Here is a 116,312-nt window from a genome sequence, read left to right on the forward strand (position 1 = left end):
AATGCAACTTTAAGAAACCCCTCTGCCTTGTCAGCACCAGAGGTTTGCTCAATTTCTCCCCCAAGATCCAAGTAATCCATGTAGCTGCCAGAATACAAATTCTCACTGAACTTAAGTAAAGCTGTTTGCCCGAGTTTGCAAGGGATGATTTACCTTGATGCTGTTGGCCCTGGCTTCACTGAGGAGAAAACATCGTCCCTGAAGAGGCAGCTTTGAGGGAGCTCAGGTGTAGGAGCCCTACAAGAGCCTGTGCTGCTGCAGCTGCTCTGTGTAGGCAGCTTCAGGGATAAAAAGAAGCTCTAGATGAATCTGTCCCTAAAGGCAGCCAAGGTCTTACTCCACCAGCTCAGCACATGAACATGTACCAGTGAAGTGGCCCCAGTGGGTTGTGGCCTCCAGGCGAGTTGTGTGCATCAGCAGAGCCATTGTGGCAGCTCACACGAGCGTGCCCGTGTGAGGGGCTGTGACCCAGCTTCACCCTGGCTGAGCAGGGCACACTGGACAGGCCAGTGCTTCATCCTGCAGTCCGGGTGCCCAGAGACAGCCCAGGCTGTGAACACAACTCCAGCAACAGGCAGGGTTTTTCCATGCTGTGCTATTGCCTGGATCTTCTGGCCAGGAAAAGAAAATGCAGTATGGAAGACAGAGTTTGTCTAATGCTCTTCTTCTCCCCATTTCCCTGTCTACTCTGAAGCAAAATTACTGCAGAAGAATCCTCCTCCAGTGTTTCTTTAATTACTGATGTTGTTGTTTGTATTGTGATAGCCTCCATGGGTCCTGGCCACATGGGTCTTATGCCAGCACAGACACACCACAAAGGCTTCAGAAACCATCAAGCACTCACAGCAGAAACAAGAAACCTCAGTCAGCAACTAGGGCCCTGTCTTGTAGGCACTACCCACACACATTGGCCAGGAATAATGCAGCTCACATGGCTTTATTAAAATGTGCTGGAAAGCAGCTGCCTTTGGAAAAAAGCAGAAGACAGAGTAGTTCTCTCCTCAAAGCAAAAGAGCTGCCTGTAATGAAGGCCAAGTAAGACCCACAGGCAGCATTCCTCAAAGGATGGGGTGGCTCCTGAATTAAGTGGGTTCTTCCAGGCGTTGTGAAATATTCATACCTTGAGGGAAGACTAGTTTTCTTGCTAGATAGTCATAACATATGCTTTTCCCTAAACACACTCATGAAAGGAGAAGAGCAGCTCTTTATTTGCTGACATTGTCTCACTGTGTCCTTGTCTCTTACCTTTTATTTAGATTAAAAGGTCTTTACAGCAGAAACCATCTTTCATCTTCTTTGCATATTGTCACACATAAGGGGATATTGTCCATGACTACTGGGAGGCTACTACAAATAGAATTTCTGGTTTGGGGCAACAGAGGTTATCACTACTGTGAACTGCAAACAAAAAAAGCTCTGGTGAGCTCAGATGAACTCTAGCATAACTTCCAATGATGACAGTAAGTTCTAGTTCTAGTTTGACACAACAAAAATTGAGTGGGGAGGTGAGGGATGCATTGTGGAAATCAAAGAGAGTGAACTGTTCATTGTTAATAGAAGTCAAAAGCTTCTTAGGAGTTCTTAGGACAGACAGGAGAAGATGCATCCCCCAAAAGAGGGTTAATTTGCCTGCTCTACCTTAAGACAGTGCAACCTTTCAAGCCCCTGGCAAGACATATTAACATGGCCATAATCCATCCCCCTCAGGCCTCACAAAACCCAATAAAGTTGTTATTGCCAAAAGGGTGCACTGCACACAGATGTGTTCAGCTATTAATGGTTTTTGCAATTATTTTCTGTCTAGTAGGATAAATGATGAGCAGAATGAGTACGCCCTTGGGTTTGTCCAGAAAGCTGCTGAAAAGAAAAGAACAAAAAAGCTTTCTGGAAAGATGGAAGGAAGAAAGTGATCAAGGGCTAGAAAGAATCCTAAAGCAGTGACCTTCCCAGGCAAGCTGACACATTTCCAGTAGTGATGTGATGATGTGTCTGAACTGCTTCACTCAGCCATGTAGCACAAGCACTGAGGTTGGGCCTTGCTGGTCTGTGAGTACAAAAGCCATGGCAAAGGGTGGTATCACCAGTCTACTGCTCTAACTGGAGAAACAGCCAGCAGGGTCCCAGGCTGGGCATGGTGAGGTGCCTATGCCTCCTTCTACACCCTTTTTTTAGTTTTATCAGTTTTTCTGAGGACTCATTAACTTGCCCTGGCCACTGTTATGCTTGTTGCTTAATTGCTACTTATGATGAAACCAGGCCACAGAGACCACAGTGGATTTGTTACTTCTCTAGGTTAAAACTTTCCTACTGCAGTTTTCAGGACTGGGCAGGACCAAGCAACACTGGTGGCAACTCCTCTAGGACACCATTTAAGACCTTTTTGCTAACAACACTGAATAAACTGAGCTTACTACAATATTGCTGTCTAGCAAGAACAAAGAGAAACAAATCAAAAGAATTAAAAAAATAAAAAAGCTATACTGAAGAAATAGACCCAGGGCTTCAGGCCTGCCCTTCAGTGACCCTCACAACTCACAGGTTTTTTCTGGCCTTGCTCTATTTTTCCATATGGACGCTGCTCCACATGAGAAACAACCAAACTGTTGGTCCTGCAGTGCCTCATTTCCCATCCAGCTGTTGCACTGCTGGAGAGGACTAGTGGAAATTGCTATTAAGTTTAGCTTCTGTGTCTTCTTATTGCCTTAGACAAATAGCAGTGCCTGCAGAAAGTGAGTCACAGCAGAGGGAAAGCACTGCTCAATGAACACATGCAAACAAAATGCAGAAATCCAGGATGGACTTTGCCCACAATTGCTCCCCTCCCCCAGTAATTGCACATGAAATGCATTTAGAGCAAATAAAACTGTAAAACATGCATCAATGATGCAGTTTTTAACACTGTGGTATCTTCAGGAAAAATGACGAACCCCTTCCCTAACAGGGGATCTGTGGGGCTCCAGTTCTGCAAATTGTGGGTGCCCAGAAATTGCACAGAAATTCTTGCAGCTGGACTTCACCTGGAAGCTCTGGCCAGCTGCTGGAAACTCCAGAACTGAGAGCAGTTACAATTGCAAGGCTGTTTGTACCATCTCTGGTTCAGAACACATCATTATTACAGGCTGTTCTGTGGGCTCTCTTCCTTGTCAGTCCCTTAGGACAGGCTTTGCTGAAGTTACGGCTTTTTGGCTCTCATTTAGGAAAACTGAAGATCACTAAGAGCAGAATTACTGCCAACACTGACCTTTATTTTCACCCAAAGACACAAATCAACTAGGTGTGACACACACTTTCATTCCCTTTTTCCATATTTTCTTTCTTCTACCAAATATTTTAAGGTAATGAAGATCAGCTCAGCACTGAGCCTGTAAAGAAACACACAGGGGGGAGAAATTAGTCACAATGCTAGTAGGTCCAATAATAGCAGTAGAAACATATATTCAGATATTTCATTTTAGAGTATTTGAAGTGCAACAAGTCATTTAACCACCAAAAATGTTAGAAACCACCATCTATCTGATACTAGGGACCTCCATCAGCAGTATTTCAAAGTAACACCAAGCCCACCGGGAACAATTTAGACAGGGGACTTTCTGGCATACAAAGGAAAAAAGGCAGTACCCTAAGTGGCTCGGTATTTTAAATTTGCAAAAATAGTAGCTGATAGTATCGTTGTGGCCAAATGTAAGCTGAAAGTTGCTGGGAAAGAAGGGCATGGAAAGGGGAAACAACTCACAAGGCCAGCTGATCTCTTGTGAAAATATCTACTGAACTGCAGCATTTTGGAATTGCTGATAACACTGTAAACAAAAAGATACCTTTAGGAAAAGGTGATTGCATGCATAATCTGGTGCTCCTTCTAACTCCCTCATTAGCTGATGGATTCTTGAAAAAACATTTTTTCTTACCCAAACAAGTAAAACTATTTGGCCAAACATCAAGCTGTGGGGACAACTCGTGCTCATCTCTGGTCCTGTGCTTAGGTCACTACTTCAGCTGGAGATGTCATTTTTCAGACTAAAGTTAGCTACAGCACAGGAGCAACTCTCTCACTTTAAACACCTTTTCTTTGCTGGTGATACATGTGTAAGCACAATGCCAGGTCCTGCAGGAAAACCCCAGGCTTGAGTTGCTCCAGCTGCAGCTCAGCAGCTGGAATAGAGGTGTGATGGCTCACAGCAAAGCGAGACAGTGGCACTGCCTCCGGCAGGGAGCGGCTGTGGCTGCGGCACCTTGGGCTCCTGGAAGGACAGAGCTCAGCAGCTCTTTCCCCATCTCGGGAAAAGACATGTGCTACAGCAGCCTGTCCAGCTGACAGGGACTTCAGTAAGGAGGTGGTTCCTTGTCATCCCTACTCTTCCCAGCCTGAATATTTAAAATGCCACAATAAAAAGCATCTGCCCTAATGAGAGAAATCACGTGAACGTCCCTGGGCGGCTGACACGGCAGAACAGCTCAGCAGCAGCAGCTGAACTGACTCACACTGGAGCTGACCTCACACTGCCTGCTCAGCCGAGCCAGTTCTCCCAATTCAGTGCATCTGAGGAATTGGTGAAATTCCGTTTTGTGTAACAGGGAAAATGACATTTGAGAAGGTCTGGTTTGTGACATTTTCATACAGACATGATTCCAGGTTTCCACACCACCTCTTAAAACCACACACACTCAGTAAGGAGACATTTATTCCATTATTTCTGTTTTCAAATTTTTGCTACAAAGTTTATTTTCAGAAGTTCTCACATGATCCTTTCTTCTACCAGCGTCTTTAGGATTTTTCTATCTCTGATTTATTTTCTTTATCTGTTGAAGCAAAAGCAATAATTGCTACAGAGAGAAATAATGGCAATATTACAAATATTTTACAGCAGCATCCATTCGTTTCTTTGCCTCAAAAAAATAACAAAAATAAATCCAAAGACAAGATCCATACAGCCACAAAGGCTTAGGTTTGTAATATCCAGAAGTATGCTGCGTTCCCATATACGAGTTGTACAAATCCAGCACAACTTTCCAAGTTTGTGCAGAGCCTGATAAATAAGACACAGAAATATCAGTTACATTATACTGTTTCTAAGAACTTTTACTCTGTAAAATGTTTGGTCACTCAAAGCTATAAGCTTAATCACATATCAAAGAACACAGGCAATAGAGCCCATCTTACTAAAACATATAGTATTAGGCCAAACAAAATATAAGAGGACAAAATCTAGTGGTCACTGAAGCCTCTTCAAAAAAGGTTTAAAACAGAATGTTTTCATCATGTATCAGAATAAAAACGTACTGTATTAAAATTTGATTTTTTTTTTATTACAAGCTGTCTTTTAATCAGTCTTCTATTTACAGTGCAGAACTGCCAACTGCAGTAGTTTAACTTTGGCACAACACTAAGTTCCAATCCTTTTGAGTATTCAAGTCCTGTGTGTGTCCAAAAATTTTCTTGGTTTCACGAAAGATTAGGCCCATTCACAGTTAACCAGTTATCTTGAAATTTTTCAAGAATTGCTTCCCCTTCACCACACTGGGCAGCTACAAAGGAAAGACATTGTAAGCTATTGCATCATTCAAAAGAAACTCTTCATTCTAAACAGTGACAGTTGCTTCCTTTAATATCACATACACCAGACAGATCACACAGACAGCTACATACTGGACACCTTTCTAAAAACCTTGCTGGTCGTTAGTGAATCATCTTCCTCATACTTCAAATACATAACAATGCATTAACTTAATTTCATTTCACATGTCAAACAGGACATTTAAATATATTGCAATATATTATAGAAAATTGCAAAGCGCCATCATTTCTGTAAACGAGACTGACACCTGTTAACTCTCCTGTGCACATGAAGAGCAGTACCTAGTGCCACATTTTCTGTACAATATAAAGCCTTCCCAGGTAGGGCAACTCATTTTAGTGCATTTCTGTACAGACTGTAAGCATACATGCAGATAGCCAACTATGTAGGGTTGGAAATACTTTTGTAAATAAGCTGGAAGATGGGGAACATTCTGAAATCACAGCAGAGCTCTTGTGGTTGATCATCTCATAGCACAGATGAGGAATTGACTCTTCTGTCATTCTAGCAGATTATTTAGGGACAGTTTCATGACAAGTATCTAGTATTGAATAAGCATAAGGAAATACTTTCATCAACCAGGACACAAATATTATGTGTCCTAACACATTCTAGGTTATGGACAGTCCAATGTTCACACAGTAACCTTATCTCTAAAATACTTGAGAAAACCCAAAGCATTTTTATGCCACAGTATTATAACCAAGGATCAGTTACTTTATCCACCACTGTAGTGCTACCTGGTCTATAAAAGAAAAAAAAAAAACACCTCATTTCCCAACAAGCATCAAGTTGGAAGCAGAGGTCAGTACCACTGCTAAGCACAACACAAAGATCAGTGCTGCAATCCAGCCAGAAGATCCCTCAGTAATGTCAGATGTCTGCAGTGTCAGCAGCTGCCTGCAGGTCAGGGTAAGTCAGTGGAGCTGGGTGCAGTTCCTCTGAGCCACTCCAGGCATGCAGAATCAGCAGGTTTGCAACTCCTTGTTCTGCTGAATACCTACAGTGTCTTGCCCCAGTGCAGACATCAACATGCATCAGACAAATCCCACCTAATTCATGAAAAGTGCTACAGAATGCTCAGTTATCCCTCTACATTTCATAACATTGTGTGAGTTGGTTTTGCAACAACTGTTCACTGAAAAGGTGCAGATGCTCTTCACCACAGAAAGAGAAAAATCCCCAAGAACTCCAACCATTAAACTTGGAAATACTGGCTATAACCCACCTGTGCTTCAAAATATCCCTTTTTAGAAGTAGGGAAAAATGCAGAAATTTGAGTTATTGTGTGTTAGTAGCCATTAAGGGGATTTTTCAATTTCTGTTGAAATTCTTATTTCCAAATATTTTCCTACAGAATTTTAACACATCAGCAAACCTCAAGTAACTTGACCTGATAAGTTTGTGTCATGCTTCTTGGTAAATCTACTTATCCTAGAATATCCCAAACTGGATGGAGAATACAGATTTAACCCTGCACTGTTCAGTGTAGGGAACTGAATCCTCTACTAGCCCTTTCCATCTTTAATTTACACCATCATTCCAGGTATTATAAACAATTCTCAAAGTTCTACTGTTCTCTGGTCATTGATACTATCTCTCTATTACTACTAAATGCAAGCAAAATTGTTTCAAAGCAAAAAATAAATTAAAGAAAATAGCTATATTTAATTGCACTCTACTTTTGTGCCTTCAGGTTAGGGTAGGGGTATTTAACACTACAGAAGTTTAAAGATTATCTTCTCTCCTTGGGAGATATGAATATAGACAGGTATTGGACTCAGGTGGAGGACGCAAACCGCTACGACCATATTTACAGAAGCAAACACTGACATCCAGCCTGAATACACAGTACTCCATTAAGTGCAAAAGGGAAAACACTCCCCACCTTAAACCACAGCCTGGTTACTCAGCAGCCACAGATCAGTTGTCAGAGTTACTGCTGTGCTCTCATTTCAGAGGAAAACGGAGGAGGAGAATGTCTGCATCTTTGGGCTTGCTGGCCTACGGGGACCGTGTACAGCCATGAATCACTTTGTATGGGATCCAGAAATCCTTCCTTTGCTCTGGAGAGGGGAAGGGAGTGCATCTGCCTGCCTCAAGCATTTCTTGGAGAGAAAAAGAAAATCTGCTTTTGTTCAAGGTGAGCAAATCATCCATTAGAAAATGATTTCATGTCATTTGTGGACAATGCTTGAGTTTCTCAATAATCAAAGTTACAGTCAGTAACTTTGAATTATGAATTACAATTCATAATGCAATGAAAAAGCAGTTTTCACATGGTACCAGACAAGGTTAAAAAAGGCATGGCCTCACTTACTACAGTGTATTAGAGACAATATACTAAATTCTAATAATCAGGTACTAGGTATCTTTCCTCTTCTTTGCTTTCAGACAAAGAGATTTCTATGTGCTAAAAAGGAGTGACTGTAATAATTTACTCCTGTCAGAACAGAAGGAGTTAAACTTGTTTTCCTTATCATCTTCTAGAAAAGTAAATTCTGCAGGGCAAGCAAAACTCAGAGCCTTCAAGCTTCTGCGTTTTCCCTTCTGTTCACTTCTCACAAGCCAGCACTGTTAGCTCATTCAAACCTCCAGGGGAATATAGGCCTGACTTTCTTTTTTCCAACACTAATTTGGGGTCATTGAGAGGTGATGCTGGGAAGAGAGAACTGTTTAAGATGGAACTGTGCTCTTTCAGTGCACTAGGAAGTGAGAGCAAAACATGAAGCAGGACGATATCGTGATGGTGGCTGTCATCCCTGACTCTAACCCTGCTTTCTGTCTTTCAGCTCTTTTCCCTCTCCATTCTGGCACAGGATTATCTGTATTCTCTCTTCAGCTGAATTCCAGAGACAGCACAACTGGCATCATGAGGGCAGGCAGTCCTGGCAGAAACAGTAGATGAAGAGAAATGCACTAGCTTAGCTCTAAAGGAACTGATGTTCACAACTGAATTCTGATGTAGTGGTTCCCAACAAAGACTGAGAAACCAGCACCCAGAGGTAAGATCTAAGCAAGATCAGAGCTTCTCTGTCTCAGTGCCAGTGACAATCACTGAAGCCTGGCTCATAATGAGCTCAAACCTAAGAGATGAACTCAACAGAAATACAGAAAACATACCACAGGTTCATCTAGACACAGTTCTTACCATGCAGGAAAATCAATAAAGTCACATGGACACTCACCCCTGGGCAGATGTACTTTCTTTCCCCTTCCTTTCCCACTGCCAGCATAACTCAGCCCAAAGAGCTTCCAAAACACCTTGGAAGTGTGCATAAACTATAGGAGGGAGCCAGGCTTGCAGGAATGCACTGCTGATGAACACAGAGGTGCTCAGAATCAATAAATTAAGACTCTTGCTGATGTGCTTGAGTTCAGGGAGTTTCCAGGGGATTGGCAGAATGAGAAGGTGCCACATCCTTTGCACCCACCAGGCCATCTCTGTTTCTCTTGGTGACTGCACAGTGCCCACAGCAGCCTAAGGGTGGCTGAGGTGAATCTGGGCTAAACCACTGCTACCAGCAGCTTTGAGCTCCCACCAGCCATGACCACAAATCACAGATACAACTGACTACAGCACTTTCCAACACTTCCCCTGTCAGCCTTGACACAGGAGGCCTCTGGAAGGAGTTTGCCTCTCTCCCAGTGCAAATATACACATGCTGTAAACATGAAACACCCAGGGAATTAATGGACTCTTCAAACAGAAATAACTGTCAGACTATGGGCAATAATGAATGCACACAACTTCTGTCTCCAGGCTGAACACAACCAGATTTTCCTCATCCTTGGCACAACTGAAGGGCTTAAAATGTGCACGTAGCCCAACATGTTATGTGTGGACTCTGCATCTCTCATTAGCTGATCCACAGCACGTGGTTTAATCTAAATTTTATATTCTGCAAAGAGATAATTTTCTCATTGGGCTGTAAATACTGGTATAATCAGTGGAATACATGGAACTTTAACATTTACAACAGAAAATCTAGCCCAGTATGCATCAGCCACTGTCTCTGACCATTCTACTGAAAGAAGACCTCCAATCCAACTATATTTAGTCTGATAAACAATGTATTTCCTCTTCCTGTGTTTTTCAGACCAGATGGGCTAAGGCCTACCTTTGTAGCTGAGTGTTATTTAATAGAACACTGCCAAAGTGGAAAATATCCCAGTTCAATCACGTAATTAACTTGGATCTTTGTATCTTCCCCCATTTTTTAAATACAGAATTCCTAGCTAACCTAGATAAGTCTCTGCTAACAAAAATGGAGATATTTATTTGGACAAGCTGCTTGGTTGTTTTGGGTTTTTGGGTTTTTTTAAAAGAAAATTAATTCTGGGTCAGCTTCAAGGATTAAGGCAACTCCAGATTTTGCTTGCTAGAGGCATATTCCCAAGGATTTGGTTTAATATTTTTGGAAACTTAAAAATAGCCTCTTTTCCTTCTAGCTTTGTTCTTTCCTACTCAGCAAGCACAGATTTTTGACCCTGTATTCCCAACAGAGCTTGAAGCTAGCGTGAGTCTTTCTTGTATCTGCTGGCATCTACAACAGCACACTATTACCATCATCCACACTACTGACACAGGAGAATCCCTCCCAACCCCATGCTGGAAAGGCCAGACCTTGATCTCTCCTGTACCACCTCACATGCAGAGTCATAAACACTCCTGTGAAATCTGCTGACAACATGGGGTTCCTTCTGCCCCTCTCCAAAGTTAAAATGAGGATTCTTGGCTATTCCTCTCTGGCAATGCTGGCCACTTTGTGTCCCACCAACCTGAGCCTTGGAAGGCAGGGAATAGTTTCATCATCAAATTCATGACACATACCAAAGCTATTGCCTTTTTCTCCCCAATAATCTTAAAACAGTCAGAAGAGGTAACCCAGTAAATGGCTTTTCTATGAAACATCCTCCTGGGGCACAGGGGGCTTATTCAATCTGTGAGCAGAAGGGCAGCTACAAGAGTCCAGAGAGGAAGGTCTGGGAGGTTAACAACATTTTTTGTCAGACATTGCTCCCTTTCTTACTTTAGCTTGGGCTTCACCCACAATCATATATGAAAACCAGATCCAACATGGACTCCTCTGCTTCACAAAATCATGACTAAAAGGGCTTTCTTGGCTTTTTTGAGTTATCACAGTCCAGAAGAAAGACTAATTCTAAAATTCTAGCATAGGTTCTTGGAGATGGGGAGACATTAGGTCCCATTTTCTCTGCACTAATCTGTCCTCATTAGTCATCAGATGCAGAAGCCTACAGAGAGGATGCTGTCAGATGTGCAAAAGGAGATTGCTAGTATCCATTAGTGCCAATGTAAAAGCAGACAGTGCTGGTGACAGCAGCACCAATTCATCACCATCTTTTGACATCTAAATATGAAGTAACTTATCCCTAAAAATGCAGGCTGGCAGTAGCAAAAACACAAACTACTCTTCCTCAGAGTAAGAGTTCTCTAGAATGCCAAACATCTGCCTAAACAAAATCTGTGTGAATTTGGCCCATTGTTTTAAAGTGCTAATTCAAACTGCACTATAACTTCACAGTATTGAGACCAAATAGCTTTTTTAAATTATTAGTTTATATACACTTATTTAAGATGGGAATGTTTTATATCAGATTAAACTACTTCTGGAGTTCAGTTCAAGAAGATCAAACCACCTCCAGAAACTGGTGTGTTCACCCAGCAGTCCTGTGAGCAGTCAGCACAGTGTGAGTTCAGTTAGGATGTCTGACAGTTAACCCTGCACACACATCACTCAACTGGGCTACCACTGAAGAACAATTCAACACTAACATGTTTGTAATTACTAAGCATCCAAAAGCCATATAGCTCATTCTGTTTGTAAATTAAACACCATGCCATTGCCACAATTTACTTCAAAACCTTTCTTACTAGTACCAAAAGATGTTTTTCATCTCTGTATCTGTGTATTTTTAAAAACCCCTAAGCAACTCTGAACAACTTTTAGGCAGTTTTTGTCTTTTGTTATCCTTAAACTCAGTGTCAGATTTCAAGAAATTACTTTTTTTTTTTGAAATATAAGTACTTCTTTTACTATTTCCAACAAAGGAAAGAATGCACAAGGTAGAAGTGAGTGTTCTATTAACTGCATCAAGTCTGTCAGGCATTTAAATTAGATTGATGTGGGATACACTGATTACACTGACTGTAACAAAAAGCATCTAGCATCAGACTCATTCAGTTAGCTCATAATTATCAACAAGGAACACTTCAGTCCAAGTTCTGTAAACCCAAAACACTCTGAAGATATGCAAAAGGTGCAGATGTCACCTTATGTTCTGAAACCAATCAATCCTCACCCCTAGGTTCATTGGTTCCTTTTGTCACACTTTTCCCCTTCTCTTTTGTTTTCAATGCTTTCCTTAAGAAATAAACCCAGGCCTTGAAACCTTTCAGATGAAGTGATGTTTGCAAAAAGACATCTAATGTTTTTGTGTTTTCCTCCTTCACAAGCAGGCAATGTTCTCTTACAGCAACAACAACAACAAAAAAAAGTGTCTGTGGTTTTTTTGGAATTAAACAACATAAGGCAATTAAATATTGAGAAGCAGTCGGTGTATGATGAACATGAACCTTCCCATCGGTAGTGTGGAAAAGGAGGAGCTGAACTTGATCTGGTTTGTGACCCCCTGTCCCAGGCCAGGCCTGAGGATGTTCATCTCTTGGAGCAACAAAGCAAACAGTTCTTGCCTGCACAGGTAGCATCTTGCCCATGTACTCTTCCATGGAGGTGGAAGGAAGATGCTGAGCAGCTGCTTGCTAAACTGAAGGCCATGAAAAAATCATTTGGCTCTTCACCATAACATCAAACCTAATTCATAGGTTTTTGGCCCCCAAATTCCAAATTGTACATCAGTCTGTTTTTGAAAGTTTACGTTTAACATGTCTGGGGGGTTCCCAAGTATCACTATCATCTGTTTCTTCCTCATCCTCCTGATCATCCAGCATTTCATCTTCCTCCTCATTCTCATCAAACAGCTCTATTCCAAGTTCTAATCTTCTTTGCCTTTCTGCAAACCATTCTCTGACCTGCTCATATCCCATGTGAGATTTGGCTACCAGTTCATCAAGGTCTTGCTCATTAAGGAATTTGTGCTTCATATAATAGTCCTTCAGGATTGCTGTTCCAGTTTTAAACTTTATGACAGAGACACCTCTGTCCCAGCAATTTAACCTCTTGCTTCCCCGAGGCCTCCCCCGAGGCCTCCCTCTCCCCCTCCCTTTTGGTCTTCCTCTCCCTCTCTTCCTTGCAAAGCCTTGGCCATTCAGGCTGTTTGCACTGGCACTCTGGTAATAGTAATACCATTTCAATCCACCATTTTTCCAGGCATAGCGAGTATCTCCAAACCAGCTCACAATTTCTGATCTTGGAAGCCCAGTTTCTTCTGCCAGCTTGTTGTATTCTTGTGGAGATGGCCACTGAGTACGGACAAAGGAACTTTTGAGCATGTGCAACTGCTCTGGTGATTTTTTGCCTATTTTGCTTGAAGAAGAACACCCTGATTTTGTTGCTGCTGCTCCATCTCCCACAGATGTTTCTCCAGACTCCTCTTTTGAGCTGCCAGCATTGCTTTCATTCATGTCAGCTCCCTCTTCCTTCAAGACATTTGATTTCCTTTTTTCTGCAAACCAGGCATCAATCTCTCTCCTGGTCAGTTTTGTTTGGGCTCTTAATCTATTCATCTCTTCTTCAGTAAGGACAGGGTTATTAAGAAAACTTGCTTGGAGGACTTGCAGCTGTTCAGAAGTTTTCTCTTTGAATTTCTGTGGGGTGAAATCAGGAAAAGTAGCCCAAGATGGCTTGCTCTGTGGAGTGACTCCTGTTGGAGATTCATTCATTTCATCACTTGAATCAATAACAATGGTGGCACATGAATCACTGTTGAGATGAATCCCATGATTATTCTTTGAGTTTCTCTGATTGTAGCGTGTATCACTGAACCACTTTTTGATCTCTCCTTTAGTGAGCCCTGTTATTTTCATAAGTCTAACAATTTCTGAGTCTTGAGGAAACTGGTTTTTAAGGTAGCTGACTTTCAATTCTGCCAGCTGTTCCTTAGTTTTTTTTGCTCGGATGCCAAAGGAGTCGGGATTCATCAGGGTGGATTCATTTTTGATAGGCTGAGGGGCTGGAATGGCAGCTACTTGTTTGGTTTCTGCAATAGGCTGAGCACTGTGAATCTGACTCTTCTGTAACTGTGTTTGGTTTGGGACTCCTGCTACAGTCAAAGCTATTGGGGCTGTTACTGGTAACGTATTTGTACCTGCAACTTGAGTGAGAACAAGTCCTGGCTGACCAACGATTTGGCATGTCTGTAAAATGGAAGGCAAGCCATTGCTAGCGGCCGAAATGTGTGCTGGAATAACGGTAATGGTCTGGGGCACAGTGTGCACTGTGCCATTAAATTGTTTCCTCCTTGCTTCCTCCACCTCCTCTGGCGTCCAGCTCACTCCGTGCTTCAGACGCTGAGCAGAAAACCAGATTTTAATCTGCTCCTCTGTGTACTTGGCTTGAGAGGAAAGAACAGTGATTTCTGACATGGTTGGATATGGGAATTTGTTGTAGGTGTTAAGCAAAAGAGGATTGTTATCCAAAGCAGTGTTATAGGCTGGAATGCTATTCACAGGTATTAGGACTTTGGGAATCAGGTTGGAGTTCTGTGGAGCTGTGACAGCTGTTATAACCTGTGCCACCCCAGGCTGAAGCACTGGTGCTGGGGTCACTACTGCCCCAGCCACATCTGCTGCATTGCACACAACTGAATGGCTTGGTTTGGATTCAGAAACTGCTGCTGGGGAGTTTTCTACTACTTCTTCAGAGTTTGGCTCATTTTCAGTTCCCTTTTCTTCACCAGGAATGTCATCAACTACATTGTGGAAAACAGCAATACGTTTAGCCTCGGGTTTGCTTTTCATCATTTTCATGATAGGAGTTTTGCTAATGGAGATCCCTGATGAGGGGACCTCAGAAGAGTCAGCCTGTCCAGCATTTTCTTCTCTAACAAAACTCCCATCAAAAGTGAGATCATTTACTGTCTGTTCAAAGATTGTCTGGTTGTTACGTTTCACCATAGTCAATTTAAAATTCTCCTCTCCGGGGTGGTGCTTCAAATTATGCTCTGAGAGGGCATCATATCTTTTGGTAAGGAAATTACATTCTAAACAAACGTAGGATGAATTTAACACTACGTTGGGGTGTTCTGAATCCACATGAAAGGTAAACATATTGAGATCTGGAGTCTGAAAAGTACAGTATTTACACTCATAACCACCTTCTACTTTATTTGTGTTTTTCTTATTGTCTGAATCCACATACTCATGAGCATCCTCATCACTTGTCACACCCTCTGCTGTAGGGTTATCTGCTGGTGTGAGCACAGGTGGTCCTTCCTCCAAGTCTGACACCATTTCTAGATCTGGATCCTGCTCATTGGCTAAGACCATGCAGGGTGTTGTTGATTTTCGTTTACTTGCCATGACTGTTACTGTGAAAATGATAACGACTGGTCAGATACAGACTTAGCTTCAAGCTCTTCTTGATTAATAATAGTAATAATAAAATAATAATAATAATGGCTTTCGGTACTTCAAGTCAGTTCTTGTAAAGTCTCAACATTTCTCCCATTAGCAGCTTTTCTTTCGTAGTGCAATCAGATTAAAAATAGTTGAGGATGAGATGTTGAGACACACTGTTTTAAAGTCCACATCCACCACCTGTAGTAAAGAAGAGACAGTGGAATTAGTTTAATTTAAATAATAATTTCTATTTTTGCTACATATTACAGTTTAAGGTAATTCAGTCCTTTGGGGTTTAGTGTGCCACTGCTCATCCCCTGAAACCAGCAGACCCATTCCAAGAAGAGATAACTGAAGCTATGATAAGAAAGGCAAAATCTGAACCACTTATTACAGACTGAGATTTGTTTCAGTTCATGAAACAACAGGATGGTGTAAAACAGGTAACTTCCTGACTGTTTCCCTTGCTTCAGAAGCCTTTTTCTTGGCACACTGCCGAGGCCAGTCTTGCCTTTGGACTGCTCTGCCTAAGCTATGACAACATCCCTTGACTGTTCTGTGAGCTCCAGTCCTTCCTGTCACCAACTTGAGCCCAGTACAAAATCTCCACTACTGGCTCTGTCATGTATTTCATGTCACAGGCTGTGAAGTGTCCCAGAAAAGACAGGTTTACAGTATTTTTCTATTGCATTATACATGCGAGCACAATCATATGCAGGACCTTTCTTCCAGGTCTGAAAACAGGCAAAACAGTGTCTTTTTAAGGCACTCTGACAGACAAAAGACAACTATCCTTTCTTCCTAGTTTCCCAAATGTCATTCTCCAATTGAAGACCAATCCCAATTGATTGCTAGCACTTGGCAATAAACTAAAATCTGTTTTCATGCCTCTATGCACTAACAGAGACATGACTGATTGTGTAAACTGTAACACAGAGAGAAAAAGCATTAAAGACTGATATCCCAAGCAGAAGTCTTAGCTACACATTTTTTTCTTTAGGCAAAAGACCAAAGTGTTCCTCCCAGTTCACCCAGTGCTGCTTGGTAAGCTCTGTTTTTGAAATTGTGTGTCACCTTACTGCTTCATAAATATCCTCCTTGAATGTTCTAAACAGCCACCTTCTGCACTACATCTGTGACTACATCCAAAGTGCAGAGCCTCACATGACATGCTTTTATGCCAAGGATATGGTTACATGGCATTAAGGACACTGAAAATGCTCAATAAACCTTGGGTAATCATCATTCCAGGATGACAATTATTTAATGGCTCTGGAGTAGAAAAATATCCTTCTTCCATAAGCTAATAGTGGCAGTCTGTAAAACTAAACACAGAAGTGCAAAAGATATTTATTTTCATGTATGTACAAAGTACCTACTGCAGGCAACCTCATTTCTCTTTGCAGAGAGAGAACCATGAAGCAAAGCTGAACAGATCCATTTGTCTGGAGTCTCAAGGGACAGGAGGTAGAGCATTATTAACTGTGCTGCTTCTCTGTGGGACTGGAGGGCTCTTGACAAAAGGGAAGACAACTGCCAAGACAACGTTGAGCAATGCTCTGGGGGAAGAGCTGGGTGGTATTACCTAATGTTTCTGCGATTTTGAGTAAAATTTCAGAAATGCCAGAAATGCCTATTTTAAAAAGCAACTTAACAGCTAGTTTTGCTGGCTGAAGTTGTGTTTTGAGAAGGGACTGTGGTACTCTGCAGTACCTCATCTCTAGCACAGCACATAGGATCTATACACAGGGCAGTCTGAGTGAGCTTAGGTGCCTGCCAAGGGTCCCCTTCTGGGATGGCCTGGAGTGCAAGTGAAAGCAATATTGAAGCATGCTGAAGGAAAGGCTGGAGATAAGGAATGGAAAACCTGTTCAACAAATCAATAAATGTTCTTCTCCAGTCTCCTTGTGTACCCAACACTGTTCACAGTGCCTGTGAGCCAACAGGTCCACGTGCAATTGCAGCACCTGCAGGCTTTTAGCTAAATCTGTATCACATCTCTGCTGTGCTGCAGTTTTGCTTATGGTGCATAAGGAGATTATTGTGTCCCTTCCTCTGTTTACCATGATAGCAACACTTTTCTTTGATGCAAACAGGTCTCAGAAAACAAAAGCTGCATCTCTGTTCTTTTGACTACACTGTGTAATTTTTTTTTAAAGGATGTTGTGATGTCAAAACCCTGTTTAACTCATGGCTATGAAGAGCTGTAACAGCATTCAGTAAAATCTCAAGAAATTAGATGCCTGCAACCCTTCCCAGCCTTCTTGCCTCTACAGACTTTACAGAAACCTCCATTCCCTCCTCCCTGGAGCTATATGTGATTATTCCACCTGTAGCACCCTGCTTGACATGTTCTCTCAATTTAACAGGGGATTATGAAAACTCACATTTGAGCAGTTTATCCAAACAATTATGCATCATTCCTGGACTCTTCATTTCCTCTAAAATACCTCTCCTGTTCTGCTTACAGGAATGTGTGGGACCTTGCCACATAGCTTGACTTCAGTTCAGTAAGGTCTGCAACATTCTGCACCATGACTCCAACAAAATGAAGTAACAGTGTGGGTTTGCCACAATTAGTTACAATTGTTGTAAGCCCTTGTTACAATTCTCCAGGTTCTTACAGACTGTTTTTTAGTAAGTTCTTCCTGTATTGAGCTGGGAATGAAGATCCCTCTAACTGACCCCTCTAACACTCACTATGTGTTCTCCTCTGCTCAAGCATTTCCCCTGGTTAAGCCTGGGCACTGCTGTGCCAGTCTGTGCTTGCCTGTCTCTAGGCCACTGAGACCTCCCTCATGTGCCATGAATTCCTGAAGGTCATCACTTCAGTGAAAGGTTCTGCTTGTCCCTTGCACACCTTAAAGTCAAATATATGACAAAATATTGTGAAATATTTTCTCTTTTTATCCCTCCTTGTGAATATTGACATTGTATTGTGTAATTTGGTTTGCAATTAAATAATCCAGGTGTTTATTTTATGTCAAAAGCAGCATTTTTAAATAAAGGAATCTGAAGAAAAACTTTATTTACACTGCATCCCCTTCTGTAATTTCACCTCAGATTTTCACAGAATTAATGTTCCTAGCCAATCAGCCCACAAAACAGATGTTTTTCTAGGAACATAAGCCACCAAGTGCAGGCATACTTTTTGAAAGTCCAGGATCTGATATTTTATATTTCAGCAGGCAATTTCTCAGGACACTGTTCTTCAGAAACATGAACAGTTAGCAACCCCAATTAATTAATAATTATATTAAGACAGATTCATTCCAGAGTGGAATTCAACATTTAAAGTTGTCTTGATAGCAGATTTGTATGAAGACATATAAATATTTTCTAAATGGAGGCAGAAACCTTCTGCCCCTTTGATTACAGTTTGAGAAGGAAAAGACAGAGCTGACCACAGAAGACAGACATGAAAGAACCTGCTTCAAAAAAAATTTTTACTCACTTCCTCCTTCCCTCCCCCCAACAGGAGTACCTGATGCAGCAAGAAAAAGAAATGAGTTTACATAAAACATTCACTGTGTGTTCAGGGTGTATGCTTTCTGAAAAGGCATTGCTCCCTGCCTGCTGTATGACACTTCCATCCAGTCTGCAGGAAAAGCATGCCAAAAAAAATCCAGCCCCATGTAATGTGATTTTAAGGATATGCAGAGAGCAGCTCAGGAGAAGATGAAGCAATAGAACCTGCTTCTAACTTTTAAATCCACCTAGATTACAAATTGCCCGCCACTTCACACAGAAAATGCTGCCTTCTTAGAACCCATGACAATATGCAGTGGTTGATCCTTTGTTTAGCCTCTTTCTACTACCCTTTATCAGAGTAGATGTATCTATGTCAGAAACTATTCTGCAGAGCTCAGTGTAGGCTAATACACTCTGATCTGTGCTGCCTCTCAGGGAGAAGGGTGAAGGACTTTGTTGCAGTGCCATTTTCTTCACTCGTTCCTTATCTGCAAAGTTCAGAGAGCCTTACTGCTTATGACTCCAAAATAAAGCCACATCTCTGTTAATCCTGCAATATTTACATTTAATTCCTCTTTTAAAATAAGGTCTGGTACTAATCCAACATGGGAGTGAAACTTATCAAACTGATTTCAGCAGAAGTCCTCACGTATTACAAAGATAAGGCCCACTTAGCTCCTTGCTGCATTAGGCTGGTGATGAGGGAGGCAAGTACCAAAGGCTGCTGTAGTGCCCAGCAGAGCTGCAGGCTGTGCCAAAGGCAGGATGGAGCACTGGGAAGCTGACACAGAGCCCAGCAGGGGCTGAAGGGAGCCTGCCACAGGGACATGTGACTGGGCTTTTACCTCCCCTCAGTGCTGGTTTTAATGGGTAACAAACAGCTCCATCACAGTGAATGTCACAACTCCATGCCAGAAGTGACTGCTCCATGACCAACATTCCCTTTCTCTGTTGCAGCACATTCTCCAGGTACCTGCAGAGAGCACAGGAACCTGTGCCCTGCTTTTGACACAGAAAGCCATAACCAGGTTCTGTGTCTGGCCATATAAAGCTAATGACCAAATACCTCAAAAACCAGGGTACACTGACCAAGAGGCACCTTTAGCATGAATGGTGCATGTCTCTGCTCCTCAGTCACACACACAGGTATTTGCTGTGTGACACGGGCAGGTATTTGCTGTGTGACACGGGCAGGTATTTGCTGTGTGACACGGGCAGGTATTTGCTGTGTGACACAGACACCTTGGCAGCTACACTCACACAGGCAGACCTTGATTTTATTGACTCTGAAGTGCCCAATTCAAACTGTGAGCACTCAGTACTTCTAATGTCAGACATCTCTGCATGACTGTTTTTGAAAGTGAGTATCAGACTTGTGTAAATGCTTATCATACCCAATAAAATGGCAGCAGAGTCAGGGAATTTTTTTTTTCTTTGCATAGTTACAGCTCTATTTTATTTTAATTGCTGTGCTGTTACATACAAAACAGAAAGGATGAAGAAATAAATTACTGACATGAAGACAAATTTTAATCTGCATTGAATAAACATTTAATTCAGCCCTCCAAATTTTTCATGTTGGCTTAAAAAAAAGTAGAACAGTAAGAAATTATTAATTCAAAAAACTGTTTATCAAAAAAGTTTCTCCTTAAAACACCAAACCAAAAGGTTTTATCATCATGGGACTTCCTTCTTTAAAATGAAACAATCTGGCACACATACAACTTCACAAAATGCTCCTCTCAACTTCATTCTGCCTTTTTTTTTTTTTTCTTCCAGATGAAAAATTTCTAGAGCCATTCCTTTTCCCAGGCCCTAGTCCAGTGCTGCAAGAACAAGCCCTTCCCTTGATTTCCTGGAGTTCGTGTCCCCTGACACCCTCAGCTCCTCCAGAGACCCAGGCTGCACCCTGCAGATGTCTCCTCACAGACAGCCCAGCTCACTCCTGAGCCATGGCTGGTGCTGAGCAGGAGCCCCCAGGATTTTGAGGTGATTTCACAGCCCAGCACAGATTGTCTCACTCTCCTCTCCCCTCCTCCACCCATTCCAACCAACTGCACGAGCCCTCGTCACACTGGAAACCAGATTCACAGGGGCTGCTTTCTGCTTTCAGTAATGTTTGGCTGTCACCACTCAAAATGGCACTTCTCAACAGCAAATAAGAGTCTTAGTGGCACTCTACCCTTAAAAGTAGGACTGGGTCTCAGGGCTGACAGCTCCCCATGCTTCTGCACCTTTTGCTAGGCCAGGGGCATTTGCAGGAGCCCAAGGAGCAGCAGCAGGTCAAGGACTACCCTGATGCATGACAATACAAGAACCTAGATAAACAGAGTAGGAGGATCCATTAAATATAGGTGGTTTAAAGCAGTCTGCAGATGTGCAGGACAGGAATAAAAGCATGATCAAGAGCAGGTGATAAAACATCCTGCAAATTCTACCTTGGATACAAAAAGGTAGTGATACCTTGTGACTCAATTCTGCCTTTTTTTTAACAGCGGAATGCACTTCTCAGACCTCAAGGCCAGATCCACGCCAAATTTCAAGTTCCTATGTCAAATCCCTGAGGCACAGAGCTGCTCAGAAAAAGAAAGATAATATGGCTTTTACATGGAGATTGCCTTTCTTCCTCTCCCTGCTTCCCTCCTCACTCTGTTAATTTTACTCTAGAACCAGCTAATGTTCCCCCAAAACTCAATGAACAGGGAATAAAAGCAGCCTCAAGACAGAAACAATGTGAAAATTTCTCATTCCATCTATTGTAAGAAACTGAAAACAGGGACTGAACTGACCAGGTGACACTAATACATACTGCTACATGCTCCACACATGCATACACCAGAACACAGACCCATCATTTAAATAACTTGTAAAGGGTCCCAAAAAACTTGAAACAAATGTATAAACACAGTGTTTGTATGAACCAATGTTTTATGAATGAGGAAAAAACAAGGACCTGGGAGTGTCAATTGAAAAGCAAAAAAGATCAATTTTACTGCATGAACCTTTGTAATCCCATGTCAAGGTGAAGACTGCAAGGCACATTTTCAAGGTTTCACCTGCTCTTTAGAATCTTCTCTACCACTTGGTCCACTACGAGCTTTTGCTCAAATGTGCTTGCTCAGAACCCTTCCTGTGTGCCTTGGATACACCTGCTTGCTTCCTACCCCATGTGCTCCTTAAAGCCTCCCCCAGCCTTGCAGGTCTGCTTCCACTTTGTGAGAAGGCCAAGGAGTGCAGAGTGCATAAAAACTCCTTTATGTTCAATGGCATGTGATTTGCATCTCCACTTTGGATGCAAAAATTTTTACTTGAGGTCTTGTATTTTATAAGGTTCTTTTTAAGGTGCTCCAGAATGTTTCCAGTATAATATAACAGCTTTACAATTGTAAACCAAATCACATAAGAACAGACACAACAAAGAATTGACCCACTCCCTACTGGCAGACTCCTCCTTAATGGGAAAATGCAGAAGAATTTTATGTCCATGCTTGCAAGTACAGCTGATCTTACAGAAGCTCTCCAGGATGCTGTCCTCTGACCTGATCCAAGCAATGCTGCTCACAGAACAGCACATTCACAAGTCAAAACAAACATGTAAGTTCCTGCCTGTGTATTCACAGTACTTGGTGTAAGTGCACGTATTCTCAGTGCAGCACTAAATTACTGCCAGGACCAGGGTGAGACTATCAAGCTCACTCAGGCCTGTCTTTCCTTGCAACACCAACATCCTCTGTGACTGCTGCAGATCCCTTTAGAGGCATAGAGATGGTGGAGCAACAGCACTTCAGCACTGGTGAGGAACTGTAACCAGTTGTCTGGAGAGTTTGTAAAAATCTGCTTGGGATTTTTAAGGAATTTCCACCCTTGCAAGTTTTAAAACTTGGCAAGACCCTGAACAACCCTACCTACCATCACAGATAACTTTGCTTTGAGCAGGATGCTTAACTAGATAATCTTCAAAAGTCCCTTCTACTCTAATGCTTCTCCTCAGGATTTTGAGGTGTTCAATCATATAACAAAGAAAAAAGAGGATAGTCCAAGCTGCCTGCATAAACACTCTCTGCAGGTCTCAATTATCTAGTAAAATACCACTGTGTACCAAGCTAACCTTTGTGAAAAGCAAAGCATTTTTATTTGCAACAGTGACGTGACTCCACGCCCCTGCTGAGCACTGTACTGTACTCCTCAGACACTCCTGCTGATTTCTGTGGGAGATAATGTCTTGTTCTATGTGTGACAAGACCAATTCCCTCACCCCCACCCCATGCCCCTATCATTCATCCAGAGAGTGGATAAACATTGTTCACTGCCTATCAGCCCAGTGACAAGGAAGGTAAAAGGGGACTACAGAGGCTTTCAAGTACAATGTGTGGATTGGAAAGATGAATCTCAAGTACAGTTCCTGCAGAGGTCTGAGAGGTGACTGTGTACTCAGGTTACCCTGGGGTAATGAAGAGTCAGCAGATCAGAACAAGGATCTCACCGTGGCAGAGAACAGGAGTTTGCAGTTCCAGCATTTCCCAGGCCCTGCTGCACCTGGCAGTCCCACGCTGCTCCCAGCTCACCTGAACAAAGGCTTCCATGCAGCACCAAAAATCAACAGGTCTTTCACCAGGCTGGCTCCCTGCTCCACTGCTTCCCAGGCTGATTTCCTAAACTCTGACTGTGAACCTGACCTCTGTGACTAACTCTGTGCCAGACATGTGCCCCCTCTGGTCACTCCCAGCGCCCTGGAGAGGACAATCCCCAGCTTGGGAGGCACTGGCTGAGGAAAGCTGGAGGCTGCACCTTCTGCCCTGCTGGAGCTGCCTGCCATGGGAGCCACCCCTGCAGGAGAAACACAAACCTCCCATGCTCATCCTGCCAGGGAAGTAAGAGACAGGGTCACCCAAAACAGACTGCCCTCTCTCACTTTGTGTCTCTCAAGTATAATGGTGGAAAATTAGCACAACATGATTTAAGTGGAAAATGTGGAATTAACTAAAACACTGTATTTTAGTAGCTGTGGAGCTGCCTTTTTCTTTTTTTGCATTAGATTTTAACACCGTAAGAAAAACAGATTAGTTCTGTTTTAAAAAATATAGGTAGTTTAAAGCTGCATAAATATCCTAGGGTCAAAATCATACTCTCAGTGATTTAAATGAGAATGAGCAGTAAAATTTTTAAAGGAATACTGTATGTGTTGATAACACATGTAAGAGGTAACAGAAAAGCCTAAAAAACATTACACAGCACAAAACAGCATGACAGCTGGGGGGGAAAGGAAGAGAAGAATCAGTATTATGTTTAAAACCCTATTATTTAGACCGTAAGTTTTAAACAGAAAGATTTTGTTAATTTACATTAATGTTTCAAGAACACACTGAACACATTCCCTCACAGGACAAACACCTATCTTATTTACTGACATTAAACCAGACATAATCATTAAAAGCACCAGTTACTGCTGGAAGTTCTGTTCTAATTGCAAACAGCTAAGTTTTTACTAATGGAATATAAAAAAAATCAGTATTATAATGGGTAGTTTTTGTTCATGTCATTACTTTTTTACTTAACTAAGGTGGAAATTCTCAGTGAAAACACTGAATTATTGGCAGTTAACTACTAACCTTACACACAGAAATTCAATTTGTAGACATCTGCACTGAGTGAAGGTAGAAATTATTTCCTGAATGACAGAAGTTCCTGCCTCAAACTTTAAAAAGCAGGACAGCTTATTTTTTCTGTAGAAGATCTCCAATTCAGGCTTAAGGATAAACTCTGCCAGGGGAAAAATCTTAACAGACATGGATACATCATCATAGAGGATACATCATCATAGAAACAAAAAATTCACTCTAGGGAGTACTAAAACAGTATCATAATTTGTCTCTCAAATCAGTAGGTTTAAAAAAAAAAGTAATGTTTAAATAAATGTACTCTTGGATATGCTACATATTTACAGCAGTTTAATAATACAGACATTATGCCATTTAGGTGCATATTAAGTTAAATTTTAATTTCCAAATAAAATGTATTTTAGACATAAATTTAGAAAAACAGGAACTAATCATTAATTGAAAAACAAGATATGCATAATTCACTGTTTTCTAGGAAAAGGACAGAAGTAAAAATTAATAATCTGAGTGTATGTTGAGATAAAGTAACAATCCCTGATGTAATTTATTGCTTTACAAAGAAATCTCTGCAAACCACCACAATATCAAACAATGAGAATCACTTGCCATTTACAAAAGTTATGGAAAGCATAAATTCAACTCAAAATTAGGAGAAATTGTTTATATCAGGGTTCCCTACATTGAGATTGAAGCTATGATCAAATCACCTATCCCATTATTCTGGGTTCCATACATTAGGACTGCTTTTGAATTAATGCATTAGTTAAATGATACCTGGGCAAGACAGGGAAATACAAAGGCAGGTCAGGAGAGGTAAGATGAACATGTCTGGTTATTAAATCAACCAAATCAGAGGAGCCCAGGATACAACTGGGGTGTGGTGCTCAAAGAGAATGTTTATAAGAGTGCCCAAGTTTAGCATAGAAAATAGGCAGGGCTGGAAACCCCATGGGAATAAGATGCATCTGTTGTTGTAAGCAGCCCCAGAAAAATGTTACTGGTTCACTAGCCTGGGGCAAGCTTTTTCTTTTTTTCCCTCTTTTCCTTTTTTGACAGCCAAGTACAATATTAGCTTGCGTTTTTTTGTCATCGTCAAGCTGAGGCTGGGTGAGAATATTTTGTGTCTAGACTAATAAATGTTTGTAAGGATTTTGCAAGACTGGTTTATGGGAATAGAACCCTCTTTTTGTTTTTCTGCTGGAAAAAGCAGCATTAAAAACAAATGAGCACCATCATGCATTTGTTTTAAATTGCATATTAGAGCACTGCTATTTTGTGTGCAATCAATACATAATTTGGAAGAAAGATGCTTTTAAAATTCAAAGCTATCCCTGAGCAGCTAAGGTTCTCTTGGAAACTGAAGGAGGAGTCTGAAATTATTGTTCTTTTGTTTGCATCCCCCAGTGGGAAAGGCAGCACACAACTAGAAACCACTGTGCTTTGAGGCTGCACGAATCATTAAGAATAAAGATCAGTCCCCCCTCCATTTAAACATTAGATATTAAAACTGAATCTAGGACAAAGGTAAGCTAATCAGACTCCTTTTCAAGCTGTTATTGGGTTAAATATAATATCAAAGGGATTACATAAATCTTGTAACTCTCTCTATAGAAATTTTAAAAAGATACTTATATTTTGCAAAACACAGCCTGTCTAGACCCCAATTACAAGCATCAACTTAATCAGTGAAAATCAGTGGGATCTGCACAGACCAAAACCTACATTTTCCTTTTAATATTTGTTTCGGAGGGCGGGGTATCTCAAGATGAAATGGCTGACTGAGCTTTTTACTTCATTGCTTTGGATGGAAATGCCTGAATCTTTGCACACAAAGTAGTGCTGAAGCTGCTCTGGTGCAAAGCAATGTTCAGCCCTAACCCTCCAGTGAGCTCTCACCCTCAGCCTCTGTCTCTGCAGCAACAGGGCTCAAACACTGCCTGCTGAAGGAGAGGGCTCCTGCTCAGTAATTCACAGACAGTAATTACTGGCTGTAATTGACATTACATCTGGAAATAGGATAGTCACTCATATAAAGCAGCACATAGCTGCAAATCCTAAACTTAGAACTACCTTGTGCCTATATGTATCTGGTTTAAACTGCAGTCAAAGTACTCCTCACTCTTTGTCAATGAGTGTGAAATCAGGGTATGGTGCTCACACTGTCATCATCCATGCAAATATCAATATACTGGAAAGCTTTCAACACAAAGGAGTCTGAATTTCAGTGTACAGAATGATGTAAAACTTTTCCCTCTCTGGACTTTATGGACAATTATTAATATATCTTTCTAAGGGTGTGTGCTTGTGATTAATTCTTACTATATGTAGAAAGAGTAAACTTACTCTTCTTCAATACCACTCTTTTCTCCCATCTCTTCCCTCCTTTCCCCCTAAAGAAACAAACAGCTGATATTAGCAAGGCCTTATATTTCCCATGGAGGAACCAAGGAAATAGAGAGTTAAAAAAAAAAAAAGCTACATGTCAAGAATCAGAGTTAAAATGAATGGTTTTGGACTGATAAACACCCCAAGTTGTAGGCATCTCACAAAAAACCTCACCAAAAGTAGCCTCTTCCATGCTAAATTACTACTTTTAATGCAATAGTTCTCTTTTCACCAACTAATTCCTCCAAAAATTTTAAGTAAAATGTATTAATAAGTCAAATTTGAAAAACACTCATAAGCTACAAGTAGTCAAGCTCTGTGTGTTTGCATCATATTTAAGCAGATACCTACAATGCCAGCAGGGACCTTGTATGGGCACCAATTCCTCAAACTGATCCATGAGCAAAAAACCCAAACTCACAAGACACTCTAAGTGTGGTGAGCCTTTTGTCAGACCAGATCCCCCTGAGAAGTCTGGAGGACAGAGAAGCATCAAGTATTCAACACAGCAAACAAGGCTGAACACTGTGCAGTGCTGAACCCTCCAAAAATTCCACTGCACCTACAAATGCATTTCACCTTGCTGAAATCCTGCTGAGAAACAGAAACTCCTGAGCTTTCATGCCTGCTCCATCTAATTCACTTGGCAACTGCTGCCAAGTGCCCAACTCCTCCTGAGACAACTTGGATTTGCAGAGCACTCTCAGCTTCCACTGATTTCCTGAGGGCATCTGGTCCATGTATAAAAAGGCAGTATCTTTCTCCTTTGAAGGTATTCCAAAGATTGACTGGAAATCTGGAGTCTTTGAGGAAGCCTACAGCTGTAACTAACATTTTACTTCCAGCCTTCCACACTCAGGTAGTTAATAATTGTTCTTTTCTAACTCCTTCCCCATTGTCTCTCCTCTACTCTTTTTCAGACATACAGCATGTCTAGATCTCAACTAACCTAATTACCAAGACAGAGCCTTACACCCATGCACAGAGCCAGTAAGAGAGTTTTAAAATCAACAGTATTTTGACATACAAACCAAGTTTTTCCATTGTAACACAGAGAGGAAAGTAATCACATTAATACCATATTTTGTGTACATTAATCTATTTCAAAACTTTAAGAAAGGCAAGCTTAGAGACCTCTACCAAGATTGCTTTCAACTATACAAACATGCACTTCCATCTATGAAGTCCTTAGCACCTTTCTAAGCTGAAACAATGTTAAAATAATCCCAGTCCTAACCTATAAACAGTGATTCAAGCCCTAAAATCTCTATGTTTACCCATTCACAGAATTCACTGTGAGCTATTTTCCATCTAATAAACATGGTTTGAAGATGGCTTTGAAGGTTCAGAGTACTGAACACGTGGAGCTTTTACCACAACCATTAGAAAGCTCAAAAGTTCATTTGTGTCCTTGCGTTTGGTGCTCCCAGACCAAGGCTGGCTGTGCCAAGCAGCAGGGCTGGGGTTACACACTCCTCATTACACAGCTCTGGCTGCCCCTCCTCACACACAGCTGTCAGCCCTCAACCCTGAGCAATGCTCTCACACTGGGGCTCCCCTCAAGGCACGTGAGGCTCCTCCTAATCCTAGAGAGACCATTAGACAAGGAAGGTGAGCAACATACTGCACAACACCACCAGGGAAGGCCAAGGTGCATTCAGTGAGCCCAGAATACCAAAGTCACTTTCTTAAATGGCTCCAAACACGATGCAGAAGCTGTTCTTTTGAAGTAGAATACATAAAGTTCCTTTACACCTGTCAGGCACAAGCAGAGATTATGCTAAAGAATGTTTGCAACATGAAGTTCTTAGCTACCTTTTAGATCTTTTAAGAAGTGCAAACAGCAGCAATATTGAAAGTTCTTTACAATTTTTCCTGAAGGTTCTCCAACCACGCTTTAGTCGTCAGCAATTTTCCTGTCCTCTGTGCTGTAGCATGACAATGTGTCTTATAATCTCAATGGCACAATAAATGTAGGCTATGTTCTGCCCCTTCAGATTATACTGTTTTACAGTGAATTATACTGAACTGTAACATTTCCTATGATCTCAAAGCTCTAAAGGATAAAAGAGTGGTGCACACCTTCTAGCAAGTGACAATAGCCAACTTTTGCTCAGTTTGGGCTGATCTCTGAAGCTGGTTAGAAAGAAGTCACTGGTAGTACAGGCATTGTTCTAAGAAATACATTACAGCTCACTGAACTCTGAAGGATATGAAAAGACCTGAGTGGACCCCCTGAAGTGCCATCCAGTTCCTGACAGAAAGACCACAGAACTGGAAATGAACCATCAGTGGAAGTGGTGCAAGGCACAGAATTATGAAATGCCATCTGGTTGGTACAGGATAAGGAAATGTATCATTTTGGTGGCTTCCACCTCCACAGAAAAATAAAGAACTGTTTATGCAGCAAAATGGTTTGACTATTTGGGAAAGTCCTCAACTAGCCATGAAAATAAAAAAAAAAAAAAAAAAGAAAAAAGAAAAAAGAGAAAAGAGAGAAAAAAGAGAAAAGATGAATTGAAATAAAATAAAAGACAGTAAATTCGAATTAATAGAACTAGTAATGCTGAAAACATAAGTAGTCACATCCCTTTAATGCCTGATTTGACAATATTAGAAACTTAAATAATAACAGAAAATTGTATTCTTAGAGGTGTATATTCAGCAAAGGTGACAGGACTGACAGGTAGTGGGGAGCTACACAAGTAGAACACTACACTCACTACTGCTGCCTATTTAGGAAATAGGAAGCAAACAAAAGGGAAAATGGGACTAAACTGAAAATTGCATCACTTGTTTACAAGTCCCTGACAAGTCAGAAGCAAACCATCTTGGACATTTATGGATCAATGACCCTGCATCTAAAGCACAAGGAGAGGGAATATTGACCATTTACATGCAGAAGAGAACAGCATGTCCATGCACTCAGATAAAAACATTCAGAACACTCCCTCACGCCATGACTCCACAACTGTTATCACATAGGATTTTAACTGATCATTCTGAAAAATTTACAGCAAGCTCAGGATTTATAAAAATTAGAAAACATAAAATTCTGAATTTGATACTGTGAAATCTTTACTAGACCTCAGCTTGATGGTAAAGAGAAACTGATCACCAAAATAAAAATTAGCCATAGCTTAGCTGCAAGTGATTGTGCCTCGGCTGTATTTATTATTCACAAACAAAAAAACCCACAGGTAATGTGTGCTTGGTTCTTTAAAAATTCCAGGCTGCAAAAAGTCCTGAACTCAGACTTAAGGAAAGAATCTGACTTCAAAGATGAACGACTGTTTTTCAAATAAGACTCTTCTAAAGTTACATGCAAACGGGTCACCAAACACAACTAGATGAGAAAGTTACCCAAAATTTAAACCTTTCCCTCAGACTACATATAAAATCGTGGGAAACCCAGGGGAAAATCTCAGCCACAGCAATAAACTCAACTGAATTGCTACAGACGGCCCAGTGAAGCAAAAGACACAAGAAACAGCCTTCTGGGTACATTAGGAACAAAAGGAATTCTAGCAGTATTACAAAGTCCATTATTGGACAGAAATTCTTCAGTGCGGAGAATCTACACAAGGGAGAACCGTTCAACACATAGCTCTAAGTCTCCAAAGGTAAGTATTATGACAAAGTTTGTGATAAATATTGTCTATTCCTGTAATAAACTACAGTTATAAACAGCAGTTAAGGGTAGATATCAGGACACTGGATCCAGCTAAAGCATTCACATGAAGAAAGGTGTTGTAAGAGATTAAATAATCCAGAAGAGAGTCATAAGAAACATTAGGAAAGTAGAAAAGAAAGCCTCACAAAGGAAACCTCTACCTCAAAGTACTGTGTCTCCCCAGGCCAAGTCCGGGGACAATCACAGTAAATGTTATCCAAATATCAGAGCAGAGGGCTCTTCTGTCTAGCCAAGAAACAAGAAGCACCAGCCTCAATTTAAAAGCAAATAATTTCAGTTATACAAAATGGCATCTACTTCTAATCGGCTCAGGGGAATTCATTTAACACCACCAGCGGAATTGACTGCCTTGCTGGCAATGTTTAAAGAAAGTAACAAAAGGGTTTCTAAATTATGCATTTTTGCTCCAAGACGTCTTAATTTAGGGCAGTTCTCTAGTCTGCATCACACAGGTTGTTTTAAACAGGGTTTCTGTAAGTACTCACAAGCGTTCTTTTTTTTGGCATGAAATCCTTCTGAATAAAAACAAAAAACAGACCGCTGGTGAAAACCAACAGCACAGCTTTTAAAATTCCCCTCTCATTCCTATGTTTGAAGGAATATTTGTTTTCATGTACCAAGTTTCATAACGAAATCCACTTTTTATTTACACAATGCTTATATGTCCTTTGAAATGCTCAATAAACTCTCTATATGTCTTATTTTACGAGTAAGTGGCACCTATGTCAGCTTGCAGACCGAGACATCTCAGCCTTTGCTATTTGACATGACTCTTTCTACACAGAAAAACTTGCCCATCTTTCCATTAACTATTTAACCTACCAAGCAGCTCAGAAATAAAGTGCAAGTACCTACCAGATAATAATCACTACTGCAGATACTCTGAGCCCTTTCAGAGATCCAGAACTGCCTCCATTACATGGTTTATTGAAGTTGGTGCTGGTTTCCAGTGCGGCACATCCTGGTATAGGGGAGAGCTGAGCATCAGAACGCACCCCAAAACCCAGGCACCCCCAGAGGAGCAAACCAGACATCTTCCCCAACTTTGCCTGCACACACACTGTACTGCTCCTTCATGCTCGCCCCCGCACCGCAACGCCACGGGATGCAAGATAACTCTGGAGCCAGAACTTCATGGCTCGCTGCCTGCCGTCAGTCTGTCAGTCCGTCCGTCCTCCGGAACGCCAGCGGTGACAGCGGGCAGGAACTCGCCGGCTCCTCCGGGCGCACCGGGATTGAACTTCTTGATTCTCCTTTCTGACTGACAAGTCAGACGGATTTTCCTCCGCCCTGAGGCGAGCAAAGCCCCGTGCAGGCTCCCGGCACGGGGTGGAGGAAGAAGAAAGGGGAGAGGAGCTCGTTCTCGGAGGGGTCTGACCCCACTGCGGGTCGGGTCGGGGGGCACGCACAGTCCGCGTCCAAGGGATGCCGGCTCTGCCTCCCGCAGCCCGCCCGGAGCCCGCCGCCCCCGACGGGCGATGACCCCCGGCCGCGGGGGCAGCGCCTCCGCCAGACAATGGGGAGGCGGGAGGGCGCGGCCGCCCCACCGCGCCCACCCCGCGGGCTCCGTCCCCGTGGGGCCCGGCCCGCCCGCCCCCGCCGCCCGGGAGCCGCCCCCGCCCCGGGGCGGCAGCGCTGTCCCGTCCCTACCGGAGGAGCGCCCGGCCCGCTCCCGGGGGAAGCGGGGGCGGGCGCAGGGCGCGCCTCCTCGGGCAGCGGAGTCACCCTCCCGCCTCCCGGCGCCGAGAGCCCCCCGAGCGAGTCCCTACCTGCCGGCGCCGCTCCGCCTCGCCCCCTCAGCCCGCGCCGCCGCCCGCCCGCCGCCTGCGCTCACGGCCGCGCCGCCATCTTGCGCTTCACAAACTACTGCACTTCTTTCGGGGCGGGGGGGCGGCGGATGGGCCGGGAGCTCCCAACGCCGCGGCCGCCCGCGCCCTCGCCTCGCCCTGCGGCGCCCACTCGCATCCTCCCGGCGCGGCGCTGCCCCGGGGCGGGAGCGCGGCGAGCGCGGACGGCGCGGCCGCTGCCTCAGCCGCCCTGGCAGCGAGCGGGGGCGGAGCCGCTCCCGCCGCCCCGCCCGTCAGGCGGCGGACACCGGGCGCGGGGGCTGCCCCGGCACCGCAGCGCCGCAGCCCGGGGACACCGGCGGCTCCTGGGCGGCCCGGGCAGGAGCGGGGGTGGCGGGGTGGGAGCTCCGGGCGGCAGCCGCGCCCCCGCTGGCAAACTTCGGTTCCGCGCTCGGGCCTCCCGCCGCGGCCGGGACGGGCTGAGGGACAGCGGCGCCCCCAGCCCGGGAAGGGCTTTGCTGCCGCTCCCGCCCGGAGCTGCCGCCGAGGGACAACACGGCCGCAGGGTCCCGCACCCAAACCAGCGCGAGTGAGGACAGAAGGAGCGGCTCTAACGAAAAAGGCATTTCCCACACCTTGGGTAGTTGGGTTTTTTTGTTAGTTAGAGAACTTGGAGAAAGGAGACCGCTCTCCCTTTACTACGTACAAAATCTTTTAATCAGTATTTGGGTTTAACTCTCATTCAACCAGTTCTCAAAAATGTTGTTTCCCTACACTATTTTTCTCATCACTGTGTGCTATTCTGGGTCAGATGCTTAAACGTGACACTTTCCTCAAAAAGAAAAAAGAAATATATAGGGAATGCTTAACTGTTGACAGGTGGACACAAAAGATGGAAGATTTACACAATGGGGAAGCTTTTTAAAAATCTGCCTAGGTACAGAACCCTGTCGAGCCTAGTGACAGTGCTCAAAACAGAAGTTTTGATCCCAGGAATATTTCTGGTTCCTTAATTCCACACTGTCAGTTTTCAAAATAGTGCTCTTAGTAGATGCACTCAACAGGCTGCCTGCCCCGAGTCACATTGAAATTGGTGATGGCAGCCAAGAAGGAGATCGAGTTAAGGACATTAGTTCATTTATTACATTGTCAATGTTATAAACTGCATTAAAATGTAAATTTTCCTTTTTTTTCCTTCTCCTGAGCTTGTCTTTGCTCTATAATCCATATACTGAGAGGAAGCTGATCACATGCAGTTCTTATTTTAAAACCATAGTATTTGTCCTTGTGTCTTAAATGCAAGATTATCAATGATCAAAATTGTTCTGTGATTAAAATAGAGCAGACAACCCACCACTGAAAAGAGATGAATTTTTTATTAATACCCACCAAACAATACAGAGAAAAAAATCTACATAGCACACTAATGTTTGAACAAACACAGTAGAAGGACACAAAAAGAGACCACTACTGACAGAGGTAAGAAACCAAACACAGAGAAGGATTGCACAGTTTGGCGTTCAGTATCACCACACGTTGTGTATATGAGGTGACAGAACAGCAGAGTGAAGGGTCATGCCACATATTTTATCATGATTTATATAAAATTTTATTTTCATATAGTTAAACTTTGTCCTATTTTTTAAATATCAAATTAACAGATAAATTTTCTCTGCTGGTTTGAAGAGAAATACTTCTTCAAAACAGGGTACTACTTTGCTTTACTTCAATATATTTATCACCAACAATATATTCACTTTTATGTAATAAACAGATATGATTCTTCCCAGGTGACTAGAAAACTATTTACAACTGAATTCAACTACAAGCCATCTGATGAATTAACAATTTGTGGTAAAATGCTTTTCTCCAGTATTAAGATTGTCATTATTTCAAGCACAATTGAACTTTACCTTAGAAAGTTACAGTAGTAAATCTTGCTTTGTTTCAAGTTAGGTTTTCTTTTAAAGAGAGGTACTGAAATTATCTATTCAGATCTGCTGAGTTCAAAAGGCAATCACAGCAGTATGTCACATTAAAATATACATATCTAGAAGGGAAATATCAAAGTCATTAAATGACTTTCTTTGAGCTTTCTTAATAAATTTTAAGATATATCTGTATAAATATATATGTAGATGTAGTATTTATTGAACAATGAAAAGAAAAAACAGCATGCAGTAAAAAGAAAACATTACAGAGTGTGTCAAGTATGCTGAAATCAAGTATCATGTATAACTGAAGGCTGTAATTTCTTTCTTCATTGCCTAAGAAGAAAAAAAGACCAATTAGGAGTCAGTGTGAATACAAACTTAAGAAACCTGTTTGCTACTTCATCAAAAGAAGTGAGAATGTGTGCACACAATTGTTAGCAATGATTTAGCCAATGCATGTGCTACCACCACCACTGTTCTGTACTCACTGGCTCCAACACACCCTTATGCACCCAAAACAGAGAGCAGGCTAGGAAAACTGCAGGGATCTGTATCAGGGGACCATGGATCAACGGTGCTTTCAGCAATTAGAGAGGAGACAGTTCCCAAAGAGTCACAGCTAAAAGCTGAACTGTTCTTTCCTGCACTCTGAATAAATACTTGTTAAAGTCTCTGTTTTCATACAGTAGAACTTACTCCTGGACTGATTTGTGCAATCTCTTTGAATAGGAAATATTCTTTGGTCAAAGGTCAAAGAAGCAGAAAACAAATCAAGTTCTGTCACAAAAGCTCACAAGCACCAGGATAACAAACATGCTAAATCATGTAATTTATGATAGATAGGAGGGTGCATTTTTCAGGAATGGCATCCTGCATCCAATTAGTCCTCACTGTTGCACAATCAGAGCAAGAGCATCTGACTCTCTATCAGATGCGGAAGGAGAGATCAAGATGATCAGGATCCAAGAGAAGATGCTTCCTGGGTTTTTTTTAAGGAAAACTGAGATACATAAAAAAATTTTATCTATTCTTATGCATGACCACCTGGAAGACAAATGGATTCAAGGACTTTGAAGCTGAAGACTGAATATCCAACCTATCTAAATCAACTCAACATTGGGAATGTCAGACTGGGACCATGGGTTACTGTGGAGTATTTCTGCCAAGTTCTGACAACATGGAAATCCTCTCTTACAGGAAGAGATTACAGAACCTGACTCATTAGCATTAAACCTCCATAGGCAGGAAGCTCCCATATATGAAATGAAAGCTGCTTGAGCCATTCTAGCTAAAAAGCAAGTCTGGTGAGACTAAAGTCTCTTCTTGTTATGCCTCATACTTAGTTTCTTTTCAGGAATGGAGTGACTGCTACACAAGTGTTACCACGTGTGAGTGCCCACAAGAGGAGAACGAGGAAGTGACAGACTGAGAAAAGCACCCTCCTTTCACAGCCCCCCCAGGACTGAAGAGGTACTGGAGCAGGAGTGGTGACAGACTGAGCTCAACTGCCTTGGGAGGGCTCTGGGGGCACCCATCATCTTCAAACTTTTTCCTGCTGAAACTGCCAGCAGCTAAGCCAAATGCAACAATAGTTTTGCAATACGGAGAAATGTCTTCCAGACTGTAATGAACAAATCTTGTAACACAGGCAACTAAGCAGCAATGAGTAATACCAAATAACCACGACATTCACAGGGCACACGTACATATGCATAACACACAGACTTGTAATAATGTCAGAAAGTGCAACAAGACAAAAAAATTACCTTCACTAATTCATTTTTGTCACCATCTTCCCGGTGCTGGTAAATGCACTGGCTAAGGACAGCATACAGTTTCTCCATGCGAAATATACTGACGTTCTCAGTTACCACGGCAATAGAATGCAGCACTTGCTGAAGAAAAAAAAATGGAAACCAGAGTTCAGAATAGCACAAGATAAGCAGCAAACAGAAAAGGTAGGACAGGTGTATGGCCAACTTCCCATGTGAAACTTTTTAATTGCTGCCAAAGAAGTGAGTGCATGCTCTTGTATGTGTTGAGTTCTAGCCCTATTATCAAGCAAATAAATGAAAAAACCCAAAACCCCTAAAAAAAAAAAAAAAAAAAAAAAAACAAGCCTAAACAAAACCAAGCAGTTACAGTTTGGAAGATCTCTCAGCTTATTGTCTACAAGTGAATTCCAAAGAGCCTAACACACACAGCAAGTTCCAGTGGCACTCTTGTTAAGGACTCAAGTTTTCTAAAAGATGCATTTGATGACTGTAGCTCTGTCCTCACAGCTGAGAGCTCTGGAAGGGCTCTGTGGTACCATCTCTGCAGTGGGCAGTACCTTCAGAGCACACACTGCTGGCACCCTGACTCCAGAGAAACCCATGTGCATTGCCTACAGAGACAGACATGAACACCATTTCCTCACCAGGAGAAGTGCAGGGGCAGGCACTGAGCCATCTCTGCTCTTTGGTGGCCACTGACAGGACCCAAGGGAACAGCATGGAGCTGTGTCAGGGGAATTTAGGCTGCATATAAGGAAGAAGTTCTTCACCCAGAGGGTGGTCAGGCAGTAGAACAGGCTCCTCAGGAAAGTGGCTACAGCACCAAGATTGACAGAGCTCAAGAAACATTTAGACAATGTTCTCAAGCTCATGGCAGGATTGTTGGGAGTGCCCTGGGCAGGGCCAGGAGTCGGACTCTATTCCTTCCTAGATCCCTTCCAACTCAGGATATTCTATCATTCTGTGAACACAAACCCATAACATTTCCTTGCTTAGGAAGCCTGTCTTGAAAAGTTAATTTCTCTCTTCTCGCTCCATTTCTTTTCATGGCAGATAAACAGCAGCCTCCTCTGGTTTGACCCACCTCCAGGACCTCAACCTCAATTTCCTGAATTCTCCTCACTGCAACATCTCCAGAAAAAGGCCAGGTCCATCTACCCTCCCCAACTCATGCAAAGGAACTTATTTGACCCCCTGCAGCTAGGCATATTTTTGACCCTTTCAGAAACTGTATTGTAGGGTAACAACTTCTCTCCTATAGGGACTGGAAAAACCTTGTAACACAGCACCTATATGAATGTAAAATTCTATCACTGGATTTTGAAAGTGTTTGAGAAGAGAAGATATTAGTATTTTATCCAGAATGACCTTTAAGTCAACCTGCTAACTTCAAAGTCCTAAAGTCATCTCTGCTAAAAATCAATGTAATCTTTCAGTTTCTAATAAATGAAAACATGCAAACAGCAAGCCAAAACAACTCCCCAGTCCATCATAAAAACTGCCAAGACACTAATAACCAACAGCATTACCAGTTTGCCAGTGTGCTATTTTAAAATCTAACAAGCCCTTTTACATTAACAATAGGAGATAATCCAGTCTCCTAAAATTTTAGTTCACCAAAAGCAAGAACAGCAGCCTTCACTAGCTGTGGAAACAAGTCATAGTCCATTATAGGTTGAGTTATTTCACCAGCTATTTATTCCTCCCATACTTTGTCTGAATTGACTGGTTAACAACTGACTTAATTTACAACTCTGTATGTAGCAAGAAAATGTCCTACTCTGGTATTAACAAAATTAAAATTTAAACTTACTTTGAGCTCACAGTAATCCACAAACACTCTCTGTGTGCCAATTTTCACTGCCTTCCCAACACATCCCAGCTGTTTCTCTTCCACCTGAGATGATCTTGCACGAGTCATACGGTGTACCCACAAATCTGGAACAACACAAATTTCTTAAGTCAGGATTTCTCTTTCTCTGAAACACAGTAAGAGTGAAGTACCCTGTACTTGGAGAAGAGAACCTCTCTGCAACAACAGACAACTGTTACCATTTTTCACTGATAAATGCTTGACACTTTTACCTCCTTTCTGGCAAAAATCTCTGCTCCATGAAAACTAGAGACTTGAACACAAAAAAAACCCCAATACTAGACAAAAGGACAGGGGAAAAACCAGGGGAAAAAATCCTGTTGCCATTACAGTATTGTGCTGTAAAACTCCAAAGTAAGTTAGGTTAGAAAACACATCTTACACTGCAAACACTAGGACATAACTCTTCTATTCCACACATGAGCCTGGGTGCACACTGAAGCACAGCTTTTTAACTTAGGTTTCTTATTGCTGGAAAGATCCTCATGCAATAAAAGAAAGCCATTGTTTGTTTTTCAGTTAGGTACTATTTGAAAAATAAACTGCAGAATCAGAAACTCAGCAGCTGCAGAAATACACAAGTTTGGCTGGCATAACTTGAGGGGCAGCACCATTATGCAAGAAACTGTGCACCAATTTGAGAGACAAGTGAGAACAGAAATCAGGAAGGCTAAAACCTGGCAGGTAGTGTAACCCTCCTGAGGAGGAATCAGGGGGTGAATGACCTGTTTGATCTCTCACTTACCATCTGAACGTCCATCTTCAGAAGTTCCAGCTTTTTGACAGTCTGGCATCTCACTCTGTTCTCTTTGGTCTGAATGTTCTCTCCTTTTTCCAGAAGGAGATTTGCCCACAAGGGGAACTCTCTCTCTTTCATTTTCTGTCCTATTTTTCTGTCGTTCTTGAAGTACATTTTCATGTTCTTCAGGAGTATCCTGAGAGGATGCAAATTCAGTGCAGTCTGTGCCAGACTCTTCATTGCTCTCCACTTCATTTTGGTCTTCAGGAATTTTATTCTCTTTATTGAACTGAACATTCCTCTTCTTTGCTGCAATACTTGAAGACTCTCTATTCCTTTTGCGTTTTCTTTTTGACTTCTCTACAAAGAGATACAAGCAAAAGTAATCCAAAACAATACCAAAACAAGAAGCATGCTCATCTTACTTGTCTGAGAAGGAAAATGACCAAATGAGCTTAAATACCACTGCCCATCTCCCCAGACATGTGTCTAGAGAAAAAATTGGTATTTATTAGAGTCAGGTAGCTACTAGATTTTAAAAGATCCAGCTACAGAATTTAATTCACAAAACCAACAGCTTCAAGAGGCTATGAAAACAGAAGTCTTACTTTAGACAGGAAGTCTTACTGGAAAGCAAGATTATTAAGTGACTTAGTAATGTAATATATGTGAACAGAAACATATTTGGAGATGAACCCTCAATCTGTAAATCTCACAAAAGTTAGAGACACATTGGGAAAAGCTTAAGAGGCACTTTTAAGGAAGTATTTGCTGGAGAAAAAAAACCTCCATAGAGATTTCCACCTCATAAGCTTTCTGATTCAGTTAACCTTGTTCAATACAAACTTGCCATTTTCCCTTCCAGAAAACCCCACCACCCTTTGTACTCAGAGAGTACCACAGAGTACCTGTGGGTCAAGTCAGTGGCAAAATTCCCAGATATGCCAGCAGGACCAGGAAATGTCACATCAAGTCATGTGTTTTAAACCCTTTTTTCCCCCCATGTCGTATTCATGGTAAAACTGAAGAAAATAATTATCTTTCCTTTATATGTCTATTATTATTGCTCCCCTTTTTTAACCTTTTCTCCTTCAATTGAAAATCACAGGAATAGAGTTTAATGTTTGAGGGCAGGGAAGGGGAAAACACTGTTGCATACAACTAAAAACTAGGTAAGCATTCAGAAACTGCCATGTACAACTTTATTAAGAGGTAGCAATGTAGGAGCCATTAAATAGCAGTGGGCCACTAAGGGCAGTGTCTTACAATGTCAACTAGCCATTGTACTTGGACTTTACAACCATACTGAATGAATGACCTCTGGATTTATCCCAAGTTTTGCAGCATATTAAAATATGTAATGCCTCTGGCATGAAGAACCAGGCATCATAGGAACCTGTTAAGTCACAAGAACAGCAGCTTCAGCACCTTCTCCAGGAAAGTCTGAGTAAAACACAACTTGCCTTTAGAGCAGGGGGTACTGACATCCACAGGCACTGCTAGGATCTTCAGTTTTTCATTACACTTTGGATCTGTTTTCTTACACCCAGGAACAGAGTCCTCCTCTGGCATTTCACAGAAGGAAGAGGAAGCACAGTCCGAACCTTGCAATAAAGAAGAGAGAGCAAAGCAGGGTGTCTTGCATGGCTGGTCACAGATACTGAGCTAAGTCTTTCATTCCTCAGTGCCAAAGCACATACCTCTCTGCTTACGAGACTCTTTGATTTCTTGGCAGCGGCGCTCGAAATCCTCATCCATCTCCTCCCTCACTATGGAATAGGCAGTGTCTCTCAGAGCACAGGCCCTGTGCCTGAGGAGGCGATCTGAAACAGCCACAACTGAGTGCTTTCTTCCAGCCAATGAAACCCTTAGTTTTGTTTACTTAGAAAGGTTTTTCTCTTGTCATAGGTAGGTTCTGAAAGGTTATCTCAGTCAATCTTTTCAGCATGCCAACTGATAAGTTAATTTTAAAGCAAAAGCAGTAGCTTCCAATCAACATATCTACCACAATTTCATGCCCAAATAAGTTTATTTGATACTGCAACATTCACAACCTGGCCAGAAATGCTCTCTGGGGATCTTTTAAATAATCTGATCTCACATCTACTGCACACCAACGACACTTAAATTTGAAATTTTTACAAATTAGTGATAAAACCACATCCTCACCTCCAGGATCTTTAGCTGGGTTGTACTCTAAAGCATTGCTACAGATTAGATCAATGTCTTTTAGAAAGTCTCTTGCAGTTGGGTACTGGTGCATGTCAATCTTGGACAGAACTGTGGAGAGGTCCATGGGTTGTTTAATAACAGCATTGTAATCAGGTACCTACAAAAGCAATACAGAGATTTAACATAGCAGCCATCAAAACCAATTATTTTCATAAAGTCAAATAAAGGACTTGTTAAAAATCCCAATATGATGCATCCAAAGATGTGGAAATTACCCAAGCAGCTTCTTGGAAACAGAAAGACTATTTCAGCTGGTTTTGAAGAGACAGGCTAGAAGAGGGGAAAACAAAGAAGCAGGGAGGTGAGAAGAATGTGTGGGGCAGAGAAGGGAACCAGCATCCAGAGTGGAACTTGTTTCACTTCCTTTTGGAAAATAACAGCAAAAAAACATTTCTCAGTAAAGTCACCAGAAATTCGCTTTGGTTTTGGCAGCAAGAAAAAGGATGCAGGAATTGCACCTTTGAAGTACCTGTCCTGGGGACCTAGAATGAGATAGCTGGACCCAGGGGTGCCAATTTCTTTATTCTGACAATAGAAGGAACCTAATGACTAGTTCAGATGAGGACATCTATGTTTGTTTAGATTATTCAGATCTGGAAATTACAAGTAAAGGAAAGAGGTCAGTGGACATGAGGGGAAATAGGACCTTGTGGAAATGCAAAGCTATCTCAAATTTCCAGCTGACTTGGAAGTATGTGCCCCAGCCTACACTTATTTAATGAATTAAATGAGAAGCATATGGGAGGAAGAAAAAAAAAAAAAATCACACAGCCTTTATGGTTGATCTTACAGCAAGGAAAGACCCCTGAGAACAGAATCTGAAAATCTGACAAACTGCTGCTTCTACTCTTGTTCTTGCAGAAACTACTGACAGACAATTAAAGAGCTTTACACTTTAAAACAGCCCTGGAAGTACTGTTTATAATTACAGAGAAAAAGACAGATTTTTTTAGTGCTGTAATACACCTACATATTAAAGCCTTTTCACAAGCCAACTGTGTGAGCATTTGATATAACTGGCACCTGGACTAGATGATCCTTGTTGAGATTATTCCATTAGAAGGGTCATCCAAGTTTTAAAGAGGTTTTAGAAGGAACACAGGGACTTAGTGAACACTCAAATAACAGACATTTGAGTGACCCAGAATCAAAAAAGTAAAAGCAAAACAAAACTTCACCTCCCATATCCTGGAGATTCATAATGCTATGATCCTAAAGACAAAGATAAACCTTCCTAGAAAGAACACACAAACACTGAGGAACACACACACACAGAAATTGTGAATACACACAGATATAATGATACTGCAGATCAACACTATATTTACCTCCTGTGGGTCAACAGGCTTTGTGAATGCCCTGAAACGCCTGTCAATGACGAGCCTGTGGGTCACATCCCGCAGGTAAATCCTCAGCTCCCGCAGCGTGTCCTCCTCCTGCTCCTCCAGCTGTTTGAGCTCCTCCTCCGACAGCTGCCGAGGCTTTGGGGGCGGTGCCACAGGCAGCACTTCCAGGGGCTGCCGAGCTGAAATGGAAAATTTCAGTCAATGAATGGTACTCAAATACAGGCACATGAAAAATAACTGACAGAAAATTACCCCAAAGGAAACACTGTATTGTATTAGCTGTTAACTTACTGCTAGCCAAGTTTTATGTTATGTTTTGAATATCCTCACCTGAGTTGTTTTTTGATGCAGGAGGTTCAGCAGCTCGCTTCATAACTAAGTCCTCAAAAAAACTTCTTCTTTCAGCACAGGTAGGCCACTGGATTTTGAAAACTTCTTCACAATCGTTATTAAATAAAGCTTTTATCTAAAGCATGAAGAGAAAAAAATTTCAGATATAAGGCCATGCACATTTTTTGTATTTTTTAATATTCTATTCCAAAAAGCTGAGTGCCTTTCTAAACTAAACTGAATATTCATCTGGCTAAGATAAGCTTTGTAAAGTTGTCTTCTTGGCTGTAAAAGGCTAAATTTTCATAGAATGGCAAATTAAAACACTTGCTCTGAGGAATTATACCATCTAGAGTTTAGGCTTCATGAAAAAAAGATGTGATAAACCACTGATTGGAGAGTCACCACTTCCAAGGTTGGTTACTTTGTATTTACCTGCCTTTCTGTTCTTTAGCTTGAATCTTTATGGCAGCTATGGAGGGAATGGGCAAGTGCCAGCTTGTTGTTAAGGTGGCTTTTAAAATTTTGTTTTTAATAAATTTAAATGAAGTGTCTAAACTTGCATTATTTCCAGGCTGTAGTCTGTTTTTCCATCTCTATTACCAAAGGGTATGGAAATAATTTCATTCCTTACTTCAGGAAGCATTTAACAACATCACAGTAAGTTCTGCTACTAAGACAAAATAATCAAAGCATCATATTCACATTTTGAACACCTTCCTTTAACACTCTCTGATGTTGTTTCTGAAATCCCAGTGCAGCTTGAGGGGACTGGGGAGGTAATTTTACCACCACAAACGTCCAGAAAGCTCAGCAGATAATCTTACTGAATTTTGTTAAGGAATACAACTAAAAATTGATTTCTAAGTTACTTAAATGGAAGTTGGACTTTATCTTTCCAGTATGTCAAGTGTTCACCTACCAGTTGTAAAAAGAAATGGAAATAATAATGAAATTATTGAAATTTGAAATGACATTCCATCAATAACAGTGTGACCACTGTACTTTTCCAGTAAAAATAGCTTTCACTTTTCAGTAAAACAATCTTTTTCCTATCTCAAGCACTGTATATTCTTCACTAAGCACACACCTCACCATCTTGCAGTCACCAAAATGACTGCCTGAAGCAAATTTGTACATCTGTCTAATAAGCATCAGTGTGTGAGAAGGGTGAAACATTTGGGTTAAAGTCAATCCTTTTACTCAGAACACACTTTAGACAAATGCTTTCACACCACTGTTTTGTCTAAGCAAATTTTAAGAGACTTTTAAGAGTGTTTGAGTGCCCAAATAGTAACAGCATGAATTTGCTTTAGAGTGGTACAGCATTCCCATGCTTAAAGGAACTATAAACTAACAAACAAAAAAGGAAGAGTAAAAGAAGTATTGATAAATACCTCTTCTGGGAGATCTCCATGCTTTACATCAGTTGTTGCAAGGAGCAGAACTGGAGCAAATGTTGGAATGTTCTGCAGTAGTGTTGTAAAAACAGCTTTCACTGTGGGTCCAACAGTGTCCCACCACAAAGGGATCTGTGGCACGTAAATGATGCTTGGTGCTGTTCTCTGAGCCTCTCGCATCAACTGGCAAAATGAAAGCTCAGGTAAGAAAACTACATCCTGTAGAACAGGATACTAAATAACTACACATCAAACTCTCTTATGAAATAGGAGTACATGAAGCTAAAACATCAGGACAAATCAATAAATTAACTACTCCTCAACAATAAGGTAAAATTTTCAGTTTTATTCAAACACAGACATGGCTACACAGACAGAAACAGACTTGAATCTCTGCCCAATTTCAAAACTTCTTATGTGTAAGAGAACTCCTGAAGAGCCTCAGCACTCAGCCAATCTGGTGGTGCACCCAAAAAAACACAACAGCCCTTCAGCAAGATGTATTAGCCTGGAGAAATTGCCACACAAGTGCAACTACACCCATTTCAGTTCAGAGCACACACACAGACTCAAAGACCTATGTGAGAAGCCTGCTTACAATGCATAATTTCAAGCACATTTTATAAGAGGTGACCATTCTTTTGTCTGCCTGAAGAGCTAAATCACAACTTCTTACTACCAGAGGATCCATCAGAGCAGATGATATGCTTTGGAAGAGCACAAGCCACTGCTTACAGATGGCACCTCAATCACAGGAGACAAAATGCATCTACTGCCAGAGGGAAGTGACAAATTTCTCCATGTGCCCTCTCAGATTAACAATATTTAGAGAGTTCCTGTCAAAAGGTGGGGAAGCACACATGGTATATCCAGGCAGTCACTAACTACACAGGGCAGTTACTCATCCACAGATGCAACCATCACAGAACAAAAGGAAAATTGCTCCTCCTGTGTGACAAAAGAGCCATGGAATGTGTCTGTCCTGACTCCTACAGCTCTCCAACACTGCTACTAAATTCTGTGAATTGTGAATTCTGTGAAGGTAAAAATATTTTAATACAGAAATGCCAAACAACACCATGTATTCCCTGCCTAAAACTAAAGAAGAAGGAAACCAGCACTAATCTGGTTATATTTAATTTTCCTAGTGAAGGAAAGCACACCAGTCTAACAATCTTAGTGTTATATGAATTTTAATTTCTTTACTGCATGTACTACAAACAAGCTGTATATGTACAAAAAGAAACCCTTTTCCCCCAAACCTTGACTGTCCTATGAATGTAATAATAAACAGGGCTTCAGAAAGTGCATGATGCCATCAGGCTGATGCAGAGCCATCTACTGAGAGCACAGAGGCTTAAGAAGCAATGAAAATTTCCTGGATGCAACACAGACCAGCAGGATTTTTTGGCCACAGAGAGTGCTTTATTAGCAGCACCTCCCATCTTCCAGAGCTGCTAGCAACAACCTCACTGCTTCCTTTCAAAAGGAAAACATGACTATGTATACCATCCTTATACAGTATCATTCCATCCAGAAAAAAAAGTGGATTTCCAAACAGAAGTAAACATAAAAGCCTATCCCAAGCAGGCCTCCTCCATTAAAAATGAATTTTGCTTATTTCACAAATTTACACACAGTTTATATTCAGTTTATGAGTCATACCCGATTAATGAGAAAAAAGATACCTGTGCACATGTTTCTTCTGGGGATGTGATGCTAACAAACAAAGCAGGCAGGTCTAGTGTATAAACAGGGAACTTCTCCAGGGCATGGATTACTGCAGGTGCCAGATGAAAAGCCTGCCCACACCCTGGATCTTCAACTAATAGGAACCGTGGCCTGAAAGATGTTGGCTGGCAACGAGGATTTCTACAACAGTAAGAAGAAAACAAGTTTAAAAACAAGTGATTAATAGGCACACAGATGTTGAAGTTTTTCCTATATGCTTTTTTTTTTTGGTAAATATACTCCTTGTTCCATGAAATAATAAGCCAGACTGATCAGGAAGACTATCAAAGCCTATTTTCTCAAGAACTGGTACCATTTCCACTAAGAAATCCTGCCAGGCCCCAGCATGTCTGCCATTCCTTTAGCTGGCTTAAGTAAGAGCTCTTAAATCCTTCAGGGAAGCTCTCCAGCCAAATGCTCACACAAAACTGGTCTGTGACCTGATATGGGCAGAACAACAACTCTTTCTTTTCTAAGCACAAACCAATCTGGGTCTCTTCACTCCATGTACACCACTATTTTCAATGGGTCTTGACTTTAGGTAACTGAGATCTCTACACCTGCCAAGGTTAGCTAAAATTTGGCTGTAGTGACTGGAGATGGTGGTAAGGAAGAAGCATACCAACATTTCTAGGAAAAAAATTAATGTGGGCACTGAAACACGTTAGCTGTATCTGAAGAAGCACACAATTGGATTGGTTAAATTACTTCTATGGTTTCCTCTCTGAATTGTCTATTAATTTCCTAATCATCTTGTTTTATGAGCATGAAACACTTGTGAAGAGGTTTGTGGGTTTTTCTACCTCAAGACTGTTGTACCTTTACTTGCTAAAGTCAAAGATCTTAGAAGAATAGCTGACCCAACAGTGACAACAATAATCTACTGCTTCAGCTGTTGATTTACACAACTTCCACAATGAAACATCAAAAATTAAGAAACTCTGTAGGTTAAAAGGTACAAAATGCAGACGTTATTTTTCTCACAGTTTTAACAAGTTATTTCTCAATTTGATTTCTCATTTAACAATCTTGGAAGGCAGAAGGGAAGAAGATGGCTACACAAATCCTTAGGGTTCTTTTAAGCTAAAAGGGCAGACAGCACATTTTTTGGGTGTTGAACCTTTGGATTAAATCAACATGTTCTGATAATCTGTGGACCACTGACTTAGGCAAACAGGGCAGGGCCAGTCAGTTTGATGGGCCAGGGCAGTTTATTTAGTTAGAACATTTGGATCCAGGTGGATTTCACACTTACTTCTTGCAAATATTGACCAACCCCCCCACACCCATCACTCCTTCATCCAGCACCCCTCACAAGAAATCAGTTTACAGACCCAGCCATCTTAAAAATATAAACATAAAGGGGACAAACAAAACCTGTTTAAAGTGAGGAATTCTGCCTTTTCACGATCAGGTACTTTGTGAGCTGGATTCTCTTCAAAGATTGATGGTGATTCCTCTTCACTGTCAATCACATCATTTCCTAAAATAGGATTTAAAGGTGAGAGCTTTGTTGACTTTCCTGAATAGTTCAAATCTCACTCTTGCATTAATACACCTTTGAAATCAGTGCAGGAAATCATTCTCTTCTATTTTGTTGAGGACATACACTGAATGGTATTTTCTGAAGGGTTCATTCTATCATAGATGTAAGGAGATTGCACAGCTTCTACAAAGCTGTCCTATGTGCCACAATTTGCGTCAGGTTTCCCTGTTGACAAAAACTTGGGAGTTTTTTTTTCCCTTGGAATAAATTTGATTAGGAGCAATGTCTGTACTTCCTAGACACCTGAAAAACCCAATGAGGCCACTGCCTTTTGAAACAGGTTTTCCCACCAGGTGTGAGAAAATTAAGTGAATGTAATGACCACAGCCTTCCATTTGTCCAGAACTAGTCAGAGTATAAAGACCCACACAACTTCTAAGTGAGGCTTCCACACAACTTCTAAGTGAGGCTCCTCGAAGATCACAAAAGGGGAGATAATGGGAGGTGGACAGAGAGGGGGAGCAATTATCCATCTCCCAGCCCCAGTGCTTTCATTGTGTTGGTGGGTCTCTGCCTCTGTTTCATCAGCACAAACAATCCCAGCTCTACCAGGAGTGATACTGGGAGAACATTCTCCAGAGATCAACACAGTAAATATCTATTCACAGACCTCCATTAATCAAGAGAGAGTGTATCAATATTGATTTGTTCTCACCGACTAAACCTGATTAAGGGTGATGCAGTGAGGAGCATGAGCTCACCTATGCAATGGAAGCCAAGCCCTAAAATACAACAACTAAAACACTGTGTACTGCAGGTCACTCACAGCTGCCATCCAGCACTCTGCACATCCAGGCTATAAAAGTGAACTGTCATTATGGCTGAGGGGTTTATGTGTGTTACTGCATGTATCAGGAGCTTTTGCTTTGGCAGAATTTTAAACAGGTGGATGTTGTTGTACCTTGCTGTTGGTCCTTCTTCAGTGCAAGCTCTGCATGGGGAAATACTCTCTGTAAGGCTTGTAAAATCCTTTCCAATGTGTTTTCTAACAGTGGTTTTAAAATAGGTGATAGTGCTCGCCCAGGTGAAGCCACAGCCCTCTGTGAAGCTGGAACAGTCTTCTGCATGGCCGTGGCAAAATCCTTTGCTGTTATTTTAATGGAAGCAATGTCCAACTGCAGCTTCTCACTCCTTTCATAGATCTGGGGATAGCGGCGCCGCAGAGCGCAGAGAGCAGCTTCAGCACACAAGGCTTTGATATCAGCACCACAGTACCCTGATGAGCAAAACAAGAATCAGATGTTGTCAGCATCAGGAAACACCAAAGTCAAGGCCAAGAATTCTAAAGTGCAACAATGAAAGACTTTGCATGCAGCCAAAAATTAACAGGGTAAGAGGTAATTTAAAGAATTACTGCACTGCAGAGAAGTTCTGATATGTGCCTCACAGCCTGATAGCTTGCACTAAGGAAGCAGCCCCTAGTCAAAACTTCACTCCTGGGAAAGAGGGCCTAAACCCATTCAGTGTTTTAAGGAAAAAGAAAACTGAAAGCAGCATCTGCCTTGGTTTGCTCCCAAGACATGCCAGAAGCATCACTGCCTTGCTCTACAGCAAGGCACCAGAGCTCAAGTACTGCCTGGAACAAGTTCTGGGTCCCCATGACCCAGCCACGCAGCAACCTACAGTGTTTTCAAACTCACCAACACATTTCTCAGCCAGCTCTTCAAGAAACTTGTCCAATGGCTTCAGGGTCCAGTCTCGTGTGTGAATTTTGAAAATCTCTTTTCTCGCCTGAAAACCAAACATTGCATTTCAGTTTGCACTAAATTGTCTCAAAACAACCACAACACAAAACCCCCAAAACTCTCACACTAGTAAAAATACCTTTCTTATCTGCTAAACTCTGAAGTATTTTAAGGGTCAGTTAACATGCTGTTTTTTCAAGCAGGAAATTTCCTAGTTCTAAATTTGTTATATTAAAATTTTGCTGGGGGGCTGTAGTGAAGTAAAAGGCAATTTACATCTTCCATAAAAAAGTGAGTTTTCACAAGTGTGAGATCCAGAAGAAAAGACTGTAGTAAAAACCACCAAACTTAACTTTAAACAGATTCTTACAGAAAATTCTCTCAAATTCAGCAAAATTTCATGGTTGTAGTCTCATTAGTTCATCAAATTTGCTTTTCTGACAGGTCATGCAAGGAAAATAGTCTTAGCACTTCATTCCAAGTTGCTACTGTTACTATCAAGTAGAACAATAATTATGACTGAAATTTCTGTCACTCATCCAGAAAATGTAAAATGTTGCCTATCCCTGATCCCTAATCTCTGATCTTAGCAGGATTTTCGTTGAATTATTTTGTGGCACACGGACTAACTATGACCGACTTCTAAAATTCTTCCACAGTGGGGAAGTGTGTATTAGATCTGTTTCATAGCACCTCCTCTCCTGCTCCTGACAGCAGATAAAAACTGGAGAAAAATGTGTTAAATGCACTGTTTAGTGCACTTTTACCAGCATTCAATTCAGCACTTTCTGGAAAGTGCTAAGAAAAAGAACAGTGACAGCCAGAAAGAAAACACAAAAACTGCATCCCAGTTGTGTTTGCTACACCCACCCACAATATTTTTTTCATTGCCTATTGTCATTGAACTAGAAGCTTCCCTAGCCCTGCACCTGTGCAGTGACTTCATATTTTTGTCCAAGTCCCTATTACTGAGTACCAGTAAGAACAGCAGTTGCTAACATACTTAATTGGTTCCAGCACCAGCCTGGATCAAAGCTTTTGTTACTAAAAAAGAATTCTTGTCTGCACACCATTTCTTTCAATTTCACAATGCTACAGCAGTTCTTCTTAACTAATTCATAAAGTCACTTTTAAACATTTCTGTGAGTAGCAGCACCCCATCTTCTTCACTGGTTGCAGAGAAACCAAAACTAATAATTAGAGGACTAATTACCCATTACAATCATCTTAATGATACACTCAGTGCCAGGTCTGCCCTCCACAGCACAGCACAGTCTCTCCAGTGAGCCCTCTTTTGTCCAAGCAGTACAATACTGAGGAGACTTTCACTGCTCCACAATCCTGCTGTGCTGCAGGGGTTTGTTACAAAGATGGACTTTGCCACATTAAGCACTGAGGTTGAGTTGAAGTTCTGACCTCTTTGTTTGGCAAGCTGAAGAGAAACTCTCGATCAAAGCGTCCCGGTCTTCGCAAAGCAGGATCTATAGAATCCAGCCTGTTGGTGGCTCCAATTACCACAACCTCTCCTCTGCTGTCCAAGCCATCCATAAGTGCCAGAAGTGTTGATACAACAGAGCTAAGAGAAGAATACAGTTTTTACTCAGCAGTTAATTTTCTTCAGTTCCACATCATCACCAATGCTCACTCAAAGGGCAAGCTATTTTTAATAAAATGCTGACTAGAAAAAGACAAATCATTTTAAGACATAACAAAATAGATAAGGTAACACAGACCTCGTGGTGGTATCAAGTTCAGTGAATTGTTTTTAATTACTATTTAAAGATTATCTGAAATTAAGTAGTACTGAATTACTAGTTTTCAGGATAAATGAACGTGTCACATCAAGTTAAACAGATTGTGGTCTTCTTTTCACAGAGATCAAGCAGTTTCCATTTTGATAGAAAACATGCCCTACCTATGAACTTGGTCTTGTTTACTGGAGCGTACAGGAGCAAGACCATCAATCTCATCAAAGAAAATAATTGAAGGTCGCATCTGGTAGGCCTACAGTGAAAACACAGGAATACTGACATCAGGAAAACAGCACTGTTTGGAGGAGAAATGCACAAACAACACTGGGGTTGCAAAGTCACTGGAAGTAGATTTTTCAGACCAGCATCAGGGATTTCTACTCATTGATCTAAGGTAGTCAAGTGTTGTGAGTAACAGAAGGCAGGAACATAGGTCAACCCACTGAGCTGGGTGACAGGAAACAAATCACACCACTGGTTTTTACAGCTATTTAGCAACTACCAAGAACAGAGCCTGGACTTAATTGTATTACAGGCTCTGGAAGCAACCTTTGTTACCAATTTCAAAATAACCATGCTTTCAGCTCACATTTGTTTCCCTCTGATCAGAAGTCACCACTTCCTGAAACCTTTTTTGCAGCTGTTTGGATTTTTCTTTCCTGAGGCAAGGAGTTGGTGGTGTGCGTTTCTTTGCAAGGTTCTCTTGACTGCTTTACTAATTTTTCCTAATTGATCTCAAGACTTCCAGCCTCTAAAAATGTTACTGAAAAATGAAACACTGACAATCCCACTTCAATGGAAGGGGTTGAGAAAAAAAATTGTTCTTGACCACAGAAAGTGAGTTACAACTCAGACAGAACATAATGCATGTTTCAACTGTACCTGATCAAATAACAAACGAAGCTGTCGTTCTGACTCCCCAACCCATTTACTCAGGCAGTCAGCACCTTTTCTCATAAAAAAGGCTACTCTCCTGTCACCTTGGCTACATTCATTAGCAAGTGCACGAGCAACCAATGTCTTTCCAGTCCCTGGTGGGCCATAGAACAGACAGCCTCTGCAATTAAAAAAAAAAATTCACATAAGAGAAATATATAGAAAAGTACCTGTGATCACCCTCATCCCTGAAGCACACAAGTGTTCTCTCTTAAACAAAGCTCTCTTCATTGTTTGTTATACTTTAAAAGTTACTGAAAACAAAGAACCTATTTCAATATAACATGACTGAGTGTTGATAGCCTAGAATATATAAATCTAACAATTAAATTGCTAATAATTTCATTTCATAACACAGAACCCATTCAGCTGTGTAAAAAGTGGACAGATGCATTTTTAGCCCAAGCACAGCCAGCACTCCAAGGTTCTAGTTAGAAGTCCACACAATTGTAAAGGTGATACTGGAACTCTTGAAAAAAGAGTTGGTGGGACAGACAACTGGACTTCCCCTAAACAAAACTGCAGTTGACTACCACTTATAGGCTGATCAAGTCCACTTACAAGTAGAACTCAAAACCTCTCCACCATCCCCATTTTGAAGGCAAGACACTTTTAAGGCAGTCTCACCACAGTGAACATCTTGGAACCTATGTGTATGCTGGATTCTATCTTTTTTTAAAAAGTTACTTTTTCCTACTGCTAAAAGAACCCAAAATCATCAACACTTAAAATTCTGAAGCATGGAAACATAACAATACCTCAGTTGAATATTTTCCTGAAAATAGGTGAATTAGAATTGACAGTTTTAAATGGCAACCCTTACCTTGGAGGTTGAATTTTGAACCTCTCAAAGACTTCTGGATAAAGCAATGGAAAAACAACCATCTCTTTTAAAGCAGAAATGTGGTCAGCAAGACCACCAACACCATCAAATCGTACCTAAAGATGGAGACAACAGAACACATTTTAGATGTTAAAGCTGCAACCTCCATAAAGTTCCATCAGAAATTAGATGTCAGCACAAAGGAAACAATTCATGCCAATTTTTAAACTGCTTGAAACAAAACTGTAAGCCAAGGCAGTTATAGACAGCACATTACTGTGCTGTTTATAAGGTTTCATAATTACTGAAGATGTCTCAGTGAGACAATGAAGTAAAAACACTTACTGAACAATCTATTTGCACTGGATCAACATCAGCCAGACTCGCCCCGATTTTCATGCGGTCTTTGTGAACTCCCTTTAAGTCACTTTTCCGAAAGTTGACAGGAAGAGACCTGATTTGAATTAAGGAGAAAAAGAAAGGTGCTTTCTAACTTACAATGTTGATTTTTGATTTTCTAATAATAGTAAGTGAATGCAGGAGATCTTATAAATGAGTGTAAACTTCCTGAATTATTAAATATTAGTTTCAGTTGTTTTATGTTTAATGTCTGTGAGTAAAAGGAAAATGGTCACTCCAGATATTAAACTGAGTTAATTATTTTAACAGCTCTCAGCACTTATAAATATACATGCCAGTCAACAGATCCTCTGTAGGAATACAAGCTTAAAGCAAGGTATTCCTTGTTTGCAGACCTTGGGCTGACAGTGATTAATGTGAGGAAGAAAACTGCCCCTCCAGCCCCCAGACACACTGACACTTTTCAAATAATTTTAACTCCTATATGCAAGAAGTTACCGCCCAAGCCAATACTTATTTCAGTTGGTTTTAACATTATAAAGGCTGCCTATCACAGCCAGTCCTTCCCAAGGCCCTGGAACCTGTGTGCCAACAGACTACTCTGAAAGAAATCTGAGACATCAGGCTGAAAACATATCTGTTAGACTGTTACTAAAATAGTTTTTCTAGAGCATTTGTTAAGAAACCAAATCCCCGTCATTTCCTCTATTTATAACATCCCCTGTTATAGTGGCTTTCTCTCTGAATCAGCTGCTGTAAAGCACAGGAGCAGCAGAATTTTACACTAAGAAATTTCATCAGTGTTGCTACCCCCCATCCCATCTAGAAATCAAATTGCTCATTAAAATCCATCCTAAAAATCCAGTTGCAGAGTCCAGTTACAGTTGTATCAACAGATAGGATTGCCAGAATTTAGAAACTGAACCAGATGAAGATGGTAACACTACACAGTTAGGAAGATGTAAAGTCCCCCCAAGTAGTCTCCTTCCTCCCCAGATCTCCAATTGCATTAACCTTCTTAAATTTCTGTTCTTCCTCTGCCTCCCGAAATCCTCTTCATCATCAGATGAGGAAGAGGAATCACTGCTGGGGACTGTGTGTCTCTGTCTGCAAACATTCAAACAAACAATTAAAAAATTAAAATAAACAGTAATTTCAAAATTGAAGTGAACACTGTCTCAGTTTACTTTGATATCTAGTAAATTTCCAGATTATTGTACTCCATATGAATCTGATTTCAAACTACATTATGTGATTTCCCTAGTGACAGCAAAATTTCATTTTTAATAGGAAGGTAAAATGTTGAACCAGTGTGCAAAGAAATTTCTTAACCAACTTACTCTTTTTGTTCACATGCTCTCACCCACAAATCAAGTGTCACTTAGCATTATGTATCTACTCTGTGAAACACCAACCTCTTAATTTCAAAATCTGGTTTCAGAACTCCCTCCTTCCATAACTGCCTAATTTCAAGGATGCTAAATAAAGTATTCCTATCTAGCAAGGAATGGCATTCAACACTTGCAGGATGCTAAACCTATGTGTCATTACTATTGAAATTTGTAATTTAGAATTTCACTTATTTTTCTTGCTTTAAGTATAGTTTCATACAGAAACTGGAACTGATTCCAAAGAGAAATCAGAATCGGTACCTGAGTGATTAAAAAAAAAAATCATTAAAACATCCATCCTCTAACTAAATTGGTTTTAGTTTTAGGAAAATAATTTGCATCCTTCAAGATAAAACAGTCTGAGATTTTCAGAGGGAGATTTTGGCTTCAATTCCAAAACAAATTAACTGAGTTATACAATCTCAGCCATAACTCTCATCACCACCACAAAAACTGAATTTTCTAATAAAATCTAATGGTCAATGAAGCAGATGGGCTTTCCTCTAATATTTCCTTTCTGTATTCCCTCAGACTACCACAGCAATAAACATACTGTTAACATCTAATTACCAAGAGTCCAAAAACCCTTGAAAGCAGTATTCAGTCATGGGACTGACAGCACTACTGAGAAAGAATTATCACTAACCAAACTCCTACCTGTTAGTTCCCTTGCATGAATCTCTCTGTCTGACAGGTGAAGACCTGTCTGAAAAATACATCTTACGTTGTCTTGGTTCTGTTCAAAGTAAAAAAATTGGAACAAGGTTACAAATAAGTTTAAGAGAAAGCAGGATACTAAAAGAGGCAGGGAAATGGGATGTATATCACCCATCTCTAAGTTCTAGGGAAGTTTCAAGGGTAGGGAGGAAGAGGTTGTATTTTATAATCAGTGCACAATAAAAGCAAAAACACACACACCTGAGTTTCAAGAACGGAAAACCACAAGAGTAAGTTCATCAAGTCTGTTTACTTACTGCTCTTTCAAGGATAAACAGGTAGTATTTTTATTGAAAAATAACAATAAGGATGCCAAAAAGCAAAGAAATAGAATGCGCAGAGGATATATGCATTTAACAAAACTGCAGGTAAGATATCTGAATGGAAGTTGGGTGTGTGTACGTACTTTCATTCTTAAAAAACCCCATAACACTCTCACTTGCATGCAAGAAATCAGTGTTTAAGAGAAGCTGTGCCTGTAACCTACTTTGCAATGGAGCCTGATAGCGCTCGACAGTTTTCCTCTGCCGAAAGGAGTAACGCTTCCGATTGTCCTCGCCATCGTCTTCTTTGGCTTCGCTTTCCTCTGAGGAGCCCCCTGCACACCAACACGACATTGCACTGCTTCAGTACTGCTGCAGATTATATTCAATTCAAAATGCACCATATCCACAACCTTCCCTGCTCTAAGAGCTTTGGACAAACAACTTCTCTTTTCCTCTGAAAACCTGTTTTCTCACTATAGTACAGCCCTAGAGTCTGTGACTGTGGCTTGTAATGTCAGTAGCAGCACAAATTCTTTTCAAGAGATGAAAAATACCCAGTAGTTCATCCCATCTCAATTAAGACAAAGCTTTTGGCTAGAGCATAGTCAAGAAAACTTAAAACAGACTTATCCAACAATGCTACCTTGATTATCAGCTATTTCTTCATCAGTCCTTTCCATATCAAGGCTTTCCTTAAAAAAACAAAAAAAAAGCCATGTAAGACAATTCACAAATAAGCAGAAAACCTGTGGGCATATTTGGTGCCTATACAGTATCATTATCAAGGCATTCCATATACACAGAAGATTTAATTATTGTACAGCAAGAGGGAACAGGAACATCATTCTGGAACCCATTACTAAGAAGATTAATAATAAGGGTTTCCACTCTACAATAGGAATGCAGATCCAAACGAAAAAAAAATCTATGAAAGCAGGCTATGACAACGTTTAGAAAACAAAGTCACTGCCATTCAAAAGGACAGTGGACTAAATTTAATAAAGCAAAACTAAAAGAGAAGAAATATGATTGCTGTCTATCATTTAACCACGAGTTCCTCTTGGGGAAGGGAAATCATCTCCCTGTGTTAAATATCCTACTTAAACAAAACCAGCAAAATAAATTAGTATCTACTTCTTCTGTGTCGTGGAACTCCTCCAGGTCTCCCATCCTTCGCCGTCTACGCATCTTCTCCATGTCATCCATTTTTTGCAAGACTGCTTCTGCAGTACTAAAATACAAAGTTGACATATGAAAGCAAAAATAGGCAAGTACAGAAAAAGCCCATTTAGAACAGCACACATAACCATCATATTTTAATACAGTGTGCACAGTCCAAGGCACTGACAGCCAAATTTTTCAATGCTACTTAAAAATTAGGTCAAATGTTTACTTTTTATAGAGAGAATTAAGAACAAATGTATGAGTATATGCAAACATACATTGTTTTCAGGTTTATTTTCCCCCTCTTGATGAACACAGTAAAAAACCCCAACTATTTTAGTAGTTGGGAAAAAGAATTCTGAATATCACAGTAAAGTAACAAAGAAATTATGGCAGTTTTTCATAGCACTTAGGTTGCTCTGCATGATAGCATTGAGTCACTTGGTTCACAGCCTTCTTCAGACAACAGATTGCTTCTCTACACTGCTATTTAAATTTCACATTGATTTTCAATGACTACTTATGCTAGACACAACATCTTACTGCTGTTACACTTTGCAAACCTTTCAGAAAACAAATTTGAGTTTGGGCTTCACAAAGGGAATTAAGCCACAGACAGGCAGAAACACTTGGATTGCCTCACTTTGCCAGTATCCAGCTTTCCTTAGTATCTTAAGTTAAATCTACTAAAAGTCACAATGTAAACTGATTGTTTTGGTTCACAACATACAACCTACCCAGCCCATACATATCAGACCAGGTGGCTCAAAGCCCCAACCTGACCTTGAACGCTTCCAGGGAGGAGGCATTCACAGCTACTCCAAGCAACCTATTAAAGTGCCTCAGCACCCTCACAGTAAATCATTTCTTCCTAACATCTGATCACTCAGATACAGCACATACATAGCAGCTCATAGGAAGTCTCAGCCTGACCAGTGAATGCAAATAGCTCTTGCTGCCAGGAAAAACAATACCTTTTCCTGCTGTCACAAGGAGAGAGTCCCTAGCCAATATTTTGCCATAGTACAAAGGGTTACTAATAAGGCTCAAGGTAGCTTTGTAAGATGATGAGAAAGACCTTACTTTGTTATAAGCTTGTCAAACAGAACAGATTCATTGGTAGTGGCGTAACGGCTCTGCCGGAGCCGGCAGCTGCGGCGAACCTCCAGATCCCCGCTCTCCTCGTGGACTGGCTCTGCAGCCTTGGCATCAGCTCTGGTCTTCAGTGTTCTGGACACTGAAATGCAATCATACACAAAACTTTCTGTGGTGGAAAATGTCAGTCCCTTTAGTTCAACTCTTGCTCTAGGAAAATGTATAACCTCCCACCTTTTATTTTAAAAATGTAAATACTGAATTGAAAGTTATTTTTGTGATCACAGCATTCAACTTAAAATTACATATTTAAAAGTCTGATTTGTAGAGCAGCTTTTTAGTAGACTGGAAAGCCAAGCAAACACCCAGCTTTTGTTCCACGTAGGAGGCAAATTTATCCCAGTTAGCTCTCTCTGGGAAAGTGAAAACAACAAATGCCTACCTCCAAGGTGTTTTCCCTCTATTCAGGTAAAATTGTATCTAATAGTTTCTTTCTAAAAAATGCCTGTGTGAGAGGTCTGTTCTAAAGATGCCTGGTTTTGGTACACTAAGCATGCATCATTTTCATTTTCTGCACCATGACACAAAAACCCAAGAACACAAGAAATGCCTCAAGATAAACTCCCAAATATAAAGAACTCAAAAACACACAAACTAAAGCAAGAACTTTGCTTGCTTTGAAAGAGATCTGCCCAGTATTTACCAGACAGCATCCTCTGCTATGATTTCATTGTAACTGTTAAGAAGGACAGTGAGAGAGTAACAGATGTATCACCATGTCATTTTAAACACAGGTTGGTTTGATCTCATCATCGCCAACTATAAAACTAACTTTGAGCTCAGTAAATAATAATTTACATGGCCCAAGAGGAACTTGGGTTACTACACACAAAGTGCATTTTGGGTCCCTTCCCCCGTTCAGCCTGTAGCTGGCACAATGCTGCCGGAAGCTAAAGGATTTTCCCAGCTGCCACAAAGTGGCCTCACAGCACCAAACCTGCTTGTGAACTCAGCATGGCAAGGTGGTTCAAAGGTGAAATGCTCAACTTCAGGGACACCTTCCCCAAGTCAGTGAGCATCTCATCACTGAATTACTTTATAACTGACTTGTGTACAGTACTGCAACATCCCCTCCTACCTGAAAGACTGATTTACAGTTAACTGATGTACAGTTAACCAGCTCTGCAGATCCCAGAAAATCACTGACACAAAGAAACATGAGCTAAGGAACAGACTCTTTAAGGCCTAAAAATTCAAGAATTCACACTGCATTCTTCCCTCCTAGATGCACCTACCTCTCTTCATAAAACTCACTGGAAATTCCTTTCTTTGTTCTATCTAGTCTCACAATTTCAGGTGATTTTGGCTGACGAGTTCAGAAGTTTTTGGGGCCAAGTTAAATGGACGAAGTGACAAATGCAATCCTTCTCAGAAATCTGGCTAAAAAGGAATCCTAAGGGATTATCACTACTTACCTTCTTTATAGTCTTCCTTTTTTGGGCCTGATTTTGACTTTGGCAACTGTCTACATTAAGAAAGAGAAGAAAGGAGAACAGAATTGTATTAGAAGTATTGAATCACACTGCATTGCACATTTCCCCCTCAGCACTGGGGAACTTCAATCTGGTGCTCCATGTCATGCAAAGAAAAGCCTGTAGACTCCAGGGAAGATCTGGATCCCGAGTCTGCTGTGTACCTGTACAGGGCAGGTAATACCTCAGTAACCAAAGTGAAGGAGAGATCTCAAAGGACCTCAGAGGAGATACATGCCTTTTGTAGAAGCACAACACTTTCACTAAGAAGAGTGTTTCTAGTTCTAAGACACGGGCACATTAACACAGCCACGTTCCCTTGTGGGTTTTTAGCTGTGCCTTTATCATGATGTGACTCACTGAGCATGCTTTCACTTTTGCTTTTCATTCTATGACTTCAACAGAGACTGAACACCAGAAATACAATACCTTGAGAAGTGTCGATTGACATTTTCACTTAGGATTTCCATGCTTTTGTCAAAGCTCGACTCTGAGCAGCGCTGCATGTTTTTTCTCATCGATCTTAAGCAGTGTCCATTGAAACATTCAATGTTGCCAGAGGAAAATTTCTAGGAAAAGAAGAATGTATTTATCTGAACCATCTATTGCTTCATTTGATCAAGTTTAGTCTGTTACACTCCTGATTCAAGAGAGTTGCAACCAATGGCAGGGAAGCCTTGAATCACTTCTGCACCAAGAAGCAGCTCTGATGAAAAAACCACACCGGACTTCAAAGAAAAAACCTGAAATCTTTCCTTTCAGAATTGATTCAGTGACCCCAATAATCAAAATCTCACCTATAATGAGCAATTGTTCCACTCCTTTGGGAAGAGCCAAAAATTACACTACTTTGGGGGTTTGGGGCAAAAAACAACAACCACCAAACAAACAAGCAAAACAATAGAGAGGAAAGCCCCTCTGCTTGCTTCGGATCAGCTGATGGACTGTGTCACTCCTAGTCCCTGAAGGGACACCTTTAGGTGAGGTCTGTGCCTCCCAACTGTCTTGCAACAGACCCGGGAATATTTACTTAGATCTACTGCTAACAGATCTCTGTCACCATTCCTTCAGTAACAGCACATGTTAACACTCTGTAGCTGCTGCATTTGCCACCAGCAATTCAGAATTTGCTTTCCTGTCACTTCAATTACCTGCACTGTTTGTGAATCTGAATCCTATAAGTTCCTACAGAACTCAGCCAGGCAGACAGTGTCCAATGGGCTATAAACAGAACTCAGGCCCAGCTGCACCCAGCTCTTCTGATCTCTGAGGAGCAGCTGGAACCTAAGGGGGTTCCTTTTCTGCTAGATTTCTAGATCTTTAATGCAACAGAAAATTTCCTAGTATTGGGATTAAAACCTTTTGGAAGAGTTTTCCTCCTGCCTCTGTTCCATTTATAATGACATTCAGAGGGATATAAAAAGACTTCCTTCCAGAGGGTAGCATTTATCCAGGGAAAACCAAAGGGAACTCGGCATACAGTTCTTCATGGATGTTCACCTTGTTCACATTGGTGTTTCTGCAAGGAGAATTCTACTGACCTTTACAGTGAGAGTAAAGCTGCAATGACCATGGGAAGCACTTGTTCCATTCACAACCCAAGGTCTCACTGTGAGTATGCCAAACTAAATCTCATACTAAGAAGGGCAGAAACCAGACTGGATTACTCTGCTTCTCACACTGATGTTCCCAAGAGGTAACTCCACTGATTGATGGAGATGAAGGAAGAAGGACCACAAGGATGTCAAGAGGTCATGCAGGGAGAAAATTACAAGGGCTACAGCCCAAACAGAATTTAATGTGACTACTGCCATAAAAGATGACACAAAATATTTTTACAAATATATCAGCAAGAAAAGGAAGACTAAAAAAGAATCTCGATCCTTCACTTGATGCACAGGCAAATATATGACAATGGATGAGGAAAAGGCAGAAGTATCCTGCCTCAGTGTTTAACAGTGAGAGCAGCAGTCCTCGTGGTACCCAGACAGGGACAGAGAGCAGAATGAAGCCCCCATGACCCAGGAGGAAACAGCCAGTGACCTGCTACACCACCTGGACACCCACACTAACACAGGCCCCATGGGATCCCACCCAAGGTACAGAGGGAGCTGGCAGAGGAGCTTCCAACTCACTTCCATAGAACCACCAAGGCTGAAAAAGACCTCCAAGATCGAGTCCAACCTTGGAATGACCATCACTTTGTGAAGAAAACCACAGCACTAAGTGCCACATCCAGTTATTTCTTGAACACTTCCAGGGGTGGTGACTCCACACTTCCCTGCACAGCCTGCCTGCTCCAAGACTTTACCACCCTTTTAGTGAAAAATGTCTTCCTGATGTCCAACCTGAACCTTCCCTGGTGCAGTCAGAGGCTGTCCTCTTGGCCTGTCACAGGTCACCTGAGACAAGAGGATGACCACCTACAACCTCCTTTCAGGTGGTTGTTGAAGGTGATAAGGTCTTCCCTGAGTCTCCTGTTCTCCAGGTTAAACACCCCCAGCTCTCTCATCTGCTCCTCACATTCCTTACTTCCTAGACCTTTCCCAGCTCTGCTGTCTTTCTTAGGACACATCCTAACACCTCAATGTCTTTCTTGTCACAAGAGGCCAGAACCACACACAGGATTCAAGGTGTGGCCTCACCATTGCTGAGCACAGCAATCACTGCCCTGGTCCTGCTGGCCCCATTGTTTCTGATACAGGTCAGAATGCCCAGACAAAAAGGGAACTCTGGAGCACACTGCCCTCAAATACAGGCCACAAGAACAAACTTGTTCAGCTTTGGGAATTATAACCCTGCAACTAGGGTTATAGACCTGGAGATACACAGCTTCCAAAGGGATAGCAGCCACTTCAGATCTCACTGGGACACTCACTCATGAAACTTACTGGGACTGGAAACCTGGAATAAACCCAGCAGATATCTGTTTACCTTAGATCTCCTGTTGTATGGTTCTTACTGTCTATGGATGAAATGAGCTGTATAACTTAAGATAAACCATATGCTGATATCAGAAAAAAAAAAAAAAAAAAAAAGCAAGAGCTGCCACCACGTCCTTGCACATCAACAAGACAGGAAAGAGGCATCAGGACTTGAACATGAAGCTAGCATCAGTTCTCATGATCTCTGTCAGATGGAGCACTTCTACATTATCTCTACACATAAAACCCCCAGCAGAGCCCAGCATCCTACAAACGAGGTGATGACTTCATGCTCAAAGCACAGGAAAGGTCTACAAAAAGGGGAAAAAACCCCAAAAAACAAACAAACCCAAACCAAAGAACAACCTTGCAACCAGTTTCATAACAATGATTGCTTTGGTTTCAGGAATGACTTTACATTTAGCTTCCTCATTCCTGTTTTCCACACGGAGAACACATGCCAGGAGGATTATCTGCCTAATGCTTCACAGCCTTCCCTCCTGAGCAAAGGCTGAACGAGCCCTCAACAACCATTTCTAGTGGAGACTGCAAACACAAAGCAGTGATCTTTAACAAGATTCCATGACTCTTTGTAATGGGGGTAAAAAACTCCACCACTGCAAGGACTTTCCCCTTTTCAGTTCAGTAGTCTTGAATATAACGGCACAAAATATAAACATATAAAATTAATTCATACAGCTGAGACTCCAGAAAGACTTCTGTGGAAGGAAACAGAGTCTTTGAGAAGCATCACTCCAGGGCAGGGCTCCCCTGAAGAGCAGACCACTTCTGAGTGGGATCTGGTCTGCCTTTATTTGTCACAGAAACGCAGGACAGCCTGCAGAGTAGAGCCTGACTTGGAAATAGCAGAGGAAAGTTTTAGTTTTTTGAAAGCCATGTTAAAAACAATGGTAAGTGAAATGATTCACTTATTACAGCTGCAATACTGAGATGTAGAGAGCACAGGCCACTTGACAGCTATCCTTTACCATCGTGCAAGTTGTCTCTCTTCTATTAGGGCAGATCAAGATTATAGAAAGCTCAAGTTACATTTTCACTGCTTTAGGTTATGTACTTTAATTAAGTACAAATGAACCCCGATTTCTACACATTTTCTTTTTTAGAGCATGCAAAGTACTATCTGGACACACTTGACTAAGGAGTATTTAGCAGGCCCTTCGGGCCAACCAGAGCGCCCTCAGAGCTCCCATGTATTTGGTGTCGCGCCGGTTTTGATGCATTTCTGTCATCGAAACACAGAGCGCTCCATAAGCATTACTGCAGCTAAAGCAAAGAGCTTTCGGAGATCTTCTCAAGGTAACTTTTTCACATAAGGAACTGAACCAAAATAAACGAGGATGGGGAATGACATACAACACAGCAAACCGTGAGGCTATGCAGGTTTGTATTCCCTAAGGCCGGCTCTCAGCACTGTGCCACAGCCCCGGAGCAGGGCTTGTGCCGAGCCCCCTTTACCGGGGGCGGCCGGGAACGGAGGGCGGGCCGGCTGCTTCTTCACACACCCCCAGCCGCAGCTGCTGCCCCAAACCCTCTGTTCTCCCCTCATTTTCCTCCACGGAGCGCACTCGGCAGCGCTTTCTGCACTCCTCCCAGCAGCTCCCGGCCAGCCCCAGCTCCCCCCGCCGCCTCTCCGGGCCCGCAGCCCAGCGCTGCCCGCCAGGCCGTGCTCACCCCGCCCCCACCCGCCACTCACGGCCTCCTCGGCTCTCCTGGCGCCCCTGGACACCGCGGCCCTGGCGGACCCGGAGCGCGTCCATACGCGGTGGCTTCGGAGAGCGGGGGCCTCCAGGGAGATGAACTCGGAGCTGGAGTCCAGGAGGTCGAAGGGGGGCCGCCGGCAGCGGCTGTCGCAGGCAGCCATGCGGGGCGGGCGGGCAGCGCTGCTCCGCAGGACCACCATGGCGGGGGAGACGCGGCCCCGCGCCCGCCGCTCGCGCGCGCCGCCCGGATCCCTCCGCCGCGCTCCCTCCCTCGCGCTCCGCTCGCCCCTGCGGCCGCTACTCCCGGCCGCGCGCGCTGCGGAAGGGCACGGGGCGCACTGCGGCTCCGCGCGCCGCAGCCGTTTGGCGCCCAAAACTCGGAGCGCTGCGCCGGCGGCGGGGGGCGGGGCTGGCTCGCGGCTCCGCCCCGTCCTGTCCTGTCCCGCCCGCCTGAGGGGTCCCTGCGCCTCCCGCCGCTGCCCCGGCCGTACCCGCGGAGAGCCCGCGCCCGGCCGGGATGGCCGCGGTTTCCTCGGGGATGGCGTAGCGGCTGCTCCCGCCGGGCCCAGCGCTTCCTGCGCCGCCCTCAGCCCCGCTCAGACCGGTCATGGCGCGGCCCGAGGCCGGTTATGAAGCGGCGGTGCCGCCCCGCCCCGCCTGCACCTACACCAGCTGCTACTGGTAAGGGAGACGGGCACGGGAGGGCCGGTGCTCCTCACACCGCCGTGAGGCGCCGGGACAGCCGCGGCCACCGCGGGAATGGCTGGTCACACTCCTGGGCTCGTTTCTCGGCTCGAAAAATGAAGTTGGAGGAAAACAAATTAAAGAACTGTTTATTTGTGTTTTGCAGCGAAGAAAATGTTTGGAAGCTTTGTGACTACATCAGGAGTCAGGATCGGTACCCTTTAGAAGAATTTTACGCTGTTTTCATATCCAATGATAAGAGGATGGTGAGTCAATGGGATTGGTCAGAGACAGCTGTGGAAAGGCTCGGGCCTGCAGACCGCAGCCCGGTGTGGGTGAGAATGGTCCCAGCCCATACCGGGCTGTGAGCCTTTAGCCCAGCCTGGAGGTGAGATTCAGTCCAAACCCGTCCTGCAGCTCGCTTTGGCTCAGAGGTGTGCCAGCCGCACCACGTGAGATGTTTTAATTATGCACTGCATTCAGAACGGTGGAATGAAGCATGTGAGCTGTCGGAGTAATTCTGTCTGTAATGTGTCAATTTAGGAGAATAGTTATCTTTATAAAATCATAGAACCATCATAATAACCATAATAACTGTAAGGTTGGAGAAGACCTCTAAGACCATCAAGTCCAACGGTTAACCTGACACCACCATGTTCACCACTAAACCACATCCTCAAGTCTTTTGGATGTTTCCAGGGATGGTGATTCCATCACACTTCTTTTTAATGTGGCCCAGAATAGTATCTCCAATTTCATCCTCCTGAGAGAGAAACTAGAAAAACTTTCTTACTGCAGCACAGATGTAAGCTGAGGAAACGGATAGGTTAGCAAAAAATGAACCAATTTACCTTAAATTAATCTGTATTAATCTGAAAGATTTTATTCACTTCAGGTTCATTTATAACTTTCAGATTCCACTCTGGAAGCAGAAATCTGGACATGGAGATGAGCCTGTTGTCTGGGTAAGGCATTCATTACTCTCAATAATTTTGAGTGTGTGCCTCTATAGTTGATAGCTGCAGGATCACACATGGGCATCTAAAAATCTCTTCCATCTGAACATGAAGGAGCATTTTCTACTGAGGGTGGTGGAGCACTGGAGCAGGTTGCACAGAGGGGTTGTGGAATCTCCATCCTTGGAGATGTTTAGAAGCTATGCAGACACAGTCCTGGGCAGTTGGCTTTAGGAGAATCTCATTGAGCAACAGGTTGGACCTTTTAAAGTCCCTTCCAACTCCACACATTGCATAGTTTTGCATTAATATTTATAATTCTTTTACAACACATTTATAATTAGCCTCAATCCAATGCTCCTTTGCACCATCCCTCATAAATTAATAGCAGGACAGTCAGTAAGACCAATAGGTGACAAGTCTTAATTATAGTAAGAATGCATAATAGATTTGTGAAAATTATTATCTGGGTATGGAGGCTGCCAGCTCTGTAGTGTTGTGGGTAGATGACTGTATTTGTAAGTAGATGGATGAATACATTTATGTAGGCCTGCCAGAGGATAGAAAAGTGTAAGTTATGTGTGTATTCAGGTTAAACTGACCCATAAACAGTGGCTTTGAAATGCCATTTGATCAGTTAATGTAGTTCAGTAATTGCTGGTGCAGAATTCCTTGGTATCATTATAGGGTCCTTTCAGTTATCTGGCACAGAAAAAACTATTTCTTGTGGCAGTTTCTGTTTCTGAAATTCTGCAGAGTCATCTGCAAACTTGTGAAGTTTTCTGATTTCTGAATCATTCACTTTCTTCCAAAGTATTGGTAGCTTTACAGTACAAAAAAAAAAAAAAAGGTTTGGTTTAAAAAGAGATCTGAGTGCTACAGAGAAGACCTAAAAGGGAATAGCAGAGTCAGGAAAGGCCATGGCAGAATGTGGATTTCTCACAAAAATTCATGGATTCAAAGGTCTTTTAACTTTGACATTTCAATGGATCATAGACTGTATAAACCCTGTAAACTAATTTTTCTTATACTCTCTAATAGGTTTTTCTAAATATTGTTGAATACAATTGTGTATGTGTATTGGTCTGGTGAAGTAGATTGCCCAAATCTTTTTCATTCAAATTTCTTTGTGGTTTTAATATTGAAAGTGTCAAAAGACAGTGCTCAACCCTTTTTGTGAGTGGATTCAATGTAAATTTAAGTAAGTTGTAATTTAAGTAAGGGCTACCTTCAATTTAATTTTGGAAAACAGCAGTGCACACACCTGATATGTAATGTCAGTAACTGCAGTGTCCTCCAGTCTCCTCCTGTGTTTCTTACAAGGTAAGGAGTAAAACTGCACTGCATAACCCCTTGATAAAACAGTTGCCTTGAAAAAGTGTGATGTAGATATTTTTTCCCAGCTTCAAGAGCTGCTAGAGGAAATTGTCTCACTCCTGTGGTCCTCCTGATCTGAGCTGTTTGCTGGTTTTTCAGTGGTGTGCTGGTTTTTCAGGTGCTTCTGGCAGCTGAACACTCGACACTCAAATTCACAGCCCGTGTTACTGCAACAGGTACAAAGTCTCTTATTAGAAGAGATCACTAGGTAAATTTAATGTTAACCTATCATTTTATCTTGTGAGTTTATTTATGACTGAGTCTAATAAAAAGTGATAACCGAACAACTTTTGTGGTTTGGTGTGGAACATGAGGGAGATTTTCTGTTTTCTTAGGAGTAGTGTACACTTTAGTTTGCTGTCTTGGCTTAAAGGAGGCTGCAGAGAAATGGGGAGAATAGCAAAGTTTCTGGAAGAGCAGATGGGCAAGATGGACATTAGGAAATCTCTCTCCTGTTGCCAGAAATTTTACAGGCTTAATATTCAAGGACAGCAAACGGGCTTTAAAAAATGGATCTGAACTTATACTTTTTGGAAGATCTTTTTTTTTCCCATTCTCTTTAACAGTTTCCTATTAATTGCTGTTGAACTAATGGCAACTCCCCTTCTTCCCAGGACTACCATGTTATTCTGCTTCATCTTTGCAGCGGGGAGCAGAGCTTCATTTATGACCTGGACACAGTGTTGCCCTTTCCCTGTCCTTTCCATGTGTACAGTGTGGAGGCCTTCAGGTTGGATGACAGCCTTCGGCCAGAGTTTCACAGGTGATGACATGAAATATAGAGACTGTGGATGTTATTTCATGGAATCAAAGTTGAAGTTCTCTTCACTTAATTTACAATGGATCTCTACTCTGTCTCATTATGCATAGTGACAGAGGTTTCTTTACTGTACTTCAGTAAAATAAATGCATTGTGTTACTCTTCTAGAGCTCTTCACCTTAGTCATCAAAAGCTTTTCTTTCCTACTGTAGCTTCATATTAACAACTTGGCCCAATATTGCTGGTTTGTGTATTTAATAACATTAGCGCTCCTTGATGAGAGGCAAGTGCTCTTATTCTGAGTGATTAGTGCAGTATTGTGTACATTTATCTTTTAATACAATTTTGCATTTTGTTTTAGGAAAATCAGAATGGTTCGAGCAGATTTGTACTTGAAGACATTTGCTTCAGACAGATCTCACATGAAGGATGCAAATGGAAAATGGCAGAAACCTCCTCCTCCATATCCTTGCATTGAAACTGCAGGTGAGCTCCCAGAACTCCTTCCTGCTTACAGTGCTGAATGAAGTAGTCCAGGATGCACATGGGAAATAAGTAACTTCTATCACATTTGTCCAGCCAGTTTATCACTTCATATGGGAAAAAATAGGGCTATGAAGCATTTGGTACTCCCTTTTTTGGACACACAATCCAACATGCCTTCTGGCATTTACTGGTATCAAACATTAGTTACTGATATTCATAAACTGAGCAGAGAGTGAGGTAAGTAATACTGTTCCAGCAGAACTGAAGCAGACAGGCCAAATAACTTGCTTAGGGATCACAAAATTTTTCACACAGTGATTATACCATACTCTAGCACACAGATCCCATTCTGGCAAAGCAGTGTTGGCAGGAGGAAGTTTTCACTCTGCTCAGTGTGGTGGGTTTGCCTGCATGAAATGTTTGAAGTTTCTGTACCAGGTGAGGGGACCCCAGGATATTTTAAGTCACTGGCAAGTTCTTCCTAAGCCTTGAGCCTCTGTAAGTGATTACCTCTCTCTGCCTGGCCCAGAGGCTGACTTGCCACCTATTCTGTAGAGCTGCTTAAAGCATTCTTATCACACAGCACTTCAGCTTATTCTAATCATCTGTTTTGCAAGCTGAGTAACATTTGCCATGTGTGTGTTTGTTTGTACTCTCATTTTCTTCCAAGGAAAGCATGGTGACGTTTTGCTTTGAAAGAGTTTGAAAGAGTTTTCATGTTACTGTTCTGCATGTTTGGTTTTGTTGATTTTTAATAATGCAGTACTGCTGTGTGTTTATGTTAGAGAAGGGAAGGTCAATGAAACATAGCTCTGTCTTTAGGTCCAAATGGTTTTAAGTTGCTGGGAAATTAATTCTCAGTCTTTGCTTTGGCTTCTAAGGAAGCTTGGTGTTTCACATGAGAGTAGAAATGAATTATGGGAGTGAGCAGGAACACAGATGTGACTTTGAACACAGATGTAGTCTTTGTTATGAGGCTTTAGGTGTTTTCTAGACAATCCAGGTTATGAAGCACCTTGACCTCTAAGTCGTGGTTATTATTTTCAGCAGAGTTTTATGCACAGGTATTGTAGGGAGTGTAGGATTCCTGAACTACAGTGAATGGTTCTCTGTTAGCTGGAGCCTCGTAGGTGCTGAGAACTTTTTTGTCTGTGGAAACCTTGTTGTTTTGATAGCTGAGAGCTAATGAAGGTGTGAGGAATGTAGATGAGGTCAGACCAGGAAAGCAAAAAATTCTATTCAAATCAAAAGAGTAAAAACCCATTAGTTGTGGGTAGTAGGTTACATAATGGCTCAGTTGCAGATGTGTACCTGACTCCATAGCTGCAGACCCTGTAACTCTCCCCTTGCCTGTTGTCTGGCTGAGCTTTCCCTCTCTGGTGAGCAGCAGCCACAGGCCTCAGGCAGCCTCCAGGTTCTCAGTGGGGCTGGTAGATAGTGAAGGATATGTAGCTCTTACTTTCTCCTGTGCTTTCATTCTTTGCTCTGTACCTTGGCATGCTGGATGAAATGTCCATAGGTTGTCCAGTCCAACATCTGCCCAAAACAGGTATTCCTCAGGGCTCTGTCCAGTCTGGTCTTGAACACCTCCAGAGATGGTGATTCCACCACTTTCTGGACAGTGTTCCAATGTTTGACCACTGTCATGGTAAACAAACAATAAATAAAAAATCCTAGTATATAATCTGAATTTCAGATGTTCCAACTTGCATTTTTCATTTCTTGTCCTGTTGCCAGGCTCCTCCAAGAAGACTCTGGCTCCACTGTCCTACCTCTGATCAGGTAGATGTAGGCAGTAGTGATGTTTCCCCTTCATCTTCTCTTTTTAAGACTGAAGAGTCCCAGTTCTCTGACCCTGTCCTTGAATAAATGTCCTGCACCAAACAACTTGATTTCCCCTTCTGGGCCCGCTCCAGTATGTCCATATTTTGGAGGGTTTTTTTGTGCTGAGGAGCTCCAAGTGGACACAGCAGTGCAGCAATGTGCTGATGTGCTCTGCTCTCCTGTCAGCTGGCTGAAAGAAACTTGTTACCCTGCACCCACTGAAGGTGAAAAGTCATTCTCTAGGGAGCTTCAAGGTCTGAGTCAGAGCAGGACTAGATTGTCTCAGATCAAGTTTTGGTTTGTTTAGTACCAGTTCCTCCAGCTTTCCTCTTTGTCTTTCCTTTGCATTCACTGAGATACTTTGTAATGATGCATGCTTCAATGTGCACAGTGCTGTGAGTCCGTGAGGAGTCCAACTGTAATGTCTCAGCACAGTTTTATCAGGCATAAAGCTGCCTTATTTTGAACTTGATGTGAAACTGGGTGGCAGACCTTTTGTTATCATAAAAGAGCCTGGGGTATTAATGTTCATGTCCATGCCAAATCCCATTGCAGATAACTTTTTTCTCCCTGCCGTTTCGCTTTGATAGACCAGTCTGCTTTCCATGTTGATTTGTGTTTGCATAAGATTAAATTACTTACATATTTCATGTTAGAGGTGACTGTAATATGATGGCTGACAGAACTGACCCCATATTGTTTATTACCAATTTATTTGTGAGGCACAGAGGGGGTTTGCTTTGTTTTTTGGGGTTTTTTTTGCTGTTATTTAGAATAACCAAATTCCTAAGCTTTTGAGAAGATGCAAGGTTTTTATATTCCTTCTGTTTCTTATATGTGTTCTTTGATGTTTGTGGCAGTTTGACTGTGCCGGGATGCCAGGTGCCCACCAGAGTTGCTCAGTCACTCTCACCCACAGCTGTACAGAGGAGAGAAAATGCAATGAAAACTCGTGAGTTAAGGATGGAGAGAGATCACTCACCAGTAACTGTCATAGGCAAAACAGACTCAACTTAGGGAAATTAGTTCAATTTATTACCAATCAAAATCAGAGCAGGATAATGAGGATCAAAACAAGTCCTAAAAACACCTTTACTCCGCCCCCTCTCTTTCCCAGTCTTAGCTTTATTCCCAATTCTCTACCTCCTCCCCCCCTCTGTGGGGAATGGGGATCACAGTTCATCACAGGTTGTTTCTGCTGCTGCTCAGGGACAGGAGTCCTTCCCTTGCTCCAGTGTGGGGCTCCTCTCATGCAGTCCTTCATGAACTTCTCCAATGTGAGTCCATCCCATGGGCTGCAGATCTTCATGAACTGCTCCAGTGTGGCTCCCTTTCCACAGGGTGCAGTCCTTCAGGATCAGGCTGTTCCTGCATGGATCCCCCACGGGGTCACAAGCCCTGCCACCAAACCTGCTCCAGGATGGGCTTCCCACAGGGTCACAGCCTCCTTTCAGGCATCCACCTGCTCCAGCCTGAGGCTCCTCCCAGTGCTGCAGGGGCACAGCTGCCTCAGCATCATCTTCACCGTGGGCTGCAGGGGAATACCTGCTCTGGTGCCTGGAGCACCTCCTGCCCCTGATCCTTCACTGACCTTGGTGTCTGCAGAGGTGTTTCACCCACATATTCTCACTCTTCTCTGGCCACAATTGCTTCTGTGCAGTAGCCTTTTTTAAGTTTCTTAAAGGAAGAGGTACTACAACAGTCACTGATGGGTTCAGCCTTTGCCAGAGGTGGGTCCATCCTGGAGCTGGCTGGCACTGGCTCTGTTGGACATGGGGGAAGCTTCTGGAGGAGCCAGCCCTACAATCCTCCCTGCTACCAAAAACTCTTGGAATTGAATTGAGCAATCTTGATCATAAACAAATTAAGCATTTTTCTCCTACTAGTAACTCAAAGGGAATAAATCTTAAACTGTATTTGTCCTGCTCATAGGGTTGCAAAATAAATCATCAAAAATAAGCTTACATGGAGTCATAAATTCCAGTCTATGCCTAAAAAATTTAGCTGGCACAAGGTGATTTTTAAAAGCATTTTTCTAAAGGACAAACAACTCCAGTCCAACCAATAAAACAACAACAAAAAAACTCCAAACCCTCTCAGACTCCTCAGTATCTCATCAGAACTCACATGCTAGGCATTAGTCCCTTGGCTCTGGCTCTGCTCTAGCTGTTTCCCAGTTAGGCCTCTGTGCCTTTTACTGGCATTGCTCTGGCCTCTGTTCTGCTCTGCTGCCATGGATTGCAGGAGGGGCTGGCCAGCCTAACTGGCTGCACAGTGCTTTCCCACCCTGCCCTGTCCTCAGAGCTGCTCTGCTGGAATAAACATACCTGAGCTGCAGAGCTGTCCCCTGGTCCCACCTGTTTGCCACTGACCTCCTGTTGAAAGAAACAGGATATTTTGTTAAAATAATAAAAAATGAGATTTAGTGAACAGAGTCATTATTCTAGAGCAGGTGAGCCCAACCTTTGGTTTTCTTTTAAATCTTCTTTCCACAAATTAATGAGGTCTGATTCTGTTTAGTTTATGACTTAGGATGAGATCAGCCCTCCTTACTGCAAGCCTGTGTAAAATGCAGCTTGCACAGTGCATTTCAAAATTACTCCAGACAGATGGTTGTGTGGCTTATGTGCAAGTGTTAGCAGCAGCTCTAACACTGAAAAGCGCTGGTCTGAATTTCAGTTCTCCCAAGGTGTTCAGTAACACACTTGCTGGATGGATTTGTAAAAGCTTTTTGTTCTTTTTATTATTAATAAAATCCCTGGTAGTCAATAATAATGGGGTTTTACTTGGAGGTTTTTTAAAATTTATTTAGAAGAGCATGAATAGGACAGCTGAGAAATTCTGGAGACACTGTGTATCAAACATATGTGTAACAGGAAATCTCTCAGACAGACCCAGCAGATGTCTGCAGTTGCTCTGTATCTCCTCTCTGAAGTGGCAGCAGGATCCCAGTGAGAGTGAAACTGCACTGATAGGGATACAAGCAGCTCCTATGCACTCCATGGGAACCTTCTGCTGCTCTCATGTGAGAATAAAATTCCAGTCTGTAAAGTTAGGCCCTTACTTCATAAGCTTTTGTGGAAGTAATGAATCAAGTCAGATAGATACAATAAAGACACAACTAAGAAGCATGTTAATAACCAGAGTGGCTTGTTGAAGTTACACCACTTTCTATAAAATACAATTTAAAGTGGTGAGCTGTGTTTTACATTGAGATGGTTTGCACAGTCAGTTTTATCTTAGGGGTGGAGACAGCAGCCTCCCAGCTGAGAGTGGGAAGAGTCCTGACTTATCTCCCTGCTCACACGAGGGAGGAGATGTGAGGAGAGCTGTAAACACCTCCACAAGTCTGTGACGAGTCCAACTTTCGTTTAGTTGCCCCCAAGGTTTTCAGCATTAGCAGAACTGATCTTGGAGGTTTTGTTCCAGACTTCCCTGCTTCCAGCAGCCCTTGGGCAGCTGTGGTTACACTGAGATAGTCCAGGGTCTGTGAGCCAAGCTGAGGCTTGGCTTAAACATTGTTTTCTAACTATTGTTGGCAGAAGCCACAAGTATCATGGCTAACAATGCCTGAGATAGTGAGGGGCCTTTTATTTCATCCCTGCTTGGGGTAAAAGTGGCAGACTTGATTTAAGCAAAAATAAAGTTATGCAGGAGGGCCAGATAGGTCTCATTTGTGGGGTGTGTGTGTAACAAAATTTGGTCAAAGAGGAGGATGGAGCTGTAGGCATTGCACAGATGCAAGCTGCTATAACAGTCACAGCACCTGAGGGGGCCTGCAAGGGTAATGTAAATCTTAAAACAATTCTGCTGCTGTTGGTCTTGTAAAAATGTTGTAGGATACATGCTCTCTGCTTTTGTGGAGAGATCATCTCCATCTTGGTTTGCCAGCTGTAGCGTCCAGGTGTATCTTTTTAAAATTCTGATGTTTGTCACTCTTACCTGCTTCGGGAAGAGGACTTTGTGGTATTCTCATGCATTTTTGCCGAGCTGTTTCCTAACGCTGCAAGGCCTAACACGGCACGCACGGCGTTCATAGGAAGGAGCGGCAGAGAGGGGCTGTTATTACACGGATCAAACGGGAGAGGTCTCACTAAGGTTTTCCCTGCGGGTACCTCCCGTGCTGCTCCAGTGCCATCTACCGACAGCTTCTTAGGCCGTCGCTCTTCGCCGGAATGGACTTGTTTGCTTTGGTAAAACAATCTGCCACAATCCTTCCGAAGTTAGAGAAAATTTCATTTCCTGCAGGCGTTGTGGCAGCAACTTCCAAGTTGCAAACAGCAGCTGTGTTTGTAACTACTGGAACAATCTCCTTTGGACTGCTTTCCAATTTACAGAACAGTTTTATGAATTATTTTAGTATGCTCAATGCACATAAAGCAGAGATTTATTTAATCTTAATGTATATGAAGAATTACATTAGTTTTGAAAAAGCATCTGGGAGGAAAAGAGCAGTTTGAAACTGGAAAACAGATTTAACAGTGGGTAACAGATTTAACAGTGGGTAACAGCTCCAGCAAGCAAGAACTGTTACCCACTACTAATTTGTTCTTGAGCTATGACAGCAAATTGCTGAGCTTGTGCTATTTTAAATTCCCACACAGGCAGAAATGATCCCTGTTCTGCCAGACTCACTTCAGCAGTAGGAGCATGCTTGGCTGGACATAAGGAATTTCTGTATACAGAGTTCAGACAGGTTAACAAGAAAGGATTTAGGGGCCAGACCTCAGAAGGGGTGAGAGTTGGGATTAGGCAAATCACAAAGCTGTGCTGTTGAGTAGATGTAGTGCAAACAGAGGCCTTCAGGGCCTGGCACTCCTGGGTCTGGGGTTCCTGAATCATCTTCCTTTCCTTGCTTACACTGTCCATAATGGTAAGCCTAGTTACACAAACATTTTGCAGCTGAAGCAAATTCCATCCTTTGGATTTTATAATCTATTCATTAGAGCCTCCTCTTGTTTGATTCTTAATCCTTAAATGCACAAATGAATCATCCCTGCTAAATACTTAATACAGTGGAAGAGCTGTTAACAGTAAATCTGTAAAGTAAAACTGTAACAGTGGCTTTACCACTCTGTGCCTTAAACTCATTCTCAGCCAGTTTTCTTTAATGGTCGTTTTAAAAGATTATTTGTGCACATCATTGGTAAGAAGTCAAAACAACAAGCCCACAGATGTTTGTCATCAGAACTGAACCTCTGATCAGCACGGTTCTGAGTCAGCAAAGCTTGTACCAGGCCAGCTCTGGAAAAAGGAAGTATAAGGCACCTAAACCCAAAACTGCACACCAGCACTTTTGCAGTGAGCTCTCTGGGATGCATGAATGGGATGGAATGATTTCCACCCCTCCTGCAGGAAACAGAGCAAATTAAATCCTGGCAAAGAGCAGTCATGGTTACTTTTCTCTTGAAATCATGCCAGTTAAACTTTTCCCCTGACTTAATTCTGTCATTCAGGATTCACAAAAAAATAAGTATTTGCCCCCAGCCTAGTTTGTGCTTCTCTTCACCTGAGCATCCCTCTAGGCTGGGACTGGGTTAGGTCACACATCTCCTCCCCTCTGCATATTCTGGCCCTGCAGTGAGCCTGTGTTCAGTGAGGAAAAAGTTCGGGGCTGGAGGGAACACGAATACTGTAATCTGGAGAGTAACAAACTGCAGCTTTGCCAAGGGGCCAGTCACTTCTGAGAGACAACTTGCAGTTCTGACTGCTGCTGTGAGCCCATTCTCTGTGCTCAGTGCAAAAGGTGACTGCATTGACTTTGGTTCAGAACTTAAATGGGTGAAGAATATCTCCCCTGCCTTTAGGTCAACCCATTTGTGTGAATGCAGGAAGACTGCATTGCCCTTCCCTGTGTTGGTTCTTGTTTGCACTCCAGTTCTCTGACACTACTCAACCCTTCTAGGCTGCTGCTGTAGGGAAAAACCTTACCCACATATGCTACTTTCTGCTGCTGGCTGCTTTCTGATCCTGTAATGTGATTGTTGCCTTGGGCAGAGAGGGGAATGGGGGCAAAAGTGATGTTTCAGAGACTGGAAATTGATGTTTCTGTACCACCCTACCATTTGCAGAATCTTGCTGGAGTGAACAAGCTGTTGAAGAGGGGTTTGGAATGTTTTCTTGAAAGATGTATACCTGTGCTACAGAACCTGCATCTGGAACTCAGATATTTCCATTTTCTGGTCCTTTTTTAGATTCCAAGATGAACTTGGATGATTTCATCAGTATGAATCCTGAAGTGGGATGGGGCTCAGTGTTCTCCCTTTCAGACTTTGTGCATCGATTTGGCAGTCAGACTGATTACAGCTGTGCCTTGGAAGGACAGTGAAGTGAGCAGAGTTCCTCTGGTTCTGAGTGGATGTGTTTTGTTTTGCTGCTCTTACATTGTATTTATGGTTTACATTTCTGTACATGCAATAGGTATTTGGAAAAATAGAACACCCAGACAGAAATATCATGAACTGAATAAAAATCTTTATTTTAATTATGTAAGAATGCGCTTGGTTTTTAATGTCAAATCAAAGGCAGACATGCCACCATAAGCATATTGCTTTTCCAGCTACTGTGCCTAAACTGAAAGGAGCTGCAAAAAATGCTTTTGGAAAAATATGTGCATAAAATACTGAATATTGTAGCCTAAATTGCTACAAGTTGTCACATTTTAAAAGTGGGATATGGCTTTCTTCATGTTGTGATTGCTGTCAATTATATGTAAACAGACAGGGCATCTCAGTTTCCTCACTAGCTTTACTGATTAGTCCTTGTTTAGCAGAAGTGTAAAGGGAAAATTGATTTAGTAGTTAAGCTGTGAACTCCCATGCACTGTGTAAAACCAGGTGAGTATCCAGGTTTGTGTGCTGTACCAGGGGAGAATTAAATCCTGCCATTTCAGTGAAGTGTTCTAGTGCTGACAGTTCCTGGAAGATGCAGTTGCTATTTTTGCTTGTCATGCTGGCTGTGCATTCTCACCTGCTCCCATCTTCTTGCACTTGGTGTTTGTTTGGCCTTGTGATAATTCAGGGTAATTCTGACAGAAAGAAGGAAGTTTTGTTGAGTTTTTTTTTTTTGTTTCTTGGTTCCTTGAGCTGGCCTGCCTTGAGGTCAGACAGCTGCTCCTGCTGGTGTAAGGAAATCAGCAGGGCCATATGGCTGGGGGGAAGGGAGTGAGAAAGCCTCCCTGTTCAGGGCTGCCTGCTGCTGAATATCCTCAGAGGTGATGCCAAGCTGCATCCCTGCAGGGCATCCCAGGAAAGCCTCGTGCTGACTGAGGGCTTGGAGCAGTCTCACACTTCTTAGTGTGGAATTGCAGAAACAGGCTAAAATGAGGTCTTTAATTCTCAGCTCTGGACTTGTTCTACTTTATACCCTAGCACATCACGGACTCACAGACTGGTAGAAGAACACAGGTTAGAAGGGTCAGGCAGTCCCTGGTCCAATGAGATCAGACCAGGCTGCTCAGGGCTTTAGCCAGTCAGGCCTTGGAAACCTGCTGGGATTGAGACTACAATAAACATTTGTGATATATTTCATTCCTGTGAAGAAAAGCACAGTAAAGATTTTAAGTATTAAGGGGTCATTTTATTTGTAAGTAAAGAAAAATATCAAAACTTGTAAGAATCTTGTATGTTTTACCCAGGTTTATTGTTACATACATAGTGTATTACTGTATCTCTCATCAGTTCTAGAGAATTGACTCAGCATAATAACAGCAGAGACAGCCACTTGAACAACTGTGGGATTGATTCACTTCATGCAGACATCTCTTTCCATATCATAAGGGCTGCTGAATATAGGAGCTTCAACTTTCTGTTGCCAGATGCAGCACAGCTGGTTGCCTGTGCAGACAGGCTGCTACTACACATATTCCTTGAGGCCAGCATGGACTGGTTGGGAGGCCAGTTGTAGGGACACTCCCCTCTGGAGTGGGACAGTTCTTCTGCAGTTTCTGTCACTCTGAATCAGTGTCACCAGAAGAAACTGAGATGAAACTTATTCCTGATTCCTGATAAACTGATGCACAAACCCTGCCAAGAGGGGACAGCTGGATTTAACCAGATACTCCTGTGTAAAAGGTCTGATGTGTCCATGTTTGGATGAAATGGCAGCTCTTGATGCTGATGTAGCAGGCACACTGGGGGAATGCAGATGATGGTACTGATGGTTCTGAGTGATGTTCAGGCTGGTTGTGGCAGTGCAGAGCAGCAGCAGTTTGCCTGCTCTGCTCCTGTAGCTGCCAGGGCACTGGGTCAGACACAGCACAGGTGGGAATGCCAAGATCCTCCTTTCAGATGAACGGGTCGTGTTAAGCACTTCTTACCCTTTGAGTGGCTGAGTGTCACAGACACAGAGTTCCTGTGCATTGCTCAACAGGCCCTTTAGGTTGTTACAGAACATGAGGTTCTCATCCCTCCCTACTTGAGTATGTCATTTGATTTAACCTCAGCTGGTTTCCGGTGCATGAAATCTGTGACACGCTCCCTTTAGTGGGGGTCAAGACACGAGAGCCTGCCTGGTTTAATCTAGTTTTAGCATCAAGGCTGTAAAGAAGAACAGTCACAACCATTATTCAGACTATGCAAGTTAAAAAAAAAAAAAACCCAACATGAAGAGTTAGTCCTTTTTCTCTGTAATCATTCTGAACAGGTGCTTAATTTTACATGTAGCAGGCTGGGTGTGTGTGATTATAGCTTTTCTATAATTAAGCACCTTTGTGTGGCTCTTGTAAAAAGTTGTCATTCCAGAGGGATCAGTAGAAGCCAGAGAATTATTTAACTCAGTGCTGAGGATGGTGATAGTGTGGTACTGTCTCTCTAGCTCGTCAAGTGTTGGGACATTTAATCTCCTTTCAGGTGGGCATGATATCAGAAGGAAAGAATTCAGGAATATATCAAGTGCTCCTTTAGAGCCCAAAAGACAAAGAAAAGCTACTCACTTCACTGTAGTTACCAGAAACCAGCTCTTTTCTGGTGCTGATTAGTCCTAGTGTCCCATCACAGGGACCAAGTGACTTCCCCCCCCTCTTTGGTCCTTTCTCCAGATAACCCTGACTGGAGTTAGTCAAATAGTTCTGACTATTTTGTGTAACTTGCTGTGTTTAACCTCTGCTGTCAAGCCATATTTGATGCATGAGGTGGCCCCACCAGTGTGGTTTCCCCACTGAACACCACAGTAAGTTGAAGACAGAAAAGCAAAGTTTGCTGAGAGCCACTTTGCCATGTACCTGCAGAAGTACAAGCAAAGACCTTCCACTGTAAATCTGATGGCAAGGAGGCAACTTCATTGCCAGACATCCCTAATTGTCAGCTCTGTGACCAGTGGTGTATTTAAACACCTGAGATTCAAACAAGTTCACCCCACAGTGATAGGTTCCTGTGTGGGGTACATTGTATGGCAGAGCACAGCTGCTGCTCCTCAGGTGCAGCTCCAGGCTGGCCAGTGCAGCCACCCAGCTGAGGGGGTGCTGAGGGAGAGCCTCACTCCTTGGTGCAGGGGAACTGGGCTCATGCCACTGGGAGGTAGGAAATAACAGGAAAGCACTGATGGCTGATTGTCTGGGGTGCACTGGCACAGCAGGGTCAGCCTGTGCTCACTTACACTCCATGCTGTCCGTACCCCTTGAGACTCTGGATCTTTACTGTGTCAGATGCTTTCCCACTGTGTCCGGGACCAGGATGTGCTGCCTATGCACTTTCAGTACAATAATGTCCTAGTGTATCTTAGCTCCCCATTCCCTTTCAGCCTTCTTTACCTTGTCCTTTTCCATGTGATGTCTTTCTTTTGTCCAGTTATTACAGTTTTTGTGAGCTTAGAGCCCCTAAGTGGTGGCTTTTTGGACTGGGTGATCCTTGAGTAAGGTATTGAAGAAAGCAAGGGGAAACCTTCCTGCTCTCAGTCAGTTACTCACAATCCCATGGTCTCCCAGCTTCTGTATTCTGTTGATCACTGGAAATTCTCCAAGCCTTTTATTTCTAGACATCATAGGGTGAGACTCTGATAGCCTTATAATGGGGGCATATCCCATCTCCAGCAGGCTATTGCAGCAGTAAGCTGCAGCACCAGATGGAACACCCACATCTCTCCTGCCTTTTTCTCTTCTTTGCTGCTGCTTTCTACCTAAGAATATAGTTTATTTGATAAATAGCCTTTTTTATTCAGCTGTTTGTGGCTTTTAGAAAAATAGACACTTTTTTCTGACACGCATTTGTTTGGTCAGTGCACTTTTGCAAACTTGTATGTGACCAGGTCTGCCTTGAGAAAATCCCATTTTTTGGTTGGCCAGCAGAGAGAGCAGTCAGCATTCAGTGGAAGTGCAGGTTGGGACAGGGACAGAGGTGGTCCCCTGCACACTGAGCTCTGCCAGTAGCTGCTACAGTTAGAAATGAGTCACTCTGACAGCATTGCAGGGGTGATCTGTACCTTGCAAGGTTCTGGCTGAAGGCTGAGGTACTGCCCTCGACTGCCCGAGCCTGTCATGGCAGTGCAAGCCCATCCTGCACCCCAGGGGCTAAGTGGCAGCAGTGTCACACCATGGGCCACTTTGAGGGACCTGGTCAGCAGATCCCCCAAATATATCTGGTCACAGTTCCTACCAAAACAGGCCTGTGACACCTTAGGGTGCCAGAGCAATTGGTTTGCTATCAGTTTATATTTAGATACCCAGGGATGCTGCAATCTGACCTGGGCTATTCAGGAAGCAAAGGGGCAACGGGGTGCATTTGTATGAATCAAATTCCAGGATGAGAGCCTTGGTCAGGGCATTTTGACATGTGTGGCCTCTTCATACTCTCATTGTCCAGCCAGAGCCTCATGCATGCTCTGAAGCACCATTGCTCTTCAAGCTTCCACCGTAAAATGACCATCTCTGGTTGGTCAGGTTTTCCTTGTTACAACAAGTTTGATCCAAATTTTCTCATTTTTCACACTTCTTTCCCCTACCTTTTTAGGAAACAAGGGTTGTAGGCTAAATGACTTGAGAAAACTGTACCAGGGAGTAAGAATGAGGTGTGAAAATACCACCATGTCCCTTCAGTAGCCCCAGTTACCTTGCACTGGGTGCCTTGCAGAACCGTTACTGAGACACTGTCCCTGACCCAGGTGGTGGCTGTCCCCCACACCTGGCATGAGCCACACTGCTGGAGGGGAGGACCTGCAGAGCTTCACTTCACATGTCACCCAGCAGAGCAGATGGCTCCAGCTTTGCTGGGCTTGCCCTCCTATGACACTTTGGATTCTCAGGCTTGGAGAACTTCATCTCCTCTCGAGGAGAAACATCTGTCTCTCTTCAGGTAATTACCTTCTCAGAAACTTGAGGGAGAGAATGCTGGGGATTTTCTTCTGCCTTCTGGCTTCCTCCTTCTGCAGCACTTGGCCCAGCTGAGGCCAAGGTTAATGGAGCACACCCAAGGAGGGGGTGTCTGGAGACATCTGCCCAGGTTTGTGCACACTTCCCTGTGGATCTCACCTCTTTTCCTTTATCATCATGGAGTCAGAAGTGGAGCACTCTATACAAATGCAGTCTTTCAGCCAGTTAAGTGCAGCTGCAGTAGTGGTTCTGGAAAATCTCTTCAGTTTGACCTAAGATAAACAAATAGGGTTGTTTAAGTATCCTCAATGTTTCCTTATAGTAGGAAATACCTTGGATACTGAGGGCAGTTAAAACAAATCTTACTTAGTTATCTAAGGCCTCTGGCAAGTCCCTGGGTTTCTGAGCAAGCGAAGCCACTTCCTAGGCATGAGGTGTACCAGGCTTCATTTTATAGTCCTAAAAATAAGCATTAAGGACCTGGGCTGTGAGCTGCCACTCACAATGTCCAACTGGAGTGACATTATTCACCTGAATGTCTGCTTCCTGCTCTGGAAGATGAGCAGGATGTTTGCAGTGAGCTGGATTCCTGACAATATATTACTTAAAAGCAGGAAATGCTCATTTTGCTTGGTTCAGCCTTCCCATGCAAGGCTATATCTGGAACCCAAACACTGCAATAAGGCAGGAATCATTATATGTTATTTTTTTTCAAACAGCCTACACAGTAAGAAGATGGTAGTTATCTCAGCCTTCCCTTCTTTTTAGTATGCAATTGTGGTGGTGTGCTTCCCCCTGTCTCAGCCTGGCTGCTGAAATGGCAGCACACCAGCTCCACGCTTGGAGCCTTCCCGAGAAAATGTTCTGCTGTGGCTTTTAAGCATTTAGCTGTAAAGCTCCTGCTGCTTCCACCATTCTAACTGCTGGGGTGAAGCAAGGCTTGCCAGTCCTTGTTTACAGCAAGTGTAATCAGTTCCACTATTTATACTGTACTCATCACAGAGCACTTTGCTGTATGAAATGGTCACAGTTAAATTTATACCAGTACAAAAACAAAGGCGTCACAAATTGAGGCGGCGACATTCAGAGTCATTTTTCCTTGCTATGTGACAATGTTTCTTTGGCAATTCAAACTTCTTTCAGGCAGAAAATAGGAAGAAAATACAGCCCACTGTAAGTCAGGAGCCCACCAGTATTTCTCTGCACTTGTGTTTTTGTCTTGCATGAAGGAAATGCAACTATTTAGTCAAGTAACCTCTACCTCAGTATGAATATGCAGGGCTGCTAGCAAACTCCATGGCGTTGTCTTAGCACAGCTAAAAGCAGAGCTCAATCTGCTTTGCCAGAAGTACTAAAAATACCTTTTAATATGCTACGGTCTGTGTCTGCCCAGGAGTTGTTTTCAAATGCATTGTCCATGGAGTTCCCATAAAGTACACAGGGATCGATACGCTCCGTCCTGAGATGCAGAATAAGCAGAGCTGTGGGGCCCAGCTGTTCTCCTTGCTGTGCCACCAGCAGGGTGCTCCCCCTGCCTTGCTCCCAGCAGGAGGCTGGGATTGCAGTGCCCTGCCTGCCATATTTGTCAGAGATCCTTTGCAGGGTAGATTGTTTACTTAATGTCATTCTCATTTAACTTATTTGATAATTATTAAATAAAGCACCCCAGGTTAGGTGCTTTTGAGAACTGAAAGACTAAGTGAGAGACTTTATTGCTAGCAAAGACCCACTCACATTCCCAGCATCTCCTGCTTGCCAGCCTTTCCATGCTCTCATGGTGCATGGAGGTCAGATCCATGCAGAGGCAAAGCTGCAGCCTCCTCTGAGCTGGTGCTGTGTGAGCAGGGGCACCTTTCCAAGCACAGAGCCTGATGGAGCCTTTCTGCCAATGTTCTCTGTGGCCCTACTGCCTTGAGCTGCTGTGGACATGCAGGGCTGTGGAACAGCTCAGCCTGGTCCTGGCCACATGGGTGCAGGTCCCAGCCCTTGGCAGGGACCATGGGGTCCCCTCTGCTCACTGCCTGCAGGGGCAGTGCAGACAGTGGACGTGCAGGACATTACCTCCCCACTCATGACCACAAAACCATAGAATGGTTTGGGTTAGAAGGGACCTTAAATCATCTAATTCCTACCCTGTGGGATCTCAGCACATCAGTCCTGATGTGCAGAGTCACCGAGATAACCCTTGGGGGGCTCGGAGGTCCTGGAATGTTGCCAGAAGTGTCTGGTGGCTGGACTTTGATCCTGCACAGGAGACAACACCTGTATGAGGATGGGAGGATCTCACGGGGATGAATGGTGAAGGGATAGGTTAATTGTAGTGTGAAACACAGGTTTTAGAATTTCGGTACAGGGGGGTCTAGAGAAGTAAGATGGAGGAATTGGGGCGTGTCCTGTCCTTCTTCTTCTTCTTGGCCTCCATCTTCTGTGGTGATGGTGGCACTTTGGGATTGGTCCTTACTAAAAGTGCACTTGTCAATAAGGGTGAAAGGTATTGGGGGAAATAGGTAAATATTGTATACGTAGTTTTGAGTATAAAGATAAGTGACCGCCCCGGGGGCTCTCAGTGTGCTCATGGCTGGCTTGCTGTGCGGACCTCTGTCGGGCCGAGAGAAAATCTTGTAGATAAAAACTAATAAACACTGAAGACCGAGAAAAACCCTGAAGACTCTTCTCGTCCTTTGGAGCGTGGGCTGCCCAAGGCCATCCCGAGCCTTTCCAGGCCATCAGAAACAGCCGAGAACGGGACACCCCACTGCTGTGGGAGAGACACCTTCCACTAGACCAGGTTGCTCAGATCCCCATCCAACCTGGCAAGGATGCTTGCTGGGCTAACAGACATCTTCAGAAATGGGGATTATTTGTGGTCATTCAAAAAGAAAATGGCCTGGCTTAGCACATGGAGTCCAAAAAATCACACATGGAGACTGCCCAGTGCTGAGGAGCTCTGAAGCCTGACAATGTGACAGTAGTACATGTGTGGGGTCCAAAAGAGCTGTCACCAATTTCACTTGTTGTCCTCTGAGCTGGCACTGTTGTGTCTTCTCACAGTAAGGTCACCTGCCTGGCCTGCTCAGTGGAAGAGAGCCTGCTCCCAAACACTGTTGGAGCTGCTCCTTGCTGCTGCTTAGGGCCATTGGGAGAGTGATCCATGGAGCTCCAGGGCTATGGCCACTGGCACATGGCTGGATTAGCAAATGGAAGCTTTGTTTTGAGTTTTCTGTAATCAAATACCATGCTGCTGGGGCACACAGCCTAGCTAGGGTTTCACTGCCCACTTAAGAAAATGAGGGCAAAGGGTGATTAAATATTAAGTGGGATGCAGGATCTCAGTGCATGCAGTTCATGTGGTAACCTGAGGATGGGCTGAGGTGAATGTGCCTTCCTAGATGCCTGAGAGGGTACTACAGCAACCCATCCTGGCCAGCAAGAGGAGCTCTGGGGTTTGTCCATCAGTCTCCAGTGCCAGGAGACCTCAGGGGTGGCAGGTGTGGCCATGGAGAGACACCAAAATGAGGATCCTTGGAATACCTGTATCCTCTTCTATTTAGCTTTTCACCTCTTCTGTAAATCAAACACCATTTCTGGCAGCAGTACTGTCAAGCAGGTTACACTGATATCAAGCAGAAGACACTAATGAAAAAAGCAGAAAAGAGATTAGTGATTAATACTGAAACTCCCTCCCAGCCCCCGCCCCAGGATGAGCCATGTCCTAAAGCTTCTCCTTCAAGCAAAGCTGCTGCTGACAAGAAGTTATTGACGTTCCTTCCCCTGCAGAGCGAGATTTCTGAAAGGCAGCTTTTACTCTGTGTGTCCATGTGCATGCTCGTGCCCCTGGGCCTCCCCAGGCACACAGAGGTACAGAGAGCTCCTTCCACAGCAGCTCGTCTGGCAGTGGGTGCTGGCTCCTGAGCTTCCTTTGGCATTAGCAATGGGCAACACTGAATTATTTCCTCAGCACTCCCCTTGGCAGCTGGCTCTTCCTGGGGAGGATCCCCACCTTGGCTGCTGCTGCCTGGCCAGGTGCAAATGCTGCAAGGCCTCCTGCTCCACTGCCTCCCTCCCTTGCACAAGCCTGGGCAAGTAAATCTGGATAAATGGAAGCATTTCCTTCCTTGCTGAGACCCTTAGGCCAACATTCTACTGCTCTTCTAGCAAGTTGAACTTCCATAATCCCCCTTACCCCACAACCCCTTGGAAACACTTAAAGGATTTTTTTTCTGATATAAGCTGTGCCAAAGCTTGGTTCCTCTATGAAGACAAACTGGCAGTGGAAACATTGACAGCTATACAGGGAAATATTGTATTGCTTAAAGAACTTTATTTAGATTGCCCCATTGCAGGGACAGTTGTTTGCTGGTTGGGTTGGTATTTCTTTTTCCACTTTGGACGGTGCTAAAGACGCCATAAAATTAACTACACTATTATTCCAGTGATTTGTACACAGCACGCTCATGTGCCTTCAAAATTAAAAGGAATCATGATAAAACTAAGCAAATAAATAGTCTGGAGAGGACTAATCCCTTTCTTCCATACTCTCAGCAGCCACCAAAGGCAGCGGGATCCCAGGAGGGCAGGAATGGCAGAGCCCGGGCTGAGCGGCGCGGAGGATCCTTGGGAAGGCTTTGTTGCTCTGCTCTAGGGATATTCGTGTTCCTGGCCAGCTGACAGCACATCAGAGAACGTAAACATCTGGCTCCAGCAGAGCCGTGGACGGGGGAGGCAAAGCTGGGCTGTGCACACCATGAGAAGGGTCCCTGCGGCAGGCCCGGCTGCTCACGGCCCGCAGGGAGGAGCGGCAGGGGCAGGGGCACAGGGAGAGGCCATCAGGGAGGGACAGTGCTCCTGCAGCAGAGAGGGCACGGGCAGGGACACAGGAACACAGGGAGAGGCCATCAGGGAGGGACAGTGCTCCTGCAGCAGAGAGGGCACAGGCAGGGACACAGGGAGAGGCCATCAGGGAGGGACAGTGCTCCTGCAGCAGAGAGGGCACGGGCAGGGACACAGGGACACAGGGAGATGCCATCAGGGAGGGACAGTGCTCCTGCAGCAGAGAGGGCACAGGCAGGGACACAGGAACACAGGGAGAGGCCATCAGGGAGGGACAGTGCTCCTGCAGCAGAGAGGGCACGGGCAGGGACACAGGGACACAGGGAGAGGCCATCAGGGAGGGACAGTGCTCCTGCAGCAGAGAGGGCACGGGCAGGGACACAGGGACACAGGGAGATGCCATCAGGGAGGGACAGTGCTCCTGCAGCAGAGAGGGCACGGGCAGGGACACAGGGACACAGGGAGATGCCATCCAGGAGGGACAGTGCTCCTGCAGCAGAGCAGGCACTTGCTGGATGCTTCTGCAGCCTCCCGGGTCCAGGGAGGGGTAAGAAACCTCATGAGGGGACCGGGAAAGCGCTCCGAGCCTCTGGAGGGTGCTGACAGCACCACTCTTGGCCGCGGTGTGTTTTGCATCAGAACAGCGTCCAGTTTGCAGGGAATGGGGGCAGTAAGGGGGTAAGGAGCACCCCAGCCAGCTGTCCACGCTGGTTCAGCCTTAATTCATGCTCTGGGTTCATTACAGCAATTTTTTAAAGCCTTACCCTGTACATGCTCAGCCACAGCAATATCCCTGTGCTGCTGCCCAGGGCCAATGAGCCTTTGGGCTCTTACTTCCCTCGAGGGCCAAGCAACAGAATTTTGCATTTTTTCAGCGTCTAATCCAAAAAACCAAAAAAAACTTTGTAAATCTTTCAAAATTACCGTGAGGCCTTGGGCAGCCTGAGGAGAAGGGGTGCAAGGTGCTGTTTGCCCAGGGGTGTTACAGAGCCCTTCCTGGCTCACGGTGCTGCAGGATGGGTGTTGTGCAGTGGCTGCTCTCCTGCAGCTGCCACACGTGCTGGTGCATGTGTGTGAAATGGGCTAACTTGGCTTTTCCTTCCTCTGAATGTTCAGCATAAGCAGGGAATAATAAAATGCAATTTTTCCACAGGGACCAGAGGAAACAAATTCCTGCCCGGGTGTAGCTGAGGGCAGAGTCTGGTGCATTATTTTCTGTGTAATAATTCCCACGAGGCCCTGTGGAAAACCAGCTTTTTTTTTTTTTCCTTCTCATTTTTCTACTTCCTTAAACTTTCCAAAATATTCTGCTGTAGCATATTTTCCTCAGTCACATGTGTTAGTGAGGAGAGAAAAGGTTAAATTCTCCTTTCCTACTATAATGTAATTCATTTCCTGTTTTTCACAACTGTCTAGACACAGATCTAACGAGCATTAACCCTGAATCCCACGATTGGGTTAAAAATAGAGGCTTGAAATATAAAAAGTGTGTGGTAAAAGCAAGATTGTAGGTTTCTACCTACCACCAGGAGACAGTGCTTTTGAATGAGAACCATTTAATTAGCTATAGGTAACAAAAAAAATTACTTCAGTTTCAGAGGTTTAAAAAGGCTCCTGGTTGCTTTATATATACCAGCAGTAACACAGGCCCTGCTGAGCTGTGGCATGGACAGGTTGATTCCCCCTCAGGAGTTATATTTGTCTGGATTTACACCTCCAGCTATATTAAAAAAAGAAAGAATAAATTCCACTTCAGTTGGAGAGCTATAAAAAGATTGGGAGAAAGTAATTTAAGAGAGGACCAATATTGAAAACCTTGGTCAGCTTCTGGTGGGAGACTCATAGACAAAATGTGCCCCAGGCCCAGCTGAGGAGGGTGCCCCAGACTCCAGGGGAAAAAGTGACGGGTCTGGTACCAAGAGACAGCTCCTGCTGGGAAGGCAAGGCCACAGAGTGCTGGGGCCCAGGCTGGCTCAGCCCTGGAATTCCTGCAGCCATGACCAGAGCCAGAGGGGCTCCAGCAGCTTAGGCTGGATCGTGTTTGGGCTGGAGGCTGGCCCCAGGCGGAGCCATTGCCCCCCGTGGGTGTGCAGCCTCCTCTGACACTGCCCACCAGCTGGGCTGCCACACTGCAGTGGGAGGAAGGAGAGAAAGAGGTTTCTGGCTGGAAACATGAGCTAAATCCCTCACAAAAGTGAGTTTTGCTTGTGGAGGGAAAGCAAGAAAAAGCAAAACCGTAGCCCACCCCAGCTTGGCACAGAGTGCAGACAGGGAGTGAGGCAGCTCCTTGGCTGACAGTTTGTTACACACACCTTTCACATCAAAGATTACCCACAGAGACATCATATTTTATGAACTTCAAGAATAAAAATAAATGCTGGTAAGAATTAGCTTAACTCAATTCTTAAAAACCCTGCTAAAATAAGTCAAAATTCCTGGTGGGTTGTGACAAGGAGGGACTCACATTTCCTGCACTGACTGCATTTCTCTGTCTACAAACACAAATCCCATGGGGTGGTTTGTTTATTTATCCTGTGAAGCTGGGAGTGGGTGTCTTTCCTGTCCCACCACCCACCTCCAGCCTCTGCATGAAAGCAGCAGCACCATCAGGAGCTCTGGACTGGACCTGACACCTCAGCTGCAACCTGTGTGCTGCTGTCTGTGTTCAAGGTCTGTTCTGACCAGAACTGAAATTATCCAAGGAAAACATATTAAAAAGACATTTGCTTGTTTTCAACTAAAAAGTGCAGTATATTGTGCATCAAGAATGGTGAGGAGTGAACTGGTGTCCTTCCAGCTTAGGGAAGGCCTTTGAACCCACATGAGTTATTTATAGAGCCTTTTGGAAAACAGCTCTTTCCAAGTTCTGCAATTTTGATCACAGGAACAGTTCAGGTTTTGTCAAAAATAAAGCAAATCCCTATATGGCTCACTGGGGTTCATCCCTGTAAAGCAGAGAAGCAGAAATGAGGATTAGGGAAAGCTGGGGCAAAGTAGAGTCACAATTTTAATATTCTTTGTATAAGAAATTTTCAAAATGTTTTTTGGCTGAACTTCTTTTATCAGGCTCTAAGACAGACAGTGAGGGCACTCCAAGGAAGTGTACAGGGTGACTTGTTACCATTGATCAAGGTAACAAGTAACAAACCCTAGCAGCAATAACATGAAAATGGGGCCCAACATACTCCTAAAAAGGCCCAGTATTCCCCTTAAAGGATTTAGTCTTTGCACATTTAGTCTATTAAAATAACTAGAGCTTGCTATTTTAAAAAATTTTGAATAAGGACTATGTCTTAACAAGAGCTTTCTCTTGTTTAAAAGGCTTTGTGATCTTGTCCCACACTGTGTTTCCAGAGACTTGTCTGGGAGTACAACCCTCTAACTGCAGATCTGAGCCACAGCCTCACTACAGAGACTTAGGAAACCTCTCAAACATACCTTATATGACAGTGCAAATGAGACTGAAAACAAAACAGCTGCATTTTGTGCTTCTTTCCATAGCTGGCAGAGCTTTCATGAGGCAAGTAATCCTGTTTTATCATGATAGCTGCTGTTCCAACCAGAGGCACGTTTCATTTGCCTTCTCAACTGCTTTTCCCCAGTTTATTAGGAGTCACTTCAGTGGGCTCCCACTCACATTCCCTCTGAGCAAGAGCCTGGGGCAGACTGTTTGCAGTCCTGACACTAACAAGATGCAATCATTCCCTATCCCCCAAAAAAGATTTAAAAATAATCACTCAGGCAATATGACTGGAAAAACCCCAGTATTTTCTAAGCCATAAGGTGGAGCTGAAGGTCGCAGATGAGTGGGAGCACTGCTGATCTCTTTTGGGGCAGACTGATGAGCACAAGGCTCCCTGTGAGCACGGGTTCTGCTGGAGGCCAGGGCTCATTTCCCTTTGAGATGGGATGAAGCAATAGCTCTATCTGGGATCTTCTGCTGTGACAACGAGCCAAGTTCTGGATGTTCCTGCAGAGCAGTCTTTGCTTACAGTCATCAGGAGCTCAAGGCTGATAAGGTCACCACCTTGGAAGCAATGAGACAACCAACTCTGTGGTTCACATTGTTTGAACATTTATTGCAATTCAGTGTCAAAAATGTTTTACAAAAATACTGTCTGCACAGAACAGCTATAAAAATCAGTTGAACATGCAAAGAAAGAGGAGAAAAGTGTGCAAATTTATAATGGAAGGATTTTAACCACACAATAATATTAAACAGAAGTCTTATATAAGGGATGCCTTTCACTTCATATCATCTCTAGTTAAAACTTCAAGGAAAAATAAAACAGAACACACGCTCTCTTCCATATATAAGTATTTATAATTACTGTAGATTAGTTCCTAAAGATGAGCATATTTTCTATTTCAAATTAAAATGTTCTCTTGGTAGCTGACACGTTAGCATTCTGTGCAGCACAGGATGGCTAAAGAAATGCAAATTCCACCCTCAGTTGCCCTCCCAGGAGAAGAAGCAGCAACACTTGGTCAATAGAGAGGGAATTTCTCTGGTGTCAAGAGTACCTTTATACTTGACTGCATGTGTCAAGGACAGGATGGATTTGTTCTCCTGCAAAGCTGATTTGCTACCAACAAAATCACTGGAGGAAGACACTGGATAGAAGTTGGGTGCTGGTAAAGACTCAGAGCCAGCAGCCACAGACTGACAGCTGTGTGGAAGGGCTGACCACAGCTTAGAGCCCAGAACCAGCATCAGTACAAGCAAAGAGCTGAGAAAGCAGCACAAGCAGAACACTAGGGTCCCAACCCTTGAAGGAGGGAGGGAGTCTGCACCAGCCTGATCAGCCATCAGCTGCACAGGGCCTGGGTTGTGCAAACAGGCCAGCTACAAAGAGGGGCATTTTAATTTAAAGCTAAGTCTTTTTGGCAAGGTGCTGACCTACAGGGAAGATGTGCAACACATTTGTAAGGACAACCGCAGAGGACAACGCTGCTTTGCTGTACCAAGCAGGAGCTCAGTGTGAAAAGCACATCTGATTTGTTTGCTACCCAACAGGATTTGAAATGTTCCTGCTCTAAATGAAATTCTAGCAACTAAGGGCCAAGGAATTTTTTGGGCAAGAAAAGCTGGTTTAGTACCTGTGCATATTCTAGAAGGCGACAGCTTCCCAAAAGTAACTGAAGTCAAACAAATGGGAATACAAACAGTTTAAAACCTGGGGCAAAGAAAAACAATATAAAATATATTCCCATATACAGAAAGTGGCAGGGTGCAATTAAATGTTTACATACAAAGCAATGTCTTCAGAGCAATACACATTTTCCTAATCACTTTACATAATGAAGGATCTAGCAACTCCCACAGTTAAAAAAAAGAAACCCAAAAACATAAGAGGAGGTACACACACTTTATGATCAAACTTCAGCATACCATAGTTAGTGTAAATGGCTTAAGGTATGTACAGCTGAAATCGTGCCTCTTGAAATGGCCACCACATCAAAAACTGGCCTCTTCTGGAAAGCTGAAACAGAGATCTCCAGGATCTCTCCCCTTCTAAGCCTCCTCCCTTGCATGGATCTATTTTTCCTCTTCACAGCACCATGGTCTATGCTGTTGCACTAGTTAATACATCCTCTAAAGACAATGAGATTTCCCTGGAGATGTTGGCAAGAGAAAACCCCTAAGAGAGGAAAAACTCTCCTTTCCTAGTATAAGAACTGATGCATATCTAATGGAAATTCATCAAAACTAACTGGAAAGTGAAATGTCATTTGAAAACAACATTCCATTTCCAAAACACAAGCAAAAGTCTGTTTTTCCCTTCACAACAGCTTTGCCACAATTGTCTTAAAATGAAGAAGTCCTTTTTGCCAGAGAGCAGTCTTAAACCATCCCACCTGGAAGCCCCTGATATCACTGTCAGTTCTGTAACTCTGCCATCCTCAGCCAGGCAGATGCCTTTGCACCCCTAAAATACTGATTGATTTGTTTGTGAATGAGTAAGGTATTTGGATGCAACAGCATTTTGTTTTAAATACAAACCAAGAGTCTTGAATTCACTGCAACATCTCCCTGTACCAGCCACTCAAGAAACAATGGGTCCCCAAAGAGAGCAAGGCCATCTTTGACAATTGCTGCAGCAGGAGGGCAATGACTGAGGCATAACTGAATAAGGCTTATTCTGTTTCTTTCTGTTTACTCTGTTTTGTTCTGTACAGTAGCTGCTTGGTTTGCTGCTGGTTTGGACACTGACAGCAATATTCCAAGACCTCACACAAGCAACAGCCAAGTGTCTATGTATTACAAATCATCTTCAGCACTTTGACCCTTACAGTGCTAAAAAATAAAACACACAGTAATTGAAGTAAGTTTTAAAACTAGGAGCCTCAGTTGCACATTAAATCTGTTGTCAGCATGACCCATGGTCTCTGGGTAGAGGAGGCCAGTGAAGGGTTGATAGAGGCAATGGCTGGAGCCAAGACCTTCCCAAATCACAGCTCAATGCTGAGAATTCCCATTTTCTTACACAAGGAATGCAGTAGGCCAGATTCAAATCTGAGCTTAAAATGCACTCAGTGTCCCAATCTCTCAGAGGGTAAGGGCTGAGCACAGATGCAGAGTAGGCAGAATGCTGCAGCATTTGATACCAAAATACTGTTCCCTCCCCAATTCAACAGGCTGGCTCACCATGGGTGGCAGAGGCAAAACTAGAAAACAAACCAGCCCCAAGTCAGAGCTGGAAACAAAAGATGCCAAAGGGACAGATCTTCTCACTGCTGGAAAAAGGAGCTACAGGACTCTCCAAACTCAGTGGCAATGCTTCACTCACTTCACTTGCAAGTTTCACTCCTTTATGTCCTCACTCACTGAAGCCAGATTTCAGCCTTGTCTACCCACTGCCATCAACACAGGAGGAAAACAGAAACTGGCCTCCTTTACTCACAAACATCCCCCAAACAAGCACAAGTGTGTTTTTCCAAGGTAGCAGTTTTTAAATCACTTTCAGTTGACATGGGTATGATCAGGAGGCTTATGCTTTCCACCAGCAGTCAAACTGATGAATGGGGCATCAACACCAAGATAAAGCTTGCTATCCTGCATGTGCTTTCCCCTCATCTCTGGAGAGTGACAAGCTCTGGGCTAAGGGTGGTGCAGGCTCACAGAACTCTCTGGAAGAGCAAAAACTTGGGATTTGCTGTTAGGTGGCTGGAGAAGGGCAGTTCTTGACAGCATTTTCCATGTTTTCTTCCCCTCTTCCCACTGCTCCATCTAGAGGCAGTTTTTTTCCCTTTTCACATCTCTTCCAAGAATATGCAAAGTGATTTAGTTTGCAAAAATGCAAATACTGTCATTTAAAAATACAAACAGCTGCAGAAAAGTGTTCAAAGTCCGTTATAAAAATGTAAAAAAAGGAACAGCATATTTAACAATAATTAACTCAAGTAGTTCTTCCTGAATTGTCCTGAGTACTCCTTTTCCTCAAAATTTTTGTACATAGTCACACACAACCCACTAAATATTTACCCTTACAAGGTATCCTGCTTACATCATACACAGAGAAAGTGCTATACAGGAAATCCACTAGCAAACAGCAAAATCTTTCCACTGCAGGTTTTCAGACTGCTATGTAGGAGCTGGATTCTTCAAGCTCCACTCTAGAGAAAAGTGAAGCACTGCATGCAACAGAGGAGACAGTGAACCAGATCACAGCCATGGTGAAGTGGCCACTTACTCTATAGGACAGAAAATTTAGCTCTGGGTTAGGGTCAGAGGATCCCACAAGCAGCTCAGCACTGGAAGCAGAAGGGACTAGAGTCCTTGGGTCTTTGCCCCTGGCATGGACAAAGAACCAAAGATATCAGTATGTTGGAAATCCCTTGCTTCGCCAAGCCCTGACTGCTAAGTACCAATCACTCCCTAAGCTCCAGGGCTCTGACACAAAACATTTGCTGCCAGTCTTGCAGGGAATAAAAACCGCATCATTTAACGAGATTCAGTGGCCCAGCTCCCCCATATTTTGCCAGCTCCAAGATGACTGAATTCACTTGACAGCAGTAGGAATACAGAGCAGTGTATATGTTGGAAAACATAGGCTCGAAAAAACAGATTCTAACCTCACTTAGGATTTCAACTAGTGCAATTAACCTAATGAAGCAGATAAGAATTTACCTTGTGAGATTAAATCCAGTCCTTTGTTTCCCTATTATAGAACTTCCTCCCTTATAGATAATGCTCATCCTTTTGTCTTCTCTTGTCACATTTGCATGGTCTTTCATGAAACCAACAAATCAAAAGAGGATGGAGTAAATTCTTAGGTATTCGTATGGTGCCTATCATCTAGGCATTCAAGCACTGAGTAGAGCAAGAAAACTAATGTAAAGAGGTAAGCATTAATACAGGAAAAGATGCTTACTATCACAAACATTTCCCTTTAAATCATTGTACAAAATACAAAAGTTCACATTGTACACTGGAGTTTTGTTTGAAAGGTACTCAATCTATTGGAGGTAGAAAGTGGTGTGTTGCGATTCTGTCTTGCAAGTAGGCTAGATTTCTATCCTAAGTATTTCACAATGTGTCCTTTTAAAAACACAAAAGTATTATTATACTTGTCACAGGGATATTTTTCATAAATATTTTTAAAATGTCATACTTATAAATATGTATGCTAAATAAAACCAGATGGAGGAACAGTTCAACAGTCCTAGCCTCGTATTGCTTTCTCTCTATTAGAAACAAACCAAAAGAGTTCTCAAATGGATGCGGGGCAAATTCATTTTTAACTTCTAAAAACAAAAAATGAAGGTCTTTTTGCCCTGTATCTTGTACTCTGATGATAAAAAAGGGACTCTGTACAACATGCTGTATTTATACACCATTCCTATGGAAGTCTGTATTCCTTAAGTGCTGCTTGTCAGTGAGCAACTTCACCTTTCTTCTCCGAGATCCTCTTGTTCCTTGACTCAAGAGCTTCAAGCAAACATGAATATTTACACTATTTACAAATGGAGTGTCCAAGCTCTGTGACAGTGTCCTGTAGGAATTGCATAGGCTGTGCTGACCCAAGTTCAGAACCTGAACAAGTTGATAAACTCTTGTGGTGAAAGAGAGGTGGAGCAAGTCTCTGGGTTGTTGGCTGTGCAGGGGTGATCAGTACCCTGGGAAAGAGAAAACAATTCTATTTAGAGAGGCTGCAGAAAGGCTGCCAAAGCATCAGCCAACTTAGCACTGCCCCTCTGCCAGACATCCCATGTGCAAATAGGTAGAGCAGAGCCCAGAACAGCAGACAGCTCAGAACTGGAATTAATATCTTAGGGGCAAGTCATCAAAAAATGCAGCAAGGATCCAATTAATTCTGTTCCCCCCTTCTGAGGGAAGAGAGGCTAGAGCCTACCATCAGCTACTGGAATTTAACTCCAGAGACATGCCTTGCATATCACCACAGTGGTCAGCAGATTTTTGTCCTGAGCTGTTTTGCAGCCATCAGCTTTCATTCCAGCTAATCCTGTTGCCAAGACCTCCATTTGCATATAATGGGTAGAGGAAGCTGCTGGCAGTGCTAAAATGATTTCTTGCAGGCAGCCCTAAAACATGCCCCCCATTTTCCAACCCTCTGGCCCCAATGGACACTGCTCATGTTCAAGATAAAGCTGGGATCTCTGAAGCACAGAGAAGAAAGTGCCTTAATAGCTGAGGGAGAATTAAAATGTAGGGATTCACTAGGCTATGCAGGCAAATGAACTGCCACAGCCTAAGCCAGCTGCACTCAGAGAAGCACTGGATGCCCCATGGCTCCTGCCCCAGTCAAGTCTGTCCCACCAGCACCTCATACCTTCCAGGAAAGGATGTGACAGTGCCTGCACAGCTGCAGTGTGTCACCATACTGCTCCTTCCGTGGGTAACACCTTATGAGCTTGAAGTACATCTTCTTCCAATCCAGCTGTCCTTTGTCAGATAAGATCAGACGTTTGCGAATCTTAAAGAAAAGATGCACACAATTATAGCAGGTCAAAAAACTGTTTTGGTCTGTTCAGCTCATGGTGTTCCCTCCCTCACACGTCAACCCTGCCAGTGCAATAACAGTTCCCTTGCAACACTGAGAAAGCTCTTACTTTGAACACTTCTCAGCTTCTTACTTTCTACTTATAGCTGAAAAAGGTATAAGCATTTTCCTGATGGGAACAGCCTCACTCAATACCATTATGAGGGTCTGTTCTGCCTTCATCAACCTCACCATAGGAAGCCTGAAACCCTGGGAGCTCTCTCATACTGCTCTGACCACTGTTTCTGGCAGGCAGCACAGCAAGTAGAGTTGCATTTAATAGCTGTAAAAGTTGAGGTATTTTTCTGTAAGAGACAGGGATTTACCATATTAGTTTGGGAGACACCCATTTCTCTTTCAGGGTTCATTAGTTGCAGAGACTGGATTTGAATTTACTTAATAAAAGAAATAACTCCTCCAGAGTCACTTCCAAAGTCAGATTCAGAGTGAGTAAATAAAGCCAGGTCAGCAGAGAAATCTGGCACATGGTTTCTGAAGTGCAGAGGTCTAGCATAAACACCCATGACATTCACCCATAAACAGAGAGTGATTTTTGTTTGTTTGCTTTTAAGTTTAGATAATCCCTGATGACTCCCAGCCTGCCAGAGATGTTTACACAGGTACAATTGGGCAGCAGCAGGGCTGTTTTCCACATATCATCCCATCACTCACAGAACAGCTCAGAGGGGATTTCTTGCTCTAAAGGGCAAGGGAGTACAGCTCATGGACACATCCACAAAGATTCTCTGCAAGGGTGTCAGTCCCTGGGACATCAGGGTGATTGCTGGAGCTTGCCTGCACGTTTTCCCTGCACACGTGGGGCAAGGAGCAACTGCAAGTCATGCAGTTGTTCCCACCTGGATTAGGATTGAAATTCAGTGTATGATTAATTCCCCAAGCTCCTATTTCAGGAATCATTGCTGTGGCATGTAAAACCCTCTATATAAATCATCTTCACAGCCTTTTCCATGCCAGCTTATATTATCAGCTTGCTGCACAGTCCTCAGATCCAAGAGCCAGCCAAGTAAGAGAACATGCAAGGCAGACACTCTGGGGAGGGGGGTACACCAAGAACTGATGGCAGTTTGCACCTCTCCTCATACCTGTCTGTCTGTGAAGTGGTACTGGCACAGTTTCTTCCACAGCAGCCTGTCCTCACTGAGCACCTGGAGGTCAGGAGCCACCTGGCCCAGGCTGACCAGGTCCCTGCCATCGCTCAGTCGCTGCATGATGTTCAGTTGCAAACACAGGGGCAGGTCCGTGAGCGTGGTTCCTTTAAAGGCAGGCTGCAAGAGACACACAGAGCTGAGCTCCCAGGAAGATGGAAACCTAAGAAATCCTAGCTTGCAGCATAACTGCTGCTTTTTTAAAACTTCTTCACACAGAGAACAAAGCAGCAGTTCCCTCTTCTAAATAAAGGAGACATTTAACATTGGATCTTCTGGCCCATAACTGTTTGGGATAACCTCAAGGAAGAGGACATTTATCTGTAGTATAGTAATTAGGAGAGTTGCAGTCCAAGCCTCCTTCTCTCCTTTTTGTCCACCCTACATCCATACTTGTGAGACTGCTCCCTGAAGTATCACCATCAGCTTTCACTACAGCAGGACATTGGCTGTATTGTGGTATCAGCTACTGTCCATCCAGGCCTCTCCACCTCCAGGCAGATGGGCATTGCTTCTCAAGTTCAGCTCTGGTTACACTGCTGGGAATCCCATGCTCTGACATGGGTTTTAGCTTATATCATCACAGGGTCTTGCTGCAACCACAGCAGTGGCTGGTGAGCACTCACAGCACGGGTTCCCAGGTCACTGCTGGCAGGGTTAGCTTTTCCTCTGGGAACACTTGAAGGACCTGCCCCTTTCCACAGCCCTGGTTTTCCAGGCTGTTCAGCCACACAAAAGCAGATCCTAGCCTAAAGAGACAAAAGGCAGCCCCATTCACCTCTGCTTAGCCTCCACAGGGTCCAGGATTATTTTGCAAGTCCACCTGGGGTACAGCTCCAGGGCAAATTGACCACAGGAGATCTGCATGTCCTGCACTCAGGGCAAATCCAAGCTATACACAGGAGCAAGGCGTCAGCAAGGACCACAACCTGGGCACCAGCTGCAGCTTCAAATGCAGCCCCAGCCTTATTAAGGCAAACAGCAGCTTCTAGGATTGGGCTCCAACAAAGAAACAATGTTAGACAGATGTGCCAAGTTCATCCTTTACCCTGCACAGAGAGGCTGCTATTTTAAGTTGCAGAGTCACAGCACCCGCCTCATCTCTGGCAGAACTATTAACTGTTTCAAACAAGCAGCACACAGCCCACCAGCAGCAGGGACACACTGCATGAGGCTGCTTTTAATCATGTGGTCCCATCCCCAGCCATCCCACGGCATGGGAGACTCCAAGGAACAATAAGTATGTCAGCACAGCAGCAGCTCCTGCCTTCCCTCAGTGCCGGCCTGCCCCGAGCAGCAACACTGCTGGGACCTGCAAGGACCTGAGCTCCTCAGCCAAAACATCCATTTCTGCAGCACCACCTGCCAGGCAGAGCTGACAGTCACTCCAGGAGGAGTCAACGGTCCCTGCAGTGTCTGGAGGACATTCCTTTCCATGACAGCCTGGCACATTTTTTGGGGGAGGACGAATGCACTGGATACCTGGATCATGTCCCACTGCTCTTCCTTGCCAGGCTGTACTTTGCATTCTTCTGAACTATGGCTGCATATAAGCTTTGCTAGGGCACAACAGGCAAGAGTAAGCTCAGAGACTCTTGGATGAAAAAAAAACAACCACCAAAAACCAAAGAAAGCTCACACTTGTATATCTTTTTCTGAAAAAAATCCAAAAGCTTGTGTGACTCAAGCAAATCCTTACAGGTTTTCTGGATCAGGTCAAAAGCTTATCTGCTACTAGTTTTCCCTCAGTACTCTTTTCCAGAACTTTTCAAGCATTACTTCTTTTTGCAGAAAGAACATAGATTAGACCAGAACAGATCAGTAAGCTGTCATTTTCTGGGCAGAAATTTGTCTTTTTTTTTGAAGCAGCTATAGCACATACACCATTTTTCAAAGTTGGTTTTACATTTTCTGGGTTTTTTTAAAAAAGATTTAGGTCTTGGGTGTTGCAAGGCATTTTCCCTTTCAGAAACACCACAAGTTCACTGCACCATAAGTAACTGGCTGCACAGAGCTGAGCTTCTTCCCTTCTCTGAATTCATCTGGTTTTGTTCCAGCTTGAACTGAAGTTATCTTCAGTGGTATGATTTTTTTTTTGCAAGCTCTACATGTATTTTATTTACTTTTTCTGAAGTGTCTGCAAACCTACACAACTATGTATAAAAGACAGTTCCTTTCACAAGCAATATTTTGATCATTTTTGCCTGAATAGGCAGAGTTCTTCAAGATTACAAGGAGAACATCAACAGATGTCAGCATGGGGGGAAAGCTTTAGCATTTCAGTGGAGTAAAGAATGTACATATAGTCCCGGGCAACTTATTATTGTATCCCTGCTTGAGCAGAGGGGTTTGACCAGATGACATCCAGAGGTCTAGTCCAACATCAAACCTGCTGTGATTATGTGACAGGAAACAAGTTCAGATTTGATTCCCATGTAAAGCCAGTCTAGAAATTCATCATCTAAAACATCTTTCCCATCCCCACAGATGCTGTTGAAAAAACAGATGTTGTAAAAGCAGGACTCATCCAGCTGGAACAGGTAACTCCAGACTACTGGAAGAATCATTGGTATTTTCAGCCAGGAAGTATGAAGTTATGCAGCTATTTGAAAATTTGCATTTAATTTACAGATTAAACAAATCTAAAAACCTTGGCTGTCTGGTAAGCAAGTTTTGAAGGCAATTGCTCAATTTGAGAAAGCCTGAGTTGACTTTTCACACTGAGGCCTGGCCTCTGAGGACTGAGGAGGGGAAGATGGTTTTTTGTCCAGCTCTGTTCACACAGTACTTCAAAGCCATCATGGACTCAAGCCAGTCTGTGACCAGTAACCTCAAGCATGATCCTGAGTTATGTACATTGAGTTTGAATTAAGGGAGTCAAGTAATGCTAGGAAAGCATCCAGTTATTTTGGCAACTCCAGGCCCTTCCAAGTCTGTGCTTTCACTGAGAGTAGAGTGGGAAGCAGTCACCCAAACGAGAGCCGTTGACCAAAAAAACAGTTTCATGATGGAGAAAATATTTTTAGCTTTCAGGATTTGTGCTTACCCTGGTGATCTGAATGTTGTTCAGTTGCTGCTGCCAGTGAAGAATGCTCTCCATCCTGTGCACCCACATGTTGATGTTTCCGACCAGGACAGACTTGCCGACGCGTTGAACCAACGTGCAGAGGGATGTGTAGAGGGTCTGCAGCAATTCCCTTATTAGCCTGATGTTCTGCTGATCTTCAAGGACTTTGGAAGAACAGGAAAGGTTAAAAATAGGAATTGTCAAAATCCTTCTCTGAATCTACATGTTTCTCAGGCAAGTTATTTGCTGTAATTTCACAGGCCAAGAGGGCCAGCCTGTGCTTTTCTTTTTAGAGGAAAGCACTTAAACCTTAGCCAGTCAGAGCAGGTTAGACAGCAGGTGGAAAGAGAGCCTCCCAGGATAAGCAGATGAGATCTGCTGCACTTCCCATTTCCAGCCTTTGGCAACCAGCCAGTTTTCCCCTCTGATACTGTGCAAGAAGTTATCTATGTGCACCTCTTCCCCATCTAATGCACATTTCTCATTATGTATAACAACAGGCTGCTGTCAATGCCCAGGCTTTAGGGACAGCTAAGCATCCATGAGGGAAGTGCCACATCTCAAGCACAATTCATTCCCCTGAACAGGTGAAGACCCCTCCAGAGCAGTGGGAGCAGCAGGTACAGCACAATGCCAGCAAGGCAGCAGCAGGGACTGCAGATATGCCTGGCCAAGGGCATGAGCAGCCAGAAATAGGACTCAGTAGGATGCAGAAGGGGTGGCAGTGAGCAAAGCTGGGAAAGGTGGAGTCACCTCTCAGACACCTACCAGACTACAGAAATTCCTTCCCCTCTCACCAAGCCCTTCATTGAGGAAAAGAAAGCAGAAGTGCACTACAGAAACAGTGGAGCCCCTCTTCACCCATTTTGCATTGCCTGACTATTGTTAAGGATGTGGTTCACCAAAGTACACCAGATTAAATCAGACTCCTCCTCACCATTTCCGTTTCTTACCTTTCTGAACCACTTTTTCCAAAATGTTCATGTAGTTTTTCTGGGCAATGCCACTCAGTGACGTCAGCTGAGACTTTGCTATCAGCTCCAACAGCTGTGGATAAAAATAGAAGTTGCAAGCCTTAGAGCACAGAGATACCTTTCTAATCTTGACTTCTAGTCACATGACACAGCAAAACAGTCCAGAGACTTGTTTGCTGCTTAAAAATAAAAAGGAGACAGAACAACAGAGCAACGTAATGCAAAAAGGGAAGGAGAGCAGAGGCCAAATAATTAAACTCACATCAAAAGAGGTAGGGGGGGAAAAAAGGCATTTTAATTATCTTCACTGTAGGGGGAGAGGGAACTTGATTTCATGGCTCAGAGATGCAGAGAAACCACAGTGGTGCTTGGACTGGCAGCCACTATTGACACCAAGGGAACAGCCTCAGCCAGCGTCACCGTCCCACACCGGGGCACAAACAAGCAGTGTCATAAGGGAGCACGAGCAAATGCCTGTGTGCATGGGCACATTATTGATAGACAATTAATGAGAATCAGACTCCACAATTTACGTCACCTGCTGGTTGCATGGGCTTTGTCAGAGCACTGTTGCCACGACAGAAAGGTTCAGTACTGTAGGAAGAACAAAAACCCTCCCCACAACAAACCCCTTCCCTCTCAAAGTCTCCTTCCTTGTTTAGCTCTAACAACCACAGTAACAAACCACCTTTCCCTGTCTGCCCTGTTTACTGGTTAACCTCCCTAATGGAAATCTTGCTTTTACTTTCAATTAGAATTTACTTCCCATCATTGACCTCCTGACTCTTGGGCAAGCTGAGCAGTGAATTTGGGTTGCAGTTGTTAACAGAAGGATACTCTCTCTTCCCCATCTCTGTGCCACAAGACAGCTGGGGAAATTTCCTATGGAACATGCTCTGCAGAACATGTGGCCCGTGATCTTACAAGCCTTTCTCCCTTCCCCCAACATTATATAAATGCACAGCCTGCCCACGTGTCAGTCCATTTGTTTTGGATGTACATAGACTTCTGTTTTAATTTAGAAAGGAAAGGAAAAACCTTTTATGCTACAAATCAATCAACACATTGCCACATGACCAGCTTATTAATCCTTTATCATCTGCAGCTCCAGTATCCCATTGCTGGCACCACAGAGAGTCCAGAGAAGGTGCAACTACTTGTGTCAAGTAACTAAGATGGCTTTTGACTAGACTTGATAAGTCATGAGCTGAACTGTTTGCCCTGCTGTAAGAATGACAGGAATGCATCCAAAAAGTCACCGGCAGCTTGCCATGAAGTGGGAGCTGAGGGAGAGGTATTACTGCAGCCTGCCCTGCTCATCTGGGGCACTGGCATGTGACTGCCACTTTGGTCACTGAGGCGACTTCACTGCTCCTATCTCTTCTTCTGTTTAATATCCAGGCCAACACCACCATCAGATGGCTTTGAGTTTACATTCTATTAATATCTTGCACCTCACATGACCAAAAAAAACTCCAAGATGAAAAAAGACCTGCACTAAGTCCTGTCAAGGACAGGCTGCTTGTTTTCTTGGCTTGTTTGGAGGAAATGGGAGATGCAGGAGAGTTGGGGAATATTTGGTGCACAAGCATCAGTGGATTTTCTGGCTGTATCAGCTAAATGAGACCACAATAACTAAATACAAGGCAGCTTGCATGATGTTTGAAAAGTTTATAAAAGGTCCTTATTTTTTTAAATACTGGATGAATAAGTAGGAAAAAACTCAACCAATGTCCCACAGTAGTCTGTAGTACTCTGTTACCCTAAACTGTTTAGCCTTCAGACCTTTGATTATAGTGATCAATTTGCCAGACTCCATCTGTACAGTGGCCACACATGCACCCAGATCAGCTTGTCTGTGCACAAACAACTGCTGTCTCCAGACTGCACTGTTCTGGAGCTGGCACAGAGGCAGTTTCCTCCACGCTGGGTGTTAGCCACGTTGTGCCCCTTACTAAAAACACCAAAATGCACACAGCGATAAGCATCATGTAATGTAATAGCAGAGGAGCTGGACACCAGGGCTGTTCTTTTAGAACAATGAGGATAAAAATCTCAGTTCCTTGAGGAACACTAAATTGGTACAAAATTAATTTAGCCAAAGGAACAGATTCAAATTTGCCCTGTCTGTGTTTACCAAGGTTCAATTTATGTTCAGTGAACCAGCTCAGATATCATGTGTCACCTCCCTTCTCCTACAGCAATAAACACAGGATGAAATTCCATATGAAAACTATGTTGTGAATACTTCTAGGGCTACTCCACTCCCCAGGGACCACTGACTGAAGCAACTAGCTAGTCCTCCAAATCAAAAGATATTTTATTCTTCTGTGCTCATATAATACACAAACCAGGTAAGCAGTACAGTTCATCTGTGCCCCAAATGCTCCAGTGCATTGGGGGGTCTTTTAGTGTTGGCACAGTCCCAAGTATGACCTCAGTTAATGGATTGCCAAATTGGGGTTTACAGCAGTATAAAAAAATAAATTAATGTTGCCACTTGCATAATACAGACTAAAGCAGACAGATGAATTCAGATTAATGCTGAGTAGGGTAAAAAGACCAGAGAGCTGCAAGCCTGTGTTATGATGTGGCTGCATTAAGTCCAGCCCACGCTCAACTGAGAGGGACAGATGGTAGGAGAGAGTGCACAGGGAAAGGTTAAGAGCAATTTTAAAAGGTCTGCTTTTCAAATACACTAAGTAATTGCATTCCAGCCAGTTTTAACTGGAGCTGGGAAGTCTGCAACACCTCTGGAAAAGAGGGCATTAGATCCAAATTCACTCTTCCAGCTCCTCAGAATTTGAGAAAACTGACCTGGTAGCTCCACAAAAAAAATCCTTATTTTATTTGCTATTAGAGGTTTGCCAGAACTATAGAGAAAAGGCAAGAGATACAGTAGGCTATCCCAAAGCCCACCCAGCATGGCAGGAACCTGCTCACTTCCCCTGAGTGCAGTGGGGCTCCTGCTCAAACCCACCAGCCATCCATCTGGAGCAGCAGCACAACAAAGTCTCTCAGCTTCAGCAGCAGAGCAGATCCTTCTCCTCCCATAAGCACAAGATAGAAAAAAGGGAACAGAACAGTGCCATGTGGCAGGGAACTAGGGCTCCTGCTTCAGGGCCATGAAAACACTGCTGTGCACCCATGACTACTGTGTGCAGCATTGCTCAGACCTGCTACAGCCAGATGGCACTTTGGCCACAGTCTTGGTTCAACCCAGGGGTGTGCAGGCAATCCACACCCCAAATAAGCACTGCTGAGGCTTACAGCACAAAGAGCCAAAAATCCTGCTGTGCTGAGCAGGAGAGTACAACCTTGACTGAAAAAGGGAAGGGCTCTGCAGTGATTAAAATCACAAGTCTCAAACTACTGAAGTGCAAATTCCACACTGAATACCTCAAGCCAGCTATATGAAAGCTGGACTGCACCTTGTGGGGATCCATAAGTTCCTGATGGTTGGGGATGTGACTCCTCACATCTGGACTGCTCAGAAAAAATGAAAAATTCCTCCTCTAGCCCCACCTTGCTCTCCTAGTCCTTCACTTTTGGTGGCTGCAATGTCACATTGGTTGTCAGCTGACAGGTGGAGCCAGGGCAAGGTGAGTTATAATGATTTACAGTGCAGGTGCTGACAGATCTCCATGAGACAGCATCCAGCTGATATTCCTTCAGGACAGCACAAATCCAGGACTCCTGGAGCTAACCTCTATTAAAACTTAAGAAACAAATTTAAGAGACTACTTTAGAAGGCCGCACACAACCTAGATCATGTTATTTTACAAGAGTTGTGCCCAGGCTGCTTAACATGACCTAAGCTTTTATGACCAGAAACAGCACCTTTCCTTGAGACTACACAATCATCATATGAGAAATCCCTTTCTGAAGAAGCAGGCTGCAAAACCTGTCTTTGAACACAGTGTTCCTGAAGGAAAACCAATTTCTGGGCTGCAGGCACCTTTATCTCTGCTCCCATTAATTATGCCTACAGAATGCTTCCAGTCTTTTCATTAAACCTCTAAGACCAGGGCTTTGAGAAACCAGGGCTACTTCAGATCAAAAACAGTTTGGGTCCTCTGGGTCAATCACACACTTCCTTATTAGCCCTGAAAAGGGAACACTGACTGTTCTGTAACATGGAAGCAGATGCACTAATTTGAAGGATCAGCAAGGACCAAGTCATGACACCAACACCTGTAACTTGGCACTTCCAGAGCTGTACCAGCAGACCATCAGGATAAGACTGATGTTCAAAGAAAATTTCTTCTGCTTCACTTACATGGACTTACTGGCTCCAGCTGATGGTATTTGCCCATCAAAGATACCTGCTAAGTTTCTTGCAGCATACCTCCACCCCACTTGAAGGAAGTGCCTGTTTCATCTGGGCACCATTAGAAACTCCAAGAACTTGGTTTGGGTGCATCTAAAGCAGAAACTCCCGTGACAAGAAAGCAAGTACTGAAGACACTTAAGGACTGTTCACTTAAGTTTGGAGAAGCTCAGAAAGGTAAGTTCATGCTAAGCCTGAGAGCCCATTTTGCTACCAGCAAGTGATGCAGCTTATGTCTCTATAGGGCAAGCTTGGGTGTAGCCAGCAGAACCTCAAACCTGCAGCTGTTTCTCTCCTTTCTTCCCCTACAGACATTGTCATTCTTTCCCAGCCTCCAATTCCAAAACCAAACTCCCCTCTTTGAAAAGCATTTGCTTGATGAATTAAGTAGCATGACATTAGTATCAGGTATCCTGAGCAAGGAGTGGAACTAGAGAGAACAAGGAGAGGGAAGGAAAGGAAAATTGTTTTGCCTGCCAATATTCAAGGCATTTTCCATGTGACAGATTGCCCATCCATGTGCTTTAGGAGGCCTGTGACTTGCAAAGACCATAAACATGATCCACATCTAGGCAGAGCTTGTCATGAGTAAATCTGGCATAAAAGGCATTTTATGAGCTACTATCCACTGGAGACTTGGCTGATACAAGCCTTTCATTTTAAGAAGTCAATTTTACAGTTTGATCCATGGTACCAGGTCTAAGATCTTTAAACTGCCAAACCACAAGTCAACCTCAATTAGAAACCTTCATACTTCTCAGTAGTACTGTATCTGTAAAACTACTGGGGGAAAGCTACTCTTAAAAGCTCAGAGGAGAGGTAATTTGTAGAAACAAGGACACATGTCAGCTTCCATAGCTTTCAAAACTGTTGTTTTTATAAAAGCATCCCAAATGTGCTGTGTATGTAGTCCTCATGAGAAAAAGAGAGAAGAAGGTCAGCCTGAGCTCCCCACCAGACCCCACTGACTTAAGTGAAATTTAAATTTGCTCTTCAAAAAATTTAGTGGGACTTGTGCTCCACCTTTGCAGTCCCATATGAGACATCTATCACATTGGGCCAAGCAGCAGAGGCCCATCATGTGGCACAGCATAACCTGAGGTCATGCTTAGCAGAGGTCTTTGGAGTTCTTCGCTGTCATAAGAAAGTCTGCCAAAGGGATATCTGCAGCACTAAACAAGTTTTATTTTACATTCCTTCTTTATATTTGACTAAAGGGTTATGGCCTTGGCATGAAGTGTTCCTTCTCCAGTAATCCCCCTGAAGATGACACGGCTGTGTGTGTATATATATCTCTCCAAGATCAGGAAACTCCACTACCTCAGCACTGGTGAGCACTTCTGCACAGGCAGGAAAACAAGTTGTCCCAAAATCAGCAGAGTTAGGAGAGCCTGAGTTTACATGACTTGGATCCTGCTTTGCCTTCCCCAGAGTCCACACTCCTGTTGTGGGACATCCAAGTGATTGCCTTTCCTATCCAGCCAGTGGGTCATCACCCCAATGCCTGTACCCTTCCCAGAGTGACAGAAGTTCCCACAGGTGACTTGTCACCTGGACAACCTAGGTGAACCAATCAAGGGGAGCCTGTTCAGATAATTTCTTCCTTAGACACTTTTCATGACACTGGACTCAAAGGGAAAGCAATACCACTGCTGCTTGCTCCAGAACCTAACACCTGAGCAGCTGTTGCCTCACCAGTGATCAGCTGCTCACAAGGCATGAAAAGGAGCTGCTCATAAACAGCCTTAAGTTAATAACTCTTTAAAACCTTATTGAATTCCAAATCTTGCTAAGCATTCTGAAATTCAAGATCAATTTGCAGATCACATGCAGATAAACATACAAGTATGCACAGCTCTCAGGACAGTAGGTCCCCCAACCACTACCACCTCCTTCCTTGGCCACACCAAGCCCTGACCTATTCTGCAAAGCCAGAGCATGGGAAACTTGAAGCTGATGACTCCCTTATTAACCAATGTTGTCAGGACTAAACAAATGTTTCACACACTGAAACCACTGCCAGTCACAAAGGACTAAGAGCAACTGTGATCCTTAACAGAGAAGTTAAGATCAGTGCCACCAAAAGGTTCAGCCCATTCCCTCATTCCAAAAATGCTCAGCTCTCCTGAGTCTCTCCTGTACCACATCAATGGAGACAAGGCTCCACACACCTCAGAGTGGAGCTTCTCGAGCAAAGAGGTCTCCAGTGCCCTCTGGCATCTGCAGACAGATTTCTTTTTCAGAAACTGAACTGACAACTCAGGAATTAAAAGCCAAGCCTTTTGGGTTTCAAAAGTGAATGACACAATTGAAAAGTAGTAGGAATTCTAGGGTAAGGACAACTCATCTTCCACATTATCACCACTTTCCTTTCTTTCCATTTTAATAAACTAAAGACAAGATTTGTGCATCTATCCATACACAAAACTTCCATACTTCATGCAGAAAAGCCTAACACACCCACTTGCATGCTCAGACATCTCTTCTTTGCCAATGCTTCCCATTACCCAACTGGTGCTCAGTGCAGAGCCTCCATCACATCACAACAAGCCCTGGCCTTGGACTCACCCTGACGACGTAGTTGAATCTCCTGGAGTCCAGGATGGCACTGGAGAAGTCAAGGCGGTTGAAGGCTTCTCCCAGGGTGCAGTAACCATGGCGCTGAGAAGAAGAAACACTCTGGGTCATGTTTTGGCACACTTGAGTCCAGCCAGCACCAGGCAGACCTGACCCAGAGCCACTCATTTTAGCAAGCTGATGGGTACAGACCATGGGAGCAGCTCACAGCCAGAGGAGTCAGGCCTGGCTCCTGCTGAGCTGCTCTTACTGACATCAAGAGTGGGCATGGCCCAGTGTAGACTATGGTGGTTTCCCAAGAGAGACCCATGCTCTGCTCATGACCCATGAATTTACATGGGAGAATGAGCCACACATTCCTGGGGTTCAATACACAGTGTGAGCTCAGAGCAGCCTCCTACAGCAGCTTCTCTCCATGAGTGCAAGCGAGCCCTTGTGATAAATTCTAATGATTTTCCATGTTAGGACTGTACTGGGTGAAAGCCAAGAGCAGTATTATGGCTTGGCCTGCAAATGGCTGGTTTTTTTTAAATGAGGGAAGCAAACAAGTCATATTTTAAACACATGTACAAAGCCTTGTACATCAAGCCCTGGATCCCTGATAGGGGCTTAAAATCATTACTGAAATTCCAGCCACAAGCCAGATCTTCCACTTATCTCTTAAGAGCTTCTGCTGATTTACATCAGCACAGGATCTTCCACTGCTTGTAAAAATCAGTAGAAAAGAGAACAAAGAACCTGGAGAAGCACTCACCTCTTTTGTGCTTCCCTTGTGAACATAGATCCACTTCTCCTGGTGAAAATCTGTTTGGACAAAGACATTTCACTCAGTTAATCTTCCACCTCAGAGAGCTGTATCCCTGTTCTGCTCATAACATCCACTGTCTTTTACTATAAATTAAATTATTTTGTTTACACCACCACACTTGAAACCAAATCTAGCAACTTGCCGAGCTGCTTTGTTTCTGTACAGCTTCATTTGAGACTGTAGCCCTAAGCCTCAGAAAAGGCTTCTGTTTCATTGACACAGATCAAGACTGTAAATGTTTAATCTCCCAGCCACAGATATACCATAGCACCTCCTCTTTGGTCCCAGACAGTAAGTGTGGCTGACAGCCAGGTTTTGTTGTTATTGATTTTATTAACTATTTATTATCTTGGTTACACAGGCTTGGGATTGTATGTCAAATTTGAAGTTGAGCAAAAATGTCATGAGACACCAGGCATGTAAGAGAGAGCTTTCAGCAGTGAGGTCAGACTCAGAGGAGCGTGCTTATACTTGCAGCTAACTTGCTAAAAAAGAAAAAACTATGTGGGACCAAAATTTTCCTATTTCTAATTGCCCCTCCCTTCCCTCAGAATGGGAGTTGTCCCATCCATTCCCCAAAATAACTTCCCAATACCCAGCACACACGGCTAACTCTGTTTGCAGAAGAGCCTGTACTATAAGCAGTTATGCTGCTCAGTCCCTCTCCCACTCCATTTTCACATGGGCTTTTGACCCTACTTCCACCACACACTGGCAATTTAACTGCTAGTATAAAAAAAATTCTCCTCCCCACCCTGCTGGACTCCTTTCCATAAAGAAAATTATTGAACTCCTAAAGCAATCTGTAAATTAATGAACTGGAGCTATGGAATGTACTCCTGCCCGGTACTGTAAGTCCAAGGACAGACCCAGTCTCAGTTACAGGCATGCTGACCCTGCATCAAGCCCTTTTCAATGGTAGGTCACAGCAGAATCCAGCCAAAAACTGTCATGGTAACATTTGTTTGTTCTGAGAACTGAATACACTGAGGGGCCAACTTTTGGCAACAGTTTCCAAAATCCTGGGGGATGCACAATGAGTTAATAGCAGTGTGGGAATTGCAAGTCATTTCCTCTGGCTATGTTTACATTTGTAGCCTTCACATGTAACTGCAGTACCTATCTTGCAGTCAGCCCAACTCAGGCCGTGCTGTCCCTGCAGGCTCCCCCGGGTGCTGCCCCAGCTGAGACCCCGGCTGCTCGCTGCGCACACAGAAAGATTTCAAGCCTTCTATTGTTTTGAGTGAGCTGAAATCTTATTTCATTTTTCATGCACTCCGCACACAGAGATAGGATCAAAGCTTACATTCAGGCTTGTAGCCTCCAGTAATGTAGATTAGTGCTCAACATGCATATGGAAGGAAGAATAAATTTAGCCTGTTGTGCACAAGGAAGTCTACAGGGGGAAAATACTGGAACTGGTTCATTTGAATGTACCATAGGAAAAAATTACCCTCCTGACAAACAAATGACAAAAATCTGAACACAACAAGCACAACTCCTCAGAACAGGGATTACTAACAGGGGCATAAATCTTCATGTTAAACTGAATCCAAGTTTTCTACTTAGGTCAAACATGGGCGCAAAGCCCTTCAAGGCTCTAGAAGGCTCTTCGTGCAATGTGCAAAAAACATAGATATGGAGCATTTTCCATTCTTCTGCAGCAACTTTTTTAAATAAAAGTCCAAAAAGATGTCTTACATTGAGTCTTGGCTTTGTTATTCAGCAGATCTTTTTTTCTCTTCTTGGCAGCAACATCATAGTTTATGCTGTTGAAGAGATTCTCTTTGTTGTGATCATCTTTTTTACAAAAGCTGTGAATGACACAAAGCAAGGATTCTGTTTAGTTCTGCATTCTGTTGAACACTATGTTTCCTGCATGGAGAAAAAAACAGACAGGTTTTTATTGTGGCCTCCAAAGCTGCCTTCTTGCAGGCTGCCCCTGAGAAGTAATCTGCATAGTTTTAACATCCAGTACTGGTATTTTCAAAGGAACCTCTGGTGCCTCAATTCTGGGCTAGCCAAGATACCCATGACAGGAGCAGGTAACAGAGATTACACAGTTCATGCTGGGACACTGCTGAGCAATGTTCTTTTCCACTCTTTAACCTATTTCTATCCTTAAGTAACACCATATCCTCCCAGTGTAGGTAGCAGATTGCTCTGAGCCAGTTAGTCTGCTACAGAAGGACATATTTAGACATCCCTGAAGACATATATATGTACACAAAATATTTATTAACAAAAGAGTTCCCACAAAATACTATTTCAAGCTTACAGGAAAAGCTTAGCTGAGGTTCAGACTTTCCTGATGATTTTCCAGACCCCACATAGCAGTGACTACACAAGTTAACAGCTAGGATCTCTTGGCCAAGACTGCCCATTGCCTGCTTCTGCTGGAGCTCTGCTGTAGCTGTATTATTAGGGAAGGGAGCTATAACCCCTCATTTCCTTCAAGGGCAATGAAAGGTTAGCTATAAAGAGGCTGTGCATCAACACCCCCACATACTGCAGACCTGCAAATCAGCAGATCCAAGCCACAACTCGAAATTAAAAAGCCCCTGGGCAGCCACAGCACTGCTGCAGAGATCCCTGGGGTGGCAGGAGAGGGCAGCAGCACCAGGGGCTCCCAGCAGATCCCTGGGGTGGCAGGGGAGGGCAGCAGCACCAGGGGCTCCCAGCAGAGGCCCAGCACACAGCCTGCTGCCCGTGCTGGGTGCCTCACAGGTGCCAAGGAGAAGACAGGCCATGTATCCAGGAGAACAAAACAGAGCCATCCCCACTGCTCTAGCAGTTTGCAAGGGATGAAGCATGGCTGCATGCAGGCCTAAACTCAAAGAAGGGTCCCAAGCACCTCTCAGCCACTGTGGCTCAGACAGCCCTGGAGCTCTGACAGGTGCCAAAACATGGTGCTGCTGCTTCAGCCCCTGGGAAGCTTCCTCTGAGACAGCCACAAGGACCCTTGCACAGCCAGGAAGCTTCCTGTACAGGCCATGTGTTTACACTGCTTAATCTCAAACAAAACCCAAACACAAGCACCATACCAAACACACCTCCGACAGCTATTCAGCACGGCCTCCTGTAAAGGAATGAAACCTGTGGGACAAGACTTCTTGTTTCCTCTGTTTACTGGCTGTCTGTGTGGCCACACCACCAGCATATGCAAAAGTCAAGTGACCAAGTCAGAGTTTCAGTGCCAGGAGAGACCCAAATCCCCTGTGGCATGATCCAGATGGGTGTTCTGGTTTGGCACCTGCGCATGGCCCCAGAGGCAGAAGAAACCTCTCCCAGTTTCAGAGCACTCTGACCCTCCTCCTACTCTGCATCCCCCTGGCAGGGCATCCCAGCTCTGGGGAGGCACCACTGCCATGGGCTCCACCACAGCACTGCAGAAGGGGAAGAGCAGCAGCATTGAAGGTGAACAATATTCACAGAAACAACAAATTGGGGAACCAGACACTTCTGCCAGCTGCAGCTGGCTCAGAACCACCTAAACCTGAGAGCAGAACATCTCAGCTGCTCATGTACCCCCATCCATGCTGCTTCCTGCTGGGGGGATCAAAAGCTGAGAACAGAATATGGCAGCAAGGAAGAAGTTGTTTTGGAATATCCAAGCTCATGTTTTATCATGGTTGCACAAAATCAATAGGGGGTCAGGTTAACACGCCCCATGCAGTGGCAGAATCTGAGCCCAAGAGCACAAGATGGATCTGCTTTAAATCTCACATGTCAACAGCACACGCTTGCCTGTTGACTTCCTACTGAATGACTCTGTAATCTGAAACCACCATAACAGCAGCAGTGGACGAGCTCCAGGATGGGAGGCAGATTATTACCCTGTTTATGTACTGCCAGGTTTCCACACAATTCTTCATAGCATCTTGACAGGTTGAGCATCTGGACCTGAGCAAGGACCTCAGCCCGGGGTCAATATGTCACCTCCTTGCTTTTAAATGGGAAAAGGAATGTATAAACCCATGCTAAATTCAGTATTCCCAACATACTACCATCAGCCAGATGCTTTTCTACCTATTTACAAATTACAAACCTAAACTTGATTTTTACTTACTGCTGACGCGAAAGAGAGCAGGAGATACCTGCTACATAAGCCTCCTTGCCACCATAGCGTCTCAGGAGCGGCTCAGAGCAAATCCCCTCTTACTCCAAGTCCCTTTGTCATGGGCATTCCTGACCCTTCCCTAGTAGTGGGAACGTGGCAGTAACCCCAGCCCTGGCAGCGCACAGCTGAGGAGAAGATGGAGCTCTGTGAGAAAAGTTTGCTTTTGACAGGAGCGATCTTGCCGGAGCCCACGACACCCACGCTCTGCAAAGCTTCCTGCCCGCACCATCTTGGGGGTTTGTTGATGTTTTGCAGCCAGATTAGTCAAGCAGCACGTAAGGTACATTACTCAGGGCCTGGGGAGGATTTATGGCTTCAGACACATCATCCTTCCGAGCCTGAGCCCAGGAAGCCCCAAGCAAGGTTGCTTTGTGGGGAGGGGGAGGGTGGGCAGCCACCCCAGGGCCCCCAGGAGACGCCCGGCGATGCTCCCCGGGAGCACGGCCCTGTGGCCGCGGGGAAGGGCAAGGTTTCGTCTTCTCCTCGATTTTTCGCCGCACTCCACAGCCATAAGGACGGCCCGGCCGCCCGGGGAGGAACAGCCTCCGTAGGGACGTGGGGACCCCGCCGGGGGCTGAGGGACCCCAGCTCGGAGCTTTCTATAGGCCCGGAGGGGCCGCCGACCCCTTCGGCCGGCAGGGCCGGGGTCACCCAGACAACAACCCCGCTCCGCCGACACCGGGGCGGCCCCGGAGCCTGCCGGGGTGAGAGGCCCCGTCCGCCCCTGACAGTCCCCCCGCCCCGGCACCGCGCCCCCTGGCGGCACCGCCGCCGCTACCTGCTGATGTCGCCCACGAAGCCGCCGCTCTTCTCGTCCAGGAAGCGCGTCCAGCCGTCGGCCGTCTTCACCCAGCTCTGCCCGGGGGAGCGCCAGTCCTGCCCCAGGAACGGCATGGCGACGGCACAGAGCGGGACCAACACCGGGACTGGGAGCGGCGGCGGCGACTGGAGCGGTGCGTAGCAGACCTGGGCAGAACCCGGTGCGGGGTAGAGCAGGACAGTACCCGGAGCGGTGCGGGACGGAGCGGTGCGGGACAGACCGGGGCGGAGCAGGGCAGTACCCTGAGCGGCGCGGGGCCGTACCCGGAGCGACGGCTGGAGCGGTGCAGTGGCCGCGGGCGCGCTCCGCGCTATTTATGTGGCGGCGGCGGGCGCGTGTTGCCGGAAGCGCGGGCAGGCCCCGCCCCCCCGCACGTGGCCGTGTTTATCGGGGCAGGCCCCGCCCGCGGGGTGGGGGCGGGGCGGGTGGGGGCGGGGCCAGCGGCGCTGCGCGTGCCCGGCTGAGCGCGCCCCCGAGCCTCGCGCGGGTGCGCGGCGCCTTCGCGCTGTCAGCGTTCAGCGTTGTGTGTAGAAAGCGTCGAGTGCGGAATACAAACAAACGGAAAAAACAGTGTTTTAGTGTATCTGAATGCCATACGTGGCTCCCATATTCGAGTTATTGGTACAAAAGAAACAAATACTTATGCAGGCATGTTTTCTTAGGCTCATAAATATACTTTAGTTATTTATGTGTTGCAATATTGCACCATATAAAGGTATATATTAGTGTAATATGTAATATAAGTATTGCAAAGTTATCTTTATAGAAGCACACGGAATTGGAATCCTGCTCTGCAAAGGGGGTTAAACCAGGCAGATCCATGTCACTGGAAATACCGTCATCCTTTTAATGAGGATCACTGGGCAGCTCTGCAGCACAGTTGGGTTCGATCTGCAGGAGCAGATAAAGAGAGAAACAAATGCTAGGGAAGGCAGGCACAGAATTTCTCCTGTCTCTTTTAAAAGAAGACATCAATTTAGAACCTTGTGAAAAACAGAATAAATATGATGTTACATATTGGTTCTACATAGAGAATGCTATATAAAAAAATATGTTAGGGAATGTTTTCTAAATGTATATTTAAAAGCATATAACGTATGCTTTATAGGTATTTATATTTATATTATACTTGTAATGGTTCATGTATATGAACCATTACAGATGGTTCATATACATTACCTGTATATGAACAGATACATTTTATGTATCTGTTTTATATATTCATGTGGGCTTATGTGTACTATTTTACATTCAGTGCTATTTATTTTCATATTTCATAGATAAATATGTATGACTGAAAGCTATATAAATATATATGACAGTGTTATGTGTGAAATATACATGCTGTTTATGCATAGTTTATTTGATGCATGTACCAGCACTTTTTAGTAAAACCGTTATTTATTGAATGTCAAAACCACAGAGTTTTTTGTATCCCAGGCTAAGGGAGTACCTTCCCAGCTAAGAATATGCTACTGCACAGTCCGTAAATAGAGGACATTTTGTATTAGGATGATGACCTATTTGCCCTGTGCTATGGTGCATGTCTCTCAATACATACATTTTGGTTTTTAAAAGCCAGTGTTACTCGGGGATGGTGTGCATGGGGTGTTCTGGGTGGCTGGAGCAGCTCCAGTCCCCAGGAAGGGCTGGGTGGCTGTGGGGACAGGCCTGGCCTGGGCTGTGCTGGGGCTGAGGGCTGAGGGCTGTGGGCTGAGGGCTGGAGCTGAGGGCTGTGGGCTGAGGGCTGGGGCTGAGGGCTGAGGGCTGTGGGCTGAGGGCTGGGGCTGAGGGCTGAGGGCTGAGGGCTGAGGGCTGAGGGCTGAGGGCTGGGGCTGAGGGCTGAGGGCTGTGGGCTGAGGACTCAGGGCTGAGGCTGAGGGCCGAGGCTCAGGGCTCAGGGCTCAGGGCTGAGGGCTGAGGGCTGAGGGCTGAGGGCTCTGGGCTGAGGGCTGGGGCTGAGGGCTGAGGGCTGTGGGCTGAGTGCTGAGGGCTGAGGGCTGGGGCTGAGGGCTGAGGGCTGTGGGCTGAGGACTCAGGGCTGAGGCTGAGGGCCGAGGCTCAGGGCTCAGGGCTCAGGGCTGAGGACTCAGGGCTGAGGTTGAGGCTGAGGGCCCAGGGCTGAGGGCTGAGGCTGAGGGTGGCAGGGCCGGGGGGATAAGCTCTGCTAATCTGGTCCTGCTGCGGCCGCTCTGCCTGTGCTGCCGCCACGGGGCCTTTGGCAACATCTGCTGCTCACAAGTGACAGTGTTACGTATTTACCCTCCAAAACCCAGAAAAACACCAATAAAAACAAGCCCCGGAGGTGTGGGGAAGGCTGAATCCACTGATACTGGGAGCTTCACCCCAGGGTGTTGGCTGCCCCGGCCACCCCATGTCCCATCCTGCTGTGGCTCACCTGTGTGGGTGTTAAATAGCTCAGCGGCAGGATGAGTGAAAAGCCAGCAGCTGAAAGCAGCCATATCTGAAGGGTTCTGGCAGCCCCGTGGTACAGAGGGTGTTTGAGAGCAGTGGTGAGCCACAGTGCATGTGAAGTTAAAATCCAGATATGAAGGCCCTGGGGCTGAGGCCTCTTCCTCCTGCCCAGCTAATCCACTTCTACAGAGAAGTGGTCTCACCTTCTCTTTCAGGCAGTGCCAGCTGTTTCTTGAGTGTCAGGAGATACCTGAGCTGCAAGAGCGTTTTGAGCTGCAAAATCATCTCTGGCTTTTTTGTTCTGCAGTTTAAATACCCTAAGCATCTTTCAACAGCATCACTGCATGTCACACCACCCTCCACACATCAGGAGACTCCAGAGGAGACCAGATCTGCAACAGTGGAGGTGCTTGGGGTGAGACCATCTCTTGTGTCCTGAATGTCAGTTGTCAGCTATCACCACGCCCTA

General features: G+C 43.7%; 4 protein-coding genes across 9 annotated transcripts; 1 reads left to right on the top strand and 3 right to left on the bottom strand.

The window, feature by feature from the left end:
* Positions 1-3,224: 3,224 nt before the first annotated feature.
* Positions 3,225-32,123, bottom strand: ZHX1 (zinc fingers and homeoboxes 1). Of its 2 annotated transcripts, XR_010030212.1 has the most exons (4): positions 32,055-32,123; positions 31,141-31,246; positions 11,901-15,315; positions 3,225-5,523 (listed from the first exon to the last, which is right to left on the bottom strand). XR_010030212.1 is itself a non-coding variant. In XM_063173698.1 (3 exons), the coding sequence occupies exon 3, from the start codon at positions 15,076-15,078 to the stop codon at positions 12,454-12,456; it is 2,625 nt and encodes an 874-aa protein (XP_063029768.1). In that variant the 5' UTR covers positions 15,079-15,315; positions 31,141-31,246; positions 32,055-32,123; the 3' UTR covers positions 3,225-12,453. The 2 variants fall into 2 exon arrangements, 1 of the variants encoding a protein (XP_063029768.1); XM_063173698.1 differs by having other exon boundaries at positions 3,225-15,315.
* Positions 32,124-33,429: 1,306 nt separating this feature from the next.
* ATAD2 (ATPase family AAA domain containing 2) lies at positions 33,430-63,558 on the bottom strand. Its single transcript, XM_063173717.1, has 28 exons — positions 63,337-63,558; positions 59,128-59,267; positions 58,642-58,691; positions 57,155-57,308; positions 56,042-56,138; positions 55,551-55,599; positions 55,129-55,239; positions 54,582-54,660; positions 53,548-53,640; positions 52,519-52,627; positions 52,174-52,289; positions 51,297-51,471; positions 50,579-50,667; positions 50,080-50,239; positions 48,619-48,709; positions 47,880-48,194; positions 46,810-46,915; positions 45,390-45,573; positions 43,699-43,884; positions 42,302-42,437; positions 41,954-42,150; positions 40,563-40,722; positions 40,094-40,216; positions 39,857-39,997; positions 38,400-38,753; positions 37,595-37,719; positions 35,773-35,901; positions 33,430-34,339 (listed from the first exon to the last, which is right to left on the bottom strand). The coding sequence occupies exons 1-28, from the start codon at positions 63,541-63,543 to the stop codon at positions 34,301-34,303; spliced, it is 3,915 nt and encodes a 1,304-aa protein (XP_063029787.1). The 5' UTR covers positions 63,544-63,558; the 3' UTR covers positions 33,430-34,300.
* Positions 63,559-63,806: 248 nt separating this feature from the next.
* Positions 63,807-75,917, top strand: NTAQ1 (N-terminal glutamine amidase 1). Of its 5 annotated transcripts, none has more exons than XM_063173727.1 (7): positions 63,807-64,024; positions 64,194-64,293; positions 64,942-64,992; positions 66,975-67,123; positions 67,482-67,606; positions 67,941-68,044; positions 70,291-71,389. In XM_063173727.1, the coding sequence occupies exons 1-7, from the start codon at positions 63,951-63,953 to the stop codon at positions 70,384-70,386; spliced, it is 699 nt and encodes a 232-aa protein (XP_063029797.1). In that variant the 5' UTR covers positions 63,807-63,950; the 3' UTR covers positions 70,387-71,389. The 5 variants fall into 5 exon arrangements, with proteins under 5 accessions (XP_063029797.1, XP_063029806.1, XP_063029831.1 ...); XM_063173736.1 differs by having other exon boundaries at positions 63,808-64,024; positions 67,941-68,104; XM_063173752.1 differs by lacking the exon at positions 63,807-64,024 and adding an exon at positions 66,479-66,536 and having other exon boundaries at positions 64,208-64,293.
* Positions 75,918-89,620: 13,703 nt separating this feature from the next.
* On the bottom strand, positions 89,621-113,703 carry FBXO32 (F-box protein 32). Its single transcript, XM_063173773.1, has 9 exons — positions 113,387-113,703; positions 110,190-110,302; positions 108,435-108,484; positions 107,672-107,764; positions 100,753-100,846; positions 99,779-99,963; positions 96,670-96,852; positions 95,357-95,500; positions 89,621-94,682 (listed from the first exon to the last, which is right to left on the bottom strand). Exons 1-9 carry the CDS (start codon positions 113,500-113,502, stop codon positions 94,593-94,595), a joined length of 1,068 nt encoding a protein of 355 aa, XP_063029843.1. The 5' UTR covers positions 113,503-113,703; the 3' UTR covers positions 89,621-94,592.
* Positions 113,704-116,312: the final 2,609 nt, after the last annotated feature.

The sequence above is a fragment of the Melospiza melodia genome, chromosome 1 (genome assembly GCF_035770615.1).
Source record: "Melospiza melodia melodia isolate bMelMel2 chromosome 1, bMelMel2.pri, whole genome shotgun sequence".
In the NCBI taxonomy this organism is placed as follows: Eukaryota; Metazoa; Chordata; class Aves; order Passeriformes; family Passerellidae; genus Melospiza; species Melospiza melodia.

Excerpts from the sequence above, each read along its gene's own strand:
- ZHX1 (XM_063173698.1), bottom strand. The coding sequence starts at position 15,078 with ATGGCAAGTAAACGAAAATCAACAACACCCTGCATGGTCTTAGCCAAT.
- FBXO32 (XM_063173773.1), bottom strand. The coding sequence starts at position 113,502 with ATGCCGTTCCTGGGGCAGGACTGGCGCTCCCCCGGGCAGAGCTGGGTG. Across the intron at positions 110,303-113,386 it reads TTCGTGGGCGACATCAGCAG|CTTTTGTAAAAAAGATGATC; the intron begins GTAGCGGCGGCG and ends TGTCATTCACAG. Across the intron at positions 94,683-95,356 it reads GTCACATCCTTTCCTGGAAG|GGTACTGATCACCCCTGCAC; the intron begins GTATGAGGTGCT and ends TCTCTTTCCCAG.
- NTAQ1 (XM_063173727.1), top strand. The coding sequence starts at position 63,951 with ATGGCGCGGCCCGAGGCCGGTTATGAAGCGGCGGTGCCGCCCCGCCCC. Across the intron at positions 64,025-64,193 it reads ACCTACACCAGCTGCTACTG|CGAAGAAAATGTTTGGAAGC; the intron begins GTAAGGGAGACG and ends TGTGTTTTGCAG. Across the intron at positions 67,124-67,481 it reads CTTCGGCCAGAGTTTCACAG|GAAAATCAGAATGGTTCGAG; the intron begins GTGATGACATGA and ends ATTTTGTTTTAG.
- ATAD2 (XM_063173717.1), bottom strand. The coding sequence starts at position 63,543 with ATGGTGGTCCTGCGGAGCAGCGCTGCCCGCCCGCCCCGCATGGCTGCC. Across the intron at positions 53,641-54,581 it reads TCATGCAAGGGAACTAACAG|ACAGAGACACACAGTCCCCA; the intron begins GTAGGAGTTTGG and ends GAATGTTTGCAG. Across the intron at positions 34,340-35,772 it reads ACAAAAATGAATTAGTGAAG|GCAATGAAGAAAGAAATTAC; the intron begins GTAATTTTTTTG and ends TTTTCTTCTTAG.